Genomic DNA, 142824 nt, shown 5'->3' with positions numbered 1-142824 from the left:
ATCTCTCCGTTTTCTGGATCAGTTTCTATCCTGTAAGTTTTTATCCTGTGCAGTCCTCCAGGGACTCCCAATCTTGTCCTGTTAGGAGTGTGTGGTGTTGTGCTTGTAAACACCCACCCGTGGCCTTTCCCAAACAGCAACTTGGGCAGACTGGAAACAGGGGTGGGGGTCTGCTTGTGGATGCAGAGCCCAGTGTCTCTTCATAGAGCCAAGTAATCAGAAAGGAAATGGATCTCTCCCTCTGGAAAGAAATGTCTTGAAAATCCTCTCTGCAGCTGCCTGCACGAGATGTTTGTGTGCATTATTTCCAGACTTTCTATTCATGGTGGAGCCAACACAGCAGCCTCCAGCTGATCACACGGAGCACAGGGGAGATTTATTCAGGGAGTCTGAAGGTTCAGTAATTATTTAATAAAGAAGAGGAGAATCAGTACTGGCAGCTCAGGCTCTGAGCTGGGAATCCTGAGCAGAAAGATAAATTGTCTGAGCTAAAAAATTCTTCCCTGTGAGGGTGGGGAGGCCCTGGCACAGGCTGCCCAGAGAATCTGTGGCTGCCCCATCCCTGGAAGTGTCCAAGGCCAGGTTGGATGGGGCTTGGAGCAACCTGGATTAGTGGGAGGTGTCCCTGCCCATGGCAGGGTGACACTGAGCGAGCTTTAAGTTCCTTTCCAACCCAGACTATTCTGGGATGTCATGACTCTAAACATGAAGCAGCATCACACCTCTCCAAGCTGTTGGAACTGAGCCATCACCAATCTGCTGAAATCTGAGTTTGTGCTTCCTGCATGGTGAGCAAAACTGGCCCTGGGGGTTGCAATGGGGTTACTTCCCTTGCTTTGGTGATGCTTGAGAGGCAGATCAGCAATCAGGCAGACAAGTTCCAGCGAGAGATGGGAGCATCAGTCCCAGTGTGACTGCAGCAGGTAACAGTGGGAAAGAGCAGAGTGTGATGGTGGCATTTCACCCTTGGTTAACGGTGCATTCCCCTGCAGCTGGGCCTCAGACACAGGCACATTGTAGCCAGATATCTCTCACGTCCCCAAAGCTGCGGTATTAGGCTGCACAGCCCTGGTGTGACAGCCAGGCTGGAGAAAGGCCTGGTGTGTGTCACCATGCTGGGCTCCGCACCCTGGGGCCAGTCACTGCTGGGGATGGATCTCAGTGCTGCTGCAGGAAATTCTGGGCTTGGGATTTAGGGGTGACACAAGGCTGGAATGCTCAGCACTGGAACTCCAAAGAAAAGGAGGCTTAGGGGGGACCTTCTCACCCTCCACAACTCCCTGACAGGAGAGGGTAGTCAGAGGGGTCAGGCTCTGCTCCCAGGGAACAGAATGACAGAAAACAGCTTCAAATTGTGCCATGGGAGGATCAGGCTGAAGATCAGGGAGAGTTTTTTCCCTAAAAGAATGGTCAGGTGTTCTGCCCAGCAGAGCAGTGGAGGCACGCATGAAGATAATAACAGCAAGGTTGTGGGTTTGACCCCAGAACAGGCCATGAAGGGTTGGACTCAGTGATCCTGGTGGGTCCCTTCCCACTCAGAATGTTCTCTGAAATCTGTGAAACTGTGGATTGTGTCAAGTGTTCAGCAAACTCATGGGTGAGGCACTTGGGGCCATGGTGCAGTGGTGAACAAAGAAGTGTTGGGCTCACAGATCTCAGAGGTCTTTCACAACATTTGTGTAAAACTTCCTGAACACTCTCTCCTGTTGCTGCTGCCCTCTTATTAGAGGGTAAAAATGAGCTGAGACCCAGACTTCTTGTTAAACACAGCATGAAAAGGTTTATTGGTTTATTCCTCTTTACAACTCAGCCATCCTGACTCCAGCTATTCCCTGACTCTGGCTGCAGCAGCTCCTGCTGTGGGCTTCCCTTGCAGCCTCTGACTGCTGGCTATTTCCTGCTGAACTCTGGCTGCAGGGATCAGTTTGCAGACTGACTGCAGCTTTTACCCAGCTAGACTGTGACTGCAGGTTCCAACAACAGGCTCTGACTGCAGCTCCAGACTGACCTCACAGCAGTGATTCTCTCTCCCCAGAATCCTGCTTTATGATTCTCTGCTTCATGCTCCTCAAGGTTCCTCCTCCATGATGACCCTCCCTCACCTGCTCACCCCCTCTTTTATCTCACTCATCCTTATTGGATACAGCTGGGACTCATCAGGCAAGGCTGTATTGGGTAATTAGCACCGCTATTACTTATTGGAGTGAGGTCACCTGTATTCTCTTCTCCTATATTTCCCACCTAAACCAGCTCCTTGGACACACCAAGGAGTCTTTCCCTCCTTGGGAGAAGGGCACATCAGCTGCGGTGATGCCCAGCTGCATCCTGATCCCAGCCCTCAGGACAGGCCTTCCCATCACAGAGGAATTGCTGGAACCAAGCCTCATGGGGCTGTGGGACCCTCTGCAGTCTGGGGTCTGATCTCCCCATGGGAAGTGAGGTTTTCCCAGGAGGCACAGCACACATTCCCTGTGTTCCAGCCCTCTGGGCACAGCTCCCTATGGGGATCGATGCCTCTCATGGTGCCATTGCTTAGAAATGTGCTGCTATTGATCTTCTGGGATTGGCTTTCTCTTATAATCCCCAAACATCTTTTCCTCAGGCTCCCCCTGAGTCATTCCCCTAAGCCTGCAGAATGGGAATTGTTCTGAGGATTCTCACTGCATTTCTCACACTGGAAGGAAATCCGTGCAGGTTGTCTGTTTTTTTTTCCTGCCGTGTTTAGAGTCAAAATCCAAGAATTCTGCTCTAAAAAATAATTTCCCTCCTTTGCCAGCATCCTCCCCAAATAAACACATGAGCAAATGGAATGTGTCTGGGAGCATATTGGAATTTGCTGGGATTTGCTGAGCATTACACTTCTGCTGGCAATTAGCATAATCTGCCTCCTATCTCCTGCATGGGAATGATTACTAAGAAATGTGTCTTCTCAAGATTTTTTTTTAATCCTAAAAAAGCAAGTGGAGCACTGGCATATTTACATCTCCCGCTGAGTTCCTCAGTGTTTAGGTTAGGATAAGGACTATTTCCCTCTTGGAGTGGTGTGTGCAAGTCCCGTGCAGGAATTTGGGCTGTGTGCCAGCTCTCTGGAATGACCTGGAGGGGAGGAAGAGCAGATTTTCAGGAACAGCAATCATTGGTTTATGCCGGATCCTGCCAACGGCAGAGGTGAAACCCCACTCCCAGTGCTCCCAGGGCCGTGTCTTTCTCTGTGAACTGTGCCTGTGGCATCACAAAAGCCACACTCCTGGGAACAGCTCCTCGGAGAAGGAAGGAGTTACTGCCCACCCCACAAGCAGGAATCTCCTTTTGGGGCAAATCCCACCTGTATTCCTTGAGAAAGCCATCACTGCCTGCCTGGAGGTCAGGGCTGAACAAAACCAGCTCTTTTTTGGTTGTTTCTCCCTCTCCCACCCCACACCTGTCTCATCCACTTAGGCTGCAAATTCATTGGAGCCTCCAGTGTTCCTCCTAAGAGGACACAGCCCCATCCACCACGGTGCTCTGTGTTATTTGCTGCTTCCTGGTGTGCCAGCACAGGAAATAAATAATGGAGCCCGTTAGGTTTGTTATTCCCCCCTCAGATCACCTGTGAAAGCACTTGGGAATTGTCACTCTGGTGTGTGAAAGTCAAAGGGTGAGGAAAGGCTGAGCACAGACACTGCCAGTGCCAGCAGGGGAATACTCCAGGTGCTCTCCAGGTGACCCCACCCTGCTTTTAAAATCCCAGAATGGTTTGGATTGGAAGGGATCTTAAAAATCATCTTGTTCCACCCCCTGCCGTGGCCAGAGACACCTTCCAGTAGCCCAGGCTGCTCTAAGCCCTGTTCAGCCTGGTCTTGGACACTTCCAGGGGTCCAGGGGCAACCACAGCTTCCCTGGGCAACCTGTGCCAGGGCCTCACCTCCCTCACAGCCAAGAATTCCTTCCCAGTATCCCACCTAACCCTGTCCTCTGGCAATTTGAAGCCATTCCACTTGTTCTGTTCCTCCAGAGCCTTGTCTGAAATCCCTCTCCAGTTCTCTTGGAGCCTCTTCAGGCACGGGAAGGGGCTCTGAGGTCTCCCTAGAGCTTTCTCTTCTCCTGGCTGAAACCTTCTCCAGTAGGACAGAAAAGCTGCTGGACACAAATGCCCAGCAGAGCTGGGAGAATCCAGGGGGTCCTGGTTTTCCTCCAAGAAGACCAAGGGAGGTGGAAGAGCCTTGGCTGCCTGATTTCTCTTAGAGCTGTCACTCTCTGGATGTTTGTTATCCAAGCTGGCTGCTCCGCAGGGAGCAGGGCTGGGGATGCTCTCTCTCTGTTCCCAGAGCTGGGTGAGTGACACACTCCAGTCATTCCTGGTGTTCCAGACGTGTTTCACCAGCAGGGAACGAGGGGCTGAGATGCAGCCACACACCTCGGGGCCCCCAGGCAGCCACCTTACCTGTGACTGGCTGCATGACACGTGTCCCCTTGCCTGCAGACAGGTGGGACATTAATGGGAAGATGAGGTGGCCGGGCAGGCGCCAGCCGTGCCTCTGATTTGCAGCTCCAGCTGGAAAACCCCTACAGAGCGTGGGCCAGGCTTTATAAAATAAAAGCTAATAAGAATCATAACAATTTTGCTTTCTCTCCATAGCCTGCAGCAAGCCAGGCACAACATGGGAATTGAGGAATAAAGGCCATCAACTTCCCGTGGCTCCCCTCCTACCACCTTCCTCTTCTTGCTCCAAATTGTTTTGAAAACATTGCTTCACCCTTGCCTATTTCATTTCTGCAATGAAGTCATCAAACAAGATGACAGGGACTTTCCGAGACTCAAATCAATCGGCAAGTTTCTCTTTTGCTTTTTCCACTAGGGCACGAAATAGGGGAATAAATTTTCCAAGTGTCCAAGGGAAGGGAAGGGGGCAATGGGTGGGTTGGCTCCAGCATGTGGAGGTGTAAGAGAACAGATGGAATTTGTGGACCTCATCCAGCCCATCAAAAATAAATAACCTCCTACCACGTATTTTTTTTTCTGCTGAGAGAAGTTCCAGCAGGTCCTGAGGGTTTTCCACTGTCTGCTGGAAAATGAAAGAGATGTTCCAAGTGTATCCCATCCCCTGCCCTGGTTTGGCTTGGAAGGGAGTCGTGGTTTCTCCACAGGGCTTCCCCCCCAGCCTGGATGGATATTCCACTTTCAGTACTAAAAATCATGTTCCGATCATGCCAGGTTCAAGCTCAAATCACAGAATCACAGAATCATGGAATCTCCTGAGCTGGAAGGGATCCCCAAGGATCATCCAGCCCAGCTCCTGGCCCTGCACAGACACCCCAACAGTCCCACCCTGTGCATCCCTGAGAGCATTGATCAAACTCTCCTGGAGCTCTGGCAGCCTTGGGGCCGTGCTCATTCCCTGGGGGAGCCTGGGCAGTGCCCACAACCCTCTGGGGAAAGAACCTTTCCCAAAATCCAACCAAAACCTCCCCTGGCACAGCTCCAGACATTCCTTGGGGTCCTGTCCCTGGTCCCAGAGAGCAGAGATTGGAGCTGCCCCTCCACTATCCCTCAGGAGGAAGCTGCAGACAAGAAAAAGCTCTTCCTGCATTTTCCTCATGTATTTTATGGAGATGACTGAAGGTAATGGAAAGAGCTCATCCAGCGGGATCGTCCCCTGCAATTTCTTCTGGGTTTAGGCAGAATAAAACTAATCATAGGGGCTGTCTCAGCTCATGCCAGGGCTGCTCTAGGAATAGATTGGCACTTCAGATTTACCTGGACACGATGGAATAATGGCTGGGTAGGGGAATTTTCAGCACACAGGGGCAGGAGCAGACATTCTCATTTTTTTAATGATGATTTTTATGCTGGTGCCTTCACTATTCCTCTCCTCTGTTCAGCGGGGACAGGCCCTGCATGGGAAGCATGGACTCTGTGACTGCATCCCATTCCTCCAAAGGCATCAGAATGTGGGCAGAGAACAGTCCTTTGCTTGTGCATTATGCAAGGAAAGTGCTGAGCCAGTAGCACAAAAAAAAAAAAAAAATCCCTATCAGGCGCCAACAGGTTTTACCGGAAAACCATTGGATTTCAACGAGAAGATTTAGGGTTTGGAATGAAACCTTGACAGTTTGCCCAAAAATTACTTCTTCGTTTTACAGCATTCTCTCTGTTAGAATGTGTGTGTTCTCCTCTTCCAGAAAAGGCAAGGGAATGAAAGGAAAAATGATGACACTGACCCAGCTCCATCAGTGCATTCCTAGTGGCAACTTATTTTAGGGAGGAATTATCTCAGCTTTACTTTAATGAGTATCAATCAGGTTGGTAACTAACACAGCTTTTTTTTTTTTTTCTTTTGTGAGGCTTTAAGTCCTTTAAAGATGAGGGTGTTTATTAGGGAGCCTTCACCAAGGTTTTATGTCTTGCCTGTAAAGAGGCACAGCTGTGGCCAAAACATTATCTCAAGTGGAACCAAATGTTAGCTTCATTTATTGGTAATTATAATGGATTCCCACATAGGCAGAGACCTTAATTTGGTCTTTTTTGGGTTGGGGATGGAAGGAGGGCAGCCATGGAATGCCTGGCTGGTCCCTCTAGCCTCCCTGAGCAATGCAGACTCTTTCAGGACAGGGCCTGGCAAGTGGCAGAGGGTTTGCTGATGGCTGGGACCCTCTGGAAGGTGCCACGGACAATCCGCGACAGGGATTACAAGGGGCCACAGTAATTGTTCAGAGGGAGGTTTGGAGGGCTCAGAGGCACCAGGAGCACAATTCCAAGGCACACAGGGTTAGGGATTTGCCTTTACCCCTGGGAGTGCAGCCAGCACGGATCCTTAGGTTTAAGTTTTGTGCCCAACATTTGGGATTGCTTGGAGATTTGAGCTTGGAGAACGAGGGCCTTGCTGCTCTTTGTCTGCCCCCTGTGCAGGCTGAGGCTGCTGTCAAGGTTATCAGCTCACCCTGGGTCACAACCATGTGTCAGTCCCCCTTGGGTGCAGAGTTTTTCCATGGGTGAGCTGGGAAAGTGCCCTGGGGCAGGAACAGCTTGGGGCATTCACTCCCCCAGCACAGCAGAGCAGCTCCAGTGTGGGGACAAATCCTGCTGGGATGAGGACAGGGTGCTGGCTCCACTCAGTCCCTGGTGACAGCCACCAGCTCCAGACAGCATCAGGACGTGCTGATCCCTTTTCTGTGCAGCAGCGCCAGCCCCGAGTCCGAGTTTGGTGTTAATATGGAAATATGGATAAGAGCTTATGCTGTGACAATGATTTACTGCCTTGGTAACTGCACCTGATAACACAAATTTATCTTGGTCTCTCCATTTCAATTATATTTTTTCTAATGTGTGTTTTGAAATACAGATTCCCTCGGTCACAGGAATTTATGGGAACGGCTGTGTGGCTGGGAGAATTCAAATCAACACAGGAACTGTTCTTTGCCTCCAGTGTCTCCTTATGTGCGTTACAACCGCTGTATAATGCATGTTTTCACAAGCCCTGTTCAAAATATGGAAAAAGAGGAGGCAGGCAAAGGCAGCATCACTGGGATTTGGTGGGCATCATTCCCAAATGACCTGCTGGAATCTGGCCACAGCAGTTGGATATCTCAAGGTTTGTATTCTAGGTGGGGATATTTGCTCATGGCCTGATGGATGGGGCTGAATTTTTAGGAGGTGCTGAGGTGCCAGGGCTCTGCTTCCCACTCGGCCATTGGGGCTGGAAGCTGGCAGCCACTCAGAGAGCAAGACTTATCCTTCCTCCCTTTGAGACAGCTAGGAAAAGGCTCTGCAAGGGAGCATGCATCCATGGAAAATACGCAATGTGCAAGGGTTCTCCCTGTGTTTCCAGCACTGCTCCTGGGAGGAAGCACTAACAGGTTGTTCCCTTATGGAGGAGGAAGCTGCAGGGACCTGAGTAGCAGCACTTTGCCTTCCCAAAAGGGTTTGTCCCCTATTCTGGGGACATGGGCTTTTGGTGCCTTCCCCCTGCTGTCACCAGGCAGATCATCCCAAGCACTGTGATAAGCAGCACTTAATCTCCAATCAATGTTCTGGGCAGGAACTCACCCCAGGCAGCTGCAGCAGCCATGGATCTGCTCCTGATGCCAGTGGGGACCATGGAGCTTCCCAGCTTCCCTGGAATCCCAGCTCGTGCTGGTGCTTGGGATGCTGGACACGAGGGAGCAGATCTGACCCTGGAGTTAGAGCAAATGCCAGCACTGCATTTCCATTGGTCCATAAATACAAAAATGTTGGAATTTCGCTAGGACACGTCATTAGTCCAGCTGCTCGCACTTAGCAGCTGATAGCTGCTATCACTCTTAGTCACCTTCCAAATTCCACCAAGAGGAACGAGGCCATTATTGCTCTGAGGCTGCTGCTGCTCTTTTCCCTGGCTGGGAAGAGGAGCAGCTCTTCCCAATGCTCTGGGAATGGCAGGTATGTGGGAGCAGATGTCGGGAACTGGCAGGGCTGGTTGTCTGGAACCAGATATCCAGCCATAGCTTCTACTGAGGGGTGGACAGATGCCTTCCAGCAGATGGAAGGCAGATCTTTCCTCCTCCAAACCCAAATGCATCTCCATCACTCATGTGTGGATTCCGCATATTTTATTTGGCACCGTGGCCCAACAGTGTTAAACAAAGACATTGCTGGGCTTCTGTTATTCCTGGCATTTCTTTCTCCTGGGAGCTGGGCTGTCTCCTGGATGTGGCCACTGGAAATCCTGCAGAGGGGCTCAGGGACTCAGCAGCAAGGACTGAGAGACTCCTGGCCAGCTTTCATCAGTGGTGAGGCACAGGTCATCCTAAGGTGAGGAGCATCTTTTGGAGTCTTCTCAGTGGAGAAAATGGGAAGCAGGTTCCCACAGCTTTTCTCACACTGTCCTGTCTGGGTGTGGAGCTGGTTTCTCTCCCTGAAGAGAATGTGGCTGACACTACCCCAGCACAACACCTTGAAATCCAGAGTTGTTCCAGCAGGTCATTCCTGGAGCCAGGATTGTGGGCATGTGGACACTGGAGAGTTGGGTTCTCGTGCAGTCCCCGAGCTTCACACCCTCAGATCTTGTGAAGTGTTCAAAAATGAGATAATGTGGCATTTGCTGATACGGTCTTGTGGCCCATATTGTGGGGATATTTAGTTGCAGGCTGGATCTGATGGTCTTGGAGATCTTCCCCGACTTCAATGATTCCCTGATTCTGTGATTCCAAGGGCTGCCAGAGCAGGCAGCATTTAGAGAAATCTGGATTTATGAAAGGCCACAGATGTTTTTTTTTTAAAATCTCTAAACAAGCAGAGCTGAGGAGGCATCCTCTCTTTCTACACAGGTCTAGTAAGTCCCTGGAAGGTCAGATGTTCTCCCAGATACTGGAGATTAAAAAGGCAGTGCTCCCCAGGCAATGCAATATTCCAAATTCTCTTCAGGAGAGCTCTGGTGTACGTTAGAAAAGAACAGGAGGTATCATTTCCTTGTCTGTAAAACCCAGAGTAAATGGGCTGGAACCCAGGAGCAGAGGGATAGTGGAGAGCCACAAAATCTGTTCCAGTTGTTTTTCCTCCCAGCACAGGAAAAATGAGGTCATTACTGAAAAATAGTGTGTTCCTGCTCAAAAATCCTACCTTTCCTTTATCTGAACCAGTCATATCTCTGATAGTTACCTGCAGTGGTGGGAGTGATCCCTGTGCAGATTAAGATCTGTTCAGCGCCTGGGAATGCTTGGATGGATGGAATTATACTAAATGAAGACATCATCATCATCACTGCTATTCCTGCTGCTGGTAGCTCCATCATTCCGTAAAAATAACCCCCTCTCCCAGAGTGGGTGAGGAAGGCCCAGGTATAAATTCCCAGTGTTTTCAGGAGCTGCTGAGTGGTGTCAGTGCTGGGTGAGCCCTGGTTCCACCCAGCTGAGCAGAAGCAATAAAGGAGCCACAACTGGCTGCTCTTTCCATGCAGGATTCATTCCAAGCATGGCTGGGCAAATATTTATTATTTGCACAGAGAGGAACTTTTGTTCTTTGAGGATTGAGAGTCTGGGAGGGCTCTCTGTGCACAGACCCAGCCTGGGGTACTCTCTGTCCTCTGCTGCCTGGAGGGGCTGAGGTGAAGGATCTGCTGGGAGAGGAGAGATCTTGGGCTGTAATTCCCACTCCAGGGATATTTGCTTTGTTTTATTCCATGGATTTTGTGAAATGCTTGTTATCCAGTCTAGAAACAGTCAGATTTTTCCCTTCTGAGCACTCCTAAGCCATGGAGTCACAACAGGGAAACTTTTCCTTCTTCCTTCTCTAATTATGGTGACTTTGTCACTCCACACTCACCTGCCTTGAGCCTGGAGACTGAGCCATGATCCCGCTCTTCTCCAGCAGATTCCTCCAAAATTCATCTGTGTTTGGGAGGCACTAAATCTGCATCTCCCCCTTCCCCAGCCAAGACAGACAGGAACTGTGGGTGCTCTTCCTCATCATTCAGTTTGGACAGAAAATTCCTCAGAGATGAAGGGATATAGGCAGGAAGTGACCAGGGAGTTGGCCAGCCCCAAAATCCTTTTGGACATTCCTGGGATGCTCCTGGTCCCTAAACTCCACTCAAATTCTCCTGGGGGTGTTTGTATCCTGTGGGGACATGGAGAAAGTAGAAAGGTCCCCAGTGAGTCCAGGTCAGCTTCACTGTGAGACCCAGAGCTGCACGTGGGAATGGCCCTTCCCAAATCACCAGAGGCTGATGGGATAATTTGGAGGAAAACCCCACGTTGTAATTCAGCTCTGAGGTCACAGGAAGAGGGTTTGTGGTGCTCCCTCATCCCACACGGTGGTGGTACCAGGTGAGCAGGATCTCAGCTCGCCTGCAATGGGAATTGTGGGGACACCGCAGGGAGAATTAGCAATTTGAATATAAATCCCACCCGACAGCCAATAAATCCAGATTATGTTCTTCCTTTCCCCTCTCAGTCAGGAAAAAAGTTCTGAAACTGGTCTAACAAAATACAAGAGTCTTTATTGTAGGAAAAAAAAAAAAGAAAAAAATAGAAAAGGTTTAGGCTGAGATTTGGGGCAGATTTGGGGAAAAAAATGCATCTTTAAATTCTGAAAAAATCCCCTTAGCTGACTTTAAACAGGTCAGAGTTTCCAGCTGTAATGAGATTGGAAATTTAGTGTCCTCCCAGCTCTGGGCCCTGGGTTTGGGATGCTCTTCCAGGGGATGGCAGCAGGTGGGAGACATGACCTCCTCAGGAACAGGTTCAGTGCTGACAATTCCATTCCCAAGTGTTGTGTTGTACCTTGTCTTTCCTTCTATCCCATAATGGCACTGTGGGGGGAAAGGGAGAGAGGGGTTTGTTTGTGTCTAAATTCCTTCCTCCAGGAATGGGAGCAAGGCTCCACTTATCCTTCAGTGCAGTGATGGTGGAATAGAATTCCTGGTTGATAGATCAGGTTCCATTACTCTCTATGAAGAACCATTCCCTATATCCACCTGGTGCGACAATCCCTGTGGGAATGGGCTGTGGACAGCCATCAAAGCCCCCCTTAATGCCTTAAACAGCACAAAACTTCTTTATATCAACTCATTCAGGCTTTTCTGCTGGCTGCCAGTGCCCTCTGGATCCATCCCTGCCCCGATGGATCCCTGTGTCTCTCTGGGTATGAACGGGGTGGGTTAGGATTAGGGGAGGTGGCTGTGAGCAACGGGAAGCTCCCAGAGGTATTTTGTAGCATCAGGAGGCTCAGGAAGGACCTTCTGGCTCTCCACAACTCCCTGACAGAAGGGGGATGCTGGGGATGGTCAGGCTCTGCTCCCAGGGAACAGGGACAGGACAAGGGGAAATGGCCTCAGGCTGGGCCAGGGAAGGCTCAGGTTGGACATCAGGAGGAATTTCTTCATGGAAAGGGTGGCCAGGCCTTGGAAGGAGCTGCCCAGGGAGGTTTGGACTCCCCATCCCTGGAGGTGTCCAAGGAACAACTGGATGTGTCTGGGTGACAAGCTGGGCATTGGTCACAGGTTGGACTCGATGATCCTGGAGGTCTTTTCCAACCTTAACCATTCCATGATTCCATGATAAGCAGAAAAGCTTCATTTACTCCCTTTCACGCCTCATTTTCACCCTTCCTGGGGTAAAAGGCTGCCTCTTCTCCCTGTTGAAAGCACCTTGTCTTTTCCCAGCAAACAGAAGTAGCTGGAGTTTCTGTTTTCATGGCAGCAGGAGCTGTGCTGCTAAACAAACACGGAGAAAGCCAAAACTTCCTGCCACTTCGCATGTTTGTGTTTTGAAAACCAAGCTATTTATTTAGACAAAATGGAAAATATAACCACAAATTACCCCTGAAGTGTGTTGCTCACTCGCAGCAAGTTAACTGAAACCAGAAGAGGGAGAATTTTTTTACCCGCGGATTTTCCTTTCCCCTTTCCAGCCCCTTGGGTTTGTCCCGTTGTAGCACCCAGTGCTGCTCCAAGAGCAGGGAGGAGCTGCAGGAAGGGGAGCACAGGAATTTAGCGATTGCATGGATCAGAGATCTATGGAATCACCGTCCCCGGCAGTGGGTGCCCCAGCTCTGTGCTCGCGGAGAAGGCACCAAATGAAACCTCAGCCCCAAAACTCCATGTTTGACCTTGGAAAGCGAAGGCATTAATCCACAGCTCCGTGTGCTCCGTCCTGCTCCTAATTCTCTGGTTGCTGAAGGAACACATGATCACGCTGGCAAAGTCGGTGGGAATGGCTCAGGAAGGGCTCCTTCCCTGCGGCTCCATCAGAGGAGCTTTATCTCCGGATTATGCTCCACCAGCAGAACGGGAGGGGGAAGGAAAGGGCTCTGCCTGACACGAGAGACAATGACTTGCTCCAGGGGAATGTGAAAGAGCTCAGGGAATGCAAAGGCTCCATTTCTAACCCCAGCTCCTGGTTTTGGAAAGCAGCCTGGAAAGGTGTGTGCACCCCTGGGCTGGTACCCTCACTGTTGCCATGGCAACGAGCAGAGGGATGGAGCTGCTGCCATCATTCTCCTCTGCACTTCCCCCTCCCTCCCAAAAGTCACCTCCCCTGGAATTAGGAATGACACCCCTCCATCCCCTGGGAGTGCCGTTCCTTCCTGTGCTGCACCTCTGTTTTGGTTCGGAGAGGGAAATGTGTGAGTGGGAGATGGGGAGGGGATGGAGAGGGGAAAACCAGGCTGTGCTCAGGGCCCAGACTGGACCGAGAGGTTTTCCTTCATGCTGTGTGCTGCTGAATTAATCCTGGACTAATTTAGGCTGGTGTGGATGCTCTGGGGCACAGAGCTGCTCGGAGCTGCAGCCCATGGCACAGCTCACGGGATCCTGAGGATCAGCCTGGGTTATCTCGGAGGCTGGACTGGGTGAGGAACAGGATTTGGGGGTAGCAAAGCACCTCACAGCTTTGGCATTTCCTCAGTGTTGGATTAGCAGGGCTTGCAAAAGCTTTCACATAAAGCAGGAGGTGGAAAAGCACCTCGGGGAAAGCCCGTGCCTGGAGAAGTCGTGTGGAGGCTCCAGTTGATTGTTTAACTTGGAACCAGGCTCGAGTGTGAAGGATCCCACATCAGTGCTGTGCCTTCCATCCCATGGGTCAGGAGCTTTCCTTATCCTCCTCCCCCTGTCCCGCCACGTTAATTGTGTGGAGAAGGCAGATGAGGCTGAGAGAAGTGACTGCATCTTCCCATGCCTCAGGCTGGGATTCAGCGTGGACTGGAGCCTGACTTTCCCATTATCCCTCCAGCATCCCCCAGTCTGCCTCTCCCTTCATCTTTGTCACGTGGGCTTCGGGAAATCTGCATATTGAAATGAGGAGTTTCTATAGCAAATCTACATTTTCAGGTAAAAAGTTAAAAACTTCCAGGCCAAAGTTAAAAATTCCCTCTCTCTGGACCCTGAGGTATCCACAACCCCTACCCCCCATCTCCCTGAGCAGCCCCAGGAAACCTCTCACTGCTCCAGGAAGGGTCTCCATGATAGTTTCCACAGCTCTCCAGCACACCAGCACAAAGCCTCCTCCTGCTGTATCCAGGGATTTCAGGGCCAAGGGAAGAGTCTCAGGTGGACCCTGGGGCTCTTATTCCCCACACCAGGGACTGGGATGGATTTTGCTTCAGCTTGGTGCTCAACCACATGGTTAATTCAAAGCATGTGCTGTGCTCGTACCAGGGCTTGTGCTGGAAGTGAGTTCCATGTGCTGGAAGTGAACTGGGACTTTAGGAGGCTGCAGACCCAGGAATGTCCCTGCCCTTGGATGTCTTCATGTTTGCCAAGAAAATTTGGTTGTGTGGATGATTACAGGAACACACCTCAGTGCAGATGAACCCAACTGTTTTCCTTCCAGCAAATGTTCTCCCAGAGCTATCACAGAATCATGGAATGAGGTGGAAGGGATCTTAAAAATCACCTTGTTCCTCCCCCTGCCATGGGCAGGGACATCTTCCACTATCCCGGGTTGCTCCAAAGCCCATCCAACCTGGCCTTGGACACCCCCAGGGATCCAGGGGCAGCCACAGCTGCTCTGGGCACCCTGTGCCAGGGCCTCCCCACCCTCACAGGGAAGGATTTCTTCCCAATATCCATTTAAATGTACTGTCTTTCTGTTCCCCCTTGGAGCCATTCTCCCTTGTCCCATCACTACAATTCCTTATAAACCACTCCTCTCCAGAGGCCCCTTTCTGGCACAGTGTTGTTCCCACTTATCCAGTCTTTTCCCCTGTGAGCCCCACAGATCATTGGTCTTCGTCCATCACCAGCATTTTCCCTCCTTAAACATCATCCAGCAGGAACCAGCCCCTCCCCTGGCTCAGGGCAGAGCACCCAGGGAGCTGCAGGGAGCTGGTGGGGCGCGCAGAGCAAGGCTCCGTTTGCTCCGTGCTCTCCATGCTCTCCACCCAAAGGCTCTCAAGGCTGGCACTACCTGCAGTGTTCCTCTCTTTCCCCTGCCCAGACAGGGCAGGAAGGGAAGGGCAAGCTCTGAAGTTTTACTGCTTCGTTGGGCAGCTTCGTGTAACACATTAGAGCTTTGGGAGAGAAAACAAAATGCTAGGGGTTGATATCCTCCGAATTTCTGGAGCCTGCTTGGTCAAACAGCTCAATGAAAGGAGTAAAAAGATCTTCCTTGTCTCCCTCCATCTTTTTCCCTGTTTAAATCAATGCCCTGCCCTCCCCACACATTTTGGCACAACAACCTCACCTTCCACCTTTCCCAGGAGCCACAATCACTCTCCCATGATTTTCCCTCCGCCCTCTGGGCTGTTCCATGCTCTTGCCTGACCTTCAGCAGGATTAACAAGGGGAAAATGCCTGTACCTCCAGGGTCAGCCAGAGGAACTGGAACGGCAGAAACAGGGAGCTGGAAAAGCTGTTTGCACCTCTCCTTCCCCCAGGGATGATAGTGGCCATTACAGGGCTGGATTGGCTCTAATTGCAACCCCAGCAAAGTGATATGGAAATCATGCCACAAACCACTGGGAAAGGGTCAGAAATAATCACAGTGCACAGCAAGGTTGTGCTGGGTGGAGAGGAACCTGTGGAGAAACAGGGCACGGCGTGGAGGAGGAACCAAGGCATTATCTGGGCTTTTGAAGCTTTGTGGATAATGATTCCTTGATTTTTCATAACCTCCCTCCCTCCCTCCATGGCACTTCCCTCCCCTGCACTCAGCTCCAGGACTTGCTCTCAGCCCCAAGAGCAAAACAAAGCCAACCCTTCACCTCAGAGTGTTCACCAGGGTACTCCAAGGATATTTTTGTGCAATTCCTCTTGGCTGGAGTTTAATCGGTTATTTTGCCACGAGGTTTGATGCTCTTTGGATGTCCATCCATGTTTCTGCTGGACTGCATCCAGTGTCACCACCTTGCCAGGCTGCTTGGACTGCAAGGCACGGTGAGTTTAAGGATGAAAGAACCTTTCCTGGGGAAGAAGGAACATTTCCTGTTCCTGCCCTTGGGCCTTGCACAACAAAGGCAGGTGCCCATGTCAGAGAGGTGCCAGGGGAAAGGGGCAGTGTGGGGGTCATTGAGACCCTCAGGGACTTAGGAACTGGGTGTGACTCTTGTGACAGCAATGCTTTCTTTGCAAGGGTTCTATAAAGAGTCTTTAGAGAGGACAGAAAGCAGGGAAGTGGCTGGAATGAGAACGGGGAAATGCAGATTTGGACACCATATGGTTCAGTCCAGAATCAGGATGGGTTTCTTTGTTTATTGTCTCCTCAGCAAGGCAGGGCTAAGACAGCCCTGAGAGAGAACTGGAGCTATTTTGGACTTTACAGAGTGTGATGGGAGAACAGACTTGGCTCCGTTCCCAAGATCCAACCTCCCTCCCAGCCAGCCCCAGTAAGACCAGTACCTCCCAGTGATGAGCTTCCAGAAGTCACAAACTCATCACTGGTCTCTTCTCTCAATCCAAATAGTAACTTTTTGAGGGGCAGGAATCCTCTGTTGGTCCTCCCTGTGTTGAGCTTCAGAGAGTCCCATATTCAGCATTGTCTTGATGCAAATCAGAACTTTCGGGAGGCAGGAATCCCCTCCTGATCCTTCCAGCTGCTTTTAGGCAAAGCCCAGCCTTTGCTGAGTGGTGGAAACACCTTTCTCCCATGCCTTTGGCCGGGATTCCTGTCACTCCCAGACACCCATTTATGAACAACAGCCCAGAGAAAAGAGGGAAATCATCCGCGATCCGTCGGAAGGTAAATACCGCTCCCTCCATTGCCCCTGACAGCCCGTGCCACAGCTGAGTTCCCCCCAGGAGCTCCCTGCCATTAATCACCTTCAGAAGGGATTGTTCCACCTCGCAGTGTTTGCTGTGGCAGAAGGTTAGGCTGGAAATCTGCTGCCAGTCCTGCACGCTGCTCGTCCAGGGGAACGCTGGAGTGGAGCCAGCGCTCACTTCTCTGCCTGGCTTCCAGCTGCTGGGAATGCTGAAACACTGGGGTTCTTCTGCTGCGGATCTCAGTTCTCCTTCACCTCCTCTCACTCCCCACTTTTTTTTCCCCTTCTTTTAAGGCCTCTGAGAAATGGTGAGGAGGAATCCCTTATCCCCAGCAGCACCACTTGTGGGGCTGCCCAGCACCATCAGAGCTCGGGGATTACAAACTCCGCACACAGCTAATAAGGAAAGGAGGAGAGAGGATTAGGATTTTTTTCCTGTGAAAAGGGATATGGATTATCTGGGCCAATAACCATGGCTGTGACATGCCTGTTTTCTCAGCACTGATTCACAGGGAATGCTGGAGTCTCCAGGTGCAGTCTGTGAGAACCTGCTGCAGGCAGTGGGAGGTCCTGCCCTCCCTTTCTTGGGCTCCAGAGCAGCCCTTCACTGATTTGTTGTCCCCTCTCAATTTATTGTTGATCCTGTAAAGCTTCTTTGTGAATTCACCTTTACTAGAAGCTGGATTTTCCCTCCTGCCTCATTCCCTCTCTGTACCAGCCCCTTCCTAGGAACGTGCTCACTGCCCCATTCCTGTGTTTGTTTTTCTAGCCAGGGTTCTCCCTTACCTTCCTCCCCAGAGCTGCCAGGAAAAGCTCGAGGGGAGGTCCTGAAGGTCGTGTAGACCCCACTAGGACCTCCCTTTAGTTAAAAACAGCTCATTTGCATCAGTGTTGGAGGGGACCTTGAAGCTCATCCAGTTCCATCCGTGGGCAGGGACACCCTCCACTATCCCAGGCTGATCCAAGCCCTGTCCAGCCTGGCCTTGGACAATTCCAGGGATTCAGAGGCAGCCCCAGCTTCTCTGGGCAACCTGTACCAGGGCCTCCCCAACTCACTGAAGAAATTCTTTTCTTATATCTTTCTTGATGTGGAGCTGGGAATGGACACAAGGAAAGAGGATGGAGCTGCATTCCTGGGGCCTTGCTCTGGTCTCCCACAAGGGATTTGTAAAGAAGGGTTTCACACTGTTGGACCCTCTGACTTGGATTTCTGGCCAGCTTTGGGCACCCAGCTCTGGGACCTGCCCAAAATTCCTCTGAAACCATGGGCTGTGGTGGGCCAAACTCCTTAGGAAGTGCCAGCCCTGCTAAGCAGGAGGGAACAAGGTTCCTGGAGAGGGAAGGGCCGTGTTAACAGCAGAGGCTTGCCCGTGGAAGTAGTTAATCACCAGGAATACAATTAGCACTTAAACGCCTCTGGACACCCTGTGCTGGCCTTCCCTTGTCCTACACCAGTGTCTTGCTGCCTCATTACCTGCGACACCTCATTTTCAGTGCTGCTAAATCCGGCTGCCTCCGGAGGCTCCCGGTGCTCCAGAGGGGATCCTGCCTTCTCCAGCAAGGAGCATCCCTGCTCAGCACTGCCATCCCGAGCTGTGTGACGCCTCCCGACGGGAAGCAGCCGGTGCTAATGGACACAGCCACTCCCTTTCTTTCCCCATTCCACCCTCCCAAGCTCCCCGCAGCTCTTTAGAACACTGTTCCTCTCCTCAAAGTGCTTTTAATTGCTGCCCCTCACCCAGCAGGCTCACAAAAGCAGACGGGAGGCTCCAAGGTCTCCTTTGCCAGAGAGTCAGGCTTTTTTCAAACGTGGAAGACCTCAATTAATAAAATATGCCTCGTTTTTTCTGAGGTCAGCTTTAGCAGCCGGGCCCCGTGATCAAATGAGAGCCTTTTCCTCGGGATGTCTGCTCGCTGGAATCTCATTAACGCTCACTTGTACAACATTTAGAAGCAACTAAATGGGACAGAAAGTGACTGTTTCCCTTTTCCTCCCCCGTGGATCTGGCAGGAGGCGGGAGGACCTCACACGGGGCTGTTTTACCCTCTTTGCCCCTCTAATCACATCCCTCCTTTCACTCAGTGCCAACCCAGCCTTCAGATCCTTGCAAATCTCTGCTGGTTTGGGTGGAATTCAGGGCAAAACGGTGTCTGGCAAGTAGATGAGGAGTCTGTGCTTGTGGCAGTGTGGATTTTCGCAGCTCTGCAGTTGGAACCGCTCTCGCCCCGTGTGAACGAGGCCAGGGAGTGACCCTGGATTTCCATCGTGTTTAGCGGGAAGCAGAGTGCAGCTCTTGCTTTCTAAACGCATCAGTCACCGCCAGAACATCCATTTTAATGGAGTTCAGGCTACGGAGCCTTGAAGGGAATTGTTCTGCAATAACGAGCTCGTGTGTAAGAGTTATACCCCAAGGGAAAGCTTCTCCTCCTAGTGGGATCTGAGTCCTCACCCAGGGGCACTTCTGGATGACTCCCTATTATTATTTATTACCTCTCTGGCACCATAAATGTGCAGGGCACTCTGGAAAAGGCACAGGACAACTTCCCTGCCTTGATGAGGTTACAACATCCCTGCCCTCACTGCAGCCAAACTTGTGGCGTGCTACAGATGAGTAACTGGGATGTGGGGAAGGAAGAAGGAGCAGCCTCAGCCCCCACTGGGATGAAACACCTGGCATTAACTCAAATGCTAACTGGGAATTACATGGGGGGCACAACTAAGAGAATAACCCTGGGGAATCCACATCCACACTTTGTCTCCAAGACCAGGATAGAAGACATGGAAGGAAGGAATGATACATGTCCCTCCCTCCTCCACCCATGGTGCTCAACACTGGACTCCAAGGGCCTGATCTCTGTGTTTCCCACATGGAATCTCTGCCCCAAGTGCCCCACTGGCCCCAGGCAATGCCAGTATCATCACGTGTTCTTAAAAGTTGGTAATTCTAAGATAGAAGTGCAGCCCGGCCTGGAGAGTCTGCAGCATCCTCTCTTCTGTGCTCTGGGCCCTGGAGGAATTTCATCCAGAGGCGTTTTCTCATGGAAACGTGAGCACCTTCTACCTCAGCTCCCCATTCATGTCCTTCCCTGAGCTCTGTCTGTGCCTCCCTCATGGAATGCGTCCATATCCTTCCAGCAATGTATTCCTGTGAAAAGAGCAAATTCCTGAGGTAAGAAACAGACACCAAATTCCTGGCTTGACCACCTGATAAAGGTGGTGCATTCCCAGCACTGCAGTGTCCCAGAGCAGAATTTGGGAGCTTTTATCGTTGCACCAGATTAACACCAGCACACACCTAAGGGTTGGAGGTCAGAGCTTGAATCCAGGTGTTTCTGCCAACAACAGCCCTTCTCTGGCACCACCCCCCATCCACCTTCCTGCCAGGCTTCCTAAATCCCCAAATCTCCAGGCAGGCTCTGCCCAGCCTCATTTTTCCAGCAGAGCAGTGGCTCCAGCAGCCAGGAGCACACCTGGGGATGTGCTGGAAGTCAAGCTGTCGCAGGAGGCTGTGCCATGCCCTGGATGTTGGTTCTCCATCCCAGCACAGCCCTTCCCAGCTCTGCTGCATTCCCATAGGCATGCTCCTCCAGCATTTTCCGCAGCAGCTGGGCCGAGCAGAGCAGCACTGCTTTGACACAAAACCCTTTTGCCAGGGATTTCACAATTGGCTGCCCTCCCTCACCTCCGAAGTGGGACTCCTTGCCAAGAATGTGTTTCCCAGCACTGCACTTCCAGCCCTGTCACCTGCAAACACAATTACTCCTTGCTTTGGATCGGCTTCGTTAGCGACGGGGCTGGAGAGGGGCTGAAATGGAGCGTGCTGCCCGCTCCGGGGGGGATGTGTTGTTAGCAGGCACAGGGAAGGAGCTCCTGCCAAAGCTGCTCCAGCAAACCCTGCACAGCTGCTGCAGGAGAAGCTCTCACTTGCTGATCTGGGGCTGTGAGGCACGGAGAGGAGTTCTGCGGATGGGCAGGGACCCGGTGATACTGGAGCGTACAGAGGATGCAGCTGGAAGAGATCCACAGATTGGCTCTGCCTGGGAATCAACACCTTCCCTTCTTCGGATCCAGGGGCTTGAAAAGGGAGGGTTTGATCTTTTTTTCATGGTCTTTGTCATTGGGAATTTTTTTTTTTTTCAGTAGGAAAATCAGGCTGGAAGAAGCCTCATAGTCATTTAGGGTATCTTTGATCTGAGGAGAGATCATGAAATCATGGAATGCTTTGGGTTGGAAGGGACCTTAAGAATCATCCAGTCCCACCCCCTGCCATGGGCAAGGACAGCTTCCACTAGCCCAGGGTGCTCCAAGCCCCACCCAACCTGGCCTCAGATATTTCCAGGGATGGGAGGTTTTCCTGCCCATCATCACTTTGGGATTTCTGCTTTCTTTTCTGAGTGTATTTCCTCGATTGAGGAGACCTCAAGTTGTCCGTTCCTATGACTTCCCCTGCTCCCTGCATGCTTAGGATGGTGGCTTTATCATCCTGGCTGTTAGGGTTGGAAGGGAAATTCAACATCAACTATTTCCAAACCCCCTGAGAGGGACATCTTCCACTAAACCAGGTTGCTCCAAGGCCCATCCAACATCCTCTTCTGTTCCCCCATTTCCATGCCAGGAATTTTGAACTTACAGCTGAAGGCACAGCAACAGCAGAACTTTCCTGCTAGAACCACCTCTAACGTGGAGAGCCTGGTACCTCCCCACCATCAGTCTGGAGTTCCAGAGGACCATGGTGGATATGGTGGGATGGTCCCTTCTAGTGCCCAGCACTGTGGGTTTGGCAAACTGGTTTTAAATTTTGGGGGTTGGTAATTCCTGTGCTCCCATGGCACGGATTGGAGCTGTTCTGGAGGAGGTACTTGGCGGGAGCTCAGCCCAGGACCTGCTGCCTGGCTCCCAGTGGCTTCCTGGGTGTCTCATAGGCTCCATGGCCTCAAGGGCTGTAGACATCTGCCACAATTCATGGAAACTCCTATCACTTATGGAATAAGCAAAAATGCAGGCACCTTTACAAACACCACTGCATGGAAGCAGCAACAAAAAAAAATACATGTATTTTAATCCAGTCTGAATTGGATTTTGTGAGAACAGCAAATTTCATCATGGAGAACTAAATTTCAGTTGATTTTCAAGTACAGAGCACAAAAAGCCTCATGTTCTTCCAACCCAGGGAACGTTTTCCTGGCATCCATTGGAAATGCTGTGTCATCGCTTTTGTTAATGCGATCAGCAGCAAGCTGAGCCCAAAGCCAGCAGCAGGAATGGACGGTTTTTTCAGGACTCATCCCAGCTTGGCAGGCTGTGGACAGGCAGAGGGATGTTCCATGCCCAGAACAGTGGGAGCCTCCTGGAACCACTGGCAGCTCTGTTTAAAGAGCATCATGCTGCTGGGTGGAGTCGGAGCAGGAGCACAGGAGGGGGCTGAGGAGGAAGTGATGGGCACAGGGATCAATCATTTTTTGGGCAGCCTCAAAACACGTTCAATGATCTGGTTCTCCAGGATATTTGTCTGGAGGTGGGAAAATGCACTTTGTGGAATCCCAGAATGTTTTGGCTTGGAAGTGATCTTAAAGCCCATCCAGTTCTACCCCCTGCCATGGGACACCTTCCACTGTCCCACGTTGCTCCAAGCCCCATCCAGCCTGGCCTGGAACACTTCCAGGGATCCAAGGGCAGCCACAGCTTTTCTGGGCAACCTGTGCCAGGGCCTCACCTCCCTCCCAGGGAAGAATTCCTTCTCAATATGCCATTGAAAATGTTCCTCCTTCAGCTTAGGGACATTCCCCTTGTCCTGTCACTCCAGGTCCTTGTGAAAAGTCCATTTTTATCAGTGCTTCTTAAATCCTTCCCACCTTTGTGGATGGAAGTGTGGAAGGATGATGAGCTGCATGGAAAGGAAGGAAGAGGAAGGAAGGAAGGAAGGAAGGAAGGAAGGAAGGAAGGAAGGAAGGAAGGAAGGAAGGAAGGAAGGAAGGAAGGAAGGAAGGAAGGAAGGAAGGAAGGAAGGAAGGAAGGAAGGAAGGAAGGAAGGAAGGAAGGAAGGAAGGAAGGAAGGAAGGAAGGAAGGAAGGAAGGAAGGAAGGAAGGAAGGAAGGAAGGAAGGAAGGAAGGAAGGAAGGAAGGAAGGAAGGAAGGAAGGAAGGAAGGAAGGAAGGAAGGAAGGAAGGAAGGAAGAGATCGTGTGTGTCACACTGTCCTTTCTGTCATTTTTTGTCCTCCTCTCTCCCCCCCGACCTTTTATTCCTGCTCAAAGGTTCCTCTGAGACAGGGAAACACAGACCATCCAGCTGGATGTTGACCTTCTACCTGGAGCTGGGCACAGGACAACCAGCTGTGAGCTCCTGCCCCATGTCCTCCAGAGCTTTGGGCAAGCCAGGCTGCTTCCAGGCAGGGATTCACCCCACGGATTTGGAGTGCTGGCTGAATGCAGGGTTTTGCTACGTTTCATTATCCAGTTGGCTCCAGGTGTTCCCAACACCTTTCTGTCTGAACACCTCCTGGTAGTGCCTTGAGCAATCCAACTGGCGTCTGCTTTGTGTGGTCTGTTTTCCCAACCCATTCCCCGGGAGAAGGGAAGGCAGGAGAGCTGAAGTGGGAGGAGATTGTAGGTTTGTTTTCCATTTATTTATTCATAGTATCTACACAGGTTTGTGTTCATGTTACAAAAATCACACCGAGGAAACATTCCTCACATTTGGGACTGGCCTTCCTGGAGGGGCTCTTTCCCTGGATTTTATTTTCATCCACCTGCAAAATCCAACACAGTGCCACAGAACAAGGCTGCCCACAAGAAGGAGAAGATCTTGTCCTCATTTATTGTAGGGAGTAAATATCAGAAGGAAGGGTGTCCAGAGGTTGGATCCAAGCTCTTCTTGGTGGTGCTCAGCAATGGGAAAGGGGGAAGAGGCAGGAATTGATGCCCAGGAAGTTCCACCGGAACGTGAGGAAGAATTTCTTTCCTGTGCAGTGGCAGAGCACTGAGTAGATCCCAGAGAGGGTGTGGAGTCTCCTCACTGGGGATATTCCAGAACCATCTGGATGCAATCCATGTGCTCTGGGGTGACCCTGATGGAGCAGGGTGACCCACTGTGGTCCCTTCCATTCTGTGATCCCTGATTCTGCAAGTTGATCCAAAGAGGATGGTCACGGCTCCTCGTGTTCCCCAGGGATTGTGCTGGAGCAGCTCCCAAGTGTCTGCAGCTCTTTCCCTTTGCCAGCAAAGCTTGGCTTGGCTTTCTCCTGTGCAGATGCTGCTCTTGGCCAAGGCCTGGCCCATGTTGACAGCAGCCGTGCGGGGAGGCAGGAAGCTCTTGGAGACAGCTGGCACTTGGATCCGGCTTCTCTGCCCAGTTTGCCTTGGAGCTGTGCTGGTGATGGAGCAGGTCTGGAGAGGGCTAGTCTGTGTGGGAATGGCGTGTGGGAATGGCAGGTTCCTGCCATGGTTTGGGTGTATCCCACCAGGAAGGGCTCCAAGCTCTCCACATATCCGCTGGATCCGTGCCACCCTGCAGGACAGCACAGGCCTTCAGTAGCAGCACGGATGCTGCATCCTGCTTCCATGAGCTTTATTTTTAGGCTCTGCCTCCTTCTTTCCCATCTGCTCCTCTGTGGGCTGGCCACCATCAGCCAGGAGCAAGTGGCCAGAGCTGAAGGAGAGACATCTCTGCTGATCCCACCAGGAGGCCTGGGAGAGGCCAGCTTTGTGGAGTAATTGTTCCCAGGTTTATGGCTGAGCCTTTGGTGTTAGGGGAAGAGGGCCCTCCCTGAAATACCAGCATCCTTCACACATTCCCATCTTCCTGCTGTGTCCCAAGAGGTGCTTGCTGGAAGGAACCAGCTGGGATAGCTGTCCACAAACAAGAGCTCACTGCTCCAGAGCCATCCGGGCTTGGTACGAACCACAGGAACTGCAGGGCCCCTCCAGAAGTCTCACCCCAAAAGGCTGAGCTCTTCCCATTGAACCTTCTGGTCTAGTGGAAAGTGCTCCTGCTCATGGCAGGGGGCTGGAACTGGGTGATCCTTAAGGTTCCTTCCAAGCCAAACCATTCCATGAATTTTGTGCTGTCAAGGAGTGGCCCATGAGGCTCCTCAGAGTCACCTTCTGCTGCAGTAGAGCAGACACAGTGAGCAGGGTGGTTCTCATTACTGCCAGAATGACTCTTTTAACCCTTTTTCCCTTCTTCTGTGATATTCCTGAATCCAACACATGCTTCATGTGCACAGCCTGCCCTTTCCATTCACATACATATTGGCTTCTTCCTCCACAGCCTCCTCTCCTCTCCTCTCCTCTCCTCTCCTCTCCTCTCCTCTCCTCTCCTCTCCCTCTCCTCTCCTCTCCTCTCCTCTCCTCTCCTCTCCTCTCCTCTCCTCTCCTCTCCTCTCCTCTCCTCTCCTCTCCTCTCCTCTCCTCTCCTCTCCTCTCCTCTCCTCTCCTCTCCTCTCCTCTCCTCTCCTCTCCTCTCCTCTCCTCTCCTCTCCTCTCCTCTCCTCTCCTCTCTCCTCTCCTCCTCCTCTCCTCTCCTCTCCTCTGTGGAGAAAGGACATTTCAGAGGTTACACTGGAAGGTCAGCAACTCCTGGGATTTATATCCATCCCAGGTCTAGAACATCAGGCTGTAGAAGATTCCTCCACAGGTCTTGTGAGGAGCCACTTGGGAAGCTGAACTCTCAGCCCTTCACCTCACTTGAATCCTCCTTTATAGTTCCCAGTGGATCTGATTAGGCTGCCAAGGAAATGGAGCTGCCAAAGCACTTGCTATGAGCAGAAACTGGGCAAAAAGAGGCTGAAGAGGGTGGAGTGAACAGTGTTTCTTTGCAGAGGTTTCCAAAATAACCTGATAAACAGAAGTTGTGGAGAAACAGGCAGCAGTCTCAGCTGTTACCTGCTGACATTTCATTCATTTTAATTCCTGAGCAGCAGCAAAACTGTTCCAATCCAAGTAATTTCCTGGAGACAGGACTGAATGAGCTCCAGTAGGTCAAAAAGCTCAAGGAAAAGTGTATGGTCCATTGGGGAGTGGACTTTGAAAAGAGTCTTTGTGTCACAAGGAAATGTCCTCTGTGACCTTTGTGACAAATAAGCATTGTGACCAAATGGATATGGTCATATCCATTTGCTGGTCCCCTCTGCCCCGAGTCCTCCTGTCCTTGCAGTGATCCCTGCATGAGCCATGGAGTTGGTGTGGTCCCATAGGAGCTGCAGATATTTAATGACACTCGCAGGCTGTGGTGGCCCACAGCAGAGGGATGTCACTTGTTAGGCAACTTTGTGCAGCCCCATGGAGGCCCCATAGCTTCCATAGTGGGGTCTCAGGGACGTGTTACCAGGGTTTCTTCCAAACCAGAAGCTTTAGTTTCTGCTCTCAGCTGTAGACACTTCTCTACAGAAATGGAACATAAGCAGGGGCTGTGGGCTCAGGCATTAATTTGGGCCCGGGGGAGCAGATGAAACACGGAGTAAACAAAGAGTAGCACAACCGGATGGATGCAGGGAGCCACCTGTCTCCTCCTGGCCTCTCTCCCTGCTGGTATTTTGTTGGGAAGGGTTATTCTTAGAGCTCACTGTGTAAATGAACAGTTTAAACATCCCCTGACTCATACGGCAAATGCTACTCAGGGAGTGTGAGCACAAAACACAGCCTGTGCCACATCCCTGAGGAAATCACTCCAGGAGCTGCCTGACCTTTACAGAACTCTTCCAGGCACTTGGAGCAACCTGGGATAGTGGAAGGTGTCCCTGCCCATGGAGTGAGATGGTCTGTAAGCCCCCTCCAACCCAAACCAGTCTGGGGTACTATGAAGTTGGATCCACCTCACCTACCTTTTCCCTTAAAGTCAGACTTCCAGGAAAACCTGTTTTTCTGGGCTCCTGTATTTGGAGATAGACAGCTCCAGAAGGTGGTTCAGTTCTTCCACAGGGGGATCCTGAGCCAGTCTCTCTCCATTGACTGAGAGGTGACAGCTCTCTCTTTAAGGACTGCGGCCACGAGGACTGTACAGCATGGACTGTTTCCCACTCCCCCTTCCTGGTCCCTTCTTGGTCACCAGGATCCACTATTTCCCTTAAATACCTCCTAATGGCTGAGCAGGGGGTCAGGCCTGAGGTGAGGATGATAACCCAAATCCTCCCAGCTCCGTGTGGAACAGGTCAGGATCAGGGTTGTGCTCTATCATTGCTCCTGCCAAAATGGAAGTAAACTAATCCAATGTGGGATAAGCCAGGAAGAAAGTCCCCCATGACACAGCAGGGATCTTGCAGGGTTGTTTTGGCAGAGCCTGCAGCAAGGTGAAACTGGAGAGGTCTCTGCTTCCTGACTGGAAGGACCTTGAGTCCATGGCCAATACATGGATTGTGCTGAGCCAGCCTGAGTAGGTCTTATTGTGGAATAGAAAGTACACAACAAACTCGTGATGTTTATGTGGTGCCTGGTTTTCACACCTTCATGTTTCAGAGCCTGAGGAGCTCCTCTTCCTCCTCCTCCTCCTCCTCCTCCTCCACCACCACCAAAGGACACCTTGCTCTCTCTGCTCTGGGTTTTGCTGATAAAACTGTGGCACCTCCCTGCTGCTGCCTGGCCTGGACCAGGGAAATGAGGAGACCAGAGTAATGAGAGAGAGGTTGGGCAAGGGATGGACTGATCTTGGGGCTTGGATTCCCAACAGAGAGCTCAGCTCTGAGCACTGGGAAATCAGAATGACACTTCCATGTAGCACAGCTTGGAAACCCCCAGCTAAGCATCCATGGTCAGCCACTCCCAGTGACCCTCCTGGGCCTGTGTCCCCCCAGCCCAGGGATGACACGAACCAGCTCCAGCCAGCTCTGCCATCCCTCCTGGTGAACACCTATGGAGGGAGCATGTTCTCCACCCACCTCTGCCAGCTGCATCCAACACAGAGCCCTCTCCCTGAGCAGTGCCAGCTCCTGGGCTCTAGAGGAGGAGGAGGAGGAGGAGGAGGAGGCTGCAGGTGTTTCAGTGCCATTATCAGCCCTGAATCAGTCATTTCCCACCTCCAACACAGCTTTTATTCACTGTGTGCCTCCCTGCTTGCAATGAAAAGCCTTGTTTCTCCTTGTCTCCTGCTGCTCCTGCCTCTGCTCCCTTCCCATCCATCACCAGAGTCCAGCTGGGCTATGGCTCTGGCACAGACACCCTTTGGAGGTGCGTGCAGGGGGTGGAGGGGCTGGGTCCTGGGCTGGCTGTGATTCCCAGGACGTGACAAAGGGGCTCTTGGGCTCAGAGTAGTGTCTGCACCTCCCGCAGACCCTGCATGCAGGTGTGACACAGCACAGTGACTGATCTGGCTGGTGGCCACTCACAGATCAGTCCCACAGCTCCAACACCCACCTGGAAGCTGCGAGGAGCGAGCCAAGCCTGCAGATCACAGCCCTCATCAGTGTCCTGCCAGCACCAGGGCAGCCTGGCTCAGGAAGGAGGAGGAGAGTGGAGTGAATAAATGAAGCACCAAGTGCTGCTGGAGCAATGCCTTGGGCCACATCTTGGCTGGGAAAAGCCTCTGGAGCCACACCTGGCTGGGGCAGCAGGTGGTGAGTTACACTCACACAGTGATCCAGGAGACAGTTCCCTGTCCCAGGCTTCCCTAGGCTCTGCAGTGCACAGCTCCTCACATGCTGCTGCCTCATCCATCTGCTCCACTCCAAATGCTCAGCCCTAATGTGGAGCCTGCTCTTTCCCCTGCTGTTCAGGGCTCCATGGCTGGTAATTTCCCTGGCATGTAAAAGCTTTGGAAAATTACTGTAGAGCACAGGTTCACACCTTGTCACAAAGAGGCGAAGTTTAATAAACCGTGGAGCCAAACTGTTGGATTCCTGCATTAATGCAGGTGAGCAGCTGGGAAGAGCTCCACAGAAGGAATTCTCAGCAGGATGTCAGAGGCAGAGCACCCAGAACTTCTCCAGCAGCTGTTTTGCTCAGCTGCTCCAGCGCTGGCCCCTGGGAGCAGCGGCTGCTCTGAGCCAGAGCAGAGGAACAGTGCCCCAGGCCAGAAGGGATAAAAGTGCCTGTAGTAGCTTACAGAAGCCTAGAAAACATTTTCACTCCCCTTGCTCACACCTCCTGCACCTGCAGAGCTTCTCAAGATGAGCCCAAGGTGTCTCTGGAGCACCCAGAAGTTTTCTACATCCCTGTTGGTCTTCTTTACCCTTCTACCCACAGACCCTTTCTTTGGGTGGCATCTCTGGGCTTGTGCCACCTTCTTCAAGCAGCAGCTGTGGGAACAGGGATTGGAGCAGGGATTGTGTGAGGCAGCTTCTTGGCTTTCACCAGGGGATGGACCAGACCACACAAATCCCCACTGCACACATGTCCATAGGAATATTTGCTGACAGAGAAGAAATGTGCTCTTTACCACTGAAGCTTTCCTGTGCCTCTTGGAGCAACCAGATCACTTTGTCCTTTCCCAAAAATCAGAGTGCTCCACTCCGGCCTGCCGGGAAGCATCTGCAGGTGCTGGTAGAACCAACTCTGACCAAGCTGTGGCAGCACAGGGAGCTCTCCCCAGGTTCACCCTGGGATTTACAGCGGGGGGAGGTGGCGTGGGCTGGCCCCGGTGCCACGGGGATGATCCTCTGGGAAAGGAGGGCAGATCCACGGGGATGATCCTCTGGGAAGGGAGGGCAGAACCGTGGCATTCAGCCCCCACAGCCGTGGGCTGCACAGCCTCAGCTGGCTCTTATTCCCACTATAGGATCCACCTACTGCCGTTAATGATTCACATCACTCACTTGGATCACTTAACCCCTTCCCACAGCCTGTGCCTAACGCTTGCCCAGGCTGATATCTATTCACATTTCCAAGGCCTCCTGTTCAGTAGTGCTCTGGCTGGGAAGGGAAATGCTTCAGGGGCAGGAACCAGGGCCCATGGTGGGATTCTTGGAGCTGTCCTGTGCCGGGCCAGGAGCTGCAGTTGATCCTTGAGTGTCCCTTCCAGCTCAGGATATTATTGTGATTCCATGAACTCTACAGGGAGAGTTGTGCACTCTACTGCATGTTTTGGCTCTAGAATGGGAAGAAATTCATGGGCACTGGAATATATCCTGGAATTCCTGTGTTGCCTTGGCAAAGGATGTTGGTACCATCATCTGATCAGCTCCTCTTCTTTCTCTGGCTCTGTTTGGGGTGTCCCAGGCTGGGTGCTCTAAGTGTGATCATTGCACACCCATCCATGAAACTCAAGGTTTCTTGGAGAAAAGGAGCCTCAGGGGGGAACCTTTTGGCTCTGCACAGCTCCCTGAGAGGAGGAGGCAGCCAGTGGAGGATCAGACTCTGCTCCCAGGGAACAGGGACAGGATGAGAAGAAACGGCCTCAGGCTGTGTCTGGGGAGGTCTAGATTGGATATCAGGGAAAATTCCTTCCTGGGAAGGGTGGTCAGGAATTAGAACAGGCTGCCCAGGGATGTGGTGGGGTCCCACTGCCTGGAGGGATTTAAAAGCTGTATGGATGTGGCACTTGGGCACTCAGGTCAGTGGAGGCTTTGGCAGTGCTGGGGAGCTGTGGGACTTGAGGGCTTTTCCAATTTAAGCAATTCCATGATTCTCTCTAGGGTTAGGAAGGGTTTGGCTATCTGTGGTTCTGGAGTCTTTTCCACAGTCAGTCTGGATGCTCTGGCACCAGAAAACAAACAAGAGGAGCCCAGACTGGTTTGCTGGGTGTTTTTTAAATCACATGTTTTAAGCTCATTTTGTCCAAGCTTGGCATCTGAATTGTGGTGTTTCACTGCCTGCCTTCAGCAGTCAGGGAAATACCTACAATTTCGGCTGCACAGGGGTGGGAATCTTCCAGGGGAGATCTGTCAGGATTAGAGTTGCTCTGGGTTTCAGTGGTGTCTTCACAGTCCCCACGGTGCAAGGACATGAGCCTGGGGCTGAGCTGAACCAGGGCCTGTGAGAACAGCTCCTGTGCAGGATGGGGAAGAGCCAGGATTAGTTACAACAGCCCAACTGGGCTGGGTTAGGCTGGGTTTAGGAGTGGTTATCACACCCAGTGTGGGGCTCGTTGTGGGGGCTCCCTCTCTCTTCTCTTCCCAGCCTTCCTGGGCAGGTCCTGCTGGAGCCAACACCTGCCTTGTTGGCTGTCCTGTCACATTTCCCAAGCACAGCCTGCAAATCCCAATTGCTCCAGAGGATTTGGAGCACCAGGGAGGTTGTCTGGGTTTGATGGTGGCCCCAGGGAGAAGGAACAGGACAGGACATGGGTACACTGGTGAGGACCCTTGGCTGGGTGTGGGACATCCATCCCATCACCCTTCTGGAAAAACAGGCCCTGGGAATCCTTCAGGATGCCAGGAATACACAGGGAACATGGAGGAGAAACTTTTCCAGGTTCTGGGATGCATTCTTTGGTTTTGTGGATTGTTTCTCTTCCAGCAGGTTTCTGTATTTTTTGTAGGCAGGAGTTTTCCCCCTCAGAGCCATGAAAAAAGCTACCCTCCACCACTGGCTTGCAATTGGAATAAAAATCATGAGACAGGATAAAAAAATATCGATAGTTTGCAATTCTGAGTAGACATTGAGAAGCTGGAAGAGGCAGAATATATTAACAGGGTGGTTTTAAACAGGGAGCCCAGAAGAAGGAGACAATTAAACCAGTCCTTCATAGTCAGGCACACAACATCTGGACCAGGTGCAGGTGGAAGATATCCATCTTCCCAAGGAGCAGGGAAAAAAAGGAAAGCAAACCCAGTGGCATATTTGTTCCAAACCCTCTTCTGCGTCTGATGTGTATGAGATGCCAGAGTGAGGAAGGGAGGCAAATCCCCATTCCCAAAGTGTCTGCCAAAACTGAGCACACACGTGCCTTTGGAAAGTCTGCACAGAGTGTTTTCCACAGGGATTTTCATCCCTGGAAGTGTTCAAGGCCAGGCTGGATGAGGCTTGGAGCAACCTGGGATAGTGGAAGGTGTCCCTGCCCATGGCAGGGGGTGGAACGAGTTGGGCTTTGAGGTCCTTCCAACCCAAACCATTCTGGGATCATAAAGCAGAGATCCCAAGGAAGGACCTGCATTCCTGTCCCTCACATGCTGTGCATCCACCCTCACATCCCTTTGGGAGGCCTCAGACAGGTGTGAAATCCAAACTGTCCACGTTGCTTCATGCCAAAATCAAGCTCAGCATTTTAATCCCATTTTCATGAGCCTGAGGAGCCAGAGGAGACACATGGCCATAAAAATATGTGGCCATTTGTAGCTTTCTAATGGAGGGAATGGATCCAGCCCTGTCCCTCTTCCACAGGCAGCCATTCCCACTTTGTGACCTCGGGAGTGCCATGCCTTGTGAGGGGCCAGGTTTCCATGGAGACCACTGGCGTGGCGTCAATAAATGCACAGCAAAGGTGTGTTCAAACAGGGGATGGGGCCCTTGGGAATGGGAAAAATTAAAACAAAGCAAAGTGGGATTTGCGGGAAACTCAGGAAGCCAATCAGAAGGTACCTGTGTTTGTCAGAGCACTGCGGTTTTCTATGGGAGAGGCAGATGGGATATTGTGAGAGGTGGCCAAGGCCAGGCTGGATGGGCCTTGGAGCAACCTGGGATAGTGGAAGGTGTCCCTGCCCATGGCAGGGGGTGGAACTGGATGGGCTTTAAAGCCCCTTCCAACCCAAACCATTCCATGATTCCGTGATCTCCCTGCCGGGTGACACTTTGCCGTAAGGAGGAGCCTTTCTGGCAGGTGGCACAAAGACATCCTCAAGCCCTTTCTGAGAGGACAGGAGCCAACCCAGCATGTTCTCCAGGATCATGGGCTGTCTGCTCCAGGAGGAAGGGGGTCCTTGGCTTTGCAGTGCCTGGCACAGGGCTGGAAGCTCTGCCAGTGGGAATTCCAGGGCAGCAGTGGGGTACAAAATCCCGGAGCAGCCACCCCTCACTGCATCCATAGGATTTCATTGTAAGTGTGCACTTAGAGGTGGCCTGGCCTTGGTCACACCTGTCCTTCACCAGGCAGTGGGCACAGAGTCTGGGGAGGGAGGGAGAGAGGGAGGGAGGGAGGGAGGGAGGGAGGGAGGGAGGGAGGGAGGGAGGAAGGAAGGAAGGAAGGAAGGAAGGAAGGAAGGAAGGAAGGAAGGAAGGAAGGAAGGAAGGAAGGAAGGAAGGAAGGAAGGAAGGAAGGAAGGAAGGAAGGAAGGAAGGAAGGAAGGAAGGAAGGAAGGAAGGAAGGAAGGAAGGAAGGAAGGAAGGAAGGAAGGAAGGAAGGAAGGAAGGAAGGAAGGAAGGAAGGAAGGAAGGAATCTGCACTGAAAACGGGCTGTGAAACAGAGAAATTAATTTTATACTGGGCTTTTTTTTTTCCCTGTCCTCATGAAAAGCAAATGCCCCCTCTCTTCCTCCCCTTCCATCTCCCAGAACCAATATACAATTCTGACAAATCAGCCCTGAATGCAAATCCAATAAACTTAGCATAATTGTCTTTGTTATGAGGAGCTGGAACAGGCTGCTCTGCATGAAAATCCAAATCATAAACCACTCAAACATAATGCAATTGGGGGAGTGTAAACCTGGCCACGTCCCCACCAAAATGTGGGTGCAGGATGGGGGGCCTGGGCAAGGGGAGCTCCCTGGGCAGCTCCCAGGGCCTATTTGAACCTTGCTGGTGGCTTTTGAAAGAAAACAGGCAGTGGAGGGAGGGGGAGATTATTTTCATGTATCAATGTTCAGCAGATGAAAAGGGAAAACTGAAGCGTTTTCTGACAACTACAAGATCTTGCTGTTTTTTGTGCTAATTGTGTCTGATTTAAAAGCTCACACAAAGCAAATAAACCAAAGCAGAAATCTCAAAATATTTTGCTTAGGAAACATTGACACGAAAAAGGTTGTTTATTTTTTTTTCCCCCCTTTTCAAAGAGCTGTTCCAAAAAAGCCAATTCCGTTGATGTGAATCTAAATGAGGTGATGTGAGTGAGCGTTAACAAAGGTTCAGCTAATGAGAGCATTCCCTGCTTGTTCCTAAGCCCTGGCTCCAGGAGTCCTGAGAATGCAGAATCGGAGCTTTGGTTAAAAAACACACCAGCACAAAAGCTGTGGTTTTCCTGGTGACGGAAATCCAGGAAACGGAACAATCCTGCTGCGAGAGCTGAGCTCTCACCTCGGCAGTGGCTGCGTGTCCTTGGGGTGCTGGGGGGTCTCCTCCTTTCTCCCACCCCAGCTCCAGTCTCCTTCCCTCCCTCTGCAAGGAATCCTGATTGCATCCACCTTGGGAGCACATTCATCAGCTGCTCTGTAAATAATTGCTCTGAGCGGCTTTCCCCTTCACCTTGGGGCCAGGAGGGGGACGTGACCCGGGAATAATTCCTGCCCTCCCTCCTGCCTTTGCTCAGCGGGCAGCAGGAGCAGCCCAAGCCTCCCCGTGACTCCCCAGGGAGCCGCATCTAACCCGGGACGAACATTCGCAAAGATCGCCTTTAACAGCTCCAGAAACTTGGGGAGAGGGAGAGCGGGACGGGGGCTTTGGAGGAGCCCGGGAAGAGCAGTTCGTTTCCTTGGAAGGAATTGATCTTCAAAGCTCTGGCTGCTCCGTTTGAAATGCATCCCGCTGCTCCCAGCATCCCGATTACCTTTCCCTCCCGCACCTGCCTTTGTTGTTCCAACATCAAAGGAACGCTGCCCTGCTCAGCCGAGCCATGGCCTGGCCCCTGCTCTCCGGGGTATTTCCAGCCCCACACTCCATCCAGGAGGGGCTGGGAGGCACTTGGGCTCCTCGGGGGGAGCGGTGGAACAGCCTCGGGGTGAACTTGGGGTTTGGGACTGTAAGAGGGGACATCGAGATGTCGTCGGGGTAGCGGGACCCGACAGCGGAGGGACTGATGGGGGCTGGGGGCTGTGGTGTTCCCCTCCTCACAGCCTTGTTGGTTGTTTCTGGTGGTTCACTGATGTCCTGCGGTGACCTGTTCTCCCCTCTCCTGGCTCCCACGTGCCCCGGCTTTGGGTGGAATCCCGCGTCCCCTGGAGCCCAGTGGAGCAGCCTCTGCTCAGGACAAGGACACGCAGCAGCAGTGTCCTGACTCTGGCAGCACACCCATCTCTGTGCCTCAGCAGAAGCTCTCGGGGCGGGGGGGTTGGCAGGCAAATCACGTCTGGCAATGACAGCATCGGCTCCTTGGCTTGACGTGGCTTCTTCTCCCTCCCCCCAAGTCTCAACCTGTGCTCTTGAAGAGGCTTTAAAGCTCATCTGTGCTATTGTGCTCGGGAAACCCTGAAAAGGTTAAACCGATCCAAATTGCTGAGTCTTTGAAATAAAAGCAGCGCCTCTCCTAGCAGGAGCCTCGCCGAACAAAAGGGCTTCAGCAGGCAGCTTGATTTCAGCAGCTCTTCCCGGGGGATTCAGAGGGGTGACCCCGCATCCAAATTCCTGCAGGAAGCGAGCTGAAACCCCTGTGAGACGAAGTGAGGATCCACGGAGTGTGTCTCTCTCCCTGCATTCAGAACCCCACCTTCTGCTGGGATGAGGTGACCGGAGAGCCCCAGGGCTGGACCCCCTTCTTTTGGCTTTCATCTGTTGAATTGACAGCAGCCAGGGGAAGCCCTGGCTCTTTCTGGGACATTTGCCCTCTGGAGATGTCATTCCATCAGCATCAGCAGGAAAACAGGAGCAGAAACCTCCACCCCAGGGGTCAGGCTTGGTGCTTTTGCCTCTGCGCTGCCAAGGGGTCCCATGCCCGCAGTGCTCCCTGCTCTGGGTGGGAAATGTGCTCCCTGACGGCTTCTTCTCTCTGCTGTTTGCATAAGTAGGAGAAATTACAGAGCATTTGGCCTGCTTGGAGTGTTTACATCATAAGCCTTGTGGTGTCTGGGTTTTTTAAGTCTTCCCAGAGTGGCCCAGCCATCCCCCTTCCCAAGCCAGCCAATTCCATTTGCCAGCACTTCCACCAAATGGCTAGGTCCTGATAGTGAGCACAGACACTCTCCTCTCTGTGTGGATAATTGTGCATCCTCTGAGGGTAGAAAATGAGGTAGAACATGGCATTCCTGGGGTTGGGAAGACCTACAGGAGACCTTGGCCTCTTGCTGCTCATCACTGAGAGCTGGGGGAACGTGCAGGACAATAATCCCCTGTATGAATCAATCCCTGAGCTGTCCGGAACAAGGACAGCATGGGGACCTTGATCGCAACCACAGGACCTGGCAGTGCTTCTGTCATCAAAGAAAAAAAAAAAATATGGCTTTTAATCCTCTTAATTGGTTGCATTACTGAACCTCTCTGGCGCTGGCTGGGAAATGAGAAAATCTATAAATGGGTCTGTTTGTCCAGCCCAGCCTGTGCGTGAGCCCGAGTTGTCATTCACAGCAGGGACAGAGGAAAACACCTCAACACTCACCAAAAAACCATCCCCAGCCCTCCCCACCAGCCCTGCACTGGGAAACTGCCCCCACTGGACCAGTTGCAATTTGTTGCACCCAGCAGCCATTTACAGTGAAATACATTGAGGGTTTAACGAGGGAGGATGGACTTTTTTTTTTGCATTGCTTTGGGAAGAGCCTAATTTTCTTCCCTAAACCTTTGCCAATGACAGACACTCTCATAAAGCATTTTTATTGGATTTTCGAACAATTTAATTAGCGTCTCTGGCCATGATGGCTGCAGAATTGGTGTCTCTGGGGACAGTAAAACAGAAGTGGCAGCAGTGCTCTGTGCTCGTGGTGGAGGGGGGTGGGGACAGGTAAAAGGGAGAGAGCAGAAGGACTGGGGGAGAAACAGGGTTTCGCCATATCTCTTCTGAGAGCTGGGAAGAAGCCAGGTGTGTCCATGTGTGCACCTGACCCCTTCCTGCTTCCTCAAGGGGCTTGGCAGGGTGGGCACAGGCCTGAAAGCTCTAACCCTGCTTGGGCTTGCTCCTGGTTCCAAGTGGGGACTTTGTCTTTGGAGCGAGCCAGGACATTCTCTGTCAGAGATGCTTGGCCTTGGGGGCAGAAGGAGCAGAAGGAGCCCACCACAAGTCCAGCTTTGTTCCCTCCTCACCCCTTGCCTTGGCAAAGTTCCCTTGAACCTGTTTGGGCCAGACTTGTGTGGGAATAAAGCTGGTTCGTGGAGGCATCGAGCAGGACCCTCCCCACCTCCCCCTGCAAATGTGAGGGGCACAGCTCCAGCTTCCCAAGTCCTGTCTGGGTGCTCTGAGGACAAGCTGGAGCCAGCATGTGCCCACATGGCCAAGGGCACCTCCAAGGGCATCCTGCCTTGTACCAGCCACAGCAGGACCAGCAGGACCCAACAGATTGTCCCTCTGTGCTGGCACTGCTGAGGCAACTCCAGCCCTGGGGACAGTTCTGGGCTCCTCATGACAAGAAGGACATTGAGGAGCTGGAGCGTGTCCAGGGAAGGGAACGGAGCTGGGGAAAGGGCTGGAGCCCGAGGAGTGGCTGAGGGAGCTGGGAAAGGGGCTCAGCCTGGAGAAGAGGAGGCTCAGGGGGAACCTTCTGGCTCTGCACAACTCCCTGACAGGAGGGGACAGCTGGGGGGGGTCAGGGTCTTCTCACAGGGAACAGGGACAGGATGAGAGAAAATGGTCCCAAATTGTGCCAGGGGAGATATAGGTTGTATATCAGGGAAAATTCCTTCCTGAGAAGGATTGTCAAGCACTGGGACAGGCTGCCCAGGACAGTAGGGAAGACCCCATCCCTGGAGGGATTTAAGGCCATGTGGATGTGGCACTTGGGGACACAGGTCAGTGGTGGCCTTGGCAGTGCTGGGGAACGGTTGGATTGATGATCCTGGAGGTCTTCTCCATCCTAAAGGACTCTGGGATCCTGCACTGTGGACCCCACCTGCAGAGTCCAGCCCCTCTCAGCCCACACACGATCCCACTTCTCTCCCACCCACAACAGCACAGGCTCACCTGGGCTGGCTGGGCCAGGGGAGGCAGGAACGTGCTGCCTTGGGCCTCACAGCTCATTTTTTATCCCGTTGGAGTATTCAGAGGAGCAGGGATGCCCCAGGAGTGGGGATAGCCGCGCCATGCAGAGGCAGCGTGCTCCTGAGCCTGGATTCCAGTGAACACCCGAGAGCTGTCTGGTTTCTATCACAGCACAGCCCTGCCCTTCCCTTGTTCTTTTATAAGGAAAAAGCACGTGCTGGGTGATCCCTGCAGGGCCCCCAGAGCCACACGGGCTCCTGTGTCCCAGCAGCCACATCTGGCTGCCCTCCTGCCCTGCAGGCTGTGCCAGATTTGGGGGCTCAGTGCCCCCCGTGCCAAGCCAGAGCAGGGCCAGAGCCGGCTGATCCCCGACCCCAAAAGGCAGGGGATGATAAGCAGGACAGGAAAGGAGAAAACACGAGGGTGAAGTCATGCGTGAGGGAAGGGCTGGTGGAGAGCAGCTAAGCTGGATGCTTCCAGCCAGCTTCCTGACACAGGATTTGGAGGAATTCTGCAGTTTCACGGTGCCCTGCACCCCGAATCTTCCAATACTCCCACTGGTAAATCACCTTTCTCTGGAACAAAGCCTGTTTTTCAGCCAGACTTTGCTGTGAAAACAGGTTTTCAACAAGAAAAAGTAGAAGATATTCCAGCAGGTCAGGAGCAAGAGAGGGAATGCTTTGCCTATGGCAGAGTTATATATTAATTTTTTCCAGTTTATTAATACAGCTGCTATTCCAGGCATATGGACAGGCCCAGGACCACTCGCACAGACCTGCTCCAGCCCTGCATTTGCAAATTTTCCATCCTGGCTTTCAGGGAGTTCCGGAGAACCTCTAAAAACCTTTCTTCCAAGCTCAAGTGAGTGTAACCAGGCTCCCAGCTGGACCTACTGCTGAGGTTTGGGATGCTTTTCATGCTCCATCACACCCAAATCCCCACGGCAGCACTCAGGGCAGATTTTCCTTGGATTCAGCCCTGTTTTTCTTTGGGAATGAGCTTTCTGGGAGGAAGCTCACACCCCTGTGCCCAGCTATGTGACACCAGCACAGACTGCAAACCCATCAGTGTGCAACTGGGTGGCTTGGACCCAGCTGGAGGAGCCTGGGCTACCTCTGGGCTAAACTGGGCTTTGAGTCTCGTCAGCAGATTTGGGAGGCAGATTCCTGCTTCTCCCTTTCCCCCAGCTCTCTGACATGGCTAATGGATTGCAGACCTGTTCTCCCCACACTGCCCTTTGCATCAGGAGGAGATTTTTTAGGGAGCACAGTAAGGTAATTTCCCCATGTACAGTGGGTTCGTGCTAAAGGAATGGGAGAGAAGCACCAAATGCTTTCATTTTTCTTGCAAAAACTGGTGGAAATTATTCCATGGCAGCAAATCTGTCCCTGTGGGTATCCTCTTTCATCTGCAAAGGATAGGAGTGTTTTAGCTGATCTCAATATTTTTAATTCTCTTGCTGATTTCAAAGCCCTCTTTAGCATGAGCTACCAAAGGCTCAGAGATTACCCTGCAAAAGCAGTTTTGTTATTGTCTCTCTTAACCCCAGCTCGCCTGCAATTTCCTGCCATCATTTTTATTATGTCTTCTTTCAGCTAGGAATGAACGAGCAGCTTTATTAGGAGAAAACGGGAGAAATACAGAAGGAAAAGCCCCTCTGGATGAGGCCAGAGGCAGAGCCTGGCCGGGTACAGGATGCTGCGTGAACACAACACTGGGATCCGCTCTCCCATCTGGAAGGAGCTGCAGGGTCCCTCCACCAGCACAACTTTTATAGAATCATAGGACTGGGTTGAAAGGGACCTTAAAGATCATCCCTTTCCAGCCCCTGCCAAGGGCAGGGACACCTTCCAGTATCCCATGTTGCTCCAAGCCCCGTCCAGCCTGGCTTTGGACACTTCCAGGGATCCAGGGGCAGCCACAGCTTCTCTGGGTGATTTTGTAGTGCATCAGATCTGATCAAAAGTGCTTTTTGGTCCCTCCCATTCGGATGGAATATATTTATTCATGAGAAACAGAAGAAACTGGAAAGGGAAGGTGTCCAAGGCCAGGTTGGACGGGGTTTGGAGTAATCTGGGATAGTGGAAGGTGTCCCTGCCCATGGCAGGGGAGGGAGTGGAATGAGGTGAGCTTTATGTTCCATTTCAACCCACATCATTCTATAATCTTATGATTCCATGGAATTGCCTGTTAAATGAGCCCCCTTACTCCTTTATTCCTAAATTTTCCAGAAATATAATGAAATCTCTTTCACTAAGAATAAACTCAGGCTCTTAAAGCCTCCTCTTACTCCCCCCCGATTATTAAATTCTGTTGTGCTGCTTCTGCATTTCCCACACAAAGCTCCAATCTTATAAGAATATTTCAGACACCAGGACCGGGCAAATGCCTCTCTGCAGTTTCAGAACACTAAAGATTTGATTTTTAAATGGAAATAGTTAGCAAGGTTTACAATCAAGCAACCAAATTTCACCAGACATTTGCTCCTGACATTCAATATATTGTTCACATGCCGATTTTATGGAGTGAAGTAAAGAATCTTTATTCCTCTAATTGAAGGTTTCCCTGGCTTTCTTCTGCAAGGCTAAGCCTTTATTTGCACCAGGCTTGACTCTTGCTGATGCAGCCTGCTTACCCCGTGGATGGCTGTTCAGATAATTGTTCTGTTGCCATTAACACAAGTTCAAACGTTGTTTAATTGTGGGAATATGCGGAATTGTTGCCGATCAGGGTCATTCGGGAGCCGAGCTGAATGCTGATTTCAGGGGCTGTAAAGGCAGCCTCGCTTCTTCTCTTCACATTTGATTTTTCATATCATTTGAAGTGCTTAAAAATAGTCCCTGTCTAGGTAGGCTGAGCTTTGCAGAGGAAGATCGACTGGCAGATATCACCCCATGCAAAGCCTCCGCTGTAACCAAGCAGAGGTTTGCAGGTAATAATAAAAGAGAAAACTACTGAGTCTCAAGATAAAGGATGTTCTCCGGGCTGTGGGTGTTCAAACAGAACACAACAATATTTCTATTCAGCGCTCTTTAATTCTCAGTTAAAAGAGATGCTGGATAATTGTAGCTTAATCCTGCTTGAAATGACAATTTTCATTTCAACCCCGAGTTTTATCGGAGAAATGTTTTCCCTTGCTGAGCTGCTCTTCTTCAACATTTGGTTTGCTAAAATCAGCCAGCAACAATAACAAAAGAAAAAAAAAAATACAACCTCTCAACCGCTGTAAAATGCATCTGGAATCTGACAAACAGGCTGGGGGTTGAGTCGAGAAGAAATCAGCAGCTTCCACCAGGTTTTTGTTTGCTCGAGGGTTTTGGCAGGAGGTGGCAGGTTTAATACAACAATTCCGAGCTGCTGTTTGCAGGGATTGCTTTTCCAGCATGTAAGTCAACACCATCCCCTGAGATCTGGAGCAAAGACAAAATAAATCTACTTTCATTTACATTTTCAGCAGGATAACACTGCCTTTCCCTCCCTGTTTCCCCTCTAAACGCATGGGCTGGTTCCACCTGAAGGAAACCACCCCTCAATACAACACAGGCACGACCAGATTGGCTTCCAACACCAGGAAAATATCCATGGCATTTTCCTGGCCTGGTTCAGCATGAGAGGGCTTGGTGGAGATGATTTTCTTTCTCCTTTCATTTATCTTCTCCTGCTTTTGAGTTTCTCACCCAAACTCCTGGAGAGTCCCTTTTTGCTGTGGAGGAGTATCCCAAACAAAACCAGGAAGGTGCTGTCATCTCCTGGATTCGTCTCAAGGGTGTCTAGAGTTACCATGAGGTGAAATGAAAACTCTTTTGGGACAGAGTCCAGAAAATCTGTGTCTCATTTCCCAGGCTTGATCTGCCAACCTAAACTAGGGCTAGCATCACGCTGGAAACCTCTAAACCATTGTGGAAATAAACTGGATTAGATATTAGGAAAAATTCCTTCATGGAAAGGGTGGTCAGGCATTGGAAAGGGCTGCCCATGGCCCCTGGAGGGAGGGATTTAAAAGCCGTGTGGATGTGGCACTTGGGGATGTGAGTTAGTGGTGGCTTTGGCAGTGCTGGAGGAATGGCTGGATTTCATGGTCATGGAGGTCTTTTCCAAGCTTAATGATAATCTGGCTGCAGCCTGGCTCAGATGGCATTTGTTTAGCTGGTGAAGGGTTTGCTCCGTGAAACTCCCAGAAGTTTTTCCCTGTTGGGAAATCCAGCTGAGGTTAAGGCCAAATCCCCGTGTTTACGGCTGAGTCTGGCCATGTTGGGAAGTTTGCATCTGGGTCCAGCATCTCTTTAAAGGTTTGGAGGAAGGAAGGAAGGAAGGGAGGAGGTGCCTGTCCCTGAGCAGGCTGTGTTGGCATGGCCCAGCTGTGTCAGTGCTCTGCCATGGGGGACTGGCCTTGTCCCCTTGTGGGAGGCTCAGGACCACGCTTCTTCCTATACTTCCATACCCTGAAGCCCACAGGAAAAACGCTGCTTCGTTCCTCCTGAAAACGCAGATTGCCATCTTCAGAGCATAAAGAGCCTGCTTTGCAGGCTGCCACATCCCTGGAATTGCCTCTCCTCCCTCCGTGCTGCACAAGGACATCAGCTGCTCTTTAATTGTTCAGCTCCTGCGCCACCATATCTCTGTGGAGATGAAGGGCTTTAGAAGGAGCCACCTGCCCCAAGTAACCCTTCCTGCAGAGGAAACCTGGTGCAGCACGGCCCCAAATCCCTGATCCCAACAGACTGAGCTCCTTTCTGTGCTCTTTGCAGACCTTTTGGAGTTTAGTGGCTCGCAGGGCTGTGGGAGGACCAGGAGTGCTCCGTGCTGTGGAGCGGCAGCAACGGGGCCAGCACAGCCCCGGGCTCCGATCAATGCTCATTCCCAGCTCTCCCCGCAGCCACTGGCCCATGTCCGTGCAATGATTTTGGAGTCTGTAATTGGCTGAATGCTTGGCTTACCCCTTCACCATCACTAAATGGCACAACAGCAGCTGCTTTCCAGAAAAAAACCACCCGGCACACACGGAAAACTCTGCTGGAGCTGTCGCTGTGCGCTGCTCACGGGGCCGTTCCCCGTCTACACGGAGCCTTGGAGCTGCACCTTCGGGCATCCCATTCTGGGATCGATTCTGGGGCACCTGTTCTGACTCCTGTGGGACATGGTGAAAGGGGAGAGGCACTGAAGAAAAGGAACTCCACCTCACTTTCCACATTCCTGAGAGGTCCTTGGGATGTGTTGGTGCTTCACCAGCAGAAGCTTTGGGGTGATGGGAGGCAGCTTGGCACCTTCATGCCCAGCTGGGGTATCTTCCCACATTTGTGCCCAGCAGCTGAGCTGGGACAAGCCAAAGGACAAGAGGGAAACAGCCTCAGGTTGTGCCTAAAGGGAAGATTTAGGCTGGATGCTGGGAAAATCTCTTCACTGTTGTTAAGCCCTGGCACAGGTGCCCAGGGCAGTGGTGGAGTCCCCATCCCCAGAGGGGTTCCAAAGCTGTATGCAGGTGGCACCTGGGGACATGGTCTAATGGTGGCCTTGGCAGTGCTGGGAGATAAATTTGACTTAACAATCTTAAAGGGCTTTTCCAGCCTAAAGGATTCTGTGATTCTGTGACTGCCACTGTGCCTGGGGATGACGTCACCATGGGGCTGCCAGTCAAGCTGGAGGCTGCAGCAGCACCTTGTGCTCATCTTGGAATTCCAAGTACTGGTAAAAAATTGCAGGTCCTGGCTGGGGGAGGAGGAAATCTGTCAGCTCCTGCCATAGGAGAGGGTAAACAAGCTGGAACCCCAGTGGATTGAGGAGTGCTGATTGGGTTTATCTGCACGAGGAAGGCAGGAACTTATTTCACAGTGCTAAGTGATACAGGTAGTATTTCCAAAACAAAATCTCCCATTTGAAATCCAATTAGGGTTGCTAAGAAACAACATAGTTAACCAGCCAATATTTGCTAAATCCAGACTTTTGCAAGCAAGGAAACAGCTTCGCCAAATTGCACTAACAATACATAAATACATTCATATTAAACCAAACAACTGCAATCCTGTTAACACCAGCTGCAAGGATTTTCCTTGTTATCTAGGAGATTTCAGGAGCTGCTGTAGTGCTTCCCACTTCCCTGGCTGAGGGGTCTGTCCAGAAACCTCAGTGTTGGTGGGACAGGAAAGGAATCTGTGTGTTTACTTCATTGATGAACATACATCTTATGTGCCTGAGTGGAGGGTCTGAAAAGTAATTTGGGTGAAAAATAGTTGCTGGAGAATGCTCTTTAATTGTCAACTGCTCCAATATAACTGATTTTCCCCCAAAAGTTCCTGCAAGTTTTACTAAAGCAGGTTGTTTTTCACGCCTGCACTCGGCAGACAGAGTCATTGATCTCCAAATTCCCTGTTTGACTCTGCTCAGAGCAGCTCCCTGAGCCTCCCCTCCAAGGAGCTTCAAGGTCTGTCCTCCCCGCCCATCCCACTGCAGTTCCAGGCTTGCCTGGGGTATCTGCCCATGGCATCAGGGGGTTCCCTGGTGGCGCCAGTGCTCCTGCCCCCCAGCACCACGGGTGAAGCTGCAGCATTGACCCCCAAGCCACCACCGCAGTCTCGATGTCCCCGTGGCTGCACTGGCACAAGGCACAAGCCTGGGCTGAGCATCTGCGGTTTCATTTGGGCTCTAATTTTACATTTTAATCACTCTGGGGTCTTCCCTGTTTGGCAGGGCTGTAGGTTGGCCCAAAGGGTTAGGCAGGGCTCCTCCAAGCTCTTCTCAGTTTCTGTCCTGATGAGAAGCTGGCTTTCTCCAGAGCTGAGACCCATCTACAATGAGGAGCCTTTCTTATCTCCTCAAGTGGGTTTAGGGCTTCAACTCTGGTCTCTTCTCAGTGTTGGGGAAAAATTCTGTACCAGGGGCTGCACCACTGCTCCATACCCTTTTAGGTGACTCAGCCAGGTGTTCAGTGCACCCACCTCCCACCCCATTCCCATGAAAGGGAAATGCTGAGTGTGATGGGCAGCTCAGGTCTCCCAGCACTGCTGCAAGGAGAGCAAGATTTTCCTGGGATAAGCTTCCCATGCATGGCTTGTGTGAATACTTCAGTGCCTGAGCCATGCTTACAGCAGTCAAAGATCCTTGTCCAAGCTCTCCTTGCTCCCTGCTTCACTCTTCCCTGGCTGCTGCTTTGCCCTGACTCCACAGACTCACAATCCTTGTGTCTTCCTGAGTCTCCTCTGACTCCCCACGGGAGTGGGAATCCAAGGCAGTGGCCTTTGGCTGATGTGGAGGGCCTGATAATGTGCCTGCTCCTTCAGTTCTGTGAATGTTCATCCCAGCAAATTGCTCTGTCTCTGCTCAAGGATCCTTGTAAATATATGGACTAGAAGTGGCAGGAGCTGCAGACTACCAGTCTTTTTTTTTCTCCCAAGGAAAGATTAGATTTCAAAACTTCCTCTTTTGTATTGAAGGAGAGCAGAAAATCTTTCTTACATCAACCTGTCTGGAAGTCGAGGTCCAACTCTTACCAGTTTCCTCCCGATTTGTGCAGTGCTGTGTGTTTGTTCTCTCCAGCAGCTTCCCAGCTGGAGGTAGGGCTTCTTAATTCCCTTTTGGAAAGCAATTTCCAGCTCCAGTACTAACCCACTGGAAAATGACCCCTTGGATAAGCCCCAGACTGTGCTGCACCTTTGAGGGGAGGCTCCTGGTTTGGTTTGTCCCACTGCAGTGATTACTTTGTCGTACTGAGCACACTAGGGACTGCCTGCCCCAGCTTTATTCCCAGGAAAAGGGCTAGGGAAAGACAGGAGCAGGTGCTTAAATGCATGGGGAGAAACTGCTAAAAAACACCTCCATTTCCAACTCTCTCCCAGCATCCCTTTGATGGAATCCCTGGGAAGAAAACCCAAACTTTACGACAGGAGCTAAGCATCATAAAATCATGGAATGGTTTGGGCTGGAAGGGACAGTCTTGTTCTATCCACCTGCCACAGGCAGGGACACCTTCCAGGTTATTCCAAGCCCTGTCCAACGTGGCCTTGGCCACTTCCAGCAGCCACAGCTTCTCTGTGTAGAAGAGAAGACATTGCTCCTGATCCAAATAGCTCCTCTGAAGTTTTCCTGTTGCTTTGGGAAGCTGGGCAGACAAGCCACTGGAATAGCTCTGAGCCAGGGACTCCAGGCCAGCCGGGGATACTCCAGCTCCTTTAGCTCATTCCTGTAGCCAGAGGCGGCTTTCCAGAATATGAAACCTCTGCCCCCGTACTGCTTATAGATTCTATAAGGTTCTACTTCTAGGTACTACTGTCATGGTTCTATAAACTTCCAGAAGCTGAACTGACCCCTGGGGACTTCTCTGGTGGCAAACTCATGTCCACATCCCACTGGCTCCATCCTTCAGTGAGTTAAACCATTTCCATGCCAGGGAATGGGAATGGGTGGAACATCCCTGAGTGTGCCCAGCCCCAGCAGCAGGAGTGTGGTTGGCTGTGCTGGAGGATCCATGTCCCAGCACATCCCTGGGATTTGCACAGGGGAAAGGCGGTGCCTGGGTGTCAGTGCTGTGACACTCCTGGAGCCAGGACCCCAGGGATCCCCAGGGATGGAGCACCAGGCTCTAGCCCAAGCCAGCAGCACTCCAGAGCTCCGAGCCAGCCAGCAGAGCCTAGGTGTGATGGAAGTAATGAACAGCGCTGCTCCAAATTAAAATCCAGCTAATGCAGAGGGCAGGGACCTCACCTGTCACTCCTCTGCATCTCCGCAGAGCTGCTCGGACTCTGCTGAGCTCACAACTCTGGGTTCCCTGACCCCGGGGGGCTGAGGCTGCTGTGCCATTCTAATGATGCTCCCGAGGGGAGCAAGGTGAAGGGCTCGAGGAAGGAGGGCTCGAGGGCAGCCACCTTTATTTAATGCACCATGACAGTGCATAACTAACGCTCTTTATCTCCCCGCATTTTGCTGAGAGGTGGCAGTTCCAGCGCGGGGTTGATGAAGTCTGTCCCAATCTTCCCGATGACAATGCTTAACTTTTGTCTCCTTCTTGACTCTTCCCGGTTGCTCCTTCCATTTGGAGGTGAGTGTTTTGTCCTTAAACAAGACACTAAGCTGTGAGACCTTGCTAATACTGGTTCTTTCCTCCTCCTTGGCAAGGACAAGGAAATCTCTCCCACCCCTGGGGTATCCTGCCCCTCCACATATACCCCTCCCCAAAAGTTAGGAGATTTTCATTATGGGAGAGGGAACACAAATAGAAACTTGCTTTTGCTTCCCTCGAAGGCCTTCTCCAAGCAGAGGAGGAAAGTGGGGCAGGAGGCCAGTCTTTTGTCCAGATCACCTTTCACAGCTGCAGCTTTGATTTGAAAATGCACTTGGAAAGCTGGGGAAGGAGTGTTTGTCAGGAGAGTGCTTTGGAGGAGGAGAGCTTTGTGTCTTGGAAGCCATGAAACCACTTCTGGGAGCTTTGTCTCGCTCCTTAAGAGGTTTTGTGTCTAATTGAGGATTCTGTGAAGGCTCTTGCAGGTTGAGAAAACAGCTCAGAGCAACTGTGTGTGCAGGGGGTTCCAGGGTGGGAAGAAATCCGTGAGGGACCTCAAGTGTGAAAACTGCTGCATTGTGACCCCAGGTATTTTTCTCCTCAGGAATGCCTGGCACAGTGCTGTGTCCTCTCCAAAGAGAAGAGGGAACGTGTTAATTGTCCTTGCTGTTTGTTCAGATGCCAGTAGCCCCTGTCAGGTTCTCCAGGCAGTCACTGGTGGGGAGCTCGCTGGCTCCCCTGGCCTCACTGGGCTCCTTTCACCTTCCAGAGTGGAATAAGGATGCAGCAAAGATGAGCTCATGGCACTGAAATTTTCACTCTGAGCCTCCCTCTTGGCAGGGAGAAGTAGGAGGACTTTAACTCCACTTCCTGCATTTCCTGCGTGCATTTCCCATTGCATGTGGCGTGGGGACACAACGCTGCAGGTGGAATCACTGCAGGCCTGGAGTGGGATGTGCTGGGGGAGCTGTGGGGTGGAGGGGCAGAGCTCCTGCCCCAGCTCAAAATGGGAATCCACTCCATCCCCACAGGTGGGCAGAGCAGGAGGTGTGAGCAGGTGCTGTGGTACCAAACTGATCACCTCCTAAGGAATGCAGAGCTCAGGAATGCTGCCCTGACACCCCTCCCAGCCCTTCTCTCAGCCCAGCAGCCCTTGCAGGGCTCAGCTGTCCCTCGCTGTCCCTCTGGGCTTTGCCCTCCCCTTCCCACATCTTTCTGTGACGGGAGGGGAATTGGAGCTCAGGGACCTGGCAAGTGGCACCTCGGAGGGCTCGGCGTCAATCGATCGGTCAGGAACTGAGCACAGGGCATCTGCTGACTGGGGAAAACAGCCCCGTGATAAATTGGATCAGAAAAACCACGGGATATTGGCACTTGGGGATGCAGGAGAGCAGGGGCTGTGCTTAGGGAGAAGGGGCATAATGAATGGCTCCTTCTCAGAGGCCCGGGAATGCTGCCTCTGCAGTACGTGCTGCCCAGCTTTGACAGGGAGATGGGAAGTGTCTCTGGGCCCCGGCCTGAGGTTTGGGCTGTGGCCTCTGGCTGGGCTCTGCAGGATGCCAGCACCTGGTGCCACTGCAGAGGACAAGGTGGAGGGTTACCTGGCTGATAAGGGATTGGGAAACCCCAGGAAACTGAGCTGTCAAATGATTGTTCCCCCTTGCCTGGAGGAAGAGGAGAGGGAAAAGGCTTCTGAAACCACTTGGTTCCATAGAATCATAGAATAAGCTGAGCTGGAAAGGACCCACAGGGATCTTCCAGTCCAGCTCCTGGCCCTGCCCAGGACACTCCAACAATCCCACCCTGTGCATCCCTGAGAGCGTTGTCCAAACTCTCCTGGAGCTCTGGCAGCCTCGGGGCTGTGCCCATTCCCTGGGGAGCCTGGGCAGTGCCCAGCACCCTCTGGGGGAAGAACTTTGCCCCGAACTCGAACCTAAACTCCCTTGGCACATCTCCAGCTGTTCCTTGGTCCCAGCTCTGTGCTCTTTGCCTCAGAGCACCTGCAGTGCTGCAGGGCCCAGTGAGGGACCTTGCCTGAGGTCAGGGCCAGGCTCAGGCTTCTCCTCCAAGGGGAGAGCTGAGGGGGAGGATCGAGTCACACAAAAGCTCCTAAGCTGCTTCCCAAGTCCTTAAAGCACAGCTTAAGGCAGTGAAGCGATCCCAGCAGCACAAGGAGGAATCACTGACAAAGAGGGAGCCTGAGGAGGATCCAGGAGCTGGGGGAGTGGCAAGGGGAAGACCTGGGGCCAGGTGAGCTCACTTTGCTGCTGCCTGGAAAAGAGGGATGGGGAGGTCAGAAAGGATTCATGCATGGCCTGCTGAGGGAATGAGCCACGCACACGTTGCTGCCTCTGCACAGGGGTCCAGAGGAGCTGAGGATGGGATGTTCATCAGGAGACTCAGTGGAGCCTAAATACCTCCTGCACATGCAGTAGTTGCAGAACACTCAGCATCTGCCACTCTCTGCCAGGAAGGGATTTCCATGCCAGGTCCTGCTCCTCTGGAGACCCTGTCATTCCCTTCCAGTGGGGGAGAGGGCATGGAAAGAGCTGCTGTTGGGACTCATGTGCCACTGGGATGTGCTTTCAGAGGAGGATGGGGACAAATGGCATCACTAACAGCTTGTGTGACAGAGCAGCCAGAAAACCCAGGAACAGCTGGCGCTGCGGAACGCCTTTGGAAGGTCTGGATCCATGGAGCTGTGTGGAAATAAACTACCAAGCTGCCAACAGTTATTCCAGCCATCCCAAAGCACAGGAGAGGAGGAAATGGGTTCAACTCCTGCTCCTCCCAGAGGTGGGAACTGGATTCTGAGCCGGGGCTGGGGAGGGTGGGGACCTGCAGCACTGATCACTTGGAACATCTCAATTGTCACGGCTGGTTTGAAAGAAAATCTGGGACTGGAGGAGTACAGAGAGCACCGAGACCATGTTGGAACCATGAAATGCCTGGGGAGATCTGAAGGGAACAGCACGGCATTTGAATGTGTAACTCCATCTGGAAGAGTTGATTTAAATGTCACAAACTCCTGGGAAAAACCAGGCCTTTCTGCTGGCCCCTAATGGTAGGAACTGGTTTGGGAAGGTGGGCCTTGCAAAGAGGCATCTCCTGGAGGAACTCAGTAACTGGGTCATGAACCAGCTGGGAGGAGACTCCAAGGAGCACTAACTGTGTCCTGAGAAGCAGAGGGCTGGGGGGAGCAGTCAGGCTGGCTCCTGGCTGTCCCCACACTCTTTAGGACATGTGCTCAGACCTCTCCCCATCTCCTGGGACCACCCAAACCCCATTGCTGAGCTCCAACAAGCCATTCCTGCAGCACTTCTCTAACTGTGCACAGGCTCTGTGGATTTTCTGGGCCTCGAGTGTTGGAATTTCCCACCAGCTTGGACTAACCCAGGGCTGCATCCACAGAGCAGATTCCTCCCCTGGCTGCTCAGCTTGTGAGTTGAGGGTCAGGAAACTTGGTTGCAGCTTGAGGTTTGTGGTATAAAACTCTCTCTGGCAAAGGTTCAAAGCAAAGGTCATTAAGATGCAAGACACCTTCCCCTGGAGAATGAGTTTGCTAATTAAAAATGCATTAATAAATCCAACGTTTCAGGCACAGACACGGTGAAGGAGCAGTCAGGACTTATTAAGCAGAGTGAGGAGGCAGGACCAGACGAGTCCAAGCCCTGAGCCCTTGGCACAGGCCCTGCCTGAAGGAAGTCACTGAGGTGGGTTGTGCTGGTGGGTTGGGAAGGGGCGAGAGCACACACGGGAAGAGCTCTGCTTGTCTCCAGCCCTGTGAACAGCCATGGCTATGGATGAGAGCTGGGAAACAGCCTGATGTGCCCCACAGCTGGAACCTGTGACCTGTCACCCCTGCTGGTGCCAGAATGACCAAGCAGCTGTGCATAACTGTGGGTTCCCTCCAAAGGCTGTTCATGTGGAGCTGCCCAGAGGTTCTCCTCAGCAGGGCATCGCCTTCTGCCCAGTACCAAACCATGTTCCTCCTTCCCCCGTGTGCATTGTGGCCTCCCAGCCTCTCCTTGTCCCTGGAAGGACTCTCTGAGTCCCAGACACACCAGGCAGCCAGGGAGCTGTGTGAGCCCATGGGAGGTTAAACAGTGCCACGGCCTCCTGGGTTAATGATGTCCCAGATGGTGCCAGCAGAACGTTATTTACTGAGGACACGGAGCAGGCAATCACTCTCCAGGAGCAGGTGATAAATCTTGTTACATCCCAGTGATCCCATCACTGCTCCTCACAGCAGGAGCAGCGCAGCGCTGGGCCTGCTCCAGGAGCACAGGGATGGGTTTTGCTGCCCTTAAAGCAGAAGGACACGTGGGCAAACCAAACACTGGGTTTTGCTGGATCTTTTCAGGAACAAATCTATGGGAGGCTGACCATGGGGTGCTGGTGTCATCAGTGGGGGGCTTCAGCCAGACCAGCTGGGTGGTCACCTCCTGGAGTCATGGACGGATTTCCAAGGAAAAACTCAGTCCCACACAGACACAGTTCCTCAGCTCACAGCCACCTTTTCTGCCTGCATTGGTAGCTCTTCTCCAGGACAGTCTGCAGGCTCTGGCTGGTCAGGAGACTCCCCCAATTTCTTGCCCACTCCCAGTGATCCAGGTGCTCTTTGCATCCATGAATTATCAGCCAATCTCCCCTCAGTGTAAGAGTTGTTCTAGAAAGGCATTTGTCAGGTCCTACTGCTACCACAGAGATTGGCCAGCAGTTTTTGCTTTCCATTAAAATCTCCACATGCCAGGAGAAGAGAGGGGTTTTTTTACGGCAGCGGGCTGCCCTCCACCCTCTGCTCTGCATAGAGCACTGCTGGAGAGCCACATGGTATCATTAGGGTTGGAAAAGCCCTCCAAGGTCATGGAGTCCATCCATTAACCCAAGCCCACCACCAACCCACACCCCCAAGCACCACATCTCTGCAGATGGGAGGGGATTGTTCCCGTGCTGGAACGTCACTGAGGGATGTGTTGGGGCTCCTCGAACTTAGTGACAGGAGCATTCCTAGAGCACAGGCCAACGACAAGGGGAAATACAGGCTCCATGACCCAAAGTTGTGCAAAAAAGTCACAGCTGATGTTCTGGAGCTGCTCCGTTCTTTTTGGAAATGTTGAAGCTCTTCCCTCAGTCTGTCCCCTTCATCTTTTGCCAGAAGATGTTGAAGCTCTTCCCTCAGTCTGTCTCCTTCATCTTTTGCAGGAAGATGTGACCTTGTCCTTCTTGGGAACAGTCTTCTTGGCTGGTCAGGGAAGATATGTTCCTGTCTTGTCAACCTCCTCAGGCACTTCAGAGTGGGAATGGCCATCGATAAATGGATTTTTCTTGGCTCTCACCCTGCCCGGTTTAATTCTTGGATAATTTACTGTGCCATTTCCTGACGTGCTGCTAAAATGTACAGCAGGGAGCTGGCAAGAGAGGAGCCAGAGCTCGTCTGAGGAGATGGGGGTCAGGTCCTGGTGGAGGAGGGGATGTCCCAGAGTGTCACCGAGTGCAACCGACGTGGTGTCCAGAGAGGGTTGCTGTTAATTGAATTCAAGAAGACAAATGGCCATTACCTCCGTCTCCAAAGGACAATAACTGCACTGATAATGAAGCTGAACTCCCTAATCCTGATCCCAGGGATCCGTGAAGTTATGTAATTGATGGAATATCATTAAGAAAGAGGAAAATGTCCAAATACAGGTGGGGGGGAGGGGGGGTGGGGGGAAGTTTACAGAATTTGCTGAGATCTGATGCTTACAGCCAAACTTCAGAGCCAGCTTTTCTGAAGCATGGAGACCTTTGAGTCACATTTTCCATCCTCCTTCCCTGCTTTTTTTTTTTTTTTTTTTTTTTTTTTTTAAGGCAAAATTACATTCCAGGCAATGATTGCAGTGACATTACGCTCAGGTGATCAAAACCTGTTTGGCTGCACCAATGTCAGCTGTTAAAGGGACAAGTGCCTGTGATGAATGTTTGATATCTGCCCGTCTTCCCAGAGATGTATCCCAGGAGGAGGACAGGACACAATCCCATCAGCTCAACCCTCCCCTGGCATTTCCATGGCCTCTGGAGCTGCATTTCTCAAAGAGCTCCAGGCCAGCTTTGCAGGGGGGGGATCACACCCAATGCTGCTTCGATAAGCAGCCTTTGACTGTGGGGAAGAGGAGCTTTCCTCAGAGAAAACACCAATTTGTCATCACTGAACCTTTTTGCAGGTGCTGAACAGCCTCAGTTGGGAAAAAGGCTCTCTGTTATCCAGGCTGGAACTAAAGCCCCAAGCAAACTGTGGTGGCATCCCTTTGGCCACCAGTCCCAAATCCTCCCAGACCAAGGAGGGGGGACCAGGGGCTGCAGCGTGTTGATAAATTGATACAGAATGGTGACAAATTGAGAAACTGAGAAATGGATAGGGCCTTAAACCTCATCCCAACCCCAACACCCTCCACTCGGCCAGGTTGCTCCAAGCCCCATCCAACCTGGCCTAGGACGCCTCCACCCTTCCACATTCCCTCTGCTCATCCACCACACGGTGTGGATCCTTGGGAGCTGCAGCAGGGAGCACAGGTTGGTCCAAGGAAAAGCCTTCCTCCCCCTGCTGAGGATGCAGGCAGTGGGTGGAAGGCACAGGTGAATCTGCTTCCCTGGAAGCAGGACCATGGCTGCTACTCCAGGAACCTTGTGCACAGTTTTCCATAATAAGCCCGGCCTCGTAACTGCATGCTCTCCTCTAACACCACCTAAGTGATTTCCCCCTAGGCAGTAAGGTTAAGTCATAGGAAACAATTTCTATTTTTAATAACATTTTTGCTAAATATCCTGTCCCTGACTTTCCCCAGAGGCTCTGAATCCATCTGCAATAAGGGGGCTTTCAAAGGGCTTTAATAATAAATATAATACCACCATTCTTTTATGCTTGTAACTATTCATGCTTGACTGAATTCCCTGATCTTTTTATGGGGCTGTTGAAATATATTGTGGAAGTCAAGGGCAGGCCTGGTTTTAAGCTTCTTGTGCTCCCTTGCTTTAATTCCTTTTATCTCCAGGTAACAGTCCGGATAATGCTGCCCTGGTGTTCCATGTTATCCCTGCACAATAAGAACCACGTCCATATTTAATCCTGCTGCCCCCAGGGTGGGGAGAACCCTGTTTTCCAAGAAAAATGCAAAATTCTCCTGAGTGTCTTCTCAGCCCAGCCCTGTTCATGTTTTGCTGATGTTCCTTCCACATTCCTTTTATTCACTCGCAGACACCACACCTCTCAGAGACCCTTTACCTTTCCTTTCTGGCACTGCTTTGGAGACCCCTCAGGAAGCAAAGTTCCCCTCTCCAGAGGTTCCAGGGATGAGCTGCCCTCACCTGGGACCCCCACACACCCATCCATCCTCCACCCTCTGCCCCAGCAGCTCCATTTCACTGGGTCTGAGCTCTACTAGGGGAGTTCCTGTGTCCTCCTCTCCCATCTGCTCTTCCAGCACCTCTGTAGCGCCTTTCCTTGGGCATCTTTTCCCCTCTGAGCTGTTGGTTTCTCTCTCTCTGACCTCTTTTCACCTCAGAGCTTTCTCCTGCTGCCCTGCCAGCCTGTGCTGTGCCCTGGCTGTGTCTTTGCTCAGCTTTTCCTCACGTCTGAGTGTTCAGGAGCCAGGGAAGCCCTTGGCTGGGCAGCAGAGCAGAGGGAGTTTGCCCCTGAGCATGACAGGCAGAACGATGGGAACTTCTGAACTAATTTGCTGTAAACAATGATCCATAATAGGTCACTTGTCTCTTCAGCAACTCAGCAATTAAATCCATCAGAGCCATGGATGTCATTGGACTGCTGACAATTAGTGCAGGAGGAGCCAGAGGGCCTTTCCAGTGGTTTCCATCCCACTGCTTTGGGGGATTTTTCGGTCTTTGGGCTGAGCTGCTTGAGCCCAGGATTCCCTGTGCCTCACCCAAGGGTGCTGGAGAACCCAAGGATTTGGGCTCTGAAGGCCCTTAGGTGCAGAGAAGGCTGAGGGCACCCTCCTGATGGAGAATGTTCCTGCAGAAAGGCTGGGCCAGGGCTGACTCCCACTCTTCCCGGGATCCTGCCTGCTGCCTAAAAGTAAACCAGAGCAAAATCTGCTTTGTCCTCCCAGCAAAATGGAAGAACAGGTTTTGCTCGTGCCTTTGGTTTCATGACATAGAATAAGTAGACTTTCTTCCAGTCAAAGAGAAAGAAGAAACTTCTTAAGGGGAAAAAAAAATCCCTCAGATTCCCAAAAGCTGCGCCTAAGCAGCAAAAGAAGCTCTTGAATGAGACTGTTTCTGATCCTAGGTCAGGAAGCATGAAGGAGCTCTTGGATTTCAAACTGCAGAGCAGAAACTTTGCCAAGATCAGCCTTTGCCTGCAGAGTTTGGATTGGGGCCAGCCCTGGAGTCCTGCTGCCTCCTGGCTCGGGAGGCCTCCGGGGACAGATTGGGAGGATTTCAGGAGTGGCTGGTGATAACAGAGGGTCTGAGACAGTTCAAATCAGTCACCTTGAAAATCAGGGACTTTCATGTCATTTGCAGTTGGACCATTAAGTATCAAAGCCCATAAAACCATTCACCCTCTTCTGCTGTGGCTTCCTCATCCAGCCTCCCCCTCTCCGTCAGGATAAACTGCTCCATCCCGCAAGGATTGCCTCAGGTACCCTGGATTTCAGCCACATGTATTATTTTTATCTCTCTCACTATTTTGCTTGGCTTTTGAACATCCCTGTATCTGTAATTTTAACAGCAAGGACATGAAATAGGGGATTTTCCTTTCACTTGTGGGTATCCATTCGCTGCTGGGAATTAAACCAGGCCTTGCTGGAGCACAAGAATGGGAATTCTTTGACTTCCCTGTTGAAATGTAGCGATCCCTTCGCTTGCAGGAGAGCCTTTCCGCAGCATCATCACAACAAAAATTCCCTAGTATCCCTTCCCTATCCCAGCTAATTATTTGGTGCTGCTGTTTCTATGCTCCCCAGAAGGGTCGTTTCACTGCAGACATTATTTTAGGAGAAAAGTAGATGCTATTAAGTTTAACAAACAATAGTTTAAGGGATCAACCCACCCAAATCTGGCTTTCCACAGAAATCCAAGGTGGTGTCACCGTGAGGGGAGGGGAGATGCCAGGACTTAAGCAGAGAAGCACAAAATTTCCTTTATTATTAAAAATCTTACTTTGGGGGTAGCAAAAGTGTTTGTCATCATTGGTGGACTGGTTTAAGGTCCTGTCTTTTCCCAACTGTTCTACCAAAATGAGCCTTGCTGAAAAAAATAGATAAAAATGGAGAAATTCCAGGAATGGAAAGTGCTGTGGTTTTTAATGGGGAAAACACTTTGGAGGTGCCTCGAATTTTTGATGGGAAACAAAGGCTCAGTTTTTTGAGGGGTGCAGTTGGAATGTCACATGGCCATGGATTGGTGCAGGGCAAGCTTGAGCTTCCATCAGGACAGGAATTCAGCTCCTGGGCACTTCCAGCAGTGTTCCAGGTGCAGGGTGGGATGAGGAGCAGCCAGGGAGCCCCCCAGGCCCTCAGGTGTGAGAAGATCCACTTCCCCCCACCAGGAGATCCTGTTCATCCTGGCTCTCCAGACACATTCCCAAAGGAGATGTAGGGGATGTGGGGTGTTTCTTCCAAGGCTGGCAGGGAATCCCAATGCCTGGGTGAAGTTGGGGAAGAGAGGTGGAGAGAGCAGAAATCAGAGACACTGATGTGAGCCCGTGATGAGAGAGATAAAGACATAAGCTTGGAGCAATCCCAATTGCCCACGGGGGAAAAAAATGGATTTTTGCCAGCTCTTGCTCCATCCCATAAGGGAAACAGATCTGTTTCCAAAGGAAAAAGGCAGGAACAAGCTCCCACTGTGTGGGAATTGGGCTGAGCAGAGGAGGTATCACAGCGGTGCTGAATGAAGCTGTCTGGCATGCGGTCATTAAAGGTGACTTCTCTCCCCTGGTGTCACCAGGACCGGTGGAACAGTGGAGCAGGAGGGCCCCAGGGTTTCCTGGCAGCCCTTCAAAGCTGTGGCTCCGAGCTGTGCCCTCAGGCAGCTCTGGCAGGGGACAGGGACAGCAGATAAAGGAGCTGCTCTAGTGCTGATCTGCACATCCTGCCTGGAATGAGGGCACTGCGGGGAGCTGGGGGAGCAGTCAGGCAATCCTGGATCCTGCTGCTGCTCCCTGGCCTGGCTGGAGCAGCTCCTGCCCTGGCCCTGCCTCCTGGGTGTCCTTTACATCCCCTGTCATCACCAGAAGCTGCTGCTTCTTTAGTCCTGCTGGCACCCCATGGTCCTGAACTCACTCCAGCTGGGAGACTGGGAACCACGAAATCACAGACTGGTTTGGGTTGGAAGGGACCCAAAAGATCATCCTTCATTGGGCAGGGACACCTTCCACTATCCCAGGCTGCTCCAAGCCCTGTTCAACCTGGCTTTGGACACTTCCAGGGATCCAGGGGCAGCCACAGCTTCTCTGGGCAACCTGTGCCAGGGCCTCACTACCTTCACAGTGAGGAATTCCTTCCCAAAATCCCATCTAACACTGCCCTCTGGCAATGGGAAACCATTCCCCCTTGTCCTGTCCCTCCATCCCTTGTCCCAAGTCCCTCTCCAGCCCTCTTGGAGTCCCTTTAGGCACCTGGAAGGGGCTCTGAGGTCTCCCTGTAGCCTTCTCCACGCTGAGCACCTCCAGCTCTCCCAACCTGGCTCCAGAGCAGAGGAGATCCAGCCCTCAGAGCATCTTTGTGACTTGTTGGAGCAGGTCCAGGTCCTTCTTTTCCATGATGTCCTTTCATACTCAATCAGTGCTGATAATTTTTAAAATAACAAAAAATTACCCACAATTAATTACAAGTTAAACCACTCCAGAGACAAAGTGTAAAGGAGAGACAGGTGGGGATGTCTGGGGTTGCATCTTCCCTGCTGGAAGCAGGGTGGGTTTTCCTGGGCTGCTGGTGCCTCTGGGTTTCCAGGAGGTTGGGATTGAAGGATTTGCTCCAGGTTGTCATGTGGTGCCCGGCAAGGCTGGGTGTGGGGTGGGAGTCAGTCCATCCTTGCTGGGAGCGTTCTCCCACCCTCTCATCCACACCACATTTGTACAGGCAAAGCAGGGGATGCTTTAAAAGCAAAAGAGTAGGATCAGTGTAGGGAGGACATGTGGGAAATGCACAATTCCAACTGCAGCCTTGATCCCAGACTGGGCTGGGAGACTGGCAGCAAAACAGGGGCTGAGATCACCCAGCTACCCTTAAAAACCAACCCAGGCAGCCCCTGCTCGGCACTGATCAGTATAAGAGTGAGCTGCAAAACTTGAAATGCAGCAGAAGGGAAAGAAATCTACAGGTGGGGGAAAATTCTTTCCTCTAAAAAAAACCAAGCCCAAAAAAAGAGGAGGAAAAAAAAAAAGAAGCAGCTGTTCTTTTTTCAGTCTATCTCTAGCCCAAGGTCTTGCCGAGGGGATGGAAAACCATTTCAAAAGGTGGAAGAAAAAGTGTTCCTTTCATCAAGGATGGTAACAGAGCAGGCTGCAAACTCAGAGCATGTGTTTTGTTTGATATTAAAGCAGTTTTGGGGCAAAAGGGACTTTCCTGAGAGAATATGGAGCATTTTAATGAAGGAATGTTTGCTCCAGCAGGGAGGAGATTCTCCCAGGGCACTGGGACCCCAGGAATGGGGCAGCCACAGTTTCTCTGGGCGGCCTGGCCAAGGCCCCACCACCCTCCCAGGGAGGAATTTCTTCCCAATAACCCACCTAAACTGAGTCCCTTTCAGCTCTTTTTAATTTTGTGTGTGGACTTGGAAAGCATCACCAAAATGACACCAAAAAAAACCCCAAAGCAAAGAAGTTGCAGCACTCAATAATTATCTTTATTTCTTTTTTCCTTTATTTTTTCCCAGCTTCTCTCCTTGATTTTCTGATTTGACTGGAGATATCTAAACTCTTGAGAGCAGCACTGTAATTTTTTTTCCCCCTCGTTTTTCCCCTGAGGTACTACTTGTCTCTTTGCCCAGTGATGTTCATGGATTGCTCTCCACCCTTTGGATGCAGGATGGAAGCTGTAGGAGCTCTTTGCAGGGATAATTTATTTCAAGGATAGCCCTGAACCCCAGAATGAGAAAATCTGAGCTCCAAAGTGATGGCCTGAGTAAAAATTGCAGCGGTAATGCCGAGCTTGCTCTTCTCCCCACTCTCTCCACCCTGATAGATGTGCTGGGTCAATGGAATATTATCCCTTAAAAGGTTCAGGCATTTCATGAGGCACCACTTTAAAATCTTTGGGGGGAAGGAATCGGGACACTCATTAGATTTAGCTCATCCTGGCCAAAATTACCGGGTAGCCCCTCTGGTATTTTAGGAAATCTTTCCATGGGTCCCTGGAAGTGGAGCCCATTGTCAAACAAGGCACGAGGCCTCTGCCATGGACAATCTCCGCTCTCAACTAAGGCAGAGAACTCCAGAATAAAAAGGAGCCATTAATATTAAAGTCAGGTGTCACCTGATGCTGTGGTCCCCACTGAATTCTAACGCTCATGGAAAGCAGAAAATTAAGATGGATACTTATGGCAGCTAAAACAGGGAACAGCCCAGCTGGAGCAGGGGTGAAACCAGAGAGAAAATGTCCTGGTGGTGCTGTCCCCATTAATCACAAACTGTGGCTTTGGGAAGAAACAAAGATACCAAAGCCATTTTGGTAATAATAGAATCATTCTCTATGAAAGAGAAGCCTCTCTTTTCAGAGACACAGTTTCACTATTTTTGGGTAAGAGAAAATTTCAAAATCTCAGCAGAGAAAATCACAAAAATGATCGAATGGCACTTTTCATCACTCTCAGATTTGCTCCCAAAGAATCACAGAACCATTCACGTTGGAAAAGCCCTGTAAGACCATCAAGTCCAACTGCTGACCAAGCACTGAACCATGTCCCCAAGTGCCACATCCACAGGGCTGTTAAATCCCTCCAGGGGTGGGGACCCCACCACTGTGCCAGTGCCTGCCCACCCTTTCCGGGAAGGAATTTCCCCCAATATCCAACCTCAACCTCCCCTGGCATGATTTGAGCCCATTTCCTCCTGTCCTTTCCTCAGCCCTCCACCACACATCACCCCCAGCACTGCTCCCAGCCCTGTCCTGATGGCAATGCCAGCTTTTCCTGACTTCTGCCTCAGTTTCCCCACGAGCACACTCACACAGAATCACAAAATCACTAGGTTAGAAGAGACCTCCAAGATCATTGAGGCCATCTCCAAGCCACTGATCCCAGTTTAATCAGATGGAAGCCCCAGAGGTGGCAGCCACGGTACTTTTTTGGCAGCTCTGACCTTACCAAGTGGCTCGCCCTGTGCTAATCTGCAGGGAATGGAAAGGTCACTCCAATTGTGTTATTTTTAGGCATGAGGATTATTATTGCAGTGAAAATGTAAAATAAGATGAAAAGAGGAGTTGAAAACACAACACAGATATTACCTGGATTTCAGTGAAAACAAGGAATTGCTCAAGTCTTGACAGCATCCTTCCTTCCTCCTCCAAGGATGGATTTGATCCCAGGGTATTATTAACAGTCACATCAAGGGATGACTCTGAGGGGGCTTTGCTGAGCAGAGCCTGCTTGGGATGCTGCTGGGTCATGTTGATTTCTGGTGGGCCAAGCTTTTAGATGAGTTTGGGATTTTTCCCCTTTTCCTTCTCAAGCAGGACATTGGAAATGGTGTCACAGCCAGGCCTATTGGGTCTCAGCACTAACACTGCTGAGTTGTCCATGGAAACAAAGTCCTTTTCCCTCTTTTCAGCTGGCTGTAGAATCATGGAATGGTTTGGGATGGAAGGGACCTTAAAGCCCATCCAGTTTCACCCCCCTGCCATGGGCAGGGACACCTTCCACTAGCCCAGGTTGCTCCACCTCCTGTCCAGCCTGGCCAGGGACACTTCCAGGGATAGGGCAGCCACAGCTTCTCCGGGCATTTGCTGTGCCAGAGCCTCCCCACACTCACAGGGAACAATTTCTTCCCCATATCTGATGTAGAGCCAAAAATATCTCACTGGAAACAGGTTTCATGAGATTTGGGAGGGTTTTGCTGTAGATCAGAGGGCTGCTGATCTCCTCTCTGGGCTCAAGTCCAAGGAGTCAGGGTGCCACATCCACCCTGAGATGCTTCTGCCTTTTGGGGAGATGTTCTGAACTGGGGACTCTGGAGGCATTTCAATTTTATATTAAACTGACTCCTTGTGTTTAGATTTTCTTGGGATAAACAAGAAGTTCTTAGGAAGGAGCCAGCTCTTGCCCATTCATGTCCTGGGAGAAAGAACAATGGAATCTGTTGGAAGGGACCCACAGGATCATCCAGTCCAACTCCTGGCCCTGCACAGACACCCCAACAATCCCACCCTGAGCATCCCTGGGAGCATTGTCCAAACACTCCTGGAGTTCTGACAGCCTTGGGGCCGTGCCCATTCCCTGGGCAGCCTGGGCAGTGCCCAGCACCCTCTGGGGGAAGAACCTTTTACTGATCTTGGACCTAAACCCTTCCTGACAGAGCTCTAGCTGCTCCCTGGGTCCTGTCCCTGGTCACAGAGCACAGAGATCAGATCTGTCACTTGGGAGGAAACTGGATTGAGATGAGCTCTGTCCTCAGTCTTCCCTTCCCCAGACTAAACAGACCAAGTGCCTTCAGCTGCTCCTTGTCTGGCACTTCCATACCTTCCCCCATCTTCGTGTCCCTCCTCTGGATACTCTCCAACACTTTTAGATCCTTCTCAGGTTATGTCACCCAAAACTGTCTCCACTGGATGGGAAGGAATGACCCTGGTGGTGCCAGATCCAGCCCCTGGATCCCGGATCCCTCCATTCCGTAAGCCATAACTTTTCCAAAGGGAGTAATCCCACACTTTCTATGTCAGGTTGTTTATATGGAAGTGCTGCTGCCCAGACCTTCCCATCCCACTCTGTACATGGCGGAGGCACAAAAAGCTGGAGGCACGGAGACACCTGGGGCTGGAATGCAATTTGTGGGAGTTTTGGAGATGTGTTTTTGCATCTCAGGTAATTTTTGATGGCAGTTATGCCCTTCTGCTGCAGAACAGCTCCTCTCTTGCCTCCGTGCCCTGGGAGCCTTGCATTTCCATAGATGAGTGTAAACCCTTCCCTGACTGGGAACATGCCCGGAGCTGTTCCTGGATTTCCTGCTGGAGGAAACCCTGCTGCCTACTGATGTGATTAATGGTGCTAAGCCCTGAATTTGAGGAACAGCTGTTGCCACGATCAGGCCTCTAAATGAGGTGCCAAAGAGCAACGAAGCAGGGAAGCCCCCAAATCCGGGGAGGCCTGGAAACAGGGAACGGTTCCTGTTGTGCTGCCCCAGGGTGTAAACACAGAAAAACTCTGCACGAGAACAGCACAGGCCAGGAGCAGGGATTTTCCTACTGAATGACCAGGACCCATCAGTGCCACAGCAGCTATAGCTCCAAATTCCTCCCTGGCACAGCATTTCCCAGGAAGACGTGCACAACCAAAGGTGTTTAACAGAAAAACCCAGCTGTTGTTGCTGCTCCTGGATGGGAACGCTGTGAGCTGTCATCTTGGCTTTCTCTCTTTTATTATTTAAAAGACAGAGAACAAATAAGAGAAAATGAACTGCAAATAATGACTAACAGCACTTCTAGCCCAAATATTTGCTCGCATAATCATGCGGAAACTTTGAAGTCTTGCGGAAGATTCCGGCGCTGCTCCTGATCCAGCTTTGGCCCAAAGGCAGTCAGGATGCTCCTCTCCCAATGTCAATGCTGGGCACTGACAGCTGTACTCAGGATTTCCCATCCCCTCCTGGTCCTCGGAGAATTGGGGTGACAGAAAAGTAGTGGAAACCCAAGATGTTGTAGTGGATCTCCTGTCCGGGATCTTCCTGCTGCCCCAGGAAGTCGTGTCCCTCTTGGACATTTCCAGCATCAAACAGGCCTGCTTGGGTGTGTTTGTGGTCTTCAGGTTTGAGATTAAACCAACATTACCCAACCCATTCTTTTTTTTTTTTTTTCCCCCCTTTTTTCCTTCCCAGTTTGAACCCTGTAAGCTGAACCTGATTTTCTAGCTGCCATGCCGGACTGAGCAGGGACATTCTGGTCACTTGGTTTCTCCAGCAAAATAGCACAAAATCTCTGATGTCCTTGCAGGGTCAGGTGTTTTAGAACCCCCTGGAAGTACAGGAGCTGTAGCCCATGGTGAGAGGAGGTCTCTGATGGAGCTGCCGCAGCTGGATCCATAACCTGGTCTGAGATTTCCAACTGTTTGACCTTGGATTTCAGGGGACCAGAGGAGCCACCCAAGGTGTGGACTTTGACCTGGTGTTTTAAGCACTGTAGAATTACAGAATACCCCAAGATGGACCCACAAGGATCATCAAATCCAACTCCTGACCCTGCACAGACATCCCACCAATCCCACCCTGTGCCTGAGACCATTTTCCAAATATTCCTGTTCCAGTGCCCAACATCCTCCCAGGGTTCATTCTGAACTTCCAAGAGGGCCAAGCCTGAAGCAGAAGGATTTTTGTCCCTTTTCACTGAATATAATTAATGATTTCACTCCTTGTAATTAAGGAAGGGCAATTAAGAGTGATACAAGAAGCAAGGCAGCATTTGGCATTTCCAGAAAAACATAAACCTGCGATTTAGGCTTTAATTCCAGCAGTGGCCAGACCTTTCGTGGCCATTAAAATATCAGGAGATCCTGTCGAGTCCTGGGTGCTGGTGATTTATGATCAAATCTAACATGCAGGTAGCAGGTGGCATTTCCACACTTCCTGCAGGGAATATATCCCAAAACGTCAAATGAGATTACCCATCTCCTTCCATTGGAGAAAAATGTGTGAGAAAGGCACCGGCGGAAGAGGAGGAGGGAGGGGGAGGATGTTTGCTCTATTTTAAAATTATTAGTTCAGCTTACAAAGGTTGAGGTGGCTGCAAAAATTCCGAGGTGTTAAAACCCAGAGTAACAGGGAAATGTCACTTTCTCCTTATTGGTACCATTTTCACTCTGTCTCTCACCTACTGCCCATTGGGGAACACCCCTTGTGGACAAAATCCTTGAAACCTGTAAAATATTAGGAAGAATTTTTTAGCTTTTTTTTCCCAAAATGTGGTTTCAAAATGGTAAAAAATTCCTGATACACTATTCCAAATTAATGCTTACAAAGAAAGAAATACATCATGATTTTGAATTTTTTTTCCATTGATATTTTTCCTAGAAAGACATTAAGCCATTACCTGTCCTGACTTTACAGGTTTGGAAACCTCACTTTCAGCTTTATTGCCAAATCCACTTGGAAACTGATGGGACACAGAGTAAACCCAGCTATTCCCACTCCCAAACAGAATAAACTCTGCTAGCTGGGATCCTGATGACAATAATGATTGATTGATTGATTGATTGATTGTTATTTATTATTATTGCACGGATGCTGGTGGTAGCCTTAGGTTGGGGAAAGCTTTTTCTTTTACTTCCCCCACCAGTCCTAATAAATTGTTTTCACTGCCATGAGGTCATCCCAACATAGCTGTGCTGACGTGCTGTTGTCCTGGCCTTTCTCCAGCATTCCCAGTTGGTGTTTATATCTTCCTTACCACCTCTGTTCCTTGGAGCAGAGCATGGTTTATCTCCTGTTTTAAAGGGCTTTGCCATATTCCAGCCCTTCCCTAAATCTCTGGTGCCTGTTAATGAGATTTGTTCTGTATTGGAGCTGAGCCGACAGATGGGCAAGGACAATGTCCTGGAGTTTGGGATAGCTGGAGTGGGGAGAATAATTCTTGTGGCACTGTTTCTGCTTGGTGAGCATTTTCAGAGCACCTCTAGAAGTGCCAGCCTCTTTTTCCTCCTGTTTTCCCCTTGTAAATCCTGCCTGAAGAGAGATTTCAGCTCAAACTTTCAGCTTCCTTTGACCTGAGCAGCTTGGGGCAAACCTGGGATCAAACCTGAGAAGTGAAATGATCTTGGTTTATCTTGGTTTATTACCAAAATAAATTTAATCGCGAGATTTCGTTGACAATAACCAAGTCCTCTGCAAAGTGATTGTGCTTGAAAGCAGAGTGGCCCCAGCTGAAGGTTTTGATGGTAAACCTGAGAAATATGGCAGGGTTTGACCACCAGGTCCTTCTCAGCTTCTTTCAGAGATGGAACTGATCCACCCAGCCTGGAAGATGCCAGCAGCAAAGCAGGGCTTTCTCTGAGCTTTGCATCTCCCTTAAGGAAGAAGGGAGGTTTCCAAAGACTTCCCAAACTTCTCCAGGTGAAGCTTCCCATCTTCAGACTCCATTGCATCCTGGGCCCTCCAGAGGTGGTTTGGCTTCCAAATCCCCTTTACTGTTGGTCACCCTGGGCCTAGAGGATAAGTTTTCTGTAACTGCCCAGCACCATCCAGTTTAGTTTTGGTTTTGGCAGGTGCCATTTGTCTGATTTAATCCAGCTCCCTGCTCTGCTGTGCCTTGAGGATCATGGTGGGCTGTCAGTGGTGTGTCGGCTGGGACACATTCCATTTTCTAGGGACATCCCAGGAATGGGCTCATCCTGGCAAAAAGGGCTCGCCATGAGCAGGTAACCAAACCATCAGGAAGCTGATGAACAGTGGGGTTACACCTCAGGGGCCTGAGTCAGGTGATCCCTCCCTTCCTCCCCTTCCATCGTTCCATCTTCTCTTTTCCTCCCACCCCACGCCTCTGCATTCATCTCCTCCCTCCCGTAGCTAATTCCCACTTTTGCAGGGCCCTTTCATCACTGCCACTTTTCCCGCTGGCCCCTGATCCGTGTGAAGGAACGAGGATGTCACTTGTTGGGGGCCGGGGAGGGGACCCTGGTGGCAGATGGCAGCAGGGCTGAGCCGGAGCTCATCCATCACGGGGCTGGCAGAGCAGGGCGGCCGCAGCCGCTTCCCGAAGGATCGGCATTCCAAAGGTGAGCCCAACCAGGTAATTGCTGGAGAAGAGGAGGCATTTTTCACCACTGACATGGAGGAGGGGGACAGGGCTGGGTTGTGCTAATGCCACAGTGAAGGATGAATTCATCATGGGTTCTCCTTTTTTTCCTTTTTTTTTTTTAACCATCCGGCTTTGATCGACGCTGAATTATTCCCAAATGCCAAGCATCTGGTGAGTCTACAGCAGAAATCTTCCCAGCAGCTGAGGCGCCGGGAAGCAGCCAGGCTGTGCCAAGATCCTGCTGCTCCTGTCATTGTCATCCTCATCACTGAAGTCAAAGGGTCACAAAATTTCCACCCCCATCTCCCAGGGGTGGTGGTTTGGGTTGTGGTGCTGCAGCGGCATTTCCCTTGTCTGAGATCCACCAGGTGCAAACAGAGATGTGGGAAGTGAGGAGCCCATTTCCCACTTCCCAATCCCTGCTTCCAGCAGGAACAGACACCTGTGCCAGAGCTTCATTCCTGCCGGATCCCAGCCAAGAAACCCCCAGAGTCTTTGTGGTTTGGGGACCTCCTGCAGGTGACAGTCCCGCAGGATGGAATTGCAGTGACATCGCTCCCAGTCTGCTCTGAGGTTTTTGGTGCTCACGCTTCTCTGGCTTACTCAAGTTTGTTGTGGTTGTGCTTGGATGCCACCCAGGGCTGTCACTTAGACAAAAATAACGGCAAAAATGTTTACCAGGAACAGGCTTGTGAGCTCGGTGTAAACTTAGAGGGGACCCCAATGTGAGGAGAGATAAAAAGAGAGAAATTGATCGAGGAGGGCAAAAAAAAAAATCATCTGTTCCCCCTCTATTTTTAGTTTTAGACATTTGCAGAATCCAGCCAGTTCTGAAGCTAATTTCTAAATTTATTCTGTCCCTTTTTAGAGAACTTTCTGCATTTTCTCCCCCTAATTTAAGTCTCTTTTCAAGTATTTTTAAAAGTGGCAGTCGAGGCCAACTTCGCCTATTGAAGTTATCTCACATTTGTCTTCAGGAAAGAGACACTAAATCAAGGCATTATCATGGGAATTGGCAGGACTATACAAATCTTTATGCAGCAAAATTCAGTCCTAAGTTTCAGCTCTGATTTGCAAACAAATCCTAAATGCTGCCATCCTCTCCAGAATGCATCCTCTGTTGGGAAGCAGTTCTTGGATGGTGGGGAGCAGGAATTAAAAGACTTTAATTCCTCATATCCCCCTGATCCGCCACAAGACATTCCCATAACATAGAACCATTGAAAGGTTTGGGTTGGAAGGGACCTGAAAGAGCATCTTTTTTCCAGCCCTGTTCCACAGTCATTGCTCTAATTTCAGCCATTCAAAATTGAGGCTTTAGGACTAAATTCATTAAACTCGGTGGCTCCCCACTATTCCAGAGGGAGAGTGGCACCAGCAGCCCTGTTGTCTGCTCTTACTTCGTTCAGGATGCTCCATTTCCTCGTGACCACGTTCAGGGGCGTGCATCCCCTCAGTATTCATTCTCCCTCCTCATGTTTTCCAAGCAATCTCCTCTGTTTTCCTTTGCTCCCTGCCCCTGCAGTTCTCAGTTTACTCTGCCTGAATACACTCTGGCCGAGGCAGGAGGAGCTATTCCCTTCTGTCAACACTGACGGAGCAGAACTGATTCCACTTGCTCCATTCCCACTCCTGCTTCTCCCAGGATGTAAGTTATTCATTCACAGGGTAGAGAGACAACTGTATTCCTTCCTCTTCCTACTTATGGAATATTTTGACATTTCCCCATGTCTGTTTTGATTCAGTCCCATCTTTAAATAAATATCTGCCTTTCTCATGGGAAGAATTCCAGGAGCTCCTACCCGGGATGCATCTTTCCAGCTGAGTTGTCTCTGTCAGGATTTTGAGGAAACAAGGAGAGGTTTGGGGGGATTTTTTTGGGTTTAGGCAGAGCCACACCGGGGCAGCATTTCAGAGCTTTGCACACCCCGTCCTCTGTGTTTGGTTATCTTCTAGCCAAAGACTTTCAGTGTTCAGGTCAAAAAAGGAACAGCACAGTTTTCCAAAGTGGGGACAGGGATGAATTCCTGGGTTAAATGGAATGCTCTGCTAGGAAGCAACAGCGGGAAGATTTTTCCAGCCATGAACAAAAGCAATTCCCAGGCTTGGGGAAAGGGAGTTTTTCTGGCTGTCTCAGCATTGTGGTTTTGGAGTTTAGGAATTCCTGGATATTGCTCATGAGGTGTTTGACTTCTACTGAGCAGGAGAGGGCTCTGCTTTTCCTTCAGCCCAGGCTTTGGCATCTCCTGGATACCTGGAGGGATTTCCAAAGTCCATTTAAAGTACAGAGAGCTGATAAGTGTCACTCTTAAAATCCATTGTCTCATCCGGGAGGTCCTGTGACAGCCAGCCCGGCTGCCAGGTGGGAACCTGCTGGTGCTGTCTTCCCTTCCCATATTTCCAGGCCAGGTATCCTGCAGAGAACCAGAGCATCGAGAGTGACAATTTATGACAGGCTGTGATTTGCTGTAAAAAACAACCGAACACCCTTAAATGCCTCAAAAGGCTGGAGCACAGACGTGCTGTGGGATGTGGGCCTGTGGCAGCTGGGACTCTTTGCTACTGGCGGTTACTGGTACAGGGAAAAGTCTAAGGAGGAAGTTAGGAATACCCCAAATTACAGGTCTCAAGGGACACCCAGCTCCAGGTGGCACCTGCAGAGCCCAGTGGGATGTTCCCTCCCTCTCATTTATGCATTTCCTTGCCTTTGACCACATGGAAAGTGCTGGTGCTGCCCAGGGCCGTGACAATTCCCACCTCCCCAGGAGCTCCTCTCACCTTCTTGTCACCTCATCAGCCAAGCCACGGGGTTCCTCCCCTCCCTGCAGGCCTGGGGGATGGATTCCCACTTCCCACGGGAAGGCTGGGTCTGTGCAGATGGGCTTTCATCCGGCTTTAATCCTGACTAAGACTGGTCTCAGCAGAGCCACAGGTCTGCGCCCCATCTGGGGAGATTCCCAGCGTTTCAAAACCTTAGGAAAATGAAATTATCAGTGGCTTTGCAGCAGGTTGTGTTCAGCAGCCCTGATGGTGCCATGTATTTTGGATTGTCTATTAAATACCTGAATTTTAGCTAAAATTCCTGCTTTAATTATGGTGAGGTATCACCCTGCTGTCTTTGAGCTTTCCCTGAAGCATCTGGCTGGGACTGGGTGGAGTTTTCCAAGGTCTTTCCAACACCCATGGGGAGCTCAGAGCAGAAAACAAGTTGTTTTATGCATATTGACAAACAACCCTGTTAGAAATTCATCTTGGTGCTTCCTAGGTGTCAGCACTCCTTATATTTAAAAGAAAACAAGACATCCTGTCCCTCATTTGAATGTTGTTTTAGCTCTATTTTCTTGTAAATTTTTATTTATAGAAGGGTTGGATGGGTTTGAGGGAGCACATCTGTTTTGGGGTATCCAGGCTGCTGAGGAGCAGTTTGTAAGTGCACACACCCAAAAACAAACCGTAGGGTGGGTTAGTCCATGGCATTCCCAAGACATTCCCAGCCCACACAGCTCATGGCTGCTGCCCAAACTGTGCTGGAGGACACAGGGAGCAGCTCATGCCTTTTCCTCCCCTTCCCTTGCTGGAAGGAGCAGATCTCCTGGGCAGAGGAAGGTCTGGCCAAGGGGATGGGCGCCTCTGGACTGTGGAGGGTGTGAGATGCACTCAGCCTGCTCAACCCAACCAGCCTTGGTATAGGCTCCAAAGGGGGCCAAGAATTCCATTGGGAAGCCCCCAGAAAGGGAGAAAGACCCAGAGAATATTGGTGCTTAAGAGCTCGGATCCCCAATCCTGCGATTAACACAACAGTGGTGGCTCTTCCAAGATTCATTTCTCAAGGAGCAGAGAACCTTGTGGGTTCAAGTAGTCTCACGCACACCCTTCCCACTGTGTCCAATCTGGCTGCCAGCCAACCACTTCATCCCACAGTTTTGGCTGCCTAGGTGAGCCCTCATGGGATCTCACCTAGGGATCACGTGGCCGGGATCTCCCCCAGAGATGGGACATTCCTGGTTGCTCCTTGAGGCTGAGAGACCTCTCTATTAATGACTCCTTTGGAGGGATCTAATTCCAGTTCTCTCCACTCTGCAGCTGACTGCACACCAGCGACTCTCCCCTGGAGCTGGGATACTTCTCAAGGTTTGAGATTCCCCACCTGGACTGAGAAATCCTTCCTTACCCCAGGCAAAGAGGGCATGGATCCCAGATCTGTGGTAAGCTGCTTGTAGCAGGTGACTCAAAACCACGGAAATCCATGTAGTTAAATCCTATAGGACCTAAACTGTCATCCAAGTCTGGAACTAAGGTTGGGCTTAGCCATGTTTTAGATCCATCAGGAGTTTAGAAAGTGAGAGGTTGTACTCTGAACCCCATGGCTCAGTGGGAGGGTCTCTTTACCCTTTTGCATCTTCAGACTCCGCGTAAATCATGTTGGCTCCATTCTACATCAGTTTTCCCTTCTATCCACGCCGTAAGTAATGGTGCAACTTTGTCAGTGCAGTTTGTTGTATTTTTGCAAGTTCATCTTAAAAGTATTTTTGCTAACGATGGTGATTCTTTGAGCAACCCTAAATCCCCCATTCATGGCAGAGGGAGTGCTGGTCCTTCCCACTCCCACCCAAATAACCCAACCCAGGCCAGCAGGAAGGAGCAGCTTTAATTGGAAGCATCCCCAGCTCTGCTGTGCTCAGCAGCGCCAGGGTCGCTAATTCCAGGGGAGCTCGTGCAACAAACAACAGGTTCCTTCTCTTTTTTCCCTTTTTAACTGGAAACTTAGGAGCAACAGGTCGGTGTTTCTCCTCACATATGCCTCCCATCGTTGCCTTTTGTTGTTTTGGCTGCAGCTTTCCTCGCAGGGCCCCGCGAGCTCACCGAGCAGCAGATGGCCTCCTTCTTGCTTCATTTCCAGCCCTCAGTTTTTCCCACACTAAACCAGACTTTTTCAGGCACTACTAATCCCCTGTGCCTGTCACTGCTGGAGAAAAGCATTAATAACTCCAGTTATCCTGGAAATATCTGTCACCCACATTTGTTTTGCGTTTCCCTTTGGGTAATCATGCTCCAGATCTAATTACTGCCGAAATTTCTTTTGCTCTGATGAGCAGCATTTTGGGTTCCTTCCCCGGCTGGGTGGAAGTTTAACTCTGCCGGTGGGGGGAGATCCGTGTTGATTTACACCAGCAGAGGAGCTGCTGCTCCAGGTCTTCATTCCGAGTGTGGCTTGGGGTGGTGGAGATGGCAGTGATGGATGGCTTCAAAAACCATGGGAGTTGTGCTCATGCAGAGCAGGGAAGTCCAGGAAAAGCAGCGACAGGCTTTAGTTGGGATGGGTGAATTTAGGATGAGTTGCTGGGAGAGCAAAGAGAGAGGAAAAAGGGTTTTCATCCTCTCCTGCAGGTGCAGGGAGCCAGAGCCACCACTGTGACAGCAGTGGCAGCTCCTGTGACACAGGTTTGGTGACACAGGGTGGGGGTGTCTCCCACTGTCACACACATCAGCGAGGGTGGCATTTGGGAGCCACCGTGACAAGGACAGAGTCAGAGCTGGCTGGGGTTTCCTCCTCCTCCTCCTGGGCTGACTCGCATCAGGGCTGAGCTTTGGGATTGCGCAGGAGAGCAGATGGCAAATCCTTGAATCCCTGAGGGAAGGGAGCGCCGGCTGCCCGGCTGCTGTCCCGCCTTCCTCCCTTCCTTCTTTCCTTCCCGCAGGTTTCCATTCAGGTTTCATGGATCAGCAATGACACATGTGAGGAGCCAGCTCCACCTGCCACAAACAGGGACCAGTGGCACCATCCCGTGGGAGCATCCTGGGACCCGCAGTGTAGTAAAGAATCCCCCACGCCCCCAGCAGGTGTTTCCAAATAGGGAAAGAGTTTCAGTCTACCTTTAGACATTTTAGGAAGTTTAAGTAGAAAGTTCTGTGTTTTTCTCATTGTAATTGGCTCAGTGCCGGCACAGGAGCATGGATTGAGCTTGAAGTGTGTAACTCAAGGCCTCTTGATGATCTCATTGGGCCAGGAACCAAAGACCCCAGCTAAACTAGTCAGTACTAAAGAGAAAGAACAAAGAAGTTCCATGCTTTTCGAGGCATTGTAGCAAGTAGGAGACTTGTCTCTATGCTGTGCTCGGCTTTGCCTTTGTTTTTGTATTATTTTCTTTCCTTATTAAAAACTTTTTGATTTTTCAAGACACACTCGATCATGCCATCTCGTTGATTGATTTTAGCCACTTCTCTGTGAAAGGGCTGGACCCTCAGAGGTTATGGGAAAACCCACACCATAGCTCGGGAACAGCCAGCACTGGGGGAACTGGTCAGACTGGGAGAATGAGACCTCACACCAAACCTCTGTGTAACACCTCACTGAATAAAGGGGTGGAAAGGGATCTCCTAGGATGGAGGTCATTGGGAGCATGGGCATCAAGCAGGGAAGGTGGGAGCAGGGCTGGGAAGGTGGCAGGGCCAGGGTCGCTCTGGTTTTACCCAAAATTCACTCACACAGCTGGGACCAGGATGGGCTCAGGAGCAGACAAGGAGGACTCTTGGGAATGGCCACGGAAAAGCCCGTGGCACCAGGATAAACACAGGTTATGGTTCCTAACAGAGAGAAGTGGGGCAAGGAGCACACACCTGAGCAGAAGTCCCCAGTTATCCCATGGGGAACAGGACTGATGGCACCGTGTGACCCTAAAGGGGCTCAGGGACTGGACACCAACCTGGCACTGTGACTGTAGGTCTACAAGGAGCACTTCCAGCAATCTTCAATCAATGGATTTGGGATGTTCTCCGGCTTAGCTTTAGCAGCTGAGGCCATGGAAGAGAATTGATGTCCTGGACAAAGCTCAACCAACCACTTCCACCTACAGAGAGGCAGGAAAAATTGATACGTTAACCACAAGAAGAAAGAGGGAAGGATTGGGTTTTGCTTGGTTTGCTCCCCAGCAGCATCCAGGACATGAATGGAGAGAAAGGGGCTGTTAAAAAATGCAAGGAATGGGGAAACAAAGGAGAGACAAGATGTCTTTTCTTTTTTTCCTTAATTAATCTTGGGAGGTGATGACAGCAGAGGATGAGGAATGGGAAGTAAATGCTCTGCTAACAGCCTTTCATAGAGATCCCTGCCTTTGACAAATGAGCTCAAAGCCACAGGCCTGGAACCAGAGCTCTGCCAGCACATCAGGGAGAATCCAGCGGTCAGAGCCTTGGAGCAAAGGGCTGGGAGAGGAAAACCACTCAGATCCCTGCCTGCTTGGGACTGGCTCAGATGTTTGCTTAGCTGGTGCCTCTGCTGCACGTCTGAGGGCTACCCCTGCTCCAGCTGCCCCTCCTATGCCACTGCAGGTGCCTTTAATTGGAATTGTAGCAGCCAGGGCCCACGGATCTGACCAAAACTTCAGTGCTCCACCATTAGTGCTGCACCTTGTGTGTTTTTATTTTTTAGCTCTGGAAAAATGTCTTGATTGATTTTTTTTTTTTTTGGTGCTTTTAGAGGCACAAATTCCAGCTCACATCAGAGAGGTCTCACGAGGATAAATTTAGGAAAGGCTGGGAATATATTAAGGGTGGACAGCAGCAATTGCAGCATTTTGTGGGACAAAATAAGAAGGAAGAAATAGAAGAAGCAAATAAACAGAAGAACGGGAATGAAATCAAACAAAATGGAAGAAAAAAGAATAGAACAGAATATAATAGAACAGAACAGGATATAAAATAAACCAAATAAGAATAGAATAGAAAAAGAATAGTCTAGAAACACAGAATTAGAGTAGAATAAAAATAATTAAAAGGCTTTTTAAACACAATAATCCTACATTTGGGAGGGATTGTCTTTTAATTTGGTCATCTTTGTTTTTCTGGCATTTTGATTCCAAGACCAGAACAGAATTTTGGGGTTTTTTTTCTTGGATTCTGATGATCCCTCAGCAAATTGTGGCTGGGGCTGGCAGTGATCACCTCAGAGCAGCTGGAGACACAGAGCTGTTACTCCCCTGGGACAATCCCAGCTATAAACTTTATTGCACTATAAAGAGGAACCTGCAACATCAGAGGCTTTTCAGGGATCGATAAAATCAACGTTAACTAAATTGTCAGCAGTCACTCTCCCCTCCCCCAGCCTGCTCTGCTGTTCTGTTCCAATTAGGCTAAATTGGGACTCTGGATTTTGGGTGGATGCCAAACTGTCAATCCCATAATCGGTTATGAACAATGTAAGCAACGTCTGTCTAATCTGTAAACGACCAACTCGTCTGAGAGGCTCCTGTAATGATGCTAAAACAACCATTGGCTTGGGAATTATTCATGTCTGGAAAGAGGTGGGGAGGGGAAAAAAATTCCCCTTTGGGAACTGTTGATCATAAAATCCCAGAATGGTTTGGGTTAGAAGAGACCTTAAATGTAGTCTTGCTCCACCCCCGGCCATGGCAGGGACACCTTCCACTATGCCAGGCTGCTCCGAGCCCATCCAACCCCGTTCTGGTAGTTTAAGGGGCTTCAAAACCCACTGCAACCTCTTCCCTCAAGGGTAAATTGGGAGAAAATGTGGAGGGGGAAAGGGGAAAACTCAAGGTGGGATGGGTTTCAGATATTTTTAGGGACACAGCTTGGTGCCTTGTACTCTGTAAATGGGGTGAGGGCAGAGCTGGGGCACCGAGGGGCTGCTTGGCATTGGTTGTGGATGAAGTACCTGGGATAAACCCTTCATTCCTCACCAGGAAATGTGTCAGCCCCTCCACATACGAGAATATTCAAGTGGAGGCAGCCAGAAATTCCCTGCAGAGAAGGAACTGCCAGACACACACGGATCCACCACAACCAGGGCAGCACTTACCAGGTGTGAGAAGAGGCTGAAATGCAAACATCTCCTGAGGAACGAGAGCTCTGCTGGCAAGGAGCAGAGGGAAAAGGGGCAGGAAAAGCAAGGGAATTCCAGTGACTCTGAGGTGTTTCCATGGCAAGGCTGTGTGTCTGCAAACTGAGCTGCAAAAAGAGCCTGGTGGGAATCACGGGAACTGCCCGGCACCGGGGTAGGGCCAGAAGCACGTATTGGGGGGATTTTAGAGGAAATTCCACAATGTGAGAGTGCTGAGCATGCACAGAGTCAGTGGGAATGGGAGGCTGAGGTTTTGGGAAGAACACCCGATTTTCCCCCCCATTCACCGCATGTGAAATTCCGGAAGGATTTCCCAAATCCGAAATCCATCATTTCCCCTGGAACACATCTCAAAGGCTGTGCTTGCTCCTAATGCCTCTCTTCATCTCCAGCAGCACAGGTAAGAATAGCAACGATAAAAAATTAAAAGCTACAATAAACATTATTGATGCCATCCCTAACGAGGCCGAGGGAGAGAAGGAAGAGGGGAGGATGCTGAGGTGATAAATATGGTGTGTCAGCCATAAATTACAGCCGTCATTAGGCTCCTACAGTGGGGCCTGACAAATTGTTTGGAGGAAGTACAAGCTGAGCTGCACCTTCAAGTCTCAGCTATTCCAAGGCTGCACCTTAAAAAAAAATAAAAAATCAATCCAATCGATTCTGTATCAATCTGAGATACAGCTGGAGTTGTGCTGGTATTGCTCCTGACCTGCTGGACTCCTTGGGAAGGATGAGAGCTGTTTGCAGTGGCGCTGGCTTGGGTATGATGGAGGAAGGAAAGGGAAGGGCTGCAGGGTGTGCTGCAGGTCCCCATCTGGGTTTGCAGGCTGCCATCACGCTGCTCACTTCTCCCAGTTCCAGGATTTGTGCTTCTTTTTTTTTTTCCTTTTGGTTTTTGGTTTTGTTTTTGTTTTTGTTTTTCCTAAAGGATGGGCTTTTCTGTGGTTGGATGAGGATGAAGCCCAGCTGGGCCCTGTCAGGAGAGTCTCAGCACCCAAATCTGAGGGGGTGGGAGCTGTTTCAGGTGGTGCTGTGGTGATGAAGGGACAGCAGCTGGTCCTGGAATTCCCAATTCCAATGGCTGGATATCTGTCTGTGACCCCCTGGTCCCCCAGCCATGGTGGGGGATGTGCACCCACCTTCTCCAGAGTTTTTTGTCATTCCAGAGGATGCCAACCCTTTCCTTGTTCCTGGTGTACAGCTGAACTCATGGTTAATAAAGAGGACTTTGATGCCCTCAGGGTGATCCCACCTCTCCCGGTGCACACAGATCACTGTGGATTTTCAGCTTCCAGCTCTCCATGCTCTCCTACCGCAGGTCTGAGCTTCATCCAGCCCCAGCCCCTCCCACCCCTGCAGCTCCCAGGTGTTTTGTGTGGAGCAACAGCTCCTGTGCAGCCAAAAGCAGCCCAGGATTGCCTCCACCCCACACCTCACAGACCTCAGCTTGCAGGAAAACAGAGAAAAGGGGGAAAACCCATGTGCTGGTGTGGTCTCTACAAAAGCCATTCATCCCGGGGCTCTTCCCAACAGGCCCTGAATGAGATTCCTGCAGTGGATGATTTGTTTTGTCCTTCTCCTGCCGGCTCAGATTAATCTCTGCTCCTGAAGTAGTGGTGTCATTTCTCGGAGACGTACGGCAGCAGGCAGCGCAGAGCCCCATAAATTGGAGACAATTCCGGGTCCATCCATCTTCCTTCCCACTCTCCATCCCCACTCATCTCCTCAGGGCAAGGGCAGGCCCTGCAGGCACTGCTGCAGCCGCTGCTTTGTGGACTAATAAATATTAAAAACCCCTTAGGATGGGAAAGGCTGGAACAACACAGGGATTCTGGTGCTCCAGAGCAATTTGCTTTCTGCTGCTTTCCTTCCTTGTGCTTGGCTGAAGGAGCGAGACCGTGATCCTTGGTGAAATGCAACATTCCTGATCTTTTTTCCCCGTGGCAGGCTTTTTGGGGGAAAAACCTCAAAACAAAACAGTTTTGAGTATCTTCTCATTGCAACAGCTGGACTGAAGGGCTGGGGCTTCGGAGGAGGGAGCAAATGCGGGGTGATGGGATTTAACTGGGATGTGGGTGTGGATGTAGGGATGGAAGAGGAGCAGAGGAGGTGGGACACTCTTGGTGCAAAACCGCCTTGCACAATGGTCACAGACCCGTCCCCTCTGAGCCCATAGAGTGGTAATATATACCTGAAATATCATGTAATAAATGAGACATGATAAATGAAACAGCATCAAATCATTAAGGTTGGAAAAGACCTCCGAGATCATCAGCCTTCAAATCCGGTTATATGTATGTATATGTCTGTCTTTATACACACACACCAAATGTACATAGAGCAATGGATAGACAGGTAGATATATTGCCCCTGGAAACAAAATGAAAGCTTGGAGGAGCCAGGAACACCACCATTTATTATTTATGGAGCCCAGGATGTGACAAGTCGTGCACAGGCCTGGCAGCTACAGCAGCCTCTCCCTTCAGGACTTCAGAAGCTTCCTCAGGCACAGACGAACTGCAGGGAGAGCCCAGAGGGCTGCAGGGAGCCACTTAAGGCTGGCTGGAGGAAGGGGATGAGGTTTTGGCACTCCCAAAAATCCAGCTGTTCCCTAAGTGCCCTGTCTGCACTCATCAGTGTAAGGCAGCATCACCCGTGGTGTCGCTCCATCATTCCCGGAGCTGCCAGATGCTGCTGTCATGGGACACCAGGAGGGTGACAGCACTTGGAGGAGGACATGTCCCCTGTGGAAAGCCGTCACCTGCGTGTCCCCTCACCCAGACCCCCAAAAGGATAACAGAAAGGGCACCATTTCTTTGGTATTAATTTTGAAAGCTGCCTGGGCTCGGCTCAGCGCCTGCCTGTCTCTGTCTGTTTGCCTCTGCTGAGAAGATTCATTACTTTGATGGATTTGTGTAATTTTTTCAAGTGCTTTGGGTGACAAACAATAAAACACACTTCAGCTCGACTCTGAGGGGCTGGGGGAGCAGGGAACTCTGCAGAGAGGACTTCTCCCAGGAAAAGCTCATTCATCCCACAGTTTGGGCAGAGCAACTCTCCGGGTGCCAGCTGGGAAAGCCCTGCAGGGCCATGGGAATCTGGGGCTTTCCCTGATGGGATGGAAAGGGCAAGGCCATGGGTGTGAGCAGAGCTGCTGAGCCTCCAAAATTCAGTCCAGCCTTCCATTTCCTCAGCTGCAGCAGATCAAGCAGATGTAGTGTTGGGATAAAGGGTTAGGATTGGGATCAGTGCATCCCAGGGAAGGAGGAACATGGAAATGTGGGGATAGGCCAGTGCTGGTGGCTTGTGCACACTGCTGAGTGTTTCCAACAGGGAAGGATTTCATCCTGAGCATGTCTCCTGAGCAGCTGATCATCTCTGCCAGGACTTCCTGGGCTCAGAAGGAACAAATTATTCCAGATTGAGCCAGACAAGCTCAATCACTCTTGGTGGCAGAGGCCTAGGATTTATGTCCAAGAGGATCATGGACAAGAGAGGGCAGCACAGCTTTGGAAACCTCTTATCGGTGGAGATACTGAGCTCAGACCACACAAATAGCCCAGTTCCATGGCACCTGTGCCAGATGAGTGAAGTGGGGACAGGGACAGGGAAAGGGTTGGTAGCCAAGACGTCTATGATGGTGAAACCAAGAGAAGGTCAAGTTAGGTCAAGAGTTAAGTCCATGGGGCTCTGCCTGAGGTCACTTGATGGCATTTTTGGGTCTTAAATATTCCATGGTGCCCTGGAGAGGTGGAGGGGAAGGGGCTAGGAAGTAGCTGGGAAGTGGCTTCCTGCAGCAGAGCCAAGAGCAAGCACGTTCCTTGTGCTCCAGCCATGCCTCAGTTCCAGCTGGGATCTTTGGCTGGGTTTCCAGGTGCTGGGCTTGGTGTGGTGAAAACAGGCTGGGATACTTGTCCAGCTTTGGCTTGCACCTTCCCCAATTCCCCAGGCCTGAAATTAAACTTCCTGTGCAATGCTGGGAAGTGCCAGTGCTGGGATGGTTCATGGCAAAGCAATCTCTCACAGAGCTGAGCCTGAACCCCCGAGGTTCATCCAAATCTCCTTGGGACCCAACACAGCCCAAGAGCTCTGCTGGCTGCCCACAAATCTGTGGGCACTGAGGAGCTCTCATGGAATCACGGGGGTTGAAGAAGTCCCCTGGGATCATTGATTCCAACCACTAACCTGGCACTGCCAGGTCTGCCACTGAACCACGTCCGAGCAGCACATCTACAATTCCACGTGCTTTCCAAGATAAGATGGAGATGGAGAGGTCAGTATCTCCCAAAATCAGCCCAAGGGAAGCAGAAGATGAATGCAGCAGGAGACTGAAGGAGAAGACACTCCTAAAAGCTCGGATGGGTGGGGGGCCACCATCACCTTCATGAGAGAGAGGAGTCTCCATCTCTATCCTGTGGGGTGTGCTCTGAATTCCCAGAGCCTTTATTCATTATTGTTCAGCCTTTCCCATGCCAGCTGCCCGGGCATTTGTACCCAGGTCACGCACACAGAGGACCATCCCAGGCACCAAAGCTTGCTCAGGTACAGAGCATCAGCTCTGTTCAGCAGTGCCTACAAGCAGACAAGGACAAAGTCAGGAGAAGTGTTTGCTTGGGCCTCCCCCCTCATGAAATAAAATGCAATAACCAAGGAGAGTGGGAAGGAAAGGCACTAACAGCCTGGATTTATCCAGCTTTGGGAGAAAAATCTCCGCTGCTGACCTGTGGATGAAAGTGCAGATAACTGTTTTAGTTTCCGCTGGGGAGAGCCTCAATTCTCGCCTGAAAAAAACCCATTTCTGCTCTTTGGGGAATGAGCTGGGCCTTGATCTATAGCTCCAGCTCCCAAAGAGCAAATGAAACACTTTCTCTTTTCATCCACATCCCTAAAGGACTCGCCACCATGAAAAATGGGAGCAACTCCCTCGGAGGGAGATTACCAGCACAATTTGCCATCAAATCACGGATTCTGGTCAGTGCTGATGGCACAGACATGGTGCCCAAAGCTGCTCCTGCCTCCGAGAGCCTTCTCCATCAGGGTGGGGTGGGAAGGGAGAGGGAGGGAGGGCAAGGGGAGGAACAGACCCAGGGGGGTGCAGGGAGGCAGAAAAGAAGGAGAAGGAAAAGGAGAAAGGGGAAAGGGGAAAGGGGATTAAGGGGAAGGACACTGGGAAGAGGAAGTAAAGGGGCAGGAGAGAAGGAGGAGAAGGAGAAGGAGAAGGAGAAGGAGAAGGAGAAGGAGAAGGAGAAGGAGAAGGAGAAGGAGAAGGAGAAGGAGAAGGAGAAGGAGAAGGAGAAGGAGAAGGAGAAGGAGAAGGAGAAGGAGAAGGAGAAGGAGAAGGAGAAGGAGAAGGAGAAGGAGAAGGAGAAGGAGAAGGAGAAGGAGAAGGAGAAGGAGAAGGAGAAGGAGAAGGAGAAGGAGAAGGAGAAGGAGGGATGCCTTTCAAGTTGCAAAAATCTTCCTCGTGCTCCTGAGAGCCCCCTGACTCTTCCAGCACTAACTGGGAAGTTGAGGAAAGGTGTTGGGAAACTTTCCACAAAGTGGCTTTGGCGTTTTGGCCTTTGGAGCTGTAGCTGAGGAGTTTCCCTTTCCTCTGGGGCATAGGAAGTCCTGCTCCAGGCTGGCCAAAACAAATCACTTTTTGGAGCTTTCCTCTTTCGATGGAATAAACAGAGTTAACTCTTTGAGACAAATACCAAAATTAGCAGCACCACCCAGTTCAAGTTCTTATATCCCACACTCTTCTGATCCCAGGATCCTCCAGCAACACTGGTGCAGATTTCCAGGTTTTCCCTCTGCCCTTCACCACAATTTGCTGGGCTGGAACCCCTCAGTGGAAGATTGGTTTCACATCCCTTTATTCCCAGAAGTCAAGAAAAGCAACGACTGCATTGTGCCCAGTGCCCTTCTTTTGAAATGGGTGAGTCTGAGGGCTCAACTCCTAAAATTCCCTGTCTGTTGGTGCAGTTACAGGGCATGGATTTGGCAGGAGCTGAGCCCAGGCACGTGGAGGTCGCTCAGAAACAGGACATTGTCTTGAGTTGGGGCCAACACGTTTCACTCCGGAAGATTTCTGGGAAAGGCATAATGGATTTGCTAATTATTGATATTATTTAAGCGACAAGAGTGAAAATTGAAGCGAAAACCTGCTTCCCAACCCCAACAATAGCAGATATTTGTCATGGCTGTCAGCCATTCAGACCTGTGCAATTTCATAGGTTTCATAAGCCCTCGTTAATTTTCTTGTTTGGAAGGATTTGCTGTTTTAATGAAACCTATTTACACCAGCGACTGCTGAAAAATCATTCATTAGCGGACAAGAACTATTGATTATTTTCCTCCAACTACTCAGCCATGTTCTAGCCAATTACTGTAACCAATAAATAAAGAAATATCAACCTTGCATTCCTGCCAGTCTCTCCAGCAGACCTTTATTCCCCTGGATAAGACGTGGCCTGTCAGCCTCGGGGAATGCTGTGCTGGAGAAACCTCTTTTAACATTTATGTCACATTGCCATCCTCTGCAAGGGGGGAGAGGGAGAGCTTCCAGTCAGGCCTTCATGTATTTACTAAAGAAAATATTTACTGGGCACACAGTGAGAGTCAGCGACGAAGTGACGTGAGGCTTGAAGAAACTCCTGGCTAATGGCCAGACCTTCAACTCGGAGTTTTTAATGCAAATATTTGGCCTGATTGGAAGAAGTCGTAAACTCTGGAGAGGGGGATTCGGCTCTCCTGACCACATAAGAAACCCAGGTTGTTCAGGGCCCCAAAACCACCCCAGCACTCCAGGCATCCATGCAAAGCTCAGGTCTAAGCTCAACACCTCATTTTATAAAAGCAAACCTTAAGCTTGGTTTTGTCTGTGAGTTTGGCCTTGTGGCTTTGCTGGCTCTTAGCTAAATGGGGAAATGTTTTATTTAAATATTATATTACAAGAGGAGCCGTGGCTTTCAAACCTTGGCCATTTGCACACTTTTTAATGGGCTTGGGGGAAAAAAAAAAGAAATCTGTCTGCAGGTCTTTTGACAGAGTTGTAATTAAAAAGGGTTTTTCATCAAGAACATCTGTTTCTCTTGACAGATATATTCTTGTTGGGAGAAAAAGAAGTGCCTAAAAAAATAGTTTGTCAGTCTGAGCTCTTTACAGGTTTTCATCCAAGAATATTTATCTTGAGGCTTTTTTTTACCAAAAAAAAAAAAAAAAAAAAAGTTTATGTTTCCTGGAAAGAGAAGAATTCCTGTCCAGGATGAGATTCCACAAATGTTGCCAGAGTGGTTGAAAACCCAAAGCCTTTGCTGACCTGCCTCTGCATTTCCACAGCTCCTGATGTGGGAGGAGGGAAGCTCTCTTCCTTTTCAGGCACTGCGGAAACAAATCAAATAATTCATAAAAATCATTAAAATCAAATCAGAGAGACGGAGATGAACGACTGGGTGAAGGGGTCACACTCTCACATCCACGTGCATGCAAATATCTCTATATCTGTATATGTATTTCTATTTAAAGAGGGTTTTTTATTTCTTTCCAAGCTGGGAGCACTGAAAGTTCCTCCTCAATAATTTCCCTGTAGTCCTCGTTAATTCCTTAAGATTTTCCCCATCTCTTTTTCAAAGCCCAAAGTTCAAAGAAGCAGAAAGGAGCTGCTTCAGCACTTTCTTTTCCTCTCCTTTGAAACTTTTTCAGCAAAGTCCAATCAGGCCAATTAACTCCTTCTTTCATTTTTTTTTTTCCCCCACTCCTTGAAGGGAGAATGGGATGTGGGGCTCAGCCAAGGCTGCCAGATGCGACCCCCTGGGGAACTGGCCGCTGCAGGAGGTGCCCAGTTCTTTGGCAGCCACGTCCACGTAGATATGTTGAACATCCCTAAATCCTGTCCCTGCTCCTGGAGCAGGGCTGACACCCAGGAGGAGCAGGACAAGCCCAGGACAGGTCCCTCTGCAGAGGGCTGAGCTCCCCAGCACTCTCCTGGATGAGGCAGCACACAGAGAAGACCTGTGGGTAAATGCTCCCGTTCTCCTCCCTGTGCCTGCTGTTCTCCTTGATTCTTTTTCCCTGGTGGAACTGCAAGAATCAAACTGAATTCTCTTCCCTGCTGACACAGCAGGCTGTGCACAGCTGAGTGTTCCCGTGGTGGCTTCTCCATCAATGGGGGTGCCAAGAGCAGGGGAAAGTCTCAGGCTCCCCACACAAGGCACAACAATTAATCACAGGATGGGAGGCAATGATTCCCCCTGGAAATTCCCTCATCATGTGGATCTCTTGGCATCTGAGCACTACTTCACTCCATCACCCCGGGCATTAATGCAAAGTGCAGGCAGTAATTACAGCAGGCATTAAAGTTCAGTAATTGTAGGGACCGTGTGTTTATAATGCAACAACACTCCGGGAGCCCTGGTGGGGTTTTTGTGTGTGTGGCTGGGAAAAGGCCCAGGGAATCCCCATAAAACATAAAATAAAATCCAAATACATAAAGGTCAGGGTAGTAAATATAAAAATAAGCATCACATCCCTTTAAATATTTATCATTAGTGACGTTTTCATTACAGGAGGGCTGGGATTTACTGACTGTAGCAATTGTGGGCACAGCAGGCCTGGAGTCTTGGCTCAAGGCCATGCAGGAAGCAAAAAAAGGCTTGGAAATGGGATGGAAATACATTTAAAATGAGGATGTGTGGGTTACAGGCATTGTTCTGCTGGTTTTGAAGCAGTTTTGGCTTAGAGGGAGTTCACTGAAGGCGCTTCCCGCTACCCAGGATAACTCCTGGGGTGGCCCAGGGTGCTAGGATATCCCAAAGGAAAAGGGTTTGGGGTCAGGGAATGGGAACATCCCTTCTCCTGCCCCTCGCTGGTCACTGCTCCCTTCACACAGTGGGACCCGAGCTGAAAAATGAAATCAGAACCTGAAGGGCTTTTGCAATGGCCAGAACAAAGACTCTGACAAGGAAAGAAATAGGACAGAAAAACAAGATTAAAGTGGGTGATGTGCAATTCCATTTAAATACCCCGTGCACACTAAAACCCCTCCTTATATGTGAAAGAAAAAGTTTCCCCACAGAGAAAGCCCCATCCTGGAAGTGTCACCACCAAGGAAACTTCATTCCTATGGCAAACACCGCTGTGTGAAGGACCCTCAGCACCAGGGAAGGAAAACCACTGGTGCCAGCTGAGAAAAGCCCCGGAGAAGAAACCCTCCCTTTCAGGGTGGCTCTTGAGAAGAGTTTATTATTTCTGACCCTCCGTTTAAGTGCCAGTTAATTGATGCACTTCATCTGCTCCTCCCATCCGTGTCTTAATTAGCACATTTTCCTTGCAATGAGGTGGAGCAGGGAGATGGGAAGGTGATTGTGGCAGTGCTTTGGTGAAGGGTTTCCTCTGGAGTTTTCAGACCAGTGATGACACGAGGTGTGGGTGATTCCTCTTCAGCAAATGCTGTCCCCCCCCAGAGGAAGCACTGGTTCCATAGTCAAGGTGGGGCTCTGTGTGCACAATCCCACTGGGAAGTGCATCACTGGATGCTGGGAAGAGCAGGATGTGGGGCAGGCAGCCCCCAGGATTGTACATAAATGTACACATCCATAGATATTCCCCAGGCTTCCCTCTGGCACCACTTGTGGCTTCCCTGGGATAAACCCCAGCTCCTCCGGCAAGGAACCTGTATTTTGTTGCTCTTTTTTTTTTCTGGACAAATCCCAAGTATTGATCAGATTCACACTCCCAGGTCTCCGGTAAGAGGGAGGAGTGATGGAGACAGAAATGTGCTTGCACAGGGCTCACTTCCAAACCAGCTCTTCATGTTCTCCTGCAGCACAGCCTCGGCCTCTCCATCCCCTGTCCCACTCATCCCACCCCTTGCTTTGGGGACTGGGAGCCAGGGAACCATCCAACCCTTCACTAGTCCTCAGAGGGAAATCCCAGTGAGCCAGCAGAGGCTCCCTTGGCTGCAGAACCATTTCCACCCTGCTCTCCTCCTCTGTGTCCTCCTCCACTCTGACACCTCTGTCCTTTCATTGTCCTCTCTAGGGTCCTCTGCAGGAGTCCCAGACCAATTGATCTCTGAGTGTGCAGAGCCCTCCCCCTCAGCAGAAGTTGTTAACCTCAGTTCCTGTGCTGTCCTGACCTCGGGCAGCACCCACAGAGATGTTCATGACCACAAGCAGGAGGCACAATTGTACCCCGAGCCACCATCCCACAGGGAAAAGGGCAGCTTTGCCATGAGGCTGAATTTGAGGGCATCTGAAGCCAGCAGCCAATCTATGTGACAGGAAAGGGGGGCCTGGTGGGACACTGCCACCCACCACAGGCAGAGCTGGATGGTGGCCAAGGCTGGGAGGATTGAGGAGGAGTCTGAGATGTGAAAATCAAAATCCTTGATTTTCTGGCTAAAGGCATAGAGGGAAGGAATGAACAAGGGATCTCAATGAAGGAGGCTCGCTGGCCTGGATGTCATCAGAGTTCCCCCCATTACCTTCAACAGAGCTGGGAATGGGGCTGGAGCACCAGGAGAGGCTGAGGGAGCTGGGAAAGGGGCTCAGCCTGGAGAAAAGGAGGCTCAGGGGGAACCTTCTGGCTCTGCACAACTCCCTGACAGGAGAGGACACCAAGGGGGTGTTGGGCTCTGCTCCCAGGGGACAAGGGACAGGATGAGAGGAAACTGCCTCAAGAGGTTTAGATTGGAAATTACAGGAAAAATCTTCATTGAAAGGGTTGTCAAGCACTGGAATGGGCTTGTCATAGAGCAGTGTTGGAGTGACCATCCCTGGAAGTGCCCAAGGCCGGGTTGGACGGGGCTTGGAGCAACCTGGGACAGTGGAAGGCGTGCCTGCTCCATGGCAGGGACTGGGACTGGATACGTTTTAAGGTCTTTTCCAACCCAAACCAGTCTGGCTTCCTGTGAAAGAGCTGGGAACTGCCTGGTGCCTCCACAGATGTTGCTGCAGGAAGTTTTCCCATTGCTGGGGCCCTGCACTGGTAGTGATAAGGAAAGGGTTAACTCTGCCCTCTGTCCAGGGTCCCTTTCAGCCCTATTTTTCCCTAATTCATCAGATCCCCTATGCAGCATCACTTTAGAATGGTCTAAGCCTTCTCCTAGTGGCTCCTTTCCCACCCATGGCCTGCTGAGCCAAGGTAGGCAGGCCTGGAAATTTGCCTCACACTGTTTAGGAAGCTCATTCCTCAAAAAATGAAAGTGAAAATAATTTGGCCTAGAAACTTCAGCTGTGATTTAGTACCTTGCCCGTAGCAAGGAGCATTGCCCCCAGAGAGATTGGGGATCTTCCATTATAAACAGCAGGATGTGCCCGTGCTGGGAATCTGCCTGGCAGCAGCAGCAGGCACAGCTCAGGGCTGGCTCTGGAATTGGAGTAATTATGCTGGGGCCCTGAGAGCAGTGTTTGGTCTCCCCTCGCTGAGGTGACATCTGTAGCAGTGACCTCGGGATGTCACACAACTGGAATTGCTGAAGGAATGGGGGGAAGCGTGCTGGGGAAGCTGCTGTGGGCACAGCTGGGCAGGTTTTGTCTGGAAAAGGGATGAGAAGCCAAAACAGCAGAATGCTGCAACAAATGATGAAGTCAGAAACCCGAGGAAAATGTGTTTCAGGTCTCAGCAGGCACCAGGGTCTGCTGGAGAGGTGGCCAAGGACGGAGATGTCACTGCCCAGAGAGGTTTTGGATTCTTTGTCCTTGGAAGTTGGCCAGGTTGGACAGGGCTTGAAGAAACCTGGGATAGTGTGAGGTGTTCCTGCCATGGCAGGGGGTGGAATGGGATGATCTTTAAGGTCCCTTCCAGCCCAAACCAGTCTGGGATTCCACAATTCTGTGATCCTGTGGTTCTATGACATAACAAAGAACTCAGGCCTCAGGTGTCCCCTGGGAGAGGCGTTATTCCAGCTTCAGCTGGGCTCTGGGACAAGCACTGAGCTCACCACAATCCAGGCAAAGGCTTCAGGAAGGCAGGACACCAGGACACCAGGACATTTCTGCAGGGGGTGCACCGCCCTCCCTTCCTCACACCTTGTGCAACCTGTCTGTGAAGCTGCTGGTGACAGTGACACCATGTCCTCCCCGGGCTGTCTTAGATCCTGAAGCGCAGAGAAACTTCCCAAACCCTACAGGACGAGCCCTCATCCCCTTCCCTGGATGCCTTTCCTGGTGAGCCGCTCTTCCTCAATTGATTTTTTGTGTCCCCAGAAGCCTTATCAGCAGTGGGCCAGCCCTCCTGCTCTCTCCCAGTCCAACCCTGCTTTCCTGCCTTCCTCCCCCTGTCCCCCGAGCTCCCATTGTCCTCTCCAGCTGCCTTTCCTTTCACCTCCTGGGAGACACCAGTTCCCAGAGCCCAGCAGCATCCCTGCCTTCCCCATCTCCCCTCCCCACTCCGATGCGGCATTTCCTCCATCCCCTTCTTTCCACTACTTCACTCCCAGCTTTATTTGGAGCTCTGCCTTCTCCCCCCTCCCTCCCTCTCAGTAAAACGCCTTAACAAGCTCAAGCCTTGCTTTGTATTAAATCAAAGCCTGAGCAGTGTGCGAGGGCTCAGCCAAACCCCTTTTCAATGGTGCCGTGCCCATTCACATCAGACGAAGCCTGTGGAGGTAATTTACTGCAGACAGGAACTGGGAGCAGAGGGCAGCTCATTAGTGTCTGGCATTATTATTATTATTATTATTATTATTATTATTATTATTATACCAAAACAGAACATCTCTTTTATTTATTTTTGTTCCTGGCAAATGCAAATGGGAGATCCAAATCAGAAACTCCGCCCACACCGGTCCTTGCGGGTCACCGTGGATTTCAGGAGGGAGGAAAAACTGCAGAACAAGAACACGCCAAGAGCCTGAAACCTCACAGAGGCAACAATTTAAAGGATTTCAAAGGCTGTTTCCATAAGCCTTTGGGGACTCCAATGGAGCATATTGATTAAACTTCGGAAGCAGCTAAAAGCGGCTCCACCATGGCTAATTAATACAGCGATGCCCCGATGCCCCTGCTCGTGTTTTACCAAGCTACAGCCTGTCAAATCAATTAATATTCACCGCCCTGATGAAAGGAAAACCCTGCTTATCATTTGCTGAAGGGATCGATGCGTTGACTCCCTCAATACCATGAAGTGACCTGTCCTGTGGGGTTCCATGGGGGGTTCTGCAGATGCTTTTGGGGTGACACCACACAAGCAAACCCATCAGCGCCTTGTTTTGGCTCCCTGATCCAAGCAATGTCTCTGACTGATGTGTCCTGTCTAGCTGCTTCTCTGTGGATTCTCAGACAATGACAATTTGAGGTGATTATTCCCTATTTCAATGGACCTACCCGTGCTTGTAGGATGGTATTTAGGATGTGGGATTGTTGGGGCGCCCTGTGCAGGGCCAGGAGTTGGACTCAATCCTGATGGATCCCTTCCAGCTCAGGAAATTCTCGGGGTTTATGATTCTACACCCACTGCATTTCCGCCCCTGCACCAGGAGAATCATTTTTCCACTTTTCCGCCAGTCCAGTGGAGCTCGTGGCTGGTGCTGTCACTGGACACCACTCCAGAACTGGTTTAATGCTGCCAATGTGGGGGCTGAAAAACATTCTAAAATGGGGCTTTTAGTGTCCCAAGCCTCACTGAACTGAAGATCAAAACTGGTTTGAGGACATCTTCTAAAGTTGCTCTCTTGAATCCACCCTGGAGAAGTTTCCACAAGACCTTCTGGGGGGTCTTTCAGCAGCCCTGTATTTATGAACAGCTTATTTTAGGGCTAAGAAGCCAGATTTGACCCTTCTGGCTCATCATAGAAGAGAATTCCTGGGAAAGGAGTGGTTCCACGTGGACCATGCAGAGTGCGGATCACCTGGATGCTGGGCCAGGATGACACCAGGAACACCAGTGCTTTGGGGGGGGGGGTCTTTGGTAACTCTCAGGATAACTTCTGACTTCCCAAGGGAAGGCAAAGAGATGCGCTTTGCTTTCCATGAGGCATCAGCTTTGATTTCCAGCAAGTTTTTGGCACCCCTCAATAAAGTGCCGTGATCTGTTTACTGGATTTTAATTCAATGTGCCTCAGAAAGGAAAGAAAGAAGGCAAAAAAGGGAGGAAACAAAATAAATTCAGCAACATCTGCTGCCTTTCTGAGATATTTCACAAAAGGCCTACGGAGATCAAATATTTTCCTCTAATTAGAGCTCTTTCCTCAGAGCAGTTCCCCTGGATACAAAAATATCTCCACACCCCCCTGGCTGCCCAGAGATCCTCCTGGGACCCTCTGCAGCACAGACAAACACCCAGCTCTCCCTTGGGGTATCCTCAGAGCAAATACACAGCTTTTCCAGCAGGGAAAGCTTGGTCCCTGTGTCTAGTCCTCCCTTCATCACTCCACGATCTCTCACTTTCCACCTGGTTTTAGAATCATGGAAGAACTGAGGTTGGAAAACCTTCCAAGTCCAACCATCCCCCCAGCACTGCCAAGGCCACCACTGATGTGTGTCCCCTAGAGCCACATCCACAGGGCTTTGAAACACTTCCAGGAATGACAATTCTACACTGCCCTGGGCAGCTGTGCCAGGACTGGACAATCCTTTCAGTGAAGAAATTTTCCCAATATCCAACCTGAACCTCCCCTGAGGTTGTTTTGTCTTGTCCTGCCCCTTGTTCCCTGGGAGCATTTTCTGTGTCTAACACCACACCAATCAAATTAGTTCATTATTAGCATTAATTTAGTTATTATATATAGTTATTAGCATTACTATAAAGCCTATAAGGACACAAACCCGAGAAGTTGAGAGCTTTGGACCGAAAGTTGGGTGGTTATGCCAAGGAATGCTCCCAGGTGGAGCTGGGCAGGTTTCATGCTGGAAAACCAGTGGGAAAAGTTCCTTGGGCACCTGCCATGTGTCCTGGCATCCCTGCAGGTGTCCTTGGAGAGCAGGAATGCTTCAAATCCCAGCCTTTGGCTGCTGCTGAAGAGGACTCCCACCATGGGCTGTGCTCCTGGGGGAAACAGGTTGGGAACATGGCACCAGTGAGGAGCCAAATCCTGCCTCAGAACCCCCCTGGGAAGATCTCTGGGATGGGCAGACGACTCTCAGAGGAAACCACCCCATTCCCTGTACCCCTTTATGTAATGGGGCAAGCTTTACCTGGGAAGGGATTGGATTCTCTGTCTCCACTTCTGTCCCTTGTTTTTCCCATAACAAACCTGATGGGAGGGAAAACACTAAAACCGATTTACTGTGTTGTATCAGAGAAAAAAACCCAAACCAACAGCGTTCAGCTTTTGTGAAATCAATGCATTGCAGGAGGGAGGAATCACTCCTCCTTTAGCCTCTGGGTTAAGGCAACTAATTCAGATCTGATCCACATGGAAATTTGCAGCCCATTTCCATGGCCAGGGAAGGCAGGGAAGAGCTCTGAAATGATCCCAGTAGTGTAGGGATGATTTATGAGGCAGGTTGGAAAGAGCAAAGGAAGCCTGGGTTGTTAGTTCTGATATTTAGGGATGATAAACAGCTGGAAAGGAAGATTTTTTAAAATTATTATTAATGTGTCTCCACAGATGCAGAAGAGGCAGCGTGAGCCTGAGTTAGGTGGGATACTGGGAAGAAAATCAAAGGGTGGGGAGACCCTGGAACAGGTTGCCCAGAGCAGCTGTGGCTGCCCCACTTTCCCCTGGAAGTGTCCAAGGCCAGCTTGGACGGGGCATGAAGCAGCCTGGAATAGTGGAAGTTGTCCCTGCCCATGGCAGGGGTGTGCCTTTAAGGTCCCACCTAACCCAACCCACAAAACTGGGAATAGAAAAATTTTGGCTTAAAAATAAGGAAAAACTTCCCGGCAGAGACATCTGTTATTCTGATATCATGAACAGATCAATCCTTCCCAAAGGAAGGGCTCCAAACCCTATTCCCTCACCCACCAGAAGCATCCCACATCAGAGAGGGGCAGGAGAGAAAAGGGCCCATTCATTCCCCACATTTTTCAAGCTGTCCCATGGAGTGGTTTGGGTTGGAAGGGACCTTAAAGGTCATCCAGGTTCACTCCCTGCCATGGGCAGGGACACCTTCCCCTAGCCCAGGTGGCTCCAAGCCCTGTCCAACCTGGCCTTGGGCACTGCCAGGGATCCAGGAGCAGCTGCCACAACCTCTCTTTTCCAGCAGGAGCTCCCATGGACTTACCCACTGCCTTGCAAGAGCAGGAGGCCTGCAAGGGTGTAAATCCATCATCCTCCCTTTTCCGTGGGGAAAGAGAACATTTCCCTCTTTGATTCCCTCACCCATCCTCGGGCAGGATTCACAGATCCCTCCGTGGGTACAGCAGCAGTGGGACAGTACAAACCAGGATTATTTTGCCTGTGTTTTGTCCTGTGCCTGCAACCACCACCACCAATTCCTAAACCACGGCAATTACTCAAGGAGCATGGCACAGACAGGGCAATCCCGAGCTTGGCACAGCAGGATCCCGAACTCTGGGTGTGCAAGGGGACCCTGGATCTGAAAGCTCCCAAAGAGTGACAGCCCCACCCAGGGCAAACACAAACTGCCTTAATTAGTGCTCCCGCTGCTAATTGCTGATAACCAACAACTTCCCGTGCTCTGCTTTGGAACTGGGGGGCTCACAAGCTGGCAGGATGGAACCAAGGGGGATTATTTGCTTCCCCCCCACATTCTCCAGGAATCTTTAAGCAGCACATCCACAAAGGTCGAGTGTGCCCCTCATTAGGGACCCATGTCTTCACAGGAGGGTGGAGATCAAAGGGAAGGGGTAGGTATAGCATGAAGGGGCTGGAGGACACATCTACAAGGATCTCCCCCACCCAGGATGTGGCTGGACAGGTTTATTGGGTCCTGCAGGGTGGAGGGACCAACCTTTGACTCAGCCAGAACATCCCAGTGGCCAACAGCCAAACTGGGCAGGTTTACTGGGGGCCCAGAGGGCGGCTGGGGGAGCCTGAGGGTATCAGAGGTGACAATTCAGAGGAAAAAACGGGGGGGGGGGGGGGGGGGGGGGGGGGAGGTGACAAAAAGCCTTTCCCAGGAGATTTGGCAAAAAATTCTGCTTCTCCCTGTGCACTTTAAAAGTCACCATCGACATCGGCATCGTGTGGAGAAAAAGTCACCCATTAAAAAAAAGGAGTGTGGCAGGAAGGGAGACATTTCAAAATGCAGCTGGGAATTATTCCCACCAAAGATGGAGTAATAATTTGGCAAAAAAAAATTTAACAAACCCCAGAAAATGATTTCTCCTTTTGCACTCGAAACTGTTTTCATGGAAATGGTTTTCCTTTGCCAGATCCTGTCTGAACAGAGAAGCCCACAGCAACTCCCTGGAACTGCTGGACCTTTCCTGGTCCTGCCACTGCTCCACCTTCTCTCCATCCCTTGAGGAAAGCCCTGGTTAAAGGGAGGAGGATGCATTTTCCACCACCACAACAGAGGGAAGGAGCAGGATGCGACAGGATCTGGATAATCCCATCCTCAAGCTGTGGGATGCAGCTGTTTAAGATCCCTTCTACCCCACTTTTTTCCTGTGATCCTCAAAATATTCAAGTTCTCAGCCCCCTTCCAATTTACTGATGAAGAACAGAAGTGGGAATGCAGCTCCTTTTCCACCCCAAAATCCTGCCAAGGTGGGAGGTAAGATGCTGGTACCTCTCACCGGGCAGGCAGAGGCTCTCCACGACCTCAGGGTTTACTTGAGGACCATTTCCTAATTAATATGCACAGCTCTTGATTATTTTCTCACCTGCTGTTTCTTGCACGTCCCATCCATAAAAAATTCCCCCGATTTCCAAATAAATCCAAGGCCCACTTTTGAGCTCGAAGCTGTACATTAGTCAGACTCATTTGCCTGAGAACATGAAAGTCCCTTCCTATTTATCTCCTCATTTGAACTACATAAATAGCTCCCAGCACAAACTCCTCATCTCTCCAACATTATCCCAGCAAATAGCAGCCTTTGAAAAAAGAAAAATTAGTGGTGGGTAATTATTTTTGCGGCAGATACCAAAATGATAATTTCTTAAACAATTACTTTGAAATATTAACAATTGTTCTCTAAATTCCAATTTAATTCCTGATATGAATTATAGTTTGTCAGATCTGGGCTTCGGAAACATTTGTTCCTTGCACAGAACATAAAAAATGCCAGCGTAACCTTTTGCCTCTGCAGCCTCCGAGCAGAGCCAAACGCCTCCGCTCTTGTTTTATCAACACAAATAATTAAAACACAGGAGAATGTTTGGGATTTATACAGTTGTTTTTGGCATCTTATTCATATTTATTTGATCTGTAAGATATCATTTTAATTAAAAGCTCGCTCTCTCTTCCTCCCTCCTCTGCCCAGAGAATAAATTATTTATAATAGCCCTGCTGCCTCAGACACCGCTTGGAATGTGGGATACCGTGCTGAGATCCCACTGGAGTGCCAGGCACTGCCCTGGGCACAGCCCTGCCTGCCTCAGCAAGGGGAAAATGCCTGCAGTGATGGCTGGATCCTCCCGGACCCAGGAGCACCGGGGAGCCCTTTGGCACTGGCTCCCCCCTAGAAATAAAAAGGTGTTTTCTCCTGAGTGAGGGTTAAGTTTGTTTAAAAGCCTCTCCCGGCTGCCGCGGATTGGGGCAGGGGTTGGGATTATCCCATCAGCAGAGGCAGCCCAGGAGGATCCCTGGGATCACACAAGACCCCGGCCGGCAGCTGGGAAGTCTCCTGCGGAAGCACAGTTACTACAAAGACCTTTTCATCTCATTTTTCTCTTGCCTGCCTTTGCTCCCCACAGTCCAACCTTTACTCACTCCTTTTCTCTTCAGTCGGCTTCAGATGCAGCTCAGAGCAGTGGGTTAAAATAAAAAAATAAAAAAATTCTAAAACGGGATTTTTTTTTTTATTGCTTTTGAAGTCTGAGGGTTAAATCTAGAGAAGGAGCCTTCCCACTGAACACAACACTTATCAAAGCCATCCTGAAGCCTCTGGAGTTTAGCTGGAGCTTCCCAGACAAGCCTGGCTGGCATTTGCACTGGATAAAGAGCCAGGATCCTCTTTGCAAGGCCAATATTTGGAGGTAACAGGGTCCTGCAGCTTGCAGAGCAGCGCCTTCAGCACATCCTGAGGGCCACAAGCCACAGCTTTCCTGGGCAGCATCACCCTGCTGCTAAATGGGCTTCTCTGGGACTTCTCATGGTGAAAACTCAGCTCCCAATGGTTGTGTTTAAGTTCAATTATCCTTGATTAGTGCTGGGATTGATGAGGAGCTGCAGGTCAGGGTTTGGGCTGGGCTCCATCCCTTCCTTCCCCACTGGCTGCTCCCACAGCAGCTCCACAGCCACTTCACACCCTGGGCTCCCTCCGGAAGGATTCTGATTTCCATGAATGAGGCCAAAATTCCCCCCTGGTACAGGTCATCTAATTAAATCCCAGCACCTCGAATTATTTATGATCCTTTACAGCTATGCAAATTGAGCACTTGGAGCATTTTCAGGAGCATTTCTCAGCAGAGCCCAGCTCAAGCCCAGGGTTTAAAGCCGAGCTTGGTTTTATCTAAAATTAGCTCCCCTCCCATTGGTCCAGGGGCTTTTTGCCAAGCTGACCCTGCACTTTGGGAGCTTTTCAGGATGGATTTTTTTCAGCACCAGGAGCTGGAGGTTGAATGGCCCTGGTTTAATGCAGAGGAAGAGGCTGTGGATGCAGGATTAGCTGGACACGTTGCTGCTTTGGAGGCTGTGGGGACTGTGAGGGGATATTTAGGGTCATGGGGCATGTGCTGAGGATTTGGGGCAAAGCTGGTCCTTGGGTTTGGATCCTCACAAGTTCTCTCTGTGGTGCAGACATCTCCTTCCAGAGGGTGATCCCAGTGCAGAGGATAATGGGAGAACAGGGTGGCTAAGGAAAAAAAAAATAAATAAATACCCCGGCAGGGGTTAAATGAAAGGGGTGCTGCATTTCAAACCCTGAGCAATGGGAATGTCCAATGGCAGGGAAGAATTGGAATGTGCAGTGTCCAGGAGGCTGAGGAGGGATTCCTGCATGTCCGTGAGCTTCTGCTGCTTTGCAGGCAAAATCAAATCCCACTGAAATAAAGAGGGAAAACCAAAATGAAATCCCTCCTGTAACGGGTCTGGTGGAATTCCTTCAGGAGATGCAGCTTGGGGGAGGACCAGGGGAGTCACACTGATGGTGCCTCTGCTCCCTACAAGCTCTGGTCAGCCTGGAGAAGTGGAGTCCTTTCAGCACCTTCCAGGACCTGAGCTGGCTACAGGGAGGACAGAGAGGGACTCTTCATCAGGATCTGTAGGGACAAGACAAGAATTAATGGGTTCAAATAGAAACAGGGAAAATTTACGTGAAATATATGGAAGAGATCCTTCCCAGTCAGGGTGGGGAGGCCCTGGCACAGGTTGCCCAGCGAAGCCGTGGCTGCCCCTGGATCCCTGGAAGTGTTCCAGGCCAGGTTGGACAGGGGGAACATTTCCTGTAGACATGGAATTTCATCAGAGCACCAAGCCCACGTGGGTATTTCTCCAGCTCAGTTTACATTTATTCTGTTAATTTTCCATGTTTCCTCAGTTCACCCAGCTCTCTTTTCCCTTTTTTCCCTTTCTCACTAGCCCCTGTCTCCAGATATCTCAAAATTTTCTCAAGGAAAGAAGCCGCTTTCAAGCAGGACTAAAATAAACAAGGTCATTGGAAAAGATAAAAAATAATGAGTTCCTTTCCGTAGCACTCCTTGCTCGCCTCTCCCTCGCCCTCCCCCCTTTCATCTCACTCCAGAAAAAAGGAAAATAAATCTTTTCTAATCCCCTCAGAACCCTGCCTCCAGATCTGCCTGCAATGCTCATTGGAGCCACGCTGGAAACAGCAGCGTGGCCCCAGAATACATAAAATCAATTTATTGCCCATTCCCCAAACCTCCCTCTTCCCCTCAGGCCAGGAACATCCTATCCCACCCCCCCAGTCAGGCTCATTCCAGTCAGTGGCCTCCCCCGTGCTCCTTTTCCTGATCTATTTGCTTTTTTCACAAAGTCTGAGAGATTTGGAAATTGATGGGAAATCTCGGAGCTGGGTTTTAAATAGTTGATTAAAGAGCAGTCAGCAGAGTCAGAGAAAGTAGGAGAGAGCTCTTGGGAATGAAGATGATTTTGGCCAACCTGTGATTCCAGCGAAATCAGCCCCACTGGGGTTTGGTCATATCACTTCTCCAGAGGCTTAAAATCCCACTGGGTGCTCACCAAAAAATTCAAAAATCCCATATTTTTGTCATCAGGAAACAAATTTGTTCCTACACCCATGCAGGGAGGAAGAGAAAGGTCTTAAAAGTTGAACTTCTTTGCTCTGGCACATTTTAAAAAGGAATATTATTCCAGCTAATGTTCTGAAATGACATTTCATTCTGCAATTGAATAAAACATTTCATGGGATCTAAAATTAATCAGGGTGGGAAGGAGAAGGTTTTATTTTGGGAGGAGAAAAAAAAAATCAAAGGGTCTGTACTTTGCACTGATCCAAACCATTCTTATTTGAATTTTGGGTGGAGGATTGGGCAGCGAGCTGAGAAGGTTTTCATTTGCCCAGCTCTAATTGGAAGCCCTGAACCAGCAAGGGCTTCGCATTTGCAAAATGCAAAGTGTGGAGAATCCCAATGGGAAGGCTTTGGTCCTGCTCCTGCCTTCACTCTGTTGGTTTGATTGATGATTTTAGGCCTGAGATGTTGGACATGTGTGTGGGAGGGGGTGAACACATCAAAGAAAGGACGTGGCAACATCTTTTCCTCCTCAGCATGGTGCAGGGGCTCCTCCTTCTCATCAGATTTCCTGAAAAAATCCAAATATTCCCTGTAATCTCTAATGCCACGTTGTGTTTTACCTATGCCATGTATTAGTGTCAGCAACAGAGTTGGGAAACCACTCTGGAAGGGCTGGTCCTGCTTAGCTCCCTGGTCTTGGGGGTGTCTCCTACATGTCTTGATCCTCTGGGAAGAGGAGGTGGCTGGAGATCCCCAGCTCTGGATTAAAACTCTCAGTGTTGGTCCCAGGAAACAGATTTTAAGTAAAATCATGGAACCATGGAATGGTTTGGGTCAGAAGGGACCTTAAAGCCCATCCAGTTCCATCCCTGCCATGGGCAGGGACACCTTCCACTATCCCAGGTTACTCCAAGCCCTGTCCAACCTGGCATGGAACACTTCCAGGGATGGAGCAGCCACAGCTTTTCTGGGCAACCTGTGCCAGGGTCTCACCACCCTCACAGGGAATAATTCCCACCCAATGTCCCATCTAAACAGGATAATAAGTCACTGGTAGCAGATTTCAGGCCGCAGCAGCTCAGCCCTGGTGGGGCAGCCGTGGTGGCCGCAGTGCCAGGGCATTGCCGTGCCAAGGCAGCACATCCAGGCAGCCTCTGTTGTGCCAGCTGGGACACCCACACAGCCAACAGCAAACCCAGGCTTAGATACATCAGCAGCTGGCCCCAGGCTGGGTGGACCAGCTGAGCTGGGACCATTTTGGGCTCAGTTTTGATGGCTGGCCGTCTCCAAAGGACACCCCTGCCCTGCAGGCCTTGTGTCACCTCTCCAGCTGGACCCCAAGACAATCTCCTCCACCAGCTCTGGCCTTGCTCAGGGCTGGGCTGGAGCTCCTCCAAGCCAGGTCTGACTGCAATGGCCCTTTAGATCCTCCTCATCCTCCCTGACGCTCCCAATCCCCATCTCAACGCGGGTTTGCAGCCCCAGCCTGCTCTGGGCCGGGGGGAGGCAGGCTGTCCCCTGGTGTGCCAGCTCCTGCCAGCCCAGGGGCTGCCTGTGCCCTCCCTCCTGGCTGGCCTGCACCCAGAACCACAGATGGAGGCCAGAAACCAGGAAACCCAAGGAGCTTTACATGAAAATCACTCTGAAGAGCACTGCAGAGAGGAGAGGGGGGGCAAGGGAGGGGGAGCAGGGAGCAGCTCCGCAGCTGTTGTCTTTCATGTCCTTTAAAGCTCCTGTTATGTCGGTTTTTTTAATTAAAATGTTTTTTAAGAGGCTGCTGGGATTTACTGCTCCTTGTCCTTGGCGGAGGTGAGCGGTGCCAGGAGCAGCCAGGGGCTGCTGCAGGGATGGGGAGGCAGAGCCACGGGGCTGAGCCCCCAGACACGAGTTGGGGGCACAGATCCTGCCTGCTCTTCACATCACAGGGACGGGGAGATCCAGAAAAAAAACCCAGGATGCTGCTCCAGACCCTGAGACAGGGCAGGAATAACTCCAAATCCCTGTGTTTGTGCCTTGCTTGGGCTCAGTTTTGATGGTTGCTGCTCTCCAGCAGCCCCGTGGCTCAGGCTGTGGCCTGAGGGGGGTGAGTAGTAAGCTCGGGAAAGGGCAGATCCATGGAAAACGAATCCTTTCTCCTGGTAAAACATGCCCTGAAAGCCTCTCCTACAAAGCAACGCCGAGCTTTAATCCCAGCCGGCCAGGATTCTCTGTGTATTTGCGAAATAAATGATCCCCCTGTGCTTAGCCAAAGCAGTTATTAATGTTTTCACACCGGAGGAGACACGCACTGCAATCGCAGGACCTGCGAGTGATGAATAATGAACACCTGAAAAAGCCAGAGAAAACATCGGCACCCGTTTGTAGGCCATCAGCGGGGAGAAGGCAGGGTTGGGCTCAACACTTAAAACCACTGTTTGACCCCAAGAAAGCTTCTCCGGGAGAGGGAACCCTGGTCCCAGCCGGGCTGGGTGCCGCTGCTAAGTGGGTAAATGATGGCAGGAGATAAGCTGGGCTCTGCTCCACGCCAGGGCTTTGCACAATATCACGGTTCATTATCGAGGGACGCAGACACCCCGGCTGAATCCTAACCTAATGAAAGTCTTATTTTCCAGAGTAACAGTTCATTACTGGACTTGATGTGCCGCCTAAACCCCTAAGGTGCAAAGAAAAAAAAAAAAAAAAAAAAAGCCCTGTGCGAGTCTGCTGAGCAGGCAGTGAAATCCTGGTGGCTGGGGCATTTGCAATTCTGCTGCAGCTCTCTCTGAGGAGGGGAAATGCTGCTTGCTCTGAGTCAAAAGGGGGGGTTGAGCCTCTGTGGGGGGTTTTAGGACTCTGTAGGGGGTTTAGGATAGGGATCAAATCCTCATGCTGTGCCAGCAGAGCTGCCCAGCCTGATACTCACCCAAGGACAGGAGCCTCTCCCTGCTGGCATAAGAAGAGGTGTCCAAAGGTGGCAGATCTGACTGGCAGCTTGGAAGTCTGAGTTCAAACACACTTACAAATGAGACAAGATGAGCTGGGAGAGCTGCTGAGCCCCAGATTCCTCACCTGCATCTCCTTATAGGGACCTCAGCTTAACAGGCTGTCCTGAGGGCAATGCCTGGGAGCAGGATGAGGCCTTGGAATGGTTTGTGTTGGAAGGGACCTTAAAGCCCATCCAGTTCCACCCCATGCCATGGGCAGGGACACCTTCCACTAGCCCAGGTTGCTCCAAGCCCCATCCAACCTGGCCTTGGACACTTCCAGGGATCCAGGGACAGCCATAGCTTCTCTGGGCAACCCGTGCCAGGGCCTCCCCACCCTCAGAGGGAACAATTTCTACCCAGTATCCCATCTAACCCTACCCTCTTTCAGCTTAAAAACTCCCCCTTGTCCTACCAAGGGACCCCTCGTTCCTTTACAGAGGAGATTTTCCAAATCCATGTTTGAAAGCAAGGGGAGGGTGAGCTTTCCCTTCCCCTGTGGAGTCAGAGCCCCCTCAGTCCCCAGGACCACCTCCATGGACCGTGGTCCATGGACAACCGGCCAGGAGCCTGCAGAGACACGACTGCTCAAGCAAAGCTGCTCATCCTCACTTCCAGCAGTAAATGATGGCAAAATGTTGTCATCTGTGCCTTTCCCCTGCTCATCTGTTCCCAAAGAGAAGGGGAAAACAGCAAGACAGCCAGCTGAGAGCCTCAGCAAGCACTTGCTGGGATCCCCAAGCTGGAGAAGAGGCACCTCCCAGTAAGAGCTGCCTTCATCCCAGTGGGGTGGGAGCAGAGCCTGGGGCCAGCCCAAAACTGTGGCTGCTTCCACATGCAGCCCAGCTCCAGGCTCTGGGAGCTGCTGTTAATCCAGGGGTTCAAGAGCTGATGTACCACACATTTATACTCTCCTCTGAATAAAAAGAAGGAAAAAATAGGACAGGTAGTTGTGCAAAGCCGCAGTCACGGATCAGGCAGATGGACAGGGCAAGACTTCCCTGTATTCTGTCCCAGGAGAATCTGCCCTCCATGTTTCCAGCCCACCCATACCTGGCTCATGAATCCGCTTGCCTACATGATTTGAGGGCATAGCAGACAAAATCCCAGCGGTTTTTGGTAAGACTAAAGCTGTTCCATGGAAAATGTAAGTAAAGCTCCTTCCTCATCCTGGTCTGCAATGCAGGACAGAGCAATTCCAGAGGTCTGGGCCTTGCCTCCGGAGCCAAGGAGGCCCATCAAGATGCAGTCCTGCTGTCAGGCAGACAGCAGCAGTTCCCTGCTGTTTCCTCACTCCACTTTACAAGCACCACCCATGTCCTCCCAGACCAACAGCTCTTCCTGCCAGCAAGGGCTGTTGAAAAAATGAAGGCTCACTGTCAGAAATTTGGGGAAATTACAGTTATTTGTGCTTTTTCCAGGAGGGAAGAGGGCTTGTCTCTGTTAACAGCCCCAACTAAAAGTCAGATATTTAGTCCCAAGGTTGCCTGTGCATTCCCTGTTATCACCAGGATGGCAAAATCTCTCGAGGACTCCTGATCCCATCTGCCGTGGACACCCTTTGGGACAGGAAAAATGGTCTTCTGGAAGGAACCTGCTCCTGCATGGACCAGAGAGATATAAAAACTGAGCATGCACCTTGTTTAGCTGTGATTGGTGAGGTGAGAGGAATCCCAGCCCATATGTTTGAACACATCAGTTCTTCCTTCTTGACATCCTTCCAATTATGAACAGTGCCCATCCCAGCTTCCTTCTCCAGGATGTTATTGGACGTGTCCATCACTGCACCAGGAGTCTGGCTGGAAATAAGAAGGAAGGAAGAAGTGATCCTGTGTGACCCAGCAGAGCCTCCAGGTGCTCCCAGCCCTCCCACAGCAGCCTTTGGTCTCTTTTACACCTTTCTCCCCAAAATCACTCTCTGTAGAGCCAAAATGAAGGGCAGTGATCTCCTTCTCCAGCCCCTGGAGGTGACAAGGACATCCATGCACATTTAATCCCTGATGTTCCCATTAAACCAGCCCATCTCTCCCAGTCCTATCCAGCTCTAACTGGGATCCTTCTCCGTCATGGATGGCAGCACTCCCAGAGGAGCTCCAAAGGGCAAGGAAACAAGAATGGAACCACTGCTGGCTTTCCGTGGACAGGCTGAGGATCATGTGGTGATGGAAGAGGGGGGTGGTTCACTGCCTTTTAAAACAGAGTTCAGGGAACAGAGCTCTGGTCCCCCAGCCGAGGCTGGTGGGACCATTTGCTGTCACATCCAACAGCTGCACAGAAGGGACACAGGCCTGACATGAGCAAAGTCCTGCTGGGAATGAGGGCCAGCCCCATCCTGGGGTACTTCCCAAGCGCCAAAGTCCACACAAGGTCCAGAGAGAAATAAAACGCTCAGGATCCGGTAGGGAAGGACCTGCAGGAGCTGCCACTTTCTCAACTTTGTCTCCAGGAGAATGGAAGAGCTGCTCCACACACAGAGCTCAGGGTGGTGCCTGCTGGGTTCTGGCTGCCCAAAGCCCAAATCAAACCCTATAAAAATAGAACCTCAATGTTCTCATCTCCAGCCCTGAGCGGTGGTTCAAGTGATTGGCTTCTGCCTCAGTTTCTCCTCATACAAAATGGAATTAACTACACGGAGACACCCCCAGAAATCACATAAGGTTCTTTGAAGAACAGGGAACCCAAAATTGGTGGGTCTATTTAGAAGAGTTGCAGGTAATGGAATGCTAATCCCATTCATTAACACTCAGACTCTGCTCATTAGTGTCGTTTTACTCTTCCTTTGCAAGGCCCAGGTTTCTATTTTGCACATAATCTGTTTTATTAAGCAGTTTTTTCATAGCAGAAAAGTTTTCTCTTCTATGCATGTTTTTTTTATAAGTTCCCTCGAATTTAATTAGGCCCCAAATGGTTCAAGGAAGTTTGGGTATGTATCCAAACTTCAGGAAACTCACTTGGAACTCCACCACCAAAGCTTTTAAGTTTTACTGATCAATGCTCCGTGTTCCACATTCTTCCTCCATGTCACCCCGTAATTATTCTGGTTTTCAAGATTAGAGCTCTCCTGGGGAAGGAAAGAGCTTTTGTCACATCAAACATCTCCCAGGGGGTGAAACCCCAGCATCAGCCTGGGCGAGGGGCTCTGCCCACCCTTGGGAAACGTCCATTTCCCATCCCTTGGAAAAGGAGAGCAGCTGAGCAGGGCTTTTAAAGTCCTTCCCAGGTTATTTTCTGCACAGAATTATTAAATCTCCTGAGTGATGTATTCTCCCTGTGGGCTCAGTTCTCCTCATGAGATGCTGAGGTTGAGCCCCAGGACTGCACCAGCAGTTGAGCTCTACTCCAGCCAGGAACAAAGCACTGGAGAAAGGAAAGCACAGCCTGTGGTTTGGTGCCTCCTGCTTGGTGTTCCGTACCATCTCAAAGCCAACTGTGGAAAACTCAGCCTGGGACCAGCCTGACACCAGACCCCACATCCTCACAGAATCATGGAACCATTTAGGATCAAAAAGGCCTCTCAGGCCATCGAGTCCAACTGTTCCCCACCACTGACCCATGTGCCCAAATGCCACATCCACACAGCTTTTAAATCCCTCCAGGATCCCAGTCACCACTCTGGGCAGCTGTGCCAGGGCTGGGAAACCCTTTCACCGAAGAAATTTTTCTAAAATCCATTCTGGTGCAACCTAAGCCCATTTCTGACCATCACCTGATCCCGGATCCCATCCCAGTCCCAGACTTCGCGTGGCAAATTTTGCTAGCAGCTTTTGTGAAAGAAAACATCCCAAACAGGAGCAGAGATCCACCTGCAAGGCCTCCAGAAGTGTCCCTGCCAGCCAGAACACACCCCCAGCCCAGGATCTGCATCTTCGCTGTCGTTCCCAGTGGTTTCTCCAGGGGTAAACATCCTTGAGCTCCCTGCTGCTGCAGAGGTGCCACAAGAGGGGCAGCGCCCACTTGGAAGCTGAGTGGTTCCTGCACATGGAGCCCTCCCAGCCTCTGGGATCTGCTCCCTGGCCCTGCAGCCTCTTTTCCTGCTGCCAGGCAGGGTTTGCATTCCCTGCTGCCTCCCCATCCGCTCCCCCTCCCGCTGCTGAAGCCCCCCCAGCCCCCACCACCAGGTAGAGGGTTTTGGGAGCTGCCATTCCTCCTCATTAGCATAACCCAGTTTGCTCCATATTGCTCCAATTTAGGCAGGAATTGCAATTTCATCTGGAGCTTTAAACAAATGGGAAAATGTTCTAAACCACAGGCTGTTATTGAATTAAATATTAACATAAATACAGAGCTGAATGGAGCAGTGGATTATTAATTTTAATATTTAATCCAACGAGAAGCCTTATGGCTGGGGTTTTTTTGGGTGGTTTATTTTCTTTAATCCAATTTCCCATCAGCACTAAAATTAAGTTTTCTTAATGAAGGAAGGCGATCAGCAAAGTGTCCTCTCGTGGTCCAGGATTCCAGAGCGGGTGACTGCGAGCATCCAGACAATAAAAAGAGGAAGCAGCAGCAGTAATGATCCCTCTGTGCTGGCATGGGCAGGAATAAAAGGAACATAATTAATATGATGTGCAGCTCTGATGAATACGAGCCAGAGGAGATTAAAGAAAGCAGGTGACCCTTAAGTGTTTATCACTCCTGGAGAAAACAGCACAGATGGCCGACTTTGAGGGAGACAGCTTTAAACACCAGCTCACCTAAGAGAGAGTTTTGGGGTGATGCCTCCAGCCCAGGTCTGTGCCCTGTCCCCACGTCACCGTCACACCAAAGGCAGCGGTGGGGACAGCAGAGGAGCTGCTGCAGAGCCAACCCTTCCATGACAAGCTCCTTCCAGCTCCATCTGGCACATCCATCAGCCCTTGAGGGATGCCTGTGAGTGCTCTAGAGGAGGGCACTGGCAAGGAGAGCAGGACAGCTTTATCCTGGGAAGGGCAGCACAGTGTTTCTAGCCCTGAACTGACGCCAGGTCTGACTTTCCTCAGCCACCCTGCTGCTCCCCAAAGGGGCTGCAAGGGACAAGGCGGGGCAGGACATGTGGATTTTAGTGATGGTGTTCAGAGTTGGAGGAAGATAGGAAAATAAAACCAATCCCATCAAGAAAAGGTTTGGAAAAGGGCATTTTTCAGCAGCTGCAGCTTGTGTAAACCAGTCTGGTGGTTCTTTATTTACAGCAGGTGAGGATCAGCTCCAGGAGCATGGAAGGAGTCTCCCTCCTTCCAGTGGAGCAGCATCCTTCCTTCTGCTTGTATTTCCATCCAGAGTTCAGACATGGTCAGTTCTCTGCCCTGATGACACAGTGAGGGGGCAGTGGTCTTTCCACAGGCTATGGTGGGCAGGAAAAGCCCCTTTCCTGACTCCTGAGCTGTCTCTTGGCATTCCTTTGGCTTCTTGCACCACTGATGCTTCCCAAAGTAAATCTGAGGAGTGGAAGGAGGGGAAGCTCTTGCTCCCTGATAGGAGCTGGGCATGCAGACAGAGGGACAGGGACAGGGAGAGGTTGTCAAGGGTGGAGACCAACTAAGAGGCACCAAGCTGGATGTGATGGATGGCAGGGCTTCACTGGGATTTGGGAGCATCCAAGTGGAAGATCAGACAGGCCTGATCACCAGCACTGAATAGCAACAAAGATTTCCTGGGCAAACCTGCCAAAATTATTTTCAGGCAGGTCCATCCAGCTGGGAGCAGGCTGGGGCTGGCAGTGCCTGGGTGGATCCTTGTGCACACACACCTCACTCTGCCCATTGTCCCCTCCAATTCTGAACGTGCCCTGCAACAGCAACTTCCCAACATGCCTTGGGGACCCCAACAAAGACATGGATGGCAGCAGAGCAGAGGGAGAAGGCACAGAAAGGGCTGCTGGACCGATTGGGTCAGTGGCTTCAGGACTGCACAACCCCATTGGAATCACAGAATCATCACAGAAAGTCCTAAATTGTAAGGGATTTTAAAACCCATCCAGTTCCACCCCCTTCCATGGGCAGGGACACCTTCCACTATCCCAGGTTACTCCAAGCCCTGTCCAACCTGGTCTGGAACACTTCCAGGGATCCAGGGGCAGCCACGGCTTCTCTAGGCACCCTGTGCCAAGGCCTCCCCACCCTCACAAGGAAGGATTTCTTCCCAATATCCCACCTCACCCTGCCCTCTGGCAGTGGGAAGACATCCCCCTTGTCCTGCCACTCCAGACCCTTGTCAGAAGCCCCTCACCAGCTTTCCTGAAGCTCTTCCCACTTGTTCTACCTCCCACAGGGCAGTGAGATGCCTGGAAAGGCTGCTCAGCTTGTGGTAACCAGACACAGGTGTTTTTTTCTGCCCAGGCTGATGCCAAGCAGAGCTGCAAACAGGAGAGGAGACAGCCCAGCCCTGCCAGCACATCCTTATGTTTCATTGTTTAAGCTCTTAAGCTCCTATTTGAATTTGAGCTGTAAAACATTGCACTGATTAGGAAAAAAAAAAAAAAAAAAAAAAAAAAAAAAAAAAAAAAAAAAAAGCCTTCAGCCTTGCTTAATCCAGATAGCAGAGCTGGAGGAATGTTTCAGGCAGCTGTGACTTTGCTGAATGGGGGCAGCTTTTCGTGTTTCCCAGAGCACAGGGATGGAGACCTGTCCCTTTCCCACAGCAGGACAGCCAAAGCAGGGTCCTGCCTGGTGTCAGTGCTGGAAAGGCAGCAGGAAATGTTTCTGTGCTGCTGTTTTTGGCTAGAGAGGGGCCTGCAGTGCAATTCCTGGCTGATTTTGGAGACTTCAGATATTCCCTGTCACCACAGAGCCACAAAAGCCCCCTGACCTCCAGCACCTGCCTGTTGGGGGCTGGAGGGGAAAGGAGGCCAGGAGAGAGGCAGCAAAGCCTGTCTTGGGAACAGTGACACGGTGATTGCTGATAATCACCCATAATGATGGCTTGGGAGAGCTCTGTGGCCACAGGGAACCCACTGATTGCCAGCCCCTCCTGGGCCCACAGAAAGCAATAAAGAGAAATGTCCTGGAATTCCAAGGCAGGTCACCAAACAGTGTGTCCATCCCTTGGGCACTGATGACATCAGTGATGGCATCTCTTGGCCACTGTTGGATCTCACCTTGTGCAGGAAAATAACCCAGTCAGGGGCTGAGGCTTTCCTTGGCAAGAACTCAATTCATTTCCAGAGAATCGTGGAATGGTTTGGGTTGGGAGGGACCTTAAAACTCATCCCATTCCACCCCCTGCCATGGGCAGGGACACCTTCCACTACTCCAGGTTGCTCCAAGCCCCATCCAGCCTGGCCTTGGACACTTCCAGGGATCCAGGGGCAGCCACAGCTTCTCTGTGCCAGGGCCTCACCTCCCTCATAGCCAGGAGTTTCTCCCCAATATCCCATCTAAACCTACTCTCTGTCAATGGGAAGCCATTCCCCCTCGTCCTGGCACTCCAGGCCTTTGGAAATATTCTCTCTCCATATTTCTTGTCAGAACTTTCAAGGACTCGAAGGCCACAGTGAGCTCACCCCAAAGCTTCTCCAGGCTGAACAATCCCAGCTCTCTCAGCCTTTCCTCCCAGCAGAGCTGCTCCGTCCCTCTGATCATCCTGGTGCCTCCTCTGGACTCTCCCCAGCAGCTCCACGTCCTCCCTGTGCTGGGCCCCAGGGCTGGGGCAGCTCTGCAGGTGGGGTTCCACCTGAGTGGGGCAGAGGGGCAGAATCCCAATCCCTTTCCTGCTGCCCACGCTGGGGATCAGCCCAGGGCACAGAGGATTTCTGGGATGGGACCTGTCCAGCTCCCCAGCCTGGCCCAGCCCCTGTGGTTCCGTGCCCTCCTGGCAGAAAAAGGCGTGATAAATACAGCAATCAGGTGGGAAATGGGATCTGTGAAGGGATGTGACTTTGAGGAGGGCAGCTGGAGGGATGAGAGCCAGCGCTGCAGCTGCTCACAGCTGGAACAAGCTTGGGAAGAAAAAGAGATCCGTGGCAGAATGGACTGGATCTGTGCTGGGCTCGATGGAAAGGGCTCCCAAAGAAAGGTGGGAGCACCTTCCCCACAAAGCCAGGAGGAGTCAGGGCTGGCCTGGGAAGAAATAGAGCCGGGACAATTAAACCTGCCTGGTTCCTGAGGCAGGTTATCCCAGATGCGAGATCCCTGCAGATGCAGCCTCTCTGCAGCTGGGCTGGCAGAGCCACCAGGGGCTGAGCTGAATCCCAGCCATCCCAAAGGAATCTGTTGCCTCCCTTGCACTCCTCCTGTTCAGCTGGGGCACCCCAGAGGGACGGAGCTGTGCCTGACTCTGCCTGGCACCTTGGCAGACCCCAGGCAACTCCATGGAGCAAAGGGAACCTGCAAAACAAAAGGACACACGAGCAGGTGAGGGATGGTCAGAGGTGCCTTTGCTTTCCAATGATGATTTATTTGCTTTGTACCTGGCGACAAACACGAATAAAACACGATTTCAGCAGCACTTTTCACTCCCCTTTCTCTGCCAGGCAGAAGAAAGAAAAAAAAAATTGTGATAAAAATCCTCCACTTCAGGAGAGGTTTTTCTCTAGGACAGATTTACAGCAGAACATCCCTGGGAGAGGCTTGCAGGGGCCCTCGGGATGCAGCAGAGGGATGAATTTCCTGCCATTCCCTGGAAAAGCTGTGGCTGCTCCCCTCCAGTGGGTGCTGTGGACCAAAATGACCGCTGTGGCTGTGTCACACGGGGTTTGCATTGGTCGTGGTGTGACACAGCACGGGAGGGAACAGGGGCTGAACCACAGGCAGGATGGAGGGACAGCAGGCTGCTCTCCTCAGGTATTTGCATGTTACTTGTCCTCCTCATTTATAGTCACAGAATCATTAAATTGTTTGGGCTGGAAGGGATCTGAAAGCTCATCCAGTCCCACCCCCTGCCTTGGGCAGGGACACCTTCCACGTGGTTGCTCCAAGCCCCATCCAACCTGGCCTTGGACAATTCCAGGGACGGGGCAGTCCCTGGAATTGTTCAGCTTCTCTGGCACCCTGTGCCAGTGCTGAACCCCATTCTGAGTAAAGAACGTTCCCCTCATTTACATCTGATTTACATTCAGATAAACCTTGAGTCAGGAATTCCTGCTGGGCACGTCTTCTCCGGCGGTTTTCTGACGGACTCTATGCCTGCTGTCCTTGTCTGCATCTATTTCTTTGTCCTGCTTCCAGCTTTTCCCTGTCTCGTTTTGCAGAGACCCAGGGCATCACACACCTGGAAGGGGCTGGAAAATGCTGTGTGCCTGGGAGAGGGCTCAGCCCCACGGAGGCAGCAGGATGAGCCCTGCCAGTCTCTCCAGAGGGAGCAGATCCCAGGATCCAGGTCTCCTTTGGTAGCAGGGCTGGGAAGAATCCGCACAGTCGGCTCGGCAGCGGCTCCCAGCAGATTTCCTCTGCTCTGGGACCAACCATCCCCTTCCCCGTGCCTCATTTTCCTCCTATTTCCAGGGATGGGCTAGGAAAACTGAGTGTGGCCCCCAGGGCCTCCCTGTGCACAGCAAGCCCAAGGTGGATTTCCCTCCCGGTACCAGGGAGGTTCCGATATGTTTTTGAGCACAATTCCCGAATTCGGAAACTCCAACCAAAGAGATTTTCCCTAAAATGCCCACCCGCTTCCAGGGTACCCCTTTCCCCCTTCCTTTTTTTCCCCAGCTCCGAGGCTGCAGAGATGCCACAGACCACGAGAGGACACCCTCCTACCTCCGACTTCCCGGCGCACCACGGCTGGGGAAAAATCTCCGTAATAATATTACAGGGAGCGACTGGAACACACACGTCGGAGAGGAGAGCGAGGGAGAAACAATATGTTTATCCTCCTGCCGTATCCAGCCATTTATTTAGGCAGCAAGCAGCCCTTTAAATACACAAATCGCTGGCAGATTAGGCTGGAATAGGCAGAGCAGGGATTAGGGGCTGCATTCCCGGCGCCTGCGTGTGCGAGGCTGTGTGCGTGCCTCTGTGTGTGTGTGTGTGTGTTGGGTGACTTTAAAATGGAATAAACCACATTTAGCAGCTAGGTAGCTATGGAAACATCACCAAAATTGTTCTCCCACCTTTCTGCCGCACTGCTTTCCGCAGCCCTGCCGAATGCTGTCAGGGGAGGGCTGAACATTGTTTCTTATAAATAATAGAATGTAAAGAGCTACAGGAAGAGTCATCGCATCAGGATCGTGGAGTGGGGAGAGTTCAGGGGGAAAATCGTCCAGCGGCTCTCATATTAGTTTCTGATGATTTAGCAATGATAAGGGACTTAATTTTCATCTTTTGTCTGTTTAGTTTTGGAGGGGTTTTTTGCAGTTTACAGAAGGTTGCAGGCTGAGGGATACACTGTGGTGTGTGTACCCGTGGGGAGGGGTGTGTGTGTGTGTGTACATAAATATAAGTGTGAAATATCCTCCAAAAGGGTGAGCACAAACAGGAATATGCAACAGCAATCCCGGGGTTCCAAAGAGAAGGATTTCACCTGCTCCCCAGCTTTTCCTGCATTCCACAGCCACAAGCAGAGGCAATTCCAGCTCTGCGGCTCCGCTCTGCCCCAGCTGGGCTCCCCAGTTTCTCTCCTGACCCATGGATTTGCAGGTAATCCTGCCCATGGCCCTGCTGGAGAGCTGCCAATCTTGTTGAGGTATTTAGAGGCTGAGAAGACTGGTTATATATCACAGCTGATTTTAAAGAGGCTTTAAACCTGCGAATTAAATTCCAGCCCACCGGACTCAACCAGAAAATGCCCAGCTGTTTTCACTGGGGTCAGAACTTGATCCTCACGATTTTCCAGGGCTGAGGAGGGAGGCTGAGTCCATTTAAGGCTCCTGGGGCTGAAGTTTGTGTTCTGGTGCAGCCCAGGTGACAGTGTGATGTTCAGCGGCACATTCCTGCTACCCCCGAGCAGGAGGGCTTGGCTGGGAATGGCCAGGACAAGGACAGGGAGCAGTGTGAGGCTTGCTGTCCTACAGTGGCCCTGATGTCCCCTCATTGCTCTACGATTTGGGTGCTGCCACAGGTCCAAAGTGCCAAACGTGGGAGCCAAGTTTGGGGTCTCTGTGCCCCATCAGCCCTGGCCATAGCAGGGACCCATCCAGCTCCACCTCAGCCTCCTCCAAGCCACTTTCTTCCTTTTTTTTTCTCCTTCAGTCTCTCAGATCAAGGTCTCCTGTCCCCTGAGGTCCTGCTGCTACCACAGGTAGTTGTGCTTTCCTCTCACACCTTTCCTGAGGCAGGGACTCCAGGACTGCTCACAGCACCCACGGAGTGCTCCGGGATGGATCCAGTGGCATTGTGACAGGCTCTGTTTGCTGCTCCTTTCCTCCTTTCCTCTCCTCATGCTGCCCTTGCCTTTGTGGATATTTCTGCTGACATCCCCAGGACTGTCCTGCGGTGCCTCTCCAGTCTCCTCCCAGAGGGCTGGCAGCTCGTTTGGACCACACAAGTGCAGCTCCTCTCGGTTTTCTCCATGTGCAGTTGCCACATAAATTAGTCAGTAGGACTCGATGATCCCTGTGGGTCCCTTCCAGATCAGGATATTCCATGGTTCTACATCACCCCGAGCCCTCGTTATGCTCCAAAGCTTCTTTGCAGTCACCTTTTGCTGGCCCTGTCCTGAGCAGTGCCATGTCCTGGCAAACTTTACTTTTCTGCCTGCTCCCCTTCCCACATTTTTTGTGCACAGGGCAGCGAAAGCCCAGCCACAAAGGAGGGCTTTGCCTGTAATTCCTGCCTCCAGTGCACAGGGATCATTGCTTCTCAGACTCCACTGCAGAAGGCTCTTGGTTCACAACTTCACTCCTGGCAACTTCAAAAGCCTATTTGGTGGGCTCAGAGAAGAGTTCAGTGCCCAAAGTGTTCTGAGCTGGGACAAATCCTGGTTCATGCCAGGACCATGAACAATCAACCCTCTTCTTCTCATCTTGATGTGTTCTCACCTGTTTCCCATCCCTCTTTCCCAAGTCTTGCCTTGCCTTCACATCTGGGGTCCAGTCCATTGTCTGAAGCTCTCTAGGGAAGCAAGAATGGGATTTCACACCCACCACAGCACAAGGGGGAGGGAGAAGCTCCTCCTACACCTGCCCTACATCCCTGACCCTCCAGTGTGATTCACAGACTCCCACTGGAGGGGAACATCTGCCAGCACTGAGGCTGCAGCTGGAAGGTTCCTTGCTTGGGGGCTGCCCAGGACTCCAGAAACTCCCTCAGGTGCAGGAATCCCACCAGCCCTCAGCAGGGCTGCTCAGCTTGCAGGGCTCTCCTGCAGGGAGCCAAAGGAGTTGGATGTTGAAGGACACACTGAGTGTTGTAGGGTCTGAGGCAGGATTTCCCTCTGTGCATTTTCCTGTCCACGTCCAAGAAAATTCAGCTGGAGCCCCACTGGAACATGTGCAGGGGCTTCAGGCCCCCTGGAGGCTGACTGAACATTCCTTTGGCAGGATGAGAGATCCTAGGAACTCCTGGTTTTCTCCTCTGCCCCAGGAGAAGCCAGACCAGCCAGCTCAGCACAGGAACCGGCCTGAAAAGATGATACCAGGAGAAAACTCCACAGAAACTGCAAACCCCTCCCTTCCAAACCTAAGGAGCCACTTCCACAGATCAGAGTGCGTGCCAGCTACACCCGTGGATGCCTGAAGGTGTTTTCACACCCAGCTACAGGGACAGAAGAGCTGGCAGGGAGTGCCCATTCCCCATCCCCATGCAGCCGCTGGAGAACTTGGCTCCCACCAGGGCTCTTAGCAGGGATGCCTCTGCCAGGGAGGGAGGGCAGCGGGTGAGGAAGCAGCACCTCTGGCAAGATCCAGAGTTAATCCTGCTGATTAACAATGGCTTTGGGGGCAGCTGTGCTGCTCCAGCCCCTGTCACTGCCCAGCCAGCCTTGGGATGAGGTCCTGCCCTTCCTCAGATATTGGATTTGCCAAATTCTTCTTCCTGCCCAGTCCCATCACAGCCCACTCTGCCCTTCTGCATCCAGGCACTGGGAGCAGCTCCCTCCCTCTCCAGCCCAACGTGGTGATGCTTTAACAATCAGAAGGATGGGAAAACAAAACCCTTTATTGCCTATTGTTAAACTTTACTGTCTAATGTTTTAATAAACAGTCAAGTTCTTCCTCTGATCATTAAATCTGCAGTAAAGCAGGATGGAAACCGGTTTGTGAGATTCTATCTGCATCCCCACCGCACAAACGGGAGGTCCTGGCAGCTGCAGACAGCTACTCCCAGTTCCATGGCTTCCTGCCCACTCTGAGGTCTGTATCTGCTGCGGGTTTGGGAGAGGTGCAGCTCATCCCTCCTCACGGGAGACGGGCAGAGTGAGACCTCTCCAGGGCCCTCCCCGGGCAATCCACCGAGCTCCACTTCAGTGGAGAGAAGAGAGTGCTGAGATGATGTTCTGTCTACGAGAAGAAGCAGGAATTCCTCCTGGAGAGGAATGGGAACACCACCTTGAAATTGTTTCAGACAGGCGAGCAGTTGACTCCTGAGTTTTTGACAATTAGAAACATTTCCATGGCAGCAGTTTTCCATGTTCAGTGGTCAGGGGCACACTTTAAATCTGAAATAATTTCCACAGAGGAACTGGGAAATTCACTGGGTGGGAACTAGACCAGCTACAGATATAGGCTTAAAAACAAAAAATAATGAAATCCCCAGGGTTTGGGGTGACAGGGATGGGGAATGTCATCCCACAGGTGGGAGCAAGCCGAGGGTCACCCTGCAGCAGCACCTTCAAAGCTGGGTCACTGCTCAAGTGCCTGGAGAAACTTAATCCCTTTGTTATCTCTGGGATGATCCCTGTTTGCTTGAAAGCATTAACACCCTTTAATCTTTGTTTTTCCAGGAATCCCCAGGCCCCAGCTGTTGGCTGTGTGGACCTGAACATGAGCAGTGCTGGTGGTCCCTCACACTCACTCCGAGCAAGATGAACTTACAAACACCTTCCAAAAGTTCTTTACTGCTTTCCCTCTGAAAGAAACAATGCCCATCCCACCTCCTGTCCCCGCAGCAATTTTAATGGCTCGCAGTTGCTGCAGCAGCTTTGATTGCCAGCAGCGAGGGTTCATCTCCTCGGGGGTGGCTCTGTCGGCAGCAGATCCCAGATTTCCTGCTCACCACCATTTGTGGGCTGCTCCAACCGTTTGTCCAGTCATAAAATTATCAGCACATTATCCCTGGGCAATGACTTGTAATTGTCTCTTTTTATTACTCAATAAACAGTTTGGAAACCAAGCCCCAGAGTGAGAGTAGGAACTCACTCACTACTTACAGTAGTGCAAAGAGAGAGGTGAAGGAAAGGTACCAAAAAAGCCCAGGAAGGAGAGCATTTTGTTAGATTTATTTTAGTAATTAATGGAAAATGTGGTGTGGGACACTTACAGGGGAACGGGGGAAAGGAGTCACAACCTTGAGAAGTCCTGCAGGGGGAAGTTGCTGGAATAAATATCCTTGATAACAGCTCCAGCAGCTCACAGTCTAGTTTTCCATCCCTTGGTCCCAAATGTCAATATTCCCTTGTGAACACGCCCGGAGAGCCTCGGGAAAGAAAAATACAGCAGTTAGCTGGCACAGTACAGCTCCAGTCATTGCAGCTCTATTAGAGCCATATATTCCCAGCTGCAGCCATATATTCCCAGGCATTGCTGGGAAAAGGGGCTGTGATGGAGGAAGGAGATCGTTCCAAATGAAAAAGAGATGCAGTTTACAGAGAGCGAGAACTACTCCTAAATCTAAGCCTAATTGAATTATAAATAGCCTGGGTGCTTTCTTCCCATCCACAATCTCGTTAAACTTCCAAATATATGGATATATAATCCCACGTTTTCTAAACATTTCTATTCAACTTTCAGTTCCAGTGTGACGTTTTATATTTCAAAGTTGGCCTATTTTGAGGAGGAAAAAAGTTAGCTGAGTTCCCCCAGTCAAAATGCTTCACTCCGGGATGAATGAAATGTTGGGAGGGATTTTTTTCCCCCTTTTTCCAAAGGAATATGTTCCTCACTGGGAACTACCAGAACAGATTTTATTCTCTTATTTAAGCCCAGCTGAGCCATGGAAGAGAAAAAAGCTTACCCTCCACCCGATTTGCACAGCAATGATCTCCAACCTGCTTTCACATTTCAAATCAAGCCATCCAATCTATCCCATGGATTTAGGATATAGGAATTTGAGGGGTAACTAGGGATTGATAAATTGAATAATGGGTTGTGTCTAAAACAATGGTTTCCTAGCGAAATATCTCTGGCAAAAGAACTGTCCAGGGTGTGCTCTGTCCTGTTGGACACGGATTTCTCCCAATTCCCATCGCTACAGCTCATTGTCAGCTTTGGAAGTGAAAGGAGTGGAGATTTTCTCTTACACACTGGTCTGACAGGCCAATCTCCAGAAGAATTAGGTTTAAATTGGATATTGGAAAGAAATCCTTCCCTGTGAGAGTGGGGAGGCCCTGGTACAGGTTGCCCAGAGAAGCTGTGGCTGCCCCTGGATCCCTGGAAGTGTCCAAGGCCAGGCTGGACAGCGCTTGGAGCAACCTGGGATAGTGGAAGGTGTCCCTGCCCATGGCAGGGGGTGGAATGGGATGGGTTTTAAGGTCCCTCCCAACCCAAACCATCCTGGGATTCTATGAACCCACTCCCAGGCTGTGTCACTGGAAGGTCTGGGCAGGATGACACAGCACGAGGTTTTTATGGGATTTTTTTTTTTTTTTTTTTTTTTTTTTTTTTTTTTAGCTTTTCTGATGCCATCCTACTATTCTACAACAGTGTTGGGCTGGAGAGGAAAAAGAAAACACCATTTGGATTCCGATTTGCAGTTGTCAGAGCTTTGGCTCCAGGCTGCCTGGAGGCTGTTGGACAACTCTGCGCTCTCACCAGGTTTCCTTGACAATGCCGACAGGATTTTTGTTTCCAGAGCCAGACTGGAAAGCACAGATCCCACAGCAGCCCTGCAAACCACCCTCAGCTGAAGAGTCAGGCCCCAGCACACGGGATGCAGTGGCATCTGTGGGTTTGCAGAACGTGGAGCTCCCGCCTTTCCCAAATTTCCCCAGAGTGCTCCGAAATCGGGGCACGAGGCGCTAACGGGGGATTGCCCGCAGCAAGCACGGGGTTTGGGAACACTGCAGGATCCCAGGGAGGATCAGCCACGGGCACACAGGGTGACAAGGACATCTCCAAATGAGCAGCCATTCAACTGGGACTGGGAGCTAATTTATCCCAAGGGAATGTTGGTGGTTTACAGCCTCTTGAAGAGTTCCTGATAGAGCTGAAGGAAGGGTGGCAATTCCTCAGCACACCAGCCCCCTGGATTATTCATTCCCCTCTGGAATGAAAACTAAAGCCTCTTGCAGGATGGGGACAGGCAGCAGCACAGATGCTCCAGGTTCAAATCCCTGTTGCCTGAGGGACACAAAAGTTCTCCAAGCCTGGTGACCAGGAATGACACCTGGGATGTCCCAGGGTATCCCCCCAGCTTGCTGCCACTCCAGGTGGGCACTAAACCCTCAGGGATGCTGCATCACACCTGCAGCTCCTGTTCTTGTCACTGGTACCGACCACCACAGCCAGGTGCCTGCATTCCCACCCAAAAATACCAAATAAAGGGCATTTTAGAACAGAAAATCCTCACTCACTCCACTACCATCCATACCCCCTGGATCTGGAAGGCAGCTGTACCACTGGGGGCTTGCCAGACCCTTGGCTGGGCAATTCCCAAAACCAGAAATATCATAAATAGGTCGATATTTACTTTTTTTCCCTTTTCCAACCTTTCTTTAAATATCCCTGTGAGACCACCAGCCTGAGACACACCTGGGCCCTGCTCAACTCCAGGCACTTCAGTGTGTTTCCACATGGACACCATTCCACTGCCTTTGGGAACAGCAGCCTCCTCTAAGCCTTTTGGAGGCCTGAGGACATAGAAGAGTTGGTCAAACCATCCCCTGAAAAATCAAGGGCCTGAGGTTTAGACAGAGAGCTTCAATCTGAACAGCCAGTTCTGGGAGGCTTCAGAAAGCCAGAAGTTTGGGATTGGGAAGCAGAGTTATTTCCTCCTGGGAAGCCTGGTGGGTCACACTCTGCTCCCAAACCACCAGCACAGGCAGACCTGTGCATCCATTTTTAATCCATTCCCAAATGTCCTACTGGAGAGAGTTTAACCCCCTAAGACTCCAGGTGAGAGGATCACAGCCCTGCAGAAAGGAGGATGCTCCTTGCAGAAATCACCACAGGGGCATCCAGCCCCAGGGCTCTGCTTCAGACACAGCACCTGACTCTAAACACAAGCAAAGACAAAACTGAGGCTCAAAGAGAGCAGAATACATCAGTGACAGAATCTCCAAAAGAGACAAATGAAGTTAGAATTTGTCCTTGTTTATTTTAATGTTTGGAATGTTTTCCAGGTGATTTATGCCCCTACTTCATTGTGTTTCTCTCTCTTTGTGTCTCCCTTTCTCTCCTTTCACTTTTTTTTCCTCTTTAAAACAGGAAAAAAAAATATTTGGGAGTTAATTGGTTTTGCAGGCTTGGCAGCCAGACACTGTAATTGATCTCCGAAGAGATGGATTTGTCGGTGGGCTGGGCATGAATTTGACAACCAGGCAAGGAAAGGAAGAAATATTTCCCTCTGCATACTGAACAAAAGGGGGGTCACCCTGGCAGAGCCAGTGCCCTGAGGCCAGGGCCCCCCTTCTCCCAGATTCCCAAGTTAAATAGTGCTTGGTGCTTTGGGCCCCCTCCAGGAAGAGGGACAGGAGATTTGAGCTGACTGGGAAAATCCCCTCGTTTAGAGCTACATCTCAGATGACATTTTTTGGCTTTTCTTTTATCCCAGCTTTTCAAAGGTCCACATGGGAAAATGCCTGTTTGCCTTTAATGTGTGACATGGGACACTCCTTGCCTTTCCATTCTCTACGTTGTTTTGTCCTGCCTTGGAAGTCAATTATTCCTGGATACCTCAAGCAAGACCCCTGTAACTGCAGCTCCTGCCACCCCACCCCACACATCCCCAGTCAGAACTGCTCCTCACCCTAGGCCAGACCTCACCCCAAACTCCACATCTCTCACCTCTACTCTCCTCAAAAGGCTGGTGCCACCCTAAACCTCTAGGAGTTTCTTGTGGGAGCAGAGGGGACACAAGGATGCTCCTGACTCCCCACATCCACTTTGCCCCACCAAACCAAGTCCCCACTGTTGGGCAGGAGGCTCCTGGATACCACAACAAACCCGGACCGTGCACAGACTTTCCTCTGTTGGAGCAAAGAAATTCACGTTCTGGTCAGGCAAGAGGCCTGATCCTGCTGCTGCAGAGGGAGCTCTCCTGGAGGATGCTGTGCCTGAAGGCACCTCCCTGCTCCCCATTCCCAGCCCGCAGCAGATGGCAAGCAGCCGTTCCCGACAGACGTTCCGGCAGCGCCCGCAGGGAATCCAGCCTCCCACTGATCCCTGCAGGTAAACCCACCTGGGAATTTGGTGCAAAAAAAGCACAGAGCAACAGATTTCCCAGAGCCAGCCCTGGGGTTTTGCGTTATCTGTCTCCACAGGGGCTGAGCAAGGCATCCCTGGGTTTGTGCCCACACTGCAGCAGGGCAAGCGCTGGTTCCTGGGAAGACAATCCTCCTCCCGTCACAGAGGGGCACCCATCCCTCTATCCCAGAGCTCCCTAAAGACTTTGATTGTTTTGGAGGGTGCACATCCCAGGAGAAAACACCCTGCAGAATTCCTCTCTTCAGCATAAGGCTCTTCCAGGCTCCTTTTGCTTTTTGCTGCACATTTATTCCAAACAACTGTCAGAAGATCGACTGGCTAAGCTTGGAAGGAGCCAGGAAAAACCAACAGCCTCTCCTAGACAGACCTCCTTCCCCTCGTGGGCAGCCCAGAGGAGGATATCACATTCCTATACACCTGCCAGCCTGCCCAGGAGATGAGGAATTGCAGTCCTTTTATCCATTAGAGCCCTCTTGGAAAAGCCGAGCTCAAGCCAAACCTACCCCAGTTAAGCAGTGTTGAATGCCCCCTACAATGACTGAGGCAGCGATGCTGTGCTGCTGACACCCCCATGGCACCGCCCTGCAGCAGGAAACCCGGGCTTTGCACAAGGCAGAATTAGAGCCTGGAGCTAACTTCCACGGGAAGTTGTCGTGGCCAAGAATCTGTGACATTTCGGAGAGGAAGCGGGAATGTGCGTGGATAACAAGAATAGCCGGAGTTACGCCAGCTAAATACCAACATCTCTGCTGAAAGGGATATTAATATTGCAGGCCACCTCCAGCTAGAGGAGATGATGAGCAGATCTAACACGAGGCAGGTTTGCCTTCTGCTGCGCTTCCCTTTGCAACACCCGCTCCTCGGAGAGGATACGGAGTTATGCAGATCCCATCCAGCTCCTGCAGTTCTTATCTCCCGGTGCTTTTTTTCGAAAGACTCTGTCAAAAATACTAAACAGCCTTATTTTGCCGTTGTTTGCACTGGGCATAAAACTCTGTAATGGGAGATTTCTGGAATTGCAAAGCAGGTTTATGGCAGGAACGCTGCTCCGCGCAGGTGTAAGATATCACTCACTCCCGAGCACCGCAGCTACCACAGCCTGTGACAGGGAAGCAGCTCGCAAATGGTCACGCGAAGGAAAACATCTGTTCGGAGCTAGCAGGTACACAGATCATCTGCAAATTGCACAGCTTGTGCCTGATTTTCCCTGGCTTTGTTTAGCGGCTCGCAGCTCGGCGCCGCGGGAGGCGGCGCAGGCAGAAGGGAGCTCCACGGCGCCGAGCTGGAGCCGGGGAGCGCCAGGCACGGCATCCCACCGGCCGTGCACACGGTGTAGGACGGGCTGCAGGCTTTGTTTAACTCAGCACCACTCCAGAAAGCCAGGTCAGGCTTTGCAGCAGGCGTGGTGGCCCTTTCCCAGCAGAGCCAGGTCTCTCCTCCCCCAGGGGTGTCCCATTTTCCCTTCTCACAGGTTCCTCGGGCACCGCAGCGTTGCCTCCACCTCACACACAAAAGATTTCCTGATCCCTGCTAGACCTTTACATCTGCTTTGTGTTATGGGGCTCAGATCAGGAAACAGGAGGACGGTGTTTCCAGCAGACAGGATCTCTGGTTGATCTCCAGCCAGCCCCGGGACTCGAGCGCAGTTCCCAGCGCTGCGTGTCATGGCTGCAAGGAAGGAGCACAGGATCGTGGAATGATTTGGGTTAAAGAGGTCTTTAAAGGCCATCTAGTCCAAGCCCCCTGGCATGAGCAGGGACACCTTGAAGTGATCAGGCTGCTCAGAATCCTCCTGTGCTGCTCAGGATCACCATTCCCTGTGCTCCCAGTTCTGTGAAAGGACTCAGACACCTCTGACTCAGACTACAATGCCAGCTCTGTCCCAAATCCCTCTGCCTGCTCGGGATTGTTCCAAGGAGCTAAGAGGACAATTTTGCCATGTTCTTTCTTTTTTAAAAAAGTTGATAACTTTGGTATGCTCTTTATTCCTTGAGAAAAGCAAAGGGAACAGGAGAAGGAGACCCGTCCCTGGTAGCACACTTCCATCACCTCCTCCGAACTCCTGCTGCCCCCAGCTCTCCATCAGACACATCAACGCCCTTGGCACGGAATTTACCCTGTCAAGAGGAGTTCACCACTCCTGGCACTCAGCAACAAGATTTATTAAGTCCAGGACATGCACCTCAGCAATCAATGGGAATTTCAACTGAGAAAGGGATCAAGCCTTTTAAAATTCCATTCCTCAAACATAGAGCTGTTGCAAGCAGCCCCACTAAACACCTGCCTTGGGTGGACCAAGATCTGCTGTGCCCTGTCTGGTGACACTGCATAGGAGGCCCCGTGCAAGCTTTGTCACCCGAAACTGGGGTCAAGGGTGGTGAGCTCAGCCTGGAACTGCCTCCAAGGCTCATCAGAGTAAAGGTGGCAAGAGGCAGCCGCTGGGAAAACCTGACTTGTTAGTGTAAGAAAATGAAGGGGAAGAGGTGATAAAATTGTTCTCTTTCCATGTACCAGGAGGTTTAACATGAAGGAAGAGAAAGTGCTGTTCAAGGTGAAAGAACATCAGCAAAAGGTCACAACTCACTCATTGATAAATTCAGGTGGGAAACTAGAAACTAGAATAAGGCTTCTGCCTGTCCAAGGAATTAGGGGATAGACAATGCAATAGGAATAATTTTTCAGCTTTGGAGAGACACAAGATGTTTCATCAGCTGCAGTAGAAGAGGGCAGGACCTGTTGGCCCTGCCCCAGCCCAGTTCTGATTGTTAAAGCAGCATCACTGCAGCCCTGCAGCCCAAGGATGACAGAGCTAAGGTGTGTGGGAAAGACAGCTGATTTAATTGGAAAAAACCACGGCAAGTTTGAGGTTTGGGTCTGAGACAGAGCAGGAAAGCCAAGGGAAATATAAATCAAAAATCTCCAGTATTGCTCAGGAGGCAGCTGACCAGCCTTCCAGGGGAAGAGAGGGCGAAGCACGAGCAGATGTTCTCTGCTGACAAACCAGCCCTGCCTGTCCTGCAGCAGCCCACACGGAAATCCATATAGAAAATCATTAAACAATTACAACCTCCATTGAAAGGAGATCAGCCTTTGAAGACATTTCCCCAGAAACCTCCGTTCGCAGTTTTCAAATAACCCCCTGCCTCATCAGAATAATTGCCAGGAGTAAATGCTTTGGAGCTCAGCAAACACTCAGCACAAGGAAAGCAAAGAAAAAAGAGCCAAGGCAACCCCGCGGGTTCTGTTCTGTGCAAAGCCATGGCCCTCAAACCAAGCACCCCGTGGAGATGTCGCCAGCATCAACCCTCGCCAGCCCTAGTGGCCTCCAGGGAAATGGGCTGTTCCCAGCAGAGAAAGGGCTTTTTTCACCAAATAATCCCTCTGTGCCAGCTCAGCGCTTTGCCAGAGGAAAGGATTCACCTGAAAAAATCGCCCAGCCAAAAAAAGGAAGTTCTAAAGCACTTGCTGGTTTAACACACAATATTATCGCTCCCCACAGACAGAGGCTTCTCTTATTTTGAAGGTGCTTAAGCACCTGACTTCAGTTAGGCCGAAATACTGCTCAGAAATCTGGCCTTTCATGCAGAACCAAGATAATCTTTGAAGACACAGCAACTCAACCGGCTTTGCTAAATCAATCTCCCTGTTATTTTATTCAGCTCAAAAGAAGTTCCCAGGGATCGCATTTCTACCAGAACTTGTTAACAATTTATAACTATCACCTTAATCATTAAAAACAAACAATGGGAAAGAAAAATAAATCATTCCATTAATCCCTGATGGGGAACCCCAGAAGAGAAAATGAATTCTTTTTCAGGACTGCCAGAATTAGGGGCCAGATCGTGTGAAAAGCCGGGGAGTAAACGTGGGAGCAGCATGTGAGCTGCTGAGGGTGGCAAGGGGGCCTGCATTGCTCCAGAGCTCTTTGCTGTCATTCCCTATGGAATTGGCCGCTGTGGTGTGATCCAGCAAGGTGATGGTCAAGGCAGGATGAGCCTTTCGAGCTCTCAGAGTGATTTCTGACCGGGCATGGGCTGGGCAGCTCAGCTCAGCAAGGAGAGCCAGGCCCTGCAGGACTGCCCTGAGGATCTGGAGCACAGCCTGGCACCCTTGGGCTGCTGGGGACAGCACATCCCCACTGCCTTGGGAGCTCTGACTGCACTGCCTCAATTAAAATCAGCATCCCTCCCACCCCTCTGTGTCTCTGACAGCCCAGGGGGCTCCTGGGCCCAGCCCAAACCCATAAATCACGGCAGGAAGGCCTGCAGGAAACATGAGGAGCTTTTATTAGCCCAGCTGATAGAGACAGAAACAAGGACACGTCTCAGAGCAGACGCTGCTCTTGTCTCACGAGAACCCAAGCCCACACATTTGTCAGGTTTGGGCTACATTTTTGGAGGCACTTTTTTTCCCCAGCATTGGGGCTAAAATGAAGGCATTAACTACCCTGCAAAAGCCATAGTTCACCACACTTACACCCCCTGCGTTAAATGCAGAATAAAAAGCACGGGGGGCAGCGGGGGGGAAGGATCTTTCAGTGGGAAGGCAGTGGAAGGCCTGGGCAGAGGATCCCCACCTCAATCCCAGCCCAAGGGAATGCCAACACTCCCTTCATGCCTGACCTGTCATTGAGTGATTGAAGGTGATAATGGGAACGGATGAATGGAGGGAGAAAAAACAGGTGGAGATGTCTGCATCCATTGCACTCTGCTGGATGTGGGGAATGGATGAATGGAGGGAGAAAATACACGTGTGATAACTGTGTGCATTGCACACTGCTTCACGGAGGGAATGGATGAGTGGAGGCAGAAAACACACATGTGATAACTGCGTCCACTGCACTCTGCTAGATATAGGGAATGGGTGAATGGAGGCAGAAAACACGTGTGACAACTGCATGCATTGCACACTGCTGGGTTCAGGTCCAGTTTGGCGAGGCTTGGACAATTCGGGACCTCTTCCACCTCCACCCTTCTCATCGGAGCATTTTTCTGGCGGCGGAGCGGGCTGGTCCCAACAGAGGGCACTGACACACTGACCACGGAGCGGCCTTCCCCGGCGCCGCCCCCCGTCCCTCCCGAGCACGGGTGACCTCCCCGCTATCGAGCTCTCCATCGCGGCGCTGGCAGGGGCCGCGCCCAGCCCGGCTCCGTGGGGCGGCACCTCCGCGGGGCCGGCACGGCAAACGAGCATCCCCGGCGCTCTGCGAAGGCGCTTCCATCGCTTCCACGATGGTGGAAAAAGCTGGGAGGGGGGGTGGGAAACCGGGGGCCCTCACTTTTTCAGGCTGTTAACTGTAATTAGCCTGGTTTCTGCGATGTAATTATCCCGCAATCTCAAAGCAAACACCCTGGAGGAAATTGCACAGTTTTAAAGACAGCGCGGCATTAAAAATAAATTATGAGAGTCCTGCTCGCTGTTCTGCGAATCTGTCAGCGTTTTCCCTCAAAAAAGACCGGGCTTGGGGGAGCTGGAATCACCCAGCTGTGACTCTCCCTGCCAAACTGTCTGCCTAGACTGAGGACACGTCAGAATTCCAAGCACCCCCCTTTGCCAGCTCGGGAGACGTTTGTCACAGCCCAATTACAGCATGGCTGCACTCTGGGGGAGGGGAGCCTGTTTTGTTTGGGGTTTTTTCCCAGAGGAATTAAATTCTGCCGGCTATTTAATACAGCGCACGAACAAAGCGCGCGAGGTGTTTGGAAACAAGTCAGCTCCTTACGGATCACAATATTCCTGCCTCTGGCAGGGGGAGCCTCCTCTGCACTGCCCTTTTTGTCGCTGCCTGAGCGATTCCCATCAGCAGGACTGCGCTTTATCCCGAATTTCTGTCCCAGGAGGTGCAGGAAGCCAAGCAGTTCGAGAGTTGGAGGCTCACGGCTCGTTCTTTGCTCAGCCCCCAGCTCCACGGCCACTGCTCTGAGCTGTGTGGCTGAATCATGGGGAAAGGAAGGAAGGAAGGAAGGGAGGGAGAATTGGGAAGCAGGTCGCAGCGCCTCATACAGCTCTGTAGAACGTGATGAGGCCACCAGAGAAGACTCAAAGTTTTCTGCAGGCTTATTTTTAATTTTGGAGTGTCTTTTCCACTCTCCCTCTAAGACAGCACCGGCCCAGCCTCAGCCATACACTTAAAGCCACCAGAAGACTTCCCAATGTCATCCCAAAGTCCTTCCCTCACGGCACTCCTCTCCCATGGCAAGTCCCTTCACGTGAAGGAAATTTCAGATGACAAGAAGGTGTCCCTAAGGGAGGATGTGCTGCTGTGTCACACCCCAGGAAGAAAGCAGTAAAACAGTACCTCAATGACTGTAAAAGCTGTAGGAGACATTCAAACACCTTCTGAACATCTGCAGAGAGCTGGGGTGTGTTGCCATCTCCAAATCTTCATGTTCATCACCACGCACTACCTGGTTCATTCTGCCACAGCTGCGGGACCCCAGGAACGTTCTGAGCCCCAGGGAAGACACTTTCTCTACAAGAGATGACCCAGAAATGACCAGCGCCGTCCTTCACACCAGAAAAACAGCTCCCTTTAGGAGTCCTGTAAATGGACTTCTCCAGAGCAGACCCTTGCCCTGGGCCGTGGGTAATTAGTGGGTGCTCCTGGAGAACAGAGCCAACTCCCAGCAGCACCAAGCCCCCCTTAGTTAAACCCCTAATTCCGCCTCAAGAATGAATCAATCCCAGTGACTCTGCTCTCCACGGATCCAGTCACTCGCAGGATGCAGAGAACACGTCTGGAGAGCCCATTAAAAGCCACTCGACTGGAAAATAGTTTCTGGCCTAATTCTAGCACTGGGGTCTTGGTCGGGGGGAGAAATCTGACAGCGAGAGCGTGTCTGCGGGGAGGACGAGGCAGAGCTGTTAACTACTTCACCAATCTAATGGATAGCACTCTCCAACAGTAATTAATAATTAATATTCGTAGCCTGCTTAAATCTGTTGACTCTGTAAACCACAGCCTCTCACTTAAAGGCCTCTCATCATGCTGAGACAAACTGGAGAACAACCCCCACAGAGAGAGTCAGCATAAACAAGAGCAGCATCAACTCCCTGCACCCAGGCCCAGCCTCATCTCTCTCCTTATCCCATCTTTATCATGTTGAGTTCAGCATCCCTCCTTAACAGTGTCTCTGTCCTGGGTGGGCACGGGACACTGAAGTCACCAAGTCCAGCCTTTCTGCTCAGGCTTTCCTGGGCTCTGGGCCCTGTCTTGCCTGTCAGGGGACATTCAGGACAACAGTGGAAAGGGTCTCCAAATGCAGACAAAAATCCTCAGTGGTCTTGTCTCCCCTTTTGAGCACTGGGGGTTGATTTGAAGGGTGATAAATTCAATTAAAATCCCAAACTTGAGTCTGGTTTGCCCACGATGGCAGCTGGTGAGTGATCTCTCCCTGTCCTTATCTCAACCCACAAGCTTTTCATTATGTTTTCTCTCAGGAGGGCAGTGATAGTGGCCTTGGGAGCAGCCTGTTGTCCAGACAGGGACACAAGTTCACCCCACCACAGTCCAAGATAAATCTGACAATCTATAGAAGGATTTATTGAATTCAGGAGTTGGACTCCTTGCACTAAAGATCAATTTGAGCTTTCTGGAGGCTGAAGTGCATCACCAGAGCACTGCAGTTTGCTGCCTTCCCTCCAACCAGTCCTCCTTCCTGTGGATCCACTGCAGGTATTACTCACAGCTTCCCTCTTCTCCCCACCTCCCGTCATTGTCACCACCCTAACCAGAGTTTCAGCCACCAGGAGATCGCTGATGTCCTGGCCCCGTGGGGTCTGTGGGATTGGGCTGTGGGAGTTAATGGCACCCAGGGAGCCAAAATCCAGCTGGGAGGTGTCAGAACCCACGGTAGGTCACACACAAGGGAAGGTGGGACGGGGCAGGGCAAGTTTGCTGGATGGCAACCACAGCTCCTGAGGACAGCGTCACAAACCTGAAGAACTTGAAGGGCTGGACCAAGAATTTGTGGACCTGGCCTCTGGGATCACCCAAACCAACCTAATTTTGTGTCTGTAGCATCAGCTCCAGGGACAATGGAGTCACAATTCTGTGACTTCCACAGAATTCACCTTTACTTTTGACGTTGCTCAAAACTGAAAGACAACCCTTAATAATTTTTAATCTCACGTTTTGAGATAATTGGATACACGCAGATGACATTTTTGTGGCTGATTTGGGTCATGCATTCTGTGTGTCCATTACTACGCCTGCTGTATTCCAAGTTTGGGAGAACACAAGAAATTCGTTTTTCCTGATAAAGAACATTATTCCATCATCTGCATTACAAATTGTCTTTTATCATAGCTGTGATTTAATCTGATAATAAACTTCTAAGACTCAGGCAATAGTTTCACTCATCAAGTCACATTTGATACTTTCTTTCCCATGGAAACTTGAAATTCTGTTCAGTTCCTTTAATCAGTATTCAACAAATACAATCCCATTGAAATTTGTTTTTCTTTCCAAAGGGTAATGGAAAAAGGCCTCCTCGCTAGCATTCAGATGTGAGCACACCTAAAAATACCTAATATCAGGAAACAATTATACTTCTTCACTTGAATTAATAATTTGCATTTAGAAAGGAGGAAAATATGCCCATAAATAATTTTTCCCCAGCTTCCTATAAAAAACAAGGACAATCAATGTGAATCTGTAGTTAAAAGTACCAAGAACGTGGTTGTCCTGCAAAGATGTAAACTGCTTTTAAGTGTGAGAAAGTTAAAACTGAGAAGACAGACCTTGGGAAGAATGGGACAATTTTTGCACTGCACTGCAAAACCCCAATATTTGGGGGGAAAAGAACTCAAACAAGCCCTTTTTCTGGTTTCTGTATATTCTTTTGTATTCCAAGCCAGTAAGTCCTTCCCTCTGGAATCTCCTAGGGAGCCCAAGAGTTCTGGTTTCCCCAAGGTTTCCAAAACCAGAAGGAAAACAGGAAAATAAAGAAATGCTTTTCTCTTATTTCCTTTTTCTTTTCATTTGGGTTTGGATGAAACCTGATAATCAGCTTAAGTAAAATTCTTTGGTCCTGAGTCTGTCAAGACTTCCAGGTCTTCACTTCTGGTGAGATTTCCAGAGAAACGGATGTGGGATTTGAAATAGGAAGTTCAACATTTTCCTTAGGAAAGCTGAATAGAGGGCATTGAGGTAAAGCAGGATTTTTGGGGGAGCACAATCTCCCTCCCACATCCCACCCCTGAAATAAGGGAAATCTGAATGGATTTCCAAAGGTTTCGGCATTGCCAAATGTTGAGAGGGAAGGCACATCAAAAACAATTTCATGAAAAAACATATCTTACCTATCTGTCTTTTGTTTATCAAGGGAGACCTGGTGGTTCCAGAATTTCTGCTGGGGCTTCCAGCTGCTGCTAAAGTGGGCACCACTGTGCAGGGAATAGGAGAGACCCAGTGGATCCAGAATTTTCTGCCACCTGGTTCCCACCAGGGCTGCTCATCACTGGACTCCCAGTAGCTGAAGGCTGCCAGATGAATTCCAGCTTTTCCTCTTCACCCACAAATCCTCATCATCAGAGCAGAAGCACCTCTTCAGATCCAAACCAGATGGACTGAAGGGAGAGGTCTCGGACTGTGCTGCCAGGAACAGAGCTAAGACACCGCAAACACATGAGGAAATGGTGTTTTTCCTCTAATTACTACTGATTTCCATGAGCAGCATCCCTGATCACAGCATGCTGATCCTTACACCAGCATCCCTCCACCAACTCTCCCTGTTATCTCTGTTCCTCTTTCTCCCCCTCAGGTTCAACCTTAATATCCCAACAATATCTGCTGTAGGAAGGATGGAGAATGGGAAGTTGGAGATCACAAAAGCAGCCCCAGCAGCCCTGGACATTCTGCTAATGACTGGAATAATGATGGCATTCTTGTTAGGAACTGTGGAGATGAAATGACAAACATCACTCACAATTATTGTAGAATGTGCAGAAGGCAGTTTGGAATAATAAATGTTTTGAATGTAGAGAGAGAACAAAAGAGCCCCTTGGTTGCTGGATCTCTCCTCTGTGGTGTTCCAGAGGCCTCCTGGGATGTTGCAGTGTCTGGAGCAACATTTCAGGCGGTGATGCTCGAGTTGAACCATCCCCAGTCCCTCCCTCCATGTGCTGGAGCCTCTGCTTGCAAGGATCCTGCAGGAATTCTGGCCGAAACAAAACAACACAGGGCAACCCAGGCTCCCAAGAAGGGAAGGAAGAAGTTCATGCTGATGGAATCATTACGGTTGAAAAAGTCCTCAAGATCACCAGTGTTCCTTCGTTCGACCCCAGAAATCGGGCACCCAAGGACTGTGTTGGGTGTGGTCTTCCCCCCACCCTGCGAGGTGTGTCTTGGGTTGCAATATATAACTAAAAGCATATATTCCATTCCCAGTCTGTTGGAACCAGTTGAAAAGGTATTTTGTTTTTTAACTCCGAGGGAGGGAAGGGGGCAGGTGTCTTCTTTTAATGGGCAGCTGTTAAAACCAAGTGGGGCAGTGTTCTTGTCTCTGCCAGGACCCATCCTCCCTCCAGGGCATATCTGCTGTTAATGGGCCATCGAGGTTCACTGCATGGCTGATACAATTCCATCATACTATTGGGAGATGCTCCACGCAGGGAGAGGAGCCCAGCATTCCTACCTGGATAAAACCTGGGATTCAGAACACCAGCACAGCCTGTTTGCACTAGACTTCCAGAGGAAGACCAGACCCATCTCAGCACCACTGGACCATTCTACAGGATCATCTCTGCTCCAACAGAACCACACCTGTCACTCCAGGAGGACTTAATTGGGCTGCTCCCAACACCCTGACCAACAGGTGTCAGGTCTTGTTCTGACTCTGTTAGGATTTCTAGGATTTTTGTTTGTTTGTTTGCTTAGGTTTTTTTGTACTACTACATTTGTATTTTTAATATTCCTAGCAAAGAACTGTTATTCCTATTCCCATATCTTTGCCTGAAAGCCCCTTAATTGCAAAATTATAATAATTTGGAGGGAGGGGGTTTACATTCTCCACTCCAAGGGAAGTTCTGGCTTTTTCCCTGGCAGATACCTGTCTTTCCAAACCAAGACAAGGTGCCATCCCACTGTCCCAGCAGCATGCACGTTCTCTGCCTGGCTGTGTGTCCAGCTCCCACATTCCAAAGGCCTGATGTGGGACAGGGACAGCTCGTGGTGCTGGAATTGGGCTGGATCCCCACGCGCACAGGGAACACCTTTGCTCTTCCCCACATCAGCATCTGAGGGGTAACGTGAGCCACGGGCAGCAGCAGGAGATGGGAGGCCGGGAAAGACATCAAAGGGAGGAGGAGGAGGGGTCCAGAGGATGAGCAAAGGGGTTGAGGAAAGCCAAGGAAAAGAAGAGGGTGCCTGGGAGGCTCTCATTTGAAAGCCGAAGGCTCCCTGCCAAAGCAAACAGTTGGACATGGAGGGCTCTCCATGGCTCTGGTTCACTTGGACCATCTGGCATTTATTGAAATTGCCTCCCTTTGTGTTTGCTCTGATGAAGTGGGTTTGTACTCCTGCTTTCTCTCCCTCCTTCCTCCTCTCCCAGGCCAACACGTGGCTTCTGTCCCGCCTTTCATCTCGCACGTCCTCACAACAGCTATTGAACAAAAAGCCCCATGGCGGGGAATGAATCCCAGGAGGAATCAGGGATGGGGAGAAAATGCCTGCACATGGACAGCCCCATGCATGGCCCTGCTAGCCCTTGTCTTACACACTTCCACTGCTTCCCTTGGCCCTCAGTCTGGGAAGGCAACAGACTGAGAGGAAAGATGGAAAGAGAAATCAGAGCAGAAGTTAAATGGGAGAACAGAAAAGCAGGGAGAAAAAAATCCTTCCAAAAGGTGCAATTGCAAAGTGATGACAGGCTGGTGGAAGGGAATTAGCAGAGAGGAGGGCTCTGTTCACCTCCTCCCCTCCCTGCTCTGCTGTGTGATCAGAAAGAAGCCAAAAGAGCCGTTTTGTTGGGAACTTTGGCATCCGCCGTTCTCCCGCAACGAGGGCGAGAGACTGAAATAATCAACATTTTCTGCAGCACAGAGATGCAAACACTCAAATTCACATCTCAACTGACAGTTTCAGTCAAAATACATCCCCCTGATGCTCTTCAGTTAGAAAAGATTCACAGACTCGTTTCACGGCAGAGCCTGCAGTCCCAGGCCACATTACACAGCCATGCTGCCAGAGTTTGGATTTCCTGTAACTCAGCAAGAAGCCTCTGAGGCTCGGGATGCACTTCCAAGCCTATTGCATGGACGAGCTTTTCCAGTGATTTTTCAGGAACCCTGTCCCAGTGGAAAAAAAAAAAAAAAAAAAAAAAAGCAAAGAACACCAGCAGGAGGGTGGGGAGAGGTTTCCTTTGCCCTGCTCAGCCTCTGGATGCTCCAGAGCCAGGACATCATTCAGCGCAAGACCCCATCCAGCAAATTTCCATCCCTGTTGCTCCATGCTCTGCTGCCATGCCCCCACTGGGAGGTCTGTGTGGACTCCAAGGACTGCAGAAAGGAGCTCGGTGGCTCTGCTGGCACAAATTAGTGGAACTGAAATTTTAGATCAGTGACAGAGCCTCTTCCTCCTGGGAGCAGTAAATTGCCATGCTGGTCCCTAAAGACCCTCCTTGCCATTAAGTGATTAATGAATTCATTAACACCTCTAGGAACATGGGAAATATGACACGGACAGCCTGCCTAGGCTTTGCAAAGTATTTTTCCTGAGGAACAGCAGAGAAGAGTGGCTAATTAAGCTATATGGCCCATGGCAGCAGTACTACATTTATCCGGAGGGGATGAGCAGAGGGATGAGATTCTGTCTCCTGCTCCTGACCAGCTTTTATTTGACCCATAACGAGATGCTAAAATCAAGGGTTTATTGCTATTATAAACCTTTCATTTGAAGGGGGGAGGGAGAAGGCTTTTTACTGTAATGGCTTTAATGACTTTCCCAGCGTTCCCAGTCCAGAGCTGGAATGGTCTCAGGGCATCTAGAGGTAAGGAAAGGCGAAGGAATTGCACAATGGCCTCTTCAAATCCTACAGAGAGACTTAATTCTTGCCCTAAAGCCACGGTCACATGCTGCAGCCCATTTCCCTGACAGTTTTATTTACCAACTGTAACATAACCAACAGACCAAACACTTGGGATGAAGTGTGAGCTGGGCCTGGGCTCTGACGCCCACACTAAATCACGGCCCGGCATCGCCTCCTGCCGTACCCCGGCAGGACACTCCTGCTGCTCCCACGGCTCCAGCCGGGCAGCTGACAGGAGCCAATCCATCCCTGCCCCAGGAATGACAGTTCCACTGCCCCACGTGTGCCTTGGATCCGTATCCCGGGTCTGCCTTCCCGTGAAGCCTGGCTGAAGGCTTCCATCAGAGCCCTAGGGGCAGCCAGGCAGGATTAGCTCGGGAAGAGATGCCCACATTCCCTTCTTTGAAGGGATAAATAGATGCTACATGCAGCTCATTTCCCTTCCTTCATCTGGGGTTTCTTTGTTCCTATATCCCAATTTCACAGAATCCCAGAATGGTTTGGGCTGGAAGAGACCTTAAAACTCATCCAGTGGCATCCACTGCAATGGGCAGGGACACCTTCCACTAGCCCAGGGTGCTCCAAGCCCTGTCCAAGCTGGTCTTGGACACTTCCAGGGGGAAGTGGGGCAGCCACAGCTTCTTTGGGCATTTGCTATATTGTTACAGACAAAGTTGAGTTCAGCCACCAATGACTACAGAAATTCCTCTCCATAACCCAAGTGGGACAACTTCCCTTCAGCCCAGAATGGCACAGAGAGTTGAGACTGGATTGTGCCTTTCCCAGTTCCTTGGGAGCATGAACATGGGCTTCTTCACTTCCAGAACAAGCCGAGGAAGACGCACAGCAATCCAAGGGGACAAGAGAGGCTCTGTACAAAGCACTTTTACCACTTGAAGGCAGGGGAGGTGGCTGGGAGCCACCAGGATTTTCTGCAGGTGTAGGGGCTTCAGGAAATTTGAAAACTGGGGAGAATCAGGCAGGAAAGATGACTCCATTTTAAAGACAGTAAATTGGAGAGAGCTCAGAGAAAGCCCCTACGAAGATGAAAGGACAGCAGGTATTGATTTACGTAGGAAGATCAAAAGAGCTATATTTGTATATAGTAGTTTAGCTAAGTGATGACTAAGTGTTTAACGGGAAGGGTTTGAAGGACACAAACCCAGGGAGGGTTTGTGCAATGAAGGAGCTGAACAGGAGCAGTAGAGTGGGAGAAAAGAATGGGAGAAGAGGTAGATCCCAGCTGCCTGCAGAGGTTTTTTGGCAGGGGGATGTGAGCAGCCCTGTCGACACCCAGCCCCAAAACACACATGGTAGACCAGCATCCCAAAGCTTTCCAAACCCCATCCTTGCATTTGCAAGTCCACTTCCAGTCAGCCCATGCCATGCCACAGCATCCCGGAGCACAGGGAAGGTCCTTGAGGGGGCCCAGGGTGCCCTCACAGCCCACACAGAGGGTGACACCAAGGTGACTGAACCTCTGAGCGCTGGGAGCCCTGTGATTGCCCTAACTCACACAATACCCCAGGACAGAAACAGTAACAAGCCTACATCTCAAATCCAACTCTGAGGACCCCACTGTCCTTCTCCATCCACTCCAAGGCCTAAGGAATTCATCCCCAGTCTTTGAACTTGCTTAAATATGACCAAAGCTATCAATTCTTTCCTGGAAACAGTGTTTGAAAAGATTAACCTGAGTATGGCACAGGACCTAATCCACCTGCAGGCTCTGGTGACACCCCTGACTGCAGGGGATCTGCTCCATTCTGCCCCACCTCTGCTGGGTTACTCAGGATTTCCAGAGAGAGGGATGGGACCACAGCCAGAAGAGCAAAAAACTCTTCTGTTCCTCGAGGTAATTCAGGCCCAGGTGGGAAAAAGCCAGTTAAAGTGACTGTAATGAGTGATTTAAACCTCAGCCTCCCTCTGCAGGGTTGGCACGTGTCTCCCTTGTGCTTCCAAGAGCAGAGCCAGGAGCGTTTCTGACACCTTGGAAATCCTCCACGGAGAAGAATCCTGAGTGCACAGAGTAACCCCCCTGGGCTGTGCAGGGAAGCATCTGGGGGCCACAAACTTCATTAAACTGCTGAATTTTTAAGTTACCTCATAGTCTGGAATTACTCTGCTCAAGGCTGAGCTGCCCACCTAAGCAATGCCAATCCAGCCCTTTAGAGAAGAGGTGGAGAAGGGAGAGGGGAAGACGAGCAGGAGAGAGAGAATCTGATAAGAGAGCCTGATTGAATCACTCTGTCATTACCTGGGACACCCTGAAAACTTTATGGCCTCACTTCATAGCCTGAAAGGACCCAGAAAAAAGGCAAAAAGCTTTTTCTCCAGAATCTGGAGGGACATCCAGGCAGTTTAGATCAATTCCAGTGCTCTGCTCTCTGTACACATCATTCAGCATTTTATCCACCATTTGCTGGAGTGATTCTCTTCACTGGGATTGTTTATAGACAGCAGAAAGGGAGGTCACAAGTAAGTAACGATGAGAACAGGGCAGGTCACAGTGCGGGTTAAATGAGCCCACGTACCAGGGGCAGGATTCACGGCCCCTTACAGAGCCACTAAACACATTTTTCTCACCTTTTCCTATCAAGTGTCAACAAGATCTGCCCCAATCGAGGGCCCCTTGATCCGTGTGGCCGAGCAGGGATTCAGGAGGATAAACATCCACACGTGGCTGGAAAGGGTGACAACACACGGGGGTGTTTTGCTCAGCCAGACCCAGTCACTTGACCACAAGCTGCTCACCCCCTCTTCACTGCTGAGGTACATCACTGTGGAAAAATGTAGTCTGATGCAAGCCAGTGCAAGATAACACCTCTGGGAACCAGGAATGCAAATGACAGCTACTTCCAATGTGAGAGATTACCTCAGAAAGCACCGACTGCAGGAGGACTAAAGATGCTGTCCCTGGAGTAAGTGAATATTCATCCAAGCAGGGACAGGAACCAGGATCTCACTGGACATTTGCATTTTTTTCTTCTCTTACCCTACATTTTCCCCTATTTCACCCACATTTGCATGACTTTATAAGAAAAAAAACAACCCCCCTCCAGCATTTTAGATGCTGTGAGAGCTCTTGTGAAGAGCATAGCACAGCTCTGGGTTTTTAGAGCTTTTCCAGGAGATACGGGGTGTTCACACAGGGAGGGGAGGCCTTGGAGAGCATTTAAAATTATTCCATACACACAGCTGAGAGCTGGAAAAATTCTGAACTCGGCTCAGCTTCCTCAGTTTGCCAAAGCATTGCTTAAAACAATCCCAAGATGTCTAGGCATCAACATGGAAATATCCTGGCTTGCAGGGGACTTCCCAGGATTTTGACAACAAGATGATGATGAGATTCAATGCCTGGAAGCTCAGGTCAGATAAATCCCAAAATACAGTGCAATTTCCCTGCAGGGAGGGACACTGGAGGACCTCACAAGGGTGTGGATCCTCCTCCTTCGATGCTGCTGTAGTAGATAACTCCTTTACAGCCAGGTTTTAATCCTGCTCCTGGGAGACAGGAGCAGAGGGAGCAGGGCTGGATGGTTCAGGACACCCCTCTGTGCCCCTGCTCCCTTCCTTGTCCCCTCTGCCATGACAAGAACAGGAAATTCTGGATAATCTGCTGCTCAGCCTCGCACTCTCCATGAAACTGTAGTCCAATCTCACTCCCCAAGACCTCAGGAAGGAATTAGTTGATTTATTTTCCTCCCCCAGGCTCATTTGGCCCAGCAGAAGTTGCTTGCTTGTTCTCTTTGTTATCTCCTCACCTTCCTCTGAATGGTCAGAGATGGGCTTGGCTGGAGCTGCCACAGCCAGCGTTTGTGGGCGTGCCAGGAGTGGGGGTCACCTTGTTCTGTGCCCTTTGGGATCAGTTGGTGCCGCCTCACCCAGTCACACAGGGCTTCTGTGACATTTAGTGACAATGGTGGGCACCAGACGCAGAGTTCATAACCTGGACAGCACATCCTTTGGTCTGTCAAGTGATGCCACTACTCAGACCCTTCCAGGCCTGCCCAAATAAACATATGTAAGAGTTGAAATCCAATCTCTCCCCTGCCCTGTCCCCTGGAAAACTCTTTGATGAGTAAGCCCATTAGGGGAGGAGCAAATCTCCTGGAAATGTCACAGCTGATCTCTGCTGACCTTATCAAAGTGCAGGATCAATACACTGACCTGTTCGGAGCATGAAACCTTGAGCAAAAACCAAAGAGAAGCAATTAAAGCAGAATTTCAAGAATGGGAGGGGAGGGGGGGATGGAAAAACCCCCTATTCTTGCTCTGGAGAGTGAAAAACAAATGAGCCAAAAGGAACCGCGATGCTGAGAATTATCATCTACATAATTAGTATTTGTTAAAGCAGGAAATAAAACACAACATCCATTCATCATGCTGACAGCTGCAGGACCACGGTGCCAGGCTCTCAGGAGATGGGGGTTGTGCCTTCAGCAGTGCAGGTACCAATGCTCACCTCCAGCTCAGGAGCATGCCCTGGGACATCCCAGGGACTGGTTTGGAACATGCCCTGTGCTCTGGACTGCCTGGATTTGGAGGGTGGAGAGCCATCAGTCTTGGGGACAGCCAAGGAGCTTCCAGTGAGTCTGGGACCTCAGGTACACAGGGACCTTCAGGCAGTCTGGAAAGATAAAGTGACTTTCCTGACACCAGGAACTCGACCAACTCCCCCCTCATGGCTGCAGCAGTCCCTGCACTATCTCTGCCCAGTTTGAACTGGAAAAACCATCACCATTTTGAACTCCTCATCCCATCCTGGGAGGTGCCAAAGCCACTTCAAACAGCCTGGAGCCAGCCTGCCTTGCAGGATAAGTATGGACGGGGCAAGGAATGGGCCTGGGTACCCAAGGAGATGCAACCTAAGGATTTCTGGTCCAACACAACCCACCTCAGCTCCTCTAGACCATGAAGCAGCACCTCCCCTCTGTGGGTCCTCTGATTTTCTGTAAGATGCAGGAGTATTTTCTGATAAACTCGTTATTAACCTTCCCATGCAGAGGGCAATGCACAGTGAAGAGGCTCCAGAGTGCAAAGAGGAGCTGTGGTTCCGACAGAGGACAATTTAAAGGAGCAGGTGACAGAAAGAATACTAAACAAAATCAAGGAGAGGGAAATTAAAAAGTAAATCACTTGTAGGACATCTAGAGCAGCTCTCTCTACAGGGCTTTGCCCAAAGGAGAGATATTTTCCTTTCTCTTTATAGCAATTTTTAAGATTTACCTTTCCTCACAAGGGTGAACACGAGTCATTTGAAGGCAGCTCAGGGACAAAACAGGCAGGAGCCAACTTTGCCTTTCCTGACACAAAGAGCCGAGTCCCTGCTGGCAACACCACACATCCACCCTGCTGCGCTGTGCCGGGGCAGGGCTGTGCCCAGCTCCAGACTGCCCACTGGGGACAGAGCCTGTCCATCTGCTGAGGCAGAGCCTTTCACTGGAAAAACACAAAAGAATTCCCTTGAGTACTGCAGGTGCCCCAATTCCCATGTGAATCATCTCACCATCAACCACAGGCTGCTGTGAGGGACAGGAAGAGCTCTGGTCCCAGCCCTTCCTCCTTCCCTCCCTTTTTATTTCCCATCCCCTCTAATTTCATCAACTTCTTTTGCTGGCTGGTTCTTCATAATCTCACCTCATTAACCCACGACAAGGCAGGATCTCAGCTCTCCAGCTGACCACCTTTCCCCAGCACAGACAGAGCCCTGTGAACAATGTCTTTGGGAGGTGTTTAAAAAAAAAAAAAAAAAAAAAAAACACAAAAATCCAGCAATCAAAGCAACTCTCTGCTGTCCTGGGGAATTCTCTGTGCACTGAGAGCCTCATCAAACCAGGGGAAAGAAAGCAACAGCAAATTTAACAGTGCCATCCCCAGCAGCCACAGATGGCTGCAGTTCCTAAATAAGCATTACATTAGTGCAAAGGAGAGGGGAAGAAAAAAATTAAAGGAAGAAAGGAAAATATAACAGCTGTATCTTAAGCCCGGAGGCTGATGCTAAATCTACATTTGTAGATGCTTTCAGCACTGGCAATAAAAGTCAAGTTGCTTCCATGTTAAAGGGGCACTGCTGAGTGTTTTATGCAGCATCTTCAACCTGCTGATCGTTTGGTGGGAACATCCTCCAGCTGTCCAGCAGGATGGGGACCTGAGAAAACAGAAGGAGATGTGTCCACAGAGGAAAGAAGTGGGGGAAAGCATTAATATTTAATGGAGTGTTTTACACTGCTTTGAATGGAGTGTTCTGCTACAAAAAACACCAACAAAAACCAAACAAATACAAAAATCAATAGTGCACAATGGCCTTCATTGCACTGACAGAAACATCACTCGCCCTCTCGTCACTGCTGTCACGTTAAAACCACAGCTCCAACAATTTCCCCGGCCTGGAATTCTGCTGGGTGGGCAAAACAGAGGGAAAAGAATTGGGGGCCTTGACTTGAGCTCTTGACCTCTCCAAAGCAGTGGAAATCTCACTCTGGAAGCAGGAGCTCAGGTGGGGTTCATGGATTGAATCAGAGGATTACGGAATGGATCAGGATCCCAGAAGGGTTTGGGTTGGGAGGGACCTCAAACCCATCTCACTCCACCCCCTGCCATGGGCAGGGGCACCTTCCCCTAGCCCAGGTTGCTACAAGCCCTTTCCAACCTGGCCTTGGACACTTCCAGGGGTCCAGCGGCAGCCACAGCTTCTCTGGACACCCTGTGCCAGGGCCTCACCACCCTCACAGGGAAGGATTTCTTCTGTATACCTCAGATAAATTTCCCCTCTTTCAGTTTGAAGCCATTCCCCCTTGTCCTGTCACGCCATATCTTGTTTACAGTCCCTCTCCAGCTCTCCTGGAGCCCCTTTGGGCACTGGAAGGGGCTCTGAGCTCTCCCTGGAGCCTTCTCCAGGTGAAAACCCCCAGCTCTCCCAGTAGAGAACCTCCAGCTCTTGGAGCATCTCTGTGACCTCCTCTGGACTCTGCCCAGCAGCTCCAACATCCTTCTGCTGTTGGCCCCAGGGCTGGGGCAGCTCTGCAGGTGGGGTCTCACCTGAGTGGGGCAGAGGGGCAGAATCCCAATCCCTTTCCTGCTGCCCATGCTGGGGATCAGCCCAGGGCATGGGGGGAACACAACTGCGTCACCCTGAGCTCCTCATCCCCCACACCCACAAGTCCTTCTGCTCAGGGCTCTTCAGGGAGAACTCTGCTCCCAGCTGAGGGGATGCTGCAGATTTTTCCCCATGATCTGGGAAGGAAACCATGAGTTTGGTGCCAGCAAAGAGCACAGCTGACACAAATATTAGAGGAGCAGTACATGGTGACATGACTGAGGCCTCCAGCATCGTGCAGAGGCAGCACCACGGTCCTGAGTCACCTCCACACTCACAGCTGTGCCCAACCTGCAGCCAGTTCAGCCCAGCACTGAGCAGAGCCTTTTCCTGAGGCAGGTTATCTCCGTGGAGGGGTGGGAATGCCGAGGATCAGCCGTGGGAGCAGCCCAGGCAGCTCCCCTGAGGTGCATCTTCATAAACAGAGACAACCCAAACCGCTGCCAGTCCCAAAGCTCTGAGCTCAAGTGACACACACTTGTGTGTGTTGTCAAGGGGAGGGTCCCTTGCACTCTCACACATCCCCTTTCCTCTCCTTTGCTTTTTAAAGGTCCCGTTTCTCTCATGTTTCCATCAGTCCATGACAAAATGCAAAATAACCTCCACCGTGTCCGAGCTGTGGAACCTCCTGCCTCCTCTTGACCTGTTCAGCGTTCGTACCACATTCATTTATTTTTATTACACTATTAGCACAGCGATGTCCTCTAAGCTGCTTGGGTTCTTCAGCAAGCCATGGCTGCTCCCTCCCTCAAAAACATTGCAGATTATTCCTGTTTTGCTGTCATATTCCCTCTCCATCCCTGAATTAGCTACGCCAATTAATTACCAGCCCCTGGGACTGCTCTTAGAGCACAGGGCCTGAGGCTGAGGAGTGAAAAGGATGTTATTACACAAGTGAGCAAGGTTTGGCTGCTCTTACCTGAGCTCCCTCAGGATTTTCCATCAGAACGTTGATTTCCTGCAAAAGGAACAACTCACCTGGGCATGTCAATGCCAACACATTCTTGTTTCTAAACAAAAAATTACCGGAGTGTTTTGACAACATCAAAACATCATGTTTCATTATTTTGAGGGCATGAAATACTTTGATATTAATTCTAAAACACCTTTTCACTTAGAAGTTTCTCTTGTTATCCGATTGCTTTAAATGCCAAAATCAACTCAATATATGTAAACAATTTTTAATGGTTTCACAGGGACATGTCAGGACGAAAAATACATTTAAATTAAACTCCATAGTTTTTCCCTGAAACGGGAAATGTGCTTCTTGCTCAGGTCTGGACATGAGTACATCATCTTGGTGGACTCTGATGTAACTGAGAGAACCCTCCCAGGAGAGATGGACAATGGGGCTAACGGGGAGTGCTGGAGGGCATGGAAAAATCCAGGCCAGGAGAGGAAAGAGGCAGAAGGATAAGCTGGGAACAATGCTGCAGGCCAGTGAAACATGAATTTGGGATGCCAGGTGGAGTATTTGCACCTGGGCCAGCTTTCAGGGAGTTTGAAATGGGAATGGAGAAGCTGCCAAAGGAGGCCATTTCAGAGCTCTCATTTCAAGGACAACTCACAGAATCCCTTTAAATCCCATCAATTGGTGAAAAACCCACCTTGGAATTTCCTTCCCTCTAAAGCAGACTCCCTGCTGTGCCAGTGCAGAGCTGCATCCTGGTGGCATCAAGGGGAGATCTGGAAACATCATCTCCATCATTCCGAGCTGCTCTGAGCCTGGATCACCAGAGAAAGCAGATCAGTGCTGAGTGCCTGGCTGGGAGAAAAGCTGGAGCCATGCTCTGAAGCACATTAATTGCTTATTAATTACCCCATTCATCACGGTGACACCCTTGTCTGCATTCCCAGCGGCACCCTTGCTGTTGGCTGGGACCATCACACTGCTTTGGTAACCTGAGATACTTCTGCTGCCTCACCTCAGACCCTCCTGCATCCAAGAGGGTGGAAAATAAACCCAAAAACCCCACACCTTCACGAGAATCCGAATGACAACATGGCAGGTTGGAAACTTACCCCTCAATGGCAGCAGGGAAATGCAGATGGGAGGGGACTTCCAGGACAAGGGGGCTCCCGAGCCCTCCAAGTTTGGGATTCGTGGTACAATCTGCAAAGTGTCATCTAACAGAGCCCATCCAGGGCTTTGCTGCAGCTTCCCACAGGCAACTGCAAGTTCCCATTAAATCACCGGGAGCTGTAAACCAATCACCAGGGAAAATTTCTGTTCCATCACCGGTGCTTTTTCTTTATTTCATTATTTATAGCACTCTCTGATTTCCAGCAACTTTTTTATTATTAAAAAAAAAATTATTTTCTTTGTCTGAAAATTGATATAAAAAGAAATCCATCTCTCAGCCGTCATTTCTCTTAATGATGTTTACATCAGCAGATGGGGAAAAAATCACTTTTTAAAGAGAATTTATTACCCGCTGACCCAAAGCTTTCCCATACATCACTGTGCTTTCACAAAGTTAGTTTCCACAGCAACATGATGTAACTCTCCAGCGTGTCTGGGAGCTGCTGATGTTAACTCTTCCATCCCTATCCATATTTCCTTGTGATGGGATACCTTGGCCACATGGACACCTCAAAACTGGATGATCTCCTGAGATTCCAATCTTCTGAGTTGGAAGGCACCCACAAGAATTATCCAGCCCTCAACTCCTGGCACCCCCAACAATCCCATCCTGTCCCTGAGAGCGTTGTCAAAACACTCCTGGAGCTCCGGCTCAGGAAGAACTCTGGCTCTGGGAAAGCTCAGGCTCAGGAATGCTCTGCAGATAGGGACATCTTTAAGTTGTCTCCTTTAATGAGACATCAAGTGACAGCTTCAAGCAAGAGGGAAAGGCTGCAGGGATCCCAGGGAAAGGGATCAGCTGGACAGGGGGAGCACAGGAGGAAGGAGATGGATGTCTGGAGATGCTCACCACAAAATCATGGAAAGGGTCGGGTTGGAAAGGTCCTTAAAGGTCATCCACGTCCCAAGGGCAGGAACACCTTCCACTAGACCAGGTTGCTCCAGGCTGGCCTTTACACCAGTGTAGCTGAATTCAAGTTTATCACCAGGCCCAGCAGGAACCCTGTGAGGGACCTTCCTCCAGGCCCATCTTGTCCAGCACCAAGGCCAGATGCCAAGAGAATCTGGGAACAAAATATAGTACAGGGTTCTTCAGAAAAAAGGCTTAGTGAAGATGGACAGACACTTAAGTCTTCACAATGGTGATGAATTCCTCTGGGATGAGCACCTTGTGCTCTGGTTCATCTCTTCAGTGAAACTTGGTGTAGAAACACCCAGAGAGCAGACCCTCCGTGGCTCTGAGGGACCACATGTGTATGAAGAGCTCCAGAGCTCTCTCCAGCAGCACAGTGCACAGACAATGAGCACAAGTGTAGCCAGCACCAGCACCTTGAGGAGGGGAAGGGCTCAGCACAGCACCAGGAAACCCTCCAACCATCTGGCTCCAGGCTTTGGTCTCACAGCTCCAGCCCAGCTTCAGGCCCGGGTGGATTTAGCAGCAAATCTGGCCTCTCAGCAATCAAGGTTCAGCTCCAATAGAGACAGTTGCACCTATCACTGCATTTATTGATTGCCGGGATGTTGATAAACAATTGATTTTTTCCTGCAAATGTCACCTGGAAGGAGTTTTATGCCTCTCTCTAGTGGGAGCGAGCAATAGCAGGAGCCTAAGAAACACAGAGAACACAAACTATCTCCTGCCAGGGCAGATAATTCCTGCTAGCAAACAGCTGAGTAATAGAAAGAAGTTGCTTCTGCTGGGATTTGGGAGTCTACCATGGTCAGAGATGGGAAAAGCATTTGCTCAGTGCTTTGGCTCAGATATCAGCGTGTCACTTTGGCACCTTATCAAAGGAATCCAATATCTCCAGCCCTTTGGCTTGAGCCAGTTACAGAGCAATAAGTGATCCACCTGAGGAGAGATGGCAATCAGCTCTCAGCACAGGCCTGCCAGAGATCAGAGAACCAAAGAGAAAAAGGCTGTGGGACGGTGGGAGGAATGTGACAACCCCCCAGAGACAAATTGTGCTGAGGGGAAAGCAGCCCCAGGAGAGCCTTGTTAGGTGAATGTCACACGGAGAGCTCTGGAGTCAAAAAACAACCAGGCATTTCAAGGGGACAGAAGAAATGCAAGTTCCCTGCATCTGTGGCTCCCTGATATTTGGTGCCATATATCAGATTAGAAACCAGAAAACTGGGAGCAAAATGTAATCAGGGCACTGGGGTCCTTCAGGAAAAGAGGACCACGTAATTAACTTGTCCCTAACTTGGGAAAACTTTAAGTAGCATTCACAAGAGACAGCAAAGCAAAAGGGCAGACTGGAAAACTGGCCCTGGCAGCTCTGATCTCTCCAGACATCCTTGGATACTGCAGAGCTCTGCTGTGAGAGTTCTCCAAGGAATTCCAAGTGTCCTGTGGATCTGTATTTCCCTCTGGACATCAGCGCTGTGTGTGCTGTGCAACAGATCACTGGCATTGCACTGCCAGGGTCTACAGAGGCAGAACTTCCTGCTAAACTTTCTTCTGCCCTCCCTTCAGCACTTCTTAAAAAACCACACAGTGGCCTGAAAACATCCCCAACACGCACAGCATGAAGGATGCTTCAATATCTGTTCCCCACAGCCTGGAATGATGGAGGGAATCCCTGTGCTAAACCACTGCTCACCTTTCCCAAACCACAGAGCTTTCCCCAACCTCACATCTTCCTCAGTAGCACCAAAAAAAAGGGCAGGCCTTGTCCTGGCCTGCCTGAATAAAAGGATTTGTGGAATTTAAAGGTGTTTTCTGTAATGAATCTCCACCCATAACTGCACTTTGGCTGGTGTGTCAGCTGTGTGCTCATCACCGCACTAATTCATCAGCAAACATCAACAGCTTTGGGAAAGCTGACTCAGGAGACTGAGACCTTATTTAGCCAAAAACACTTGCTCTGATTGATTTTTTTTTCCCCCCTAAAAACAGTTTAAGCTTCCTTTTTCTGCATTCTGTGTGGCAGCTCTTGTACAAGTTAAAGTGTCCAGCAGAGCCACTCTGTGCTAAGAGGCATCAGTTCTGCCAAAAAATGATCCAAGCCCCATTTGCAGTGATATGAGCATGCATTGATGGGGTTACCATCATTATCAGAGATCAGACACAGGATTAGGATCATTATCAAATCAGCCTACCCATGCCATTTCCTCCACTCATCTTAAAATCCTTGAGTCTACCAGACAATGTTGACCTTTACATCAAAAAATGTCGAGCAGCCTATTTATTGGAAAGCTCCAAATTAGATGACCAAGAAGGAGCAAGTAATTCCAGCAGTGGCACCCACCCCCATCAGCAGGATCCAGGAGCTGCAAAATGCAGGGAACTGGCTGCAGGCTCGTCAGAATGGTCTGTGTGACTGAAGGAGCTGTGCTGATCAATCAGGCAGCCAGTCATGGGGTGTTGTCCAATTCCTGCCCAGAACTGGGAGATCCTTCCCTCCATCCCTCCCTCCATCCCTGGAGCCAGCTGTGCCAGGCACGAGCGGTGTGTGCAGTGGGGCTTTAAATTCCTGGCCTTTTCAACAGCCCTGGCCCATGGAATGAGGGGAGCTTGGGATTGAGCTGGCAGTGGGAAGCCTCAGCAAAACCCCACCCTGTGGAGGACCAGGGCACGGGGCTTGGAAATGGGCCACAGCCCTTCTCCTGCTCAGGGATCCTGTAAGAGAAACTGCAGTGGATGCAGGACTCTGGAGCAGGATGCGGATGTGTGTCCCACATCAAGGACAATCCTTTCCCAAAGCTTCCC

Source organism: Chamaea fasciata, unplaced genomic scaffold, assembly GCF_029207755.1.
Source record: "Chamaea fasciata isolate MVZ Bird 193981 ecotype frontalis unplaced genomic scaffold, bChaFas1.0.hap1 SCAF_11, whole genome shotgun sequence".
Taxonomy (NCBI): domain Eukaryota; kingdom Metazoa; phylum Chordata; class Aves; order Passeriformes; family Sylviidae; genus Chamaea; species Chamaea fasciata.
The sequence above is the reverse complement of the archived record's forward strand: the minus strand, read 5'-3'. Positions refer to the sequence as shown.